Below are 144,179 nucleotides of genomic sequence, written 5' to 3'. Positions count from 1 at the left end.
GATATTTTTGATTTCGATATTTTGTCAGACATTCATCTTGATAGTAGCTTGTTCTGTGGGATTCTTCCTGGTGCACCATCTCATTTCAAGATGCTTGCAGTTGCGTCTGGTAGTTGTCAGTTCTGCGTTGTACCAGCTGACTTGATTGGAGGGTTTCTTGAGTTTGGTGGATTTGACGGGCGACTGACGGGCGACTGTCCAGGTGAAGAGGTTCTTGACAAATGTTCTAGGTTGGATGAGGTATCAGGGTGGGAGATATTGAGGGTGTCAATCCACTGGCTCATGGACACTTTGTTCCAGCTACGGTGAGGGGTGCTGGGTAGCTGGGTGGCGGAGGCAGACGATCCTGTGATGGTGAAATGGATGATGGCGCGGTCTGCCTAGGTGAGCTTGGTGACATGGCTATATTTGACTGTCGCTGGCCGTGAAAATGAGGTTGAGTGTGTGTCCAGTGATGTGTGTGGGGTTGGTGACTGGCTGGGTGAGGACGATGTTGTTCATGCTTTCGAGGAGGTGGGCGGGGATGGTGTTGTTAAGGTCATCAAGGTGAAAGTTAAGGTCTCCGAAGAAGATGTAGTGGTTGGTGTCTATGGCGAGTGGAGTGATGAACTCAGGGATGGCAGTAGAAGCTGGGGCAAGAATCTGTAAGTCTGTAGGCGAGGTTGCCGCTGATGGTGGTTTTGCCATCACTTGGGAGTTTACCCCACTCAGGAAAGTGTCACTAGAGCAATTCAATCTTTACATAACTTTTTTTATAACTTTTGTTGATTTGAGTTGTGCTTTTGATTGCGTGGATCATTCTTTGTTATGGTCGACATTGGCCGAGATGGGAATTGATGCACGCCTAATCACTTTCATCAGAGAACTGTATCACAATTGTGGGGCAAGAGTGAGATTTGGTAAGCAGGGCGAATGTACTGACAAATTCGCCCTGCTAAGGGGGGTTAGGCAAGGATGCATCCTAGCCCCCAGGCTATTTACCTACTACATAAACTCAGTGGGCCAATACCTCTCTCTCTTCCAAAACGATTACCCCACCGTGAAAGGCTTACCAGTGCCAATCCTCTTGTACGCCGATGACGCGGCCATAATGTCTCAGACTCAGGTGGGTTTGCAGAGGGCAGTGACTAAATTTGCAGGTTTCATGGAAAATAAAGGGCTGAAAGTAAACATCTCGAAGACTTTTACCATGCCGTGTACTAACAAGCGCAGTAGGGTGCCATGTAACGTGTCCCTGAACAAGCAGAATATAGCCACCGTTGATAAGTTCTGCTACCTTGGCATACTCTTTGACAGGAAATGTCGTTGGAAACAGGCGATTGAAGCGAGGAAGCTGGCCTTTATTCGTACTATAGGTGCCCTGCGCTCTTTTTCCAACAGAGTGGGTGGTAGACCAATTAAAGAACTTGCACAAATATACCAGGCGAAGTGTGTGTCCACAGCCACCTACGGGGCGGGACTTTGGGGCATTGAGAAGGATCAAACTTTGCAGAGCTGTGAGAATCAATTCATCAGCTACCTTCTGGGTGTCCCAAAGTCCACATCCTCATTTATGACACACATAGAGGCCGGAGTTAAGCATATGGGGGACACAATTAGGATGGCCCCAATTCTCCTATGGCACAAGGTATGGACAACCAGGGAGGCCAGTTTTAACAGGGACCTTCTGGAGGATTGCTTGGCCCTAGATGGGGTTGCAAATCTCCGCTGGCTGTCGTACGTAAGATCTGTACTCAGTGAGATGGGCCTCCTAGATTATTATGCAAATCCTGGTACCTTGGAGGGCGTATCCAGATCAGCTCTTAAAAAAACACTAACCTCCCATCTGGAAACTTTGAGATGGAATGTTGAAAAGAACAAACAATCCATCTTAAATTTTCAAGAAATCACCCCCAAGGAAGGCATGCAAATGTATCTAAAAGTGGACCCCAGCCCTTATCATAGAATGCTTCTGACTCGTCTCCGTCTTGGGATTTTCTTTCGTATGGTTTCTGTACCAAAGATCAACAACTGGTCTCCACTGAATCTAACATGTCAGTGTGATAATACTGCATTCCAATCCAATTTGCATTTAATGTTCTTTTGCTCCTTCTATACTACCCCCAGAAAACTTTATTTAAAACCTCTGTTAAAGCGTTGGGGTGTAAGAAATTGCAGACCTGCTTTTTCAAGACTGTTAAAACTCGAAGATGAGCATGTGATTTTTGCGGTATCCTGTTTTTTAAGATCTGTCATGTTGTTGCGGAAAACCATGTTGTAAAACAATCCCGCTTGGGTCTCCCTATTGTGTTGGTCAGCACTAATTTCAATCCATTCTGTACTGTATTTTGAATGTTTTTCTTAAGATTGAGTATTACAATTGTCGTTTTTAATTGCTAAATTTTATACTCAAACATATCATTTGTGATGTTTTTATATGTATGTATTGTGCTTTTATGATTTCGAAGAAAATCGAATAAAGCTTATATTACTTACTTACTACAATCTTTACAGTAAAGCATTAGTTAAGTTGTGGTGTTTGGAGTGGGACTGGCATGTCCACAAACACCTCGGTCTAGGGTGAAGGCTGTTCATAATAGCGTTTGATGAGGGATAGACTCTCCGTTTAGAGGTTGTGCAGGGCATGGGTTGTGCAAAGTAGGGTATTGTGAGGGATCGCCCTCTCCGGTGATACCTCGATACAGGGTGAAAACAGGGCACAGTGAGAGATTGCCTCTCTGGAGAGACATCTGCTCAGGGTGATGGCTGTACACAGTAGGATTTGGTGTGGAAGTGGACCCTCCACAGACGCTTCTGTCTAGAAGGAAGACTGCATGCAGTAGGATTTCTAGGAGGAGTGGCTTCTTCACAGAGATGCTGTACAGGACAGAAATTGCACATACTAGGGTGCTATGAGATACCGGCCTCTCAGGTGAGATCTGCGTACAGGACGCAGGCTGTGCTCTGCCTAATTTGGTGTAATTCCGTTCAGCCATTTTGGCTGCAGCGTTGTTCAAGAATCCTTATGGAAATTGCATTTTGGGACCCCCCCCTCTTCTTTCTCTGCCCCCAATTGAAGGATCCCCCCCAACATTTTCCAGGAAGGAGATGAGGTGGATGAACTTTCCATGTATAAAAAGAAATTGGGGAAGATTTGTCAAAAGCGGTCAGTCATTAGCAAAGCAAAAACGCTCTTCCCATGGAAAGTCTAGAGTCTGTATATCTCCACAATGGCAACCACCTCTGTATAATATATATTCACTTAAAAATCAAATGTTAATTGTCATCATAAGTAGGTGTTGAAATAGGGTAAAAAACCCAAAAACTAACTTTGGCACCATTTGAAGAACCTTCACAAAACTCCCCAAAAAAAGTTAATCGACCTCAGCGCCTTTCCGAAAAGTTTCGGAGTGATCCACCAAGTGAGGACTGAGACAAAGGGGGATCCTAATACACGTTTACCGAATTCAGTTTTCCACAAGAAAACAGACAAGGAAACAGCCAAAACGACTGAACAAAATTACACCAAATTTGGTCCAGAAAACATGCTTTTTGTGATCTGATGTAAATTTGTTCAGTCGTTTTTGAGAAATTCGGATTAAAATGCATTGACAGATCTCTAGTTAAGATATGATTGTCTGCCACCACATGAAGAGAGATGTGGAAGCAGCCATCTTAGGACATAGTCCCCTTTATTAGATAAAAATTAGTATATAGTGGGGCAGGGTAAAGATACCTGCTCCCCTTGACTTGGTGGGTGGGCCCCTGGGGCCAAAACCTACATTTAAAAAAAATAATAATTATAGCCATGGATCTGCGTTGATACAAAAACAGAAATGCAGTTTTTGGCCCTAGGGATCCTCCTACCAACCCTAGGGGGCAGGGTCTCTTTACCCTGATAAAAGAGGGGGAAATGGAGGTCTCTTGCCTTTTATTAAAAACTCACCTGGGGTGGGCCAAGGTCAGGGGGACGGTGGTGCAGATATATTTTTGGAGAGGGGGATGCGGCTATCTTCCCCCATGCCTTAATGCGACCCCGGAGACTCCACTCTCCAGGCGGTATCTTTAAAATTCGGAGAGTGTACATGCAACGCCCTCCTCCCCCCAAGCCTTTAAACACCGGGGCTGTTTCTTTCTAATTCAGAGAGCGTGCCAACGGCCTCCCTTCCTGAGCCTCCATGAGGACCCGGGACCCCAGTCCCCCGGACTGTATCTTCATAATTAAGGGAGAAGGCGTGTAGGCTTGATCTAAGAAGTATCTGAGGGGCTCCATTCCCAGTGCACTGCCATTTGCTAACGAGAGAGTGCGGCAAACACAACTTTGCTCCTGGTGGGAGGGGTGGAAAATGCTGCCTCCTGCCAGCACCACATTGGGTGGCTGGGGCTGCGGGCCTTAGAGCACCCACTCGGCAGCCTCTTCAATGTGGGATGGGTGCCCCTTGTGGGCACCAGGGCATCCATTTGGGAGAGGATGTAGTGTAATGGTCAGAGCGACCGACCTTGAAGCTGGGGAACTGGTTTGAGTCTTGGTGGGAGGCTCAAGCATCCTGTGATTCTAGCAAATCACTTAATCTCCCTGTGCCTGAAAGATGGATGCGTCTGTCTTTAATGCAAATAGTGTTCATGTAAAGCGCTTTGATACCTTCAGGTCGCGTTCCAGCTATATAAAACAGCAGGGGATTTGGGGCTCCCCGCATTGCCACCAACATTAAAAAGGTGTGGGCACCCAAATATAAAAGTAAAGAAAAAAAGCGGAAAATAAATGAGCAGCAGGAGCCGCTCATTCACTGGCCTCTGCTTCAGAGAAGGCGCTCCCCATAAGCTCCTGCGAGCCCTTTTTACATATATTGTTTGGAGGCTGTTGGTGCTCGGCATTTTTTTAAGTGTGGGGGGCTGCAGGGAGTGCATCAGTCACCCAAAAAACATTTCAAAAAAGCACAAAGTAAGTTTCTTGGGTCATTAAATTCAAGGCCCTAAGAGAGCTTGCCATATTTTTCAAAGCACTCCGAGCCGGACCGGCACGCTCTTCAGCTGGACGCAGGGACCCCTCGTGGTGGGTTCTGTGGCTTCACTTTGTGGCCTGAAAATCTTTAAAGAAAGACTCAAAGATGTTGTTTTTTACCTCAATAAGGCTTTATTAAAACGATTTTAGGGATAATCACTTTTATTAAATATTGCAATGTGAGTTTATATAATATAAATTATTGCTGACTTCTTGACAAAGATTATAGGTCTGCTTTATGTTGAATCCAAAGAAATGCTTCAGACATGGTGCCTGTGTAACATCTTGCAGACTCCACCGATCAGTGCAGAGTTGATCCATTTGTGGGATTGTAATCAGTTTGTGGCTGCTCTAATGCAACACATTGTTTTAATGGTAAATGCAAATAAAAATATGTTTAAAACAATATACATGTTAGTATGCTGCCCCCTTGATAATGCCAATAAGCTCACTTTGTATATGTTGGTGTTCTGACCCTTTGACAACGTAAGTAGGTTTACCTTACTTAAAATGGCATCCTTTACATTGTTACATCACATAGGGCCTTATGAGGATGTTGGGCTGGGAAAAGACTGCCACCTTCAACATTCACAAGGCGCGCGTCGGGCGGCGGTCGGAGCCTAATCACTCCAACGGAGGCAGTGCCTGCGGAGGCACTGTAGTAGGGAATAGGATGCCAGTTTCCGGCAAACTTTTTATGGTGTCCGACGGCTGTTGGAAAGTGACTTTGGGGGGCCCTAACAAGGCCCCATTCCCCTAGAGGCCTCTGCAATGTGGCCTGAGAGGAAGCATGTGATGCCCCCCAAACATCCGTGCACCGTGTGCCAGGCACATGGATTTTTAAACACATCCCTTTTACTATTGCGTCTTGTTCTGCGCCTCTTTTCCGGGCCGCATCACATGTCGTAATAGGAAAAGAGATATTTCTGAACGCCTACTCTGCGGTCACATCATAATCTGGAGAGTGGGACCTCCGAATACTTGTCAGGCGGTCGCACACCAGCTGCAATGGCAGTCGGGCGCTTATTCGACCACCATCGTTATGAGGCCCATAGTCAGCTGTGCACGCCCACAGGGGTTAGACGTTCATCCTAGCAGCACGCCTGGCCCTGGCCCCCAACTCCAAGCTGCACACCGCCAAAAGCAATGTGCAGCAGGTGGTTGGGTGCCAGTGGGGGGTTGGGTGCAAGCCAAGCCGTGCACCAATCCTACACTGCACACGGTGAAGGATATCTTACTTTACGTTATAAAAACACAGAAATTCACCACAAAAAAGCAAAGGTTAAGTGACATTATAGTTAGGGATTGTAATAATGTTACTTTACATAAAAAACCCACCTTAGAAATTCCTTTAAAAAAAAGCGTTAAAGGGATGGTATAGCTAGGTGAAAATGTCAGTTAAAACTTACAGTTTTACACAAATAAAACCACTGAAATTAACCAGTCCATAGCTCTCTCACATAACTATAACTAGCGGCATAATTAACTATAATGCGTGCCCTCGCCAATTCAAAACCTGTATCAAGTGTTTCTTTTACCACTTTTAGACTGCCGCTGTGGTCATAGGAGCGAACACAGAAAGTCCCTACACCCCAGAGCCTGGGAGCGTCCACACTGTGAGTGCTTACAATTGATGAAAACCTCTCAGTGTGGAATAAAAAACCTTTTTAGGGGCTCACTGATGCACCGGTCCTTAAACTAACAAAGAAGAGATTGGCACGGAAGCTGCAATATTAAAGAGAATACATTTATTAACCTCACATGAGGGAGACTGCGTCAATACGGTACCCTCAGGCCACTGTACGAGGCAGTCCAAGGAGTACAGAAACCAAGGGGCTTTGATGGCCAGTTTATTGCTAAGTTGGCATGAAGACTCAAAAAGAGGCAGTACAAGTGTGCACACAAATACACATAATGATCCCTTGGGGATCAAAACGCGTCATGCTATTGCAGTTGTGGGCGGAGCTGAATAAAATCTAAGCTACACAGATTCTGTGGTCTCTACTCCTTATCTGGGCAGTAGAAAAAGAGGCTGCAAGAGGAGAAAGCGTCACAAATACATACAAGGATACATAAGAATCGCTTAGTCAACAGAGTGGGAGGAGTTACAATGTTGCTAACATTAGTTAAAATAGCCTGACAGTACAGCTGAAAACAGGTGCATCCTTGCAACTACCGGCCTTCCTGAGCATGTGCAGTGTTCTGGCTCAATGCTGAAGGAGTTTTTTTTTTTTTTTAGAAACATATTTTTACTAGAGAGTCATGCCTTTACATACCATTGGGTAGGACAAATCACAATTTCTGTATACAGTGGAGCAATAGACAGTATGGTAAACATAATACCCACAATAGTAATCCCAACGTAGGAGCCGTGTCACAGGAGCACACCCAGCATTGCCCGCACACAACTTGGTTATATTTACAAGCAAAGGCATATTTCCCCGTCATATCCTATTGCATGCAGTTCCAGTAGTACCCATTTATTTATTTATTTCTTTAACCGATTTGTAGAGCGCATGGCTGCCCGTGAGCGTCCCAGCGCTGAGTGACAGGAACCAGATGAAGGTGGAGTCTTATGGGAACAGCCAGGTCTTAAGTGCTCTGCGGAATGAGAGGAGGGTGGGTTGGGCTCTGATGTCTGGGGGTAGAGTGTTCCATAATTTGGAGGCGTTGTATGAGAACAGTCGACCGCCAGAACAGGCTTTCTTGAATCTGGGAACAAAATCTAAGTTACAGTTAGAGGATCGGAGTGTTCTTTTGGTGGTGTAAGTTGAGATAAGGTTTTGTAAGATTGGTGGGGCCTTGCCATGCAGGATTTTAAATGTCTTACAACCACTGTGTTCAGTATTACCAGCCAACGAAAATCTAAAACAGAAAAAACATCAAAAACTTACCAACCATCCCACCCCTTCCCACCCCCCTGAGGCTCAACTTAGAAAGGAAAAAATACATTATCGTATTCTTAGTCCAGTACTACCTATTCTCTTTTCGGTGCATAGAAATAGTGTTCTGCCGGCCCATGTCAATCTCCCTGTCTCGGGCCTGGAGCCCCAGCCCCACCGTTCCACCTCTTGGTACAGGCCACCTTAGAATACACATTAGGTACAGTAATCTGTTATGACCAAGGCACAGAAGGGCACATGCATCATTGTCAATTGCATTCGCAAACGGTGCAAATCGCAATTTTCGGCCTTTTGCGAATGCAATTGACAAAATTGGGATGCATCATGTTTTTCGCAATTTTAGAAATCGCAATCACGTTGCGATTTCTAAAATTGCGATTGCATTTAAGAAATCGCATTTTGAGATTTCTTAAATGCAATGCAGGAACATTTTACATTTGCGAATTTGCAAATAGGGAGAGGTAAATTACCATGAAGTTGACCTTCATGGTAATTTGCGAAAACTTTCAAAAATGCACAAAAGTGCATTTTTGAAAGTTTCATTTTACACACACACATGCCCTTGGGGCATGAGTGTGTGAAAAATGCACTTAAAGTTATATTTCAGGAGTGCAGGGGGGGTCCTTTGCCCTCCCCCCTTTACCCTTGAAATTGCATTTTCAATTTGCGATTCGCAAATTGCTAATCGCAAATTGAAAATGACTTCTCATTCATTGCTATGGGCCTCTAGGCCCATAGGAATCAATGCGAAGGGATTCCTTAATTGCGATTTGCAAATTCTGAATCGCAATTAAGGAATTTTAAGAAATCGCAAAAAAAATTGCGATTTCTTGGTGCATAGCTGTTTGCGAATTCTTAATTGCGATTCCTTAATTTTCGCAATTAAGAAATCGCAAACGGCAACAATGATGCATGTGGCCGGTAGCTCCTCCAACAGCAAGTTCCAGTCCATTGATATGGGTGTCTTGTGCAGGCCACGGTGCTCCTCCCTTTTCAATTCCACTCCCTCAGCTCTGCCCCATTTCAGTAACTCATCATACCAAGCTTTTAACGCTGGTGGCCTGGTCGCCATCCAGTGCATGGTGACATTTCGTTTAGCCAGTATTAGCACCAAGTTATTAAACTTAGTTACCGGACTACCCTTCTTCCCTTTAGGGCCCAGTCCCAACAGACAATATTCCAGGCTATTATTATTCCGCACTAGTGCTACTTCCAACAGAATCTCGCAGATCGCCCCCCAATACCGCCGCAGTCGTGGACAATTCCACAACATGTGCAGCAGATCTGCTGTGTGTGAATGACAACGCGGGCATATATCTGAGGCATCGGGGTACATTGACCTTAGCTTGCACGTTGTCAAATAGGCCCTATGCAATAGCATAAGCTGTATAAATTTAAATTTCGGGTTTCGTGACACTTTCCTGGGGTATTCCACCAATCTATCCCATTCACTATCACTGAACTTCCTTCCTATATCCGTCTCCCATTTGCCTCTTAGGGGAACAAGGGGTATTGCTGCTACCATACGGATGCCCCTATATAACCACCTAGTAAGATGACCTCCGTTCCCCATCAAATGTTGCAATGTTACTAGTGCATTCATGGCCGGTTCCACCCCATCAAGTGCCCATGTAGTGCGTATGTAATGTGACAAATTAGCATGTAGCAGCAACAGCGTATTCAGCACTCCATGTTCTCGCATAAATCCATCATGTGGCATCATAGTACCTTCCTTAAAGAAATCACCCACTGTGGATACGCCCACCGGTTCCCATAGTTCTAACCTTCGCTTTGTAATTCTGCCTACCCGAGTGGGGATCCCTAACAGGGGTATAGTAAGGGCGTAGGGGGGCATAGTAGGGGCGTAGGGGGGGCACCGCCTTGGTGTATCGTATAGCATGACTCCAGTATAATAGTGCAATCTTCAAAAGGTGTGGTGCATTCTGTAGAATCTTGCTATTAGGCAACATGAGCGTATCTACTGCACCCCTTTGCCATTCCAGATGCGACATCTCTATCTCCTGCAAATTCCGCCCCGCCAACCAATACGCCAGCCATTGCAGCTGGCTCACGTGACCGTAGGCTTTCAGGTCAGGGACCCCCATTCCCCCATGTGTAGTATCTAGATACAGTTTTTTAATCCCTATGCGTCTCCTGCCCTTGCCCCATATCAGCTCAATCAGCATTGTAGTGAGCACCGAAAAAGTCTTCGCAGGTATCATTACAGGTAAGTTGGTAAAGTAATACAATAGTCTTGGGATCACTACCATTTTCGTTATTGCCACTTTTCCTGCCAAAGATATGGGTAAAGTGACCCAGAACCTTATTTGTGACCTAAGCGAGGCAATAGCCCTATCAGGTTACCCTCCAGAAGGTCCGTCTTGTCTCTATAAATATTAATTCCTAAGTATTTGAAAGTGTCAGGTGCAATGTGAAACGACCAGTCTTCCAAACCCATCGTCCACTTCTGTGTTGAGTCTGTAAAATAATAGACATAGGATTTGTTTTCATTTATGGACAAGCCAGACAGCCTCTGAAATGTAGCAAAGATCGAGGGTACAGGCTCACAGACAGCGTCCAGGTCCCTGAGGTACAATATTATATTGTCTGCATACGCAGACACAATATGTGTTGTGGGGCCCAGTTTTATCCCCCTATGGCCTGCAGTGGTGTGTATCTTCAGCAATAGGGGCTCCAACGCCAAAATGAACAGTAGCGGCGACAATGGGCACCCCTGCCTGGTGCCCCTTGCAACCGTATAATGCTTCGAGATGTGCCTACCCGTTCTCGCCCTGGCCGTGGGCCCTGTATATAGTAGTAACACCCACTTAATGAATTCAACAGGGATACCATACCGCGTCAAATCATAAAACATATATTCCCATTGTAGAGAATCAAAAGCTTGTCTCAGGTCTAACGAGATACACCCCACCGCATCAGCTCTCCGGGTGGTATGAGCCATCACCTGGTGCAGATGCCGAATATTCAGGGGCGGTACTCCGTAACGGGACGAACCCACACTGGTCGGTGTGTATTAAATGCGGTATGTATTGACAAATCCGGGTCACCAGTATTTTACTCAGAATCTTGTCATCAACATTTAATAAAGAAAGGGATCTGTATCCTGCCATATCTGTTCTGTCCCGCCCTAGTTTTAACAGTGAAATAACTGTGGCCTGCAGTGTGGTAAGTGGCAACGTACCAGTATCTAAGGAGGAATTATATAGCCTTTGCAAGTGAGGTGCTAATAAATCAGTGAATGCTGCAAAGAATTCCACCAGCAACCCATCCCCCGCCAGGCGATTTATTCCTGGGCAATCTACGCATCACTTGTTTAATTTCCATCGCAGACACCGGGAGTCCGAGCACATCTTTATGCGCCTGCAATAACTGGGGGAGATGCAGTTCATCAAAAAAAGCATCCAAATCCTCTAGTCCCACATCTCCGGGCCTACTATATACATTTTCATAATACTCCTAAAGGCCTCATTAATTTCAAGCTGTTTACACACCGTGTCACCAGCCACATTCGTAACCTCAAATACGGGGACAACCAGTGGGGCATCCTTAAGAATCCTGGCCAGTAACGATCCCGCTCTATCTGCTATGGTATGTTGTTTCAGGGTATGTAGCCTACTATCCACCAATCTGAGGTCCTCTAAAAGTTCAGCATATTGTATATGGGCATCCTGCAGCTGCTCGTCTTATGTTTCGTTCAGTGTAGATAGTTGTTCCAACTCTCCCAGTCTTTTAATGCTGAAGGAGTTAACTGTAACTGATGACTCAAGTAGAACACAAGGGCAGGCAGCAGTGCAGAGGGAGAAGCACATGGCGAGCACATGGCTAACTAAAATGGCTGCCAAAAACAAAATGGCTTCAGCTCATGCTAACAGCGATTTCAGCTAGTTTCCACAACAGGGTCATCATTTTAAGGCAACAGGAGACTTAGGGTAAAACTTCACAAACCATTCTTGGGAGCAACTGCACTTTAGCAGCCCCAAACTCTGTTTCAAGTCAATAACGATGTTGGTACCCCTGCACCACAAAAGTAGACAAGTATACAAATTTGTCCCCTCGCAGGGCATTATGGGGCGCTTCGTTCTGCAGGCTGTGAATACCTTGGTTCCTTTGCGTCTAGTGATCTTGATCTGTAGTACTGATTTTGTTCGCGAATGCCCAGGTCACACCAGGTGACCCACTGCCTTTGTCTAATTTTTTGTGGTAGCGCAGAAAACCTATTCCCATGCTAGCGAGCCTGCTCTCCTGCTGCTCATGCGATGGCTGGAGCAAGTCTTCCTTCGGCCCCTGCCCCCGGGCGCGGGCTGGGCACTGTCCCAGCACCCAGTGAGCACAGGCAGAAAGTTCAGAGGCCCTTGTGCACGCGGCAGCTTCGGGGGAGATGGATGCCCTTCGGCACAAATAATAAATGATTAAAGCTGTACTGGCACGTGTGGTCTTGGGACTCCTTTGGGGAAAGGAGAGCAAAGTACTATACGCTTCATTCTCTGCTTGGTCTTCTCTGGCAGACCGGGTTGTATCTCGGGCTCTGTAGGGCCTATTTCCATTGGAGAAGTGTCTTTTTGCTCCCGGGTGAGCTCTAGCTACCATGAGCCTCCCCATCAGCCCTCCCGGCCTCTTTATGTGGCTTTCTGTTTGGGGAGACTGATTTACTGCTCCCTCTCCAGACCTGTCCTCTGCCTGGCTCCTGGGGCTCTTCTCCTTTTGGTGGGGGCATCTTACAAACCCCCCTCTCTGCGACACACCTAAGGTCCCAGAGTCATCTGGCTTCTTCAAGGGCGCCTGTGGGTTAGCGGAGTCCAGGGCAGTCAAGAGAAGTCTCCAGGAGATCCATCTAAGGTTCCCCAGCAGGTCCATTTTCCCACCTGTTCCTCAGGGGTATGAGAGGGTCGTAGCTACTGGCCCTGGAGAGACCTTTCCTAGTACTCTTGGTCAGCTGGAATTAAATTCCTTCAGTTCATATTTGCAGGTCATCAGTTGAGCTCTCTTCTGCAAGGACTTTTAAGTGGTGGCAAAGAGTTCTAGAATCCAGGCTCCCGGCCAACTCTAGGATGCCACATCATCACTCCAACCTTGTTCCAACCCTCCAGCACAGCAATCTGGGCCAATCGAATATGGCAGTTTCAAGCTGTATGAGAAAAGAACTCCACTGAGAGCCTTCGCTCCTCCTCACTGGATTACACAGCTGCCTGATCCCTTCCCACCAAAACGTCAACGGTGAGCCCCTTTTGTGTTGGCTCCAGAGGTCTCGTCCTCCTCCTTTGTTCAAGTGGGCCTAGGCTGTCCCAGTTCGGGTGCAGTGAGGCAATCTAATTATCGAATGCAGATCTCCTGGGGCGTGGCTTGGCAGCAAAAGATGGCAGATGCATAATTCTAACGATCAACTCAGGCCAGCGTTTTTTATCTTGTCAAATAGCTGCGATAAGAACTCATCCGACAGGGGCGGTATCAGGGGCGGCCTTAGGCATGTGCAAGCTGTGCACCTGCACAGGGTCACGAAACCCCAGGGGCCACCACGCCAATATATATCCTTAATATAATAATCCTCTGAGGATGGATACATATTTGCGTGGCGTCCCTGTCAGGGATTTGGTGGCCTCCAGCTCTGTTCCACTTCCAAACACCCTGACCCCCCCCAACCCCCCATTTTCAATGGCCTCCGCGCTCCGCCCCACCCGGACCCCCTCTTCCGGGGCCCCCTACCTACACTCCCTGCCCAGGGCCACCTAGAGCCGCCCCTGGAGGTATGCTGAGGCTCTTGAAAGGGCTCGGTCTGGTCTACTGAGCGGAGCTGGGGCACCAGGGAGACCCACCACTTTAAGGCTGCTGCTGTAGGGCCTAATCTGTGTCCGGGCCTTACACGGTGATAGACGGGGAGGTGATGAAGTGAGCACCTCCCAGTGCGCATACTGCCCCCGGTGTACCGGAAAGAAACCAGAAGCTTGGCAGGCTGCCAATAAGAATGGGGCGGTCACCGAGGCAGTGGCATGTACCTGGGCGAGAGGTGGCTTTGCTGAGGAGCAGAGATGGAGGCAGCTGAGCAGTCCGCAGAGAAGGGTCTGTGGGCAGCGCAATCATAGAGGCCGGACAGTGAGAATGCATCCGGGTACCGATGGGCCGTTTTAACCTGTGAAAAATGCTTGATCTGGCCTGCAATGCGCGGCCGGGCGAGTGCTGCACGGAGGTATGTGTGAGCAGTTGGGGAGAAGATATGAGGCACCTGGACTGTCAACATTCACTTGCAACCCTGTGTCTCAGATCCCGATATCCTGGAGTGGGACCCAAGAGCCTTAGCCCCTGCAACTGGGCAGAACCTGAGCAGGTAGGGCAGGGTGTCTGACCCCACCCTTGCCTCAATTTTGCACTGTACCTCTGCTACCACGATCCTGAACTCTTTGGTCTAGATGTGTGGGGTGGCGAGGCCCTAACCTAAGTCTGAAAATAACAAAGGGAGTGGCCCAACTATCCAAGGGACAGGGTACCAACTCATAGTCACCATTCTTACCATACATACGTATCAATGTAAAGAAAATAGGACCCCCTTCCAGCTGTGGATACAAGCACAAAAATTGAAGCTCCCAATTTTAAGAAAATATACAATTTAATTTTTTTGCATATTTTCTTAAAATGGGAGCTTCAATTTTTGTGCTTGTATCCACAGCTGGAAGGGGGTCCTATTTTTCTGACATTGATACAGATGTATGGTGACTATGAGTGAGATGTGATCCAAGGGAATTTTTCATACCTAACCTAAGTCTGACTGCATGGCCTGCCTGCATGTTCCAGGAGCCCCCATCCTCCTGGACTGTGTGCTGGTATTTCAGGAACAGATCTGACTGTTTACGCCACAGGCGGTATATGCCATCTGATAGCTGCGGCTATCAGACAGCCCCCTGACATAAAACTGGGGAAATAATGGGAGTGCTTCACGCCTTGTATGACTGATGCGAATACAGTGCCTGTGCTTGCCAGCTGGCTGGCAAGCAGTGGGCAACATAATAGGTGAGAAAACTACCATAGGAGAGACTCTGCTTATCCCTGTGAGGACCTGTTGAATACGTCTGACTAGGCAGGAGTGCCGCTTAGGCTACCTGGCAGCTTATTGGGCACTTGAGGCATATGCTTTGATTCCAAGTGCGTAAAGGCGGCATCTCAGCTGCTAACGGTGCCCTGGGACACATGGTTGGCAGCCTTCAATCCTTAGGCGGACCACTAGTGGCTGTATCCCCCTGCATGTTGATGACAAAGACAGAACACTTCCTAGTCATGAGGAAACCTTGAGGTAAACAGGCTAGTGCGCACGCTGATGCACCTGCTCCTCCGGCAATGGCATCACGCCCTGCTCAACTGGACCTCACCCGACAAGTCATGGCACTATCAGACAGAACGAGAGTAGTGGAGCAACAGGCGGAAGATGCAGAGGGCTGTAACAGGCAGAATAACATTTGCTTTGTGGGCCTCCCGGAGGGAGTGGAGGGAGACAACATGGTGGCCTACGTTGAGGCTTGTATGAAAGCGACAGTCGCCCTGAATAATCGAATGCCCTTCTTTGTACTAGAACGTGCACAGAGGCTGCCAGCCTACCCTCTGGTTCCTGGCCAACCGCTGCACCCAATGGTACCCAAGTTGCTTCACACCAAAGACAGAGACAATCTCTTACAAGGAGCCCATACAGATAGTCCTTACCAAGTTGGCAATACTAGAGTCTCACTATTTCTGGACTAGCAGCAGTCCAGGGCCAAAGAGTTTAATTCATCGAAGTAAAGAGAGTGCTTAGAGAGGTAAGCATCAAATATTCCTTAATGTTTCCAGCAGCAGCTGCTACCAGACAGGAATCGGGAGGTGGGGGAGGTGGAGAAGGTGGAATCAGGGTGGAACATAGAAGTAAATAAAGAAACACTCACCTGGGCCGGACGGCCACTGTCTCCTTCCTCCGTCCTCTTGTTCCCGTCTCCCCAGACAACAGTAAGCACCCAGGCTCCAAGGCTCCCCATAGCCAATCACAACGCTGGATGCAGCGTTGTAATTGGTCTGAGCGCCATGGATCGGCTCTCAGACGGGGAATGGGAGGCTTTGCTTGTTCCTCACCAGGCTGTGTAAAGCAAGCCTGGTGGGGAAGACGCTAAGGGTTCAGAAGGCCGGACAAGCAGTCATGTGCAGTGTAAACCACTCCACTTCCCCGCCCCGAGAGAAACAGACTCAATAGGAAATATAAAATGATAATAACGATATGTTAATATCATTTTATATTTCCTTTTGAGCAGTGGGGCTATGGAGCCGCCTCTGAATGTTTCCAGCCACGTTGAAAATCATGCTAGATGGGAAACTCAGTGGCCTGGGATTGGCTGGAGTCATACAGGATGGGAACCCCTTTGGTAGCAAAGAGAAGAGAGCTGGGAGATAATAAGCAAAACAGATGCCGATCCTATAAAATAACCGGACATGGCAGAAAAAGAGGCATATTAAAAAAAGCCATCATGCAGGCGGCAATACAGGCAGCGGTAGAGATCGTGATGCAGACTGGATCGGACTGGGACCATGGCTCCATGTCTGAGAAGCATAAAGCAGACGCTGACTCAGAGAAATCTATACCGGAGGAGGAGGCACTCCGTGTGGTGGCCCCACAAACAGCAGACCCGATCTGATCTGGTTTCCTGAACACAAGTCGCCTGCCGCATTAGGCTACTGTCTGGAGACCCCTGGGATGGAGGGGGGAGCCCTGGTCGTGGCTCAGGTGACTATGTGCATGACCAGTGACAAGGAGTAGGATTACTGTGAGGCTCCCACTGGGAGGGGAGCTTGATAGGTGTGCACCTTAGGCATTGTGCCGGACATGGACAATGCCCAGCTGGAAGATCGTTCAACTAACTTTTCTTGTGGCCAGTGTAAGTACTTTGTGTTGGCCGGAGCCCCGGCTTGGTATTTTGACTCAGGAAGTCTACACCCCACCACCCAACTCGTTATAGGAGACCAGTGAAGCTTTGTATATGACTTGGTTTGTTGCATTGGCTATACTTTGGGCATACAGCCATTGCTGCTTGGCCCTGGGGATGGTGAGTTTGATTATGAGGATTTATTGTTTTTGAGTGTCTTGGGCGTAGACTCAAAAGCAATTGGATCTGATTAGACGTGATCCGTAGTGAGTTTTCTGAATGTCTAATAGAACACAAGGGCTCCTTTGTATGACCTTTGTATGACCTTGAATGTCCAGGGGATGGGATCAGCTGCGAAGCACCATAAGAAATGCGTTACTTACCTGTAACTGCAGTTATCCAGTATTAGTGTCTTTCATAGATTCACATGCCTGAATCATTCCCAGTCGTCGAGACGGGAGCCTCCGGTACATAAAAAAGTAATGTCCTAAGACATACATAAAGAGAATAGGTCTAAGGGTCTAACCTTAGTAACCTATCTAGGTCCTTATGCAGGAAGGACCAAATAGAGTAGGCTCCAGGGTCCCACCTTGGTAGCCTATCTGTGTCCTTTTGTAAAAAAGGACCAAAATAAAAGGAACAACCAATCAGCTACTACCTCCCTCTAGAACCTTCCTGTGAGGAGCCTCAGTCTCTCAGATTTTCGTACGCACCAAGTTGGATAGGTGTAAACCTGTAGAGAGAGGTGAGTCCTTCCAGGGGAGGCGGGAGGGTGCATGTGAATCTATGAAAGACACTAATACTGGATAACTGCAGTTACAGGTAAGTAACGCATTTCTTATCCAGTATTTGGGTGTCTTTCATAGATTCACATGCCTGAATCAGAGTAGCAAGCAATACAATATGCACATTCTGTGAAGATACAGAAAGTATATTACTGCAAGTAATGAACATTTGTGACTGTAGGAAAAAACAACAGCATACAATGTCATGCAGAATCTAGTAACAAAGAAATGTGCATACCAGTCAAGGATGGTGGGAAGTAGGAGGGCTCACCTCACTGGAATAGATGGCGAAGCACTGCTCTGCCCACTGCTGCGTCTTTCGTCAGCTCAGCGTCCATGCAGTAGTGCCTGGTGAAGGTATGCGGGGACTTCCAGGTCGCCGCTCTACAGATGTCTAGGAGTGGCACTCCAGCAAATAGTGCCGCAGACGTAGACATGGCTCTGGTGGAGTGGGCTTTGGCCCGTGAGTCCAGAGGTCTTCCTGCCTTCTCGTGGCAGAGAGTTATGGCTGAGGAGATCCATCGTGATATGCTCTGTTTAGTTAAGGGCATGCCTTTCCTAGGCCTGCTGAATGCGACAAAGAGTTGGGATGACTTCCTGAATAGTCTCGTTCTATCAAGATAGAATTTTAGGCATCTTTGAAGGTCTAAAGAGTGCAGTGATCTCTCAGCCGGGGTAGATGGGTTCGGAAAGAATGATTTAAGAACCACAGGCTCATTAAGATGGAAGTCCGAAGGGACTTTGGGTATGAATCGTGGGTTGGTACGCAGGATGACTCTGTCCTCCTTGAATTGAAGGAATGGGTCCTGGACGGAAAGGGCCTGTAGCTCGCCTACTCTTCTGGCCGAGGTCAGAGCAAGTAGGAGGGCTGTCTTCCACGACAGGAATTTTATGTCAGACTTGTGGATAGGCTCGAAGGGATGTTTCATCAGCTGGTGAAGAACTATGTTGAGCTGCCACGTTGGAGGGACAGGTTTTGGTCTAGGGAAGGACCTAAAGAGGCCTTTCAGAAATTGCTTAATGAGTCTGTCCGCCCACAGAGAGGGGCCCCTAGAAGTTCGAGTGAACCTAGAAATCGCTGCCAAGTGGAACTTGATGGACGCATGGGCCAGGCCTGAGTGCGCCAGGTGTAGAAGGTATGGCAGGAGTTGTTGGGGAGTGACCCGGAAGGGGTGTAGACCCTCCTTTTCGCACCAGATGCAGAAGCGTTTCCACTTGAGAGTATAAGTCTTTTTTGTGCTGTTAGCTCTGGCGTTGGACAGGACATCTTTGCACTCTTGTGGGATGTTTAGATGGCTGAACTCACGGTAGTCAGGGGCCAGGCTGACAATTTCAGAGGGCCCAGGTTCGGGTGGAGAACCTGCCCGTGAGACATGGTGAGTAGGGTTGGGTGACTGTGAAGACGAAGAGGTGGGTGGACGGATAGACGGTGGAGCTCCGTGTACCAGTGCTGCCTCGGCCAGGATGGGGCGATGAGGATTAGAGTGCAGGGCTCCGATTTCATTTTCCTGATTACCCTGGGTATCAGTGGGAATGGCGGAAAGGCGTAAGCAAACACGTTCTGCCAAGCTATTGAAAATGCATTCCCTAGAGTTCCTGGTTGGGGAAGCCTGCTTGCGAAGCTTGGGCATCTGGCGTTCTCCCTGGTGGCGAAGAGGTCTATCTGTGGTGTCCCCCACTTCGTGAAGATGTGGTTCAATGCACTCTCGTCTAACTCCCATTCGTGGGATAGGGACTGTTCTCTGCTGAGGGCGTCCGCCAGGACGTTGTCTTTGCCTGGAACGTATTCGGCTTTGAGGGTGATGCCATGTTGTAGAAGCCAGTTCCAAACCCTCTGAGATTCTCGAGAGAGAGATAGCGAGCGCGTCCCACCCTGTTTGTTCAGGTAGTGCATAGTCGTGGTGTTGTCCGTCCTGACTAGCACTGGGGAGTTTCTGATGCGCGGGAGGAACGATTGGAGCGCCAGGAAGACCGCCCGTAGCTCTAGAATGTTGATGTGGAGCTTGGACTCCTGTGGCGACCATTTTCCGTTGGTCTGCAGTTCTTGTAGGACTGCACCCCAGCCCTCCAAGGATGCATCCGTGGTGATGATATGTGGTTGTGCCGGCAGCAGGAACGGTAGTCCTTGCGACAGGTGTTTGTCTGATGTCCACCATTGTAGACTGTTGATAAGATGTTGAGTGACTCGTAGGCGGTCCTCGAAGGATCCCTTCGCTTGTGTCCACTGTTTTGACAGTTCTTCCTGAAGGGGGCGCATTTTTAGGCGGCAGTGAGGGATGAGTAGGATACATGACGACATCATGCCAAGGAGCGATTTGAAGAGGCGGACGGTCAGAGACTTTTTGGATGCCACTGACTTGGCTAAGGAGATGAGTTTCGACTTTCTCTCCTGTGATGGAAAGGCCTTCGTGCAATCCGTGTCCAGGGTCGCTCCTAGGAAGGTGATGACTCGGGCTGGTGTCAGGGATGACTTTTCCCTGTTGAGGGTCAGGCCGAGGCGGCGGAAAAGATGCAGACAGGCGCTGGAAGATGCAGCTGCGGCTGCTCTCGACGGAGCTTTTACCAGCCAGTCGTCCAGGTAAGGGAAGACCTGGTGTCCCTGCTGGCGGAGATAGGCTGCGACAGGAGAAAGGCATTTCGTAAAGATCCTTGGAGCAGATTTGAGGCCGAAGGGGAGTACGCGGAATTGGTAGTGTATCCCTGCGACTGCAAACCTTAGGAACTTTCTGTGACCCTTGAGGATAGGGATGTGATAATAGGCGTCCTGTAGGTCGAGTGATGTCATGTAATCGCCTTTTTCCAGGAGTCCCAGGATCTCCTGTAGCGTGACCATTCGAAACGACTGCTTCTTTAGAAACACGTTGAGGGCTCTTAAGTCGAGAATTGGACGCCATTTCTTCCCCTTCTTGTGGATGAGGAAGAAGTGGGAATAGAAGCCCTCCCCCATCTGGGCGTGTGGAACTTTTTCTATTGCGCCTTTCTGGAGCATGGATGTTAGTTCTTGCCGAAGCAGCCGTAGGTGTCTGTGAGGACGCTTGACAGGTGGTGTCTGAGGAGGGTTTAAGAGGAATTCTAGAGAGTGGCCGAATTGAAGGAGTTGTAGAACCCACCGGTCTGTCGTTATTTGCCGCCAGTTTTGAAGGTAAAAGGAAAGCTTCCCTCCAAGTCTCAAGGGAAGCGATGGTGGAGGGGCTGGCCATTTGGAAAAGTCATTGGCGATTGCCTGCTGGTCTCTTCTGTCCTTTCCCTCTGTAGGACGATTTATTGAAGGAGGACTGACGTCCCGACTGGTTTTGGCGCTGTTGAAATTGCGTCTTACCCTGAGAGTAAGAGTAAGAGGACTTGTTTTGGTAAGATCCTCTATAGGAGGATTGTCCCCTCCCCCTGTTGGCACGAAAGGACTGAGTGCGAGATTGCAGAGTGCCCAGGGCTCTGGCTGTGTCAGTGTCCTTTTTAATTGCAGTGAGGGCTTCATCAATCTTCTCGCCGAATAGATGATCGCCATCATAGGGCATATCTAAGATTTTGGTCTGGACCTCCTGTCTGAAAGAGGTGGCTTTAAGCCAGCCTTGGCGTCGTAGGACAGCGGCTCCCGCCAGCTGTCTGAATCCAGTCATGGCCACGTCAATGGCGCAGTCTATCAGTTCTGAGGCCGATGTTTGGCCCTCAAGGAGGAGCGAGTGTGCCTCCGCTTTAGCATCTTCTGGCAGGTCGGCAATGTAGGGCGCAATGTCCGCCCAGAGTTGGCGGTTGTAACGCCCAAGAAGGGCGATGGAATTGGCAATTTTCACCGTTGTCGCAGAGGTAGTGGAAAAGCGTTTCCCAACTGCATCTAACTTCCTGCCTTCTTTATCAGGTGGTGTCGATAAAGGTGATGCAGGGTTACGCGAGTTCTTCTGCGCCGCCTGGGTGACCACAGAGTCCGCCTTGGGATGACCCGTGAGGCATGCTGGAGCTGACGACGTAGCTCTGTACTTTTTATCCAGTTTGGGTACGATTACCTGTAGGGAAGCTGGAGATTGCATGAGCTGCTTGCCCTGTTTGAGTAGATAATCAATGATAGGAATCGATCTAGTAGTTTTCTTAGTTGGTTCTTTAAAGTCATAGAGGAAACATTCAGTTTCCTGAGATTCCATTGACATATGGAACCTTTTGGCAGCCCTTTCCATGAGGTTATGGAAACCTCCAATATCAGCAGGTGGAGACTCAGAAGATTGCGGCTCCGGAGAAGCTGGAGAGTGAGTGACATAGTCCTGGTCTGCATCCACGTCCGTATCATCATCTCGGACTTCCCCTTCTTCATGTTCTCTGTCCTCTTCCTCGGACGAGATAGGGTCTTGAGCAGGGTCCTGTGTCCTAGGAAGGACCAGTGGAGGGGGCCTGGGTCTTGTCCCTTGCGCAGGAACGGTCACAGATGGCTGCGGGGTTGGTGGGACAGTAGGGGTGGCTTTCTGCGGAAACCGCAGTTTGTAGTCTTGGACGAGAAAGCTCAAGTCTGCAACCAATGAGGCCGGCAAGCACACCATTGGGGTCACCTGGGTGTGGACTTGGGTAGACACTACTGGAGGGGTCGATTCCTCAACCTCCTGCTCTTCGTCCGTACTCTGGCACTTGACAATTAGGTCTGAAGGACTAGTGGCTTGGGTAAACTCCTCTTCCTCCTCCGGCTCCTGGTCCTGTAAGAAGCAGGATGGCGTCAGCTGTTGGACCTTACTAGGCGAGGTCATCTCCGGAGTGATCTGCCTTTTGGTGATCCTAATGGAGACATGGGAAGTCTGAGCGTCCATTGCGTGTGACAGGAGCTCGGATTCTTTCCAGGTACCAGCAGCCGTCGGTATAGTCTTCGTCGACGGTGCATCCGTCGACGACCCTCTCGTCGACGATGCCTTATGCAGCGTTTCCTTCATCGACTGCTTCGTCGTCGGCGCCGTCGTCGACGGAGCGCCCTTCGTCGACGGAGTGTCCCTCGTCGACGGCTTCGTCGACGGTGTGACTTTCGTCGACGGTGTCGTCGTCGACGTCTTCGTCGACGGTGCTGTCGTCGACGCCCTCGTCGACGGTGCCGTCGATGTCCTCGTCGACGGTCTTGTCGTCGACGGTGCGGAGGATGAAATCGGTCGTCCTGCTGACGACGAGTAGGTTAGAGTCGTCGATGAGGAGGACGCCGACGATGCCATCGTCGTCGATACCGTCGTCGTCGATGTTGAGACGGTTTTAGGCGATGAGGTGGTCGCCGATTGCGCCGTCGTCACCGTAAGCAGTGGTTGCTTCCTGGGGACAGGAAGGTCCTTGCTAGATACGGCAGGCTTGCCCTCTGAAGACTTTTTAGACTTCTTAGGAGGGGTCGCTGAGTGGCCAGGCGAGGAAGCCCTAGGCCTCTTCAGGGAAAGTTGTGAGGCGACCGACATGCTCCCACCCTCGGATATGAGGTCGGTCGGTTTGTCTTTGAGCCTGTTCAGCCAGATAAGAAGTCTCCCTTCCCGGTCTTTCTGGGTTTTGACGGAGAACTTACGGCAAATCTTGCAGTCGATGGTCTTGTGGTGAGGGTAGAGGCAATACAGGCATTCCTCATGTTCGTCGTCCACGTGAAGCCTTAGTTTGCCACAGGAGGCACAGGGACGGAAAAGTGCTCTTTTCTTGACGTCAGCCATAGTAGAAAGTCGAAAAAGCTGTGAAGTTTGGAGAAAATTCGATATTCCTGAGGAGAACTCAGGTGGAGACTCCCTAGCACAACGTGCGGTAGAAAATCTGAGAGACTGAGGCTCCTCACAGGAAGGTTCTAGAGGGAGGTAGTAGCTGATTGGTTGTTCCTTTTATTTTGGTCCTTTTTTACAAAAGGACACAGATAGGCTACCAAGGTGGGACCCTGGAGCCTACTCTATTTGGTCCTTCCTGCATAAGGACCTAGATAGGTTACTAAGGTTAGACCCTTAGACCTATTCTCTTTATGTATGTCTTAGGACATTACTTTTTTATGTACCGGAGGCTCCCGTCTCGACGACGGGGAATGATTCAGGCATGTGAATCTATGAAAGACACCCAAATACTGGATAATATCATAATAACCACAGGTATTTGAGGCGGAGAGGGGTCCAAATAGGGGTGCTACAAGAGACCCATCTTGTGGGAGCAGAGGTAGGGCGTCGGCACCACGGTGGCGTGGGCAACTATACTCAAATTCCTACTCTGCCTATGCAAGAGGGGCATTGGTGTAGGTCAGAGCTGGAACCACATTCGAACTCACGTGGTCACTAATTGATAAGGAGGTACAGTAAGTTTTAGTGAGTGCCAGGTTACTGGGGAGACAATAACACTGGGAAGTGTTTATACTGGTTACTTTGAAGAAAAGAAAAGAAAGATTTAAAGAATAAAGAACTCTATGAACTATTTCATTTGGTGGAATTGATTTCTTGTCCTTGTTGAGTGCGGATCAAATTATTAATGTAAATTTCTGTTGTGGAAAGCTTTTTCTACATCATAGGAAGCTAAAAGGGTTGTTTCCTTTAATCAGCGCACCATATGTAACAAAATTCCCATAATACAAATAAGTGTGGCATTATACCTTAGATGCTTTCTTGTAAATCATACCCAATAAAAACCAACATGCATCCCTCCAGACTCTTTCAGCCACACTGGGGTTACTAGTGAGTGCAGACTTTCTTCGGGGAGGGGATTAGAACTGTGTTCCAGACGTACTGCTGGACCCCTGTACACCCCTTCTTCAAGGAAGACTCACAGATTGCCAGTGGGTTTTAGAGACTGGATACACCATTGGGGGTGATCATATGTTTGGCGAACTCAACATAGACTTGAATGTGATTTTTCCTTTCCTCCTATAGACAAGCACTGCATAGCAGGATAGATACATTTTTTTGCTCAGAGAGGTTGTGCCAAAAAGTGATACCTGGGCTGCACCCTCCGGAACCACAGTCCTTTTCTCGTGGGGCTTCACCCACTAGATGACAGACTGGCAAGCCTCTTGTGGCAGCTACAACCTGCAGTGTTAGAGGTCTTTATCCACTGCTATTATGGAATACTTTGATGCGAACTAGGGTTTGGCCTCCTCCGCCCGGATGAAATGGGAAGCCTTTAAGGTTGTGATTCATGGTCATAGTATGGGTCAGTCGGTGAGTGTTCGCAGGGAGCTTCATGGGAAGCTGCACACATTAGACAACACCATCCACAGCTTTGGATTAGACCTAAGAGATGCAAAAGAGCAGTTCAACACTCTTTTAGAAAGACTTGCATGTTACGACTATAAGACTCACATACCCAAGACACATGATGAGGGTAGGTCCGGGCGATTGCTGGGTTGACCTATTTGTCCTGAGCTGCATGGCACACCCATAACACACTTAATTGCAGCTTCATGGCCACACGTCTACTCACAGAGATTAATGACCAGTAGCGCTCCTACTACGAGTCCCTCTACCGTCACCTAGAAGCACTCCCAGAATCCCTGTAGCTCACATTTCTAGGCTGCATATGGCTCTCAACCATACCTCCGGGGGCAGGCATCTAATTGGGGTACCAATCACAGCTCCTGAAATATGACAAGCTATTAAGGATATGGCTACGGGCAAAACCCTGGGGCTTAATGGACTCGCAACAGAGTTTTACTCAACTAATGTGGGCATTCCAGTCCCAAAACTAGCAACTCTGTATGTAGAGTTTTTGAGGTTGGTTGGGCCACTTGCCTGAGCCCACCAGAAATGCCCTCCTGATACCCCTCCCGAAAAAGCAAAAGTTTCGGGAGTACCCACAACTGCCTATTGCCCTTTTATCAATGCTTACATGGACTTTGAGGTCTTTAGTAAGGCAAATAGATTGATTCCTTATATGCCGGTGCTCATTGAAAAAGATCAAAATAGTTTCATACCAAACAATAGTACTTCCCTTAACCTGCGAAGACTCTACCATATGTTATGCCACCCTGAAGTGCAGGACTATCCGACTGCGATTGCTCCTGTCAGTTGAACTCGAGAAGGCTTTTGACTCAATACCATGGGACTTCTAATGGAAGTCATGCAAAAGATTGGTCTAGGGGAGGGATGGATTCTACCGGGGACACTACCGTATACCGTACCGACAGCCAGGGTTAGAACGGGATCTACAGTCTCTACCAAGTATGATATTTTTCAGGAGACTAGACAGGGTTGCCCCCAGTTCCTTTTACTTTTCACCCTGGCAATAGAACCATTGGCAGAACTATTTTGAAAAAAAGAAGCGGTCGGTGGCATTAGTTGACGGCCAGGAACATATGTCGCTATACACAGATGTTCTTCTCTTGTGTATGGCAGAGGATCCTGGGAGAGTGCGAGGGGTGACTGACCACCTAGAGGAGTTTGGGCAGGTGTCTGGGTTACGATTCAACCGTACTAAAACCTGCCTGTTTCCCTGTGTGGCGAACTCTCCGTGTCCGCAGAATATTTCACTGGGACTTTGGTGGTCGCCCACCTCTTTTAGGTATATAGGTATTCAACTATACCATACACTGGAAGACCTACAAGAGGGAAGTCTAGGGGATCTTACTGCTCTCTTAAGGGTTGTGTCACCTTTTGGTGATGCTCCCTCGCCTGCTATATTGCTTTACAAACTTCCCAGTCCAAATTTTTGTCGTTTGGTTCAGGCAGGTGGATATCTTACTTGGGATGGAGGCCTGCATAGGATATCCCTTGAAGTGCAACAACACCTACCAGATGAGGGTGGCCTAGGGCAGTCGGACTCTGAACTGTACTACTTTGTGGCGCACTTACAGTGAATAGCCAGTTGGCTGGATGAGTCCAAGCGTGATGCACTGGACCTAGTGGGCCTGGCCCCTAACCAAGGTCTTCTCTTGCTCCAACTGCTGCAATGGGATATGGCCATTCTGTATCTGAATGTGTTGCTGCGAGCAGCGCTGTATTGTTGGAGACAGAAACAAATCCTAATGGCACAACTGTACGTGCCTGCTCTACCACATGGAAATCCGGACACTTCTTTTCCATCCGCCGAGTTGTCGGATGGGAGTGAGGTGGGTCTGCGGGTGGTAGAGTACCACTTTTAACTGGGCACGTTGATACCATTCAAGAAATTATCTGAGCAATATACTTTACCCAGAGGACAGTTCCTGACTTACAAGGCTTGCGGACCTACGTGGAACTGTGGGACAATGGACGAGTCGTGCCCGCCCCTCACGCTACACTCCAACATTTACTCACAATGGGTTCAGCCACATGCTTGGTTTCATGGTTCTAGCGCTCCCTGAGTGATATGGGGAAGAGGCCGCGACAGGCTGGAAGCCTAGATGGCAAACTATCTTGGGCAGTGAGATTACAGATAGGGACCGTATCAAAATAGTGGGTCACCCCAAAAAACTTTCACGCAACACGAGGCTTATATATAATCAATTCAAGTTTTCACATACAACATACCTTACACCCCATAAGTTACATGTAATTTACGGGGCTGGCTCGGGGAAATGTACCCGGTGTGGGCTCTTTGATGCCGAATTGACATGGAATTGCCCCAACATTCTGGTGTTATGGAATGTGGCCCTTGACAGACTCCAACATACACTGGGCTCACTATTCTGCTCCAGATTGAGGCTGCCAACTGGGAAGATTTCCTAGATCTAAGAAGCGCAAGTAGGGACTACATTTTTAGACCTGGCACTACCATTAGCCAAATGCAGGATAGACATAGCTTGGAAACCGGTGAAAGGCCCCAGATTCAACACACGGGTACAAGATGTTACGTCCTGGCCAGAAGCAGAAGAGAGGCTCTCTGCCGGCCTCTGGACCGAAATCCTAGGGAGAATCCAGGAAATATCTCAGATTCAGATCGGGGAGCTTCTGATGACCCCGAGGAGATGAGATGGATGGGGAGAACGGTGGGGAGGTGCTGGCTGGCGCCCTGGAAAGACATCCGGATTAGGGCCCCCATTATTATTTCGGTCTGGGCTGTCAGACCCGTTACTCCTTACCTGCCCCTGTACTCAGAGACCAATACCTCAGACACCATAAGATGCATTTTAGATTCAGATGCTTTCTGATGAACAGCATACCCAGACATACTAGTATATGGAAACAGATTATACCCCTCAAACAGTTTTGTTCTGCATTACACTTTTTATTTGCGTTGTAGTTTATTTTTCAACTTGGCTATTACATTGAATGACATTTCTCAGTTCAATCCGCAACACCCACCTTCTAAGACTTATTCAGATCTACCCCCACTGCTCCTGACACGGAGCTAACAGTGATGTACATACACACAACGTCGACAGGCCATGCCTGACCCTCAATCCAAGCTTAATCGACTGCTAAGAGTAGAGATCATGTCCTCCTTGGATACAAGCACACGGTTTTGTGTATGGCAGACCATTAAAGGCTCGAATGGGAAATGTGTCAAAGCTTTGGAAGGCTAATTATCGGAATCTTTACACAAACACTGTTGTTTGATCTGTAATGCTATTACTACATTAGCAATGTTGATATTGCAGTGGAATATGTAACAAAATGTTTCAGATGTTTTAAATGCAAATAAATATATTAGGGGGAAAAAGAATCAGATGCAGAATTCTGCCTCATACCTCCTTTCACATGGACTGTGTCAAACAATGTTAATTGCTCTATTGTGCAAGAAGACCTTTGATTAATCTGCTGGGAAGCAGAGTAATTTACTTTGCCCAATATGGCTGGCGAGGGCAAAGGCCAGAAATATGATAGTAAGCCGAGCCTGGGAAAAAAGACAAATCGTAAAGTGTCAGAAGTTGTTTACGGGGGATGTTGGGAACTGAAAATGTACATTTGGTGTATGTTTCACCACCGATTGGTTCGTCACTGGGTCTTGTAGGCCTAAGGGGAGAGAAACATCAATTTGGGCTGAATTTGCCTATAATGTCTAGCACAGCGAAAACATCACATACCTTCTGTAAGCACTACAGAGCTGCCCTATGAAGGCCCAATAACACTATAAGCCCTACTCCAAGCCAGCACCAATCCCTAAAGAGTCCCTTCTGTGACAGGTTACCTGTGTGTCGATACCTGGCAGCACGTGTGAAACTTCCATCCTGCGCAGCCCAGTATCTACACACTCATGAGTTCATGTGTAACCAATTCAGACCCTCTTACCCTAGCTGCACAGCAGTGGCCTTACTTTAAAAGGTGGATACTGATGGTTAGCACGCTCTGCCCAGTTACCGTAAATTAACTGTGAGACTTAACTAGTGACAATCACAGTAAAAGTCCAAAAACGGTGTGGTGAAAAGAGTACAGAATGGAGAGAACCCATTTACTGCACTCTCCATCCTTACAACGGCATGTATGATTAATCACTCCAGGCTGCCCCTTAAGATATTGGCCAACTGAGCAATGTTGATTTTAAACCACCTAGAAGCAGGAGGCTGGTGACAAGACTGACTGGTGAAGTTAGTGCAGTTAAACCAGAACAGGTAAATAAGAGGTCACTTACATCATTCAGATATTTTCTTCTGAAATGGTCATCTAATGGGGTTATGCGTTTTCATGTGTTTAATAAGGTTCCCCTTGAGGCTGAACCTTCTGTCACACTCAGAACACTGATGTGGACGTTCTTGTGTGTGGGTTGTATGGTGTCTAATGAGAACGCCCATCTGAGTGAAGCTTTTTCCGCATATACTGCAACAATAAGGTCTTACTCCGGAGTGGGTTCTCAAGTGGACAATAAGATTCTCCTTCCTATTGAAGTTCTTGTCACATTCAGTGCACTGATATGGTCTTACGCCTGTATGTATTCTTTTATGTTTAATTAGATTTCCCTTTCTGTTGAAGCTTTTATCACATTCAGTACAGGAGTACATTCCACCATTGAGTTGTGCTTCTGGCTGACATGAAACACGGTCTGCTTGTTTCTGCACGCTCCCGCCCTCTTTACATTCTTCTGAACTCTGTACTTGTTGCGATTCCTGGTATACATTAAAAGGAGCTGCACTACTGAAACCACTTGTATATAGCAATCTTTGTTCTCTCAATTCAGGGCCAACGTCTGACTGCATTTGGTTGTCATAACTTGTCGCATTCCCTGGGCCAGAAAACAATTTCATACTGTCTCTTCTTGATGCTTTTATTCCTGAGTTTTCCGATATAATTGTTCTAGTCCTTATTTTATTACCTGTCGAATTAAAGCAGAATCGAAATGATTAATGATCTGTGATTAGTCATTTTAAGCATTCTACTGAATTAACATTAAAAGCAAGTGTTTCCAAGTAATTTCAACAATCATGTATACATTTTAAATATTAAAAAAATTAAAGCAATGCATTTCAAAATGTATAAAAATGTAATCACTGCCATAAAATCCGTTTAATTGAATAATTCAGAAATAATAATGTTGTTATCCCTTCATTAAATCATTCAGAGCTGTATTAACAATAATTTAAGGTCCAGCTTCATAAAGTATACTGGTACAGTATAATATTTTATATATACGTATATAAGTTAATTACCTTTGGTAACACTCTTTCTATTTGATACTCTATTTAGCCACAGATTCCTCACTTTTAGAATATTCCCCGTCAGCATCAGTAAGATTGTTCAGCATAGTCCATGCATGCTGATAAGTGAAATTGTTCTGACCCGGAAGTGACTGGAGCTATAAATAGACACTACCCAAGCATGGGACATTAGTTTATTTCTAGACACGGTCTACTACGTTGGATTCTGAGCCCAAAAGAAATCAATGGTGCTAGGGTGGATATCTCTACTTTGGGTCCTTAGTAGATGGAAAAGGAGCCATTTGACAGAACGGGAAGGAGGGATGGGGGTGAGGAATCTGCAATTAGAGTATCCTCCAGCAAGAACATTTCCAAAGTTAAATAACTTATTCTTCTGATGGATACTTCTAATCACAGTTTCTTCATCTTTAGAATAGATATTAAAGGACAACATCCCCAAGTGCTGGGTCTTTAGAACGAGTCAGACCATAAAGTCTTGTAGGAACGAAGAGCAAAAAGGCCCTTTTTGTCATACCAGGCTGTCAAGGGAGAAGTGCTTTGCGGATGTGAGCTCCGATGCCCAAGTTGCAGCCTGACAAATATCCAGGACAAGGACTCTGCGTGCCAACACAGTCATAGCAGCCTTGGTCCTGGTGGAACGGCCCTCAAAACTTCTAGCATCCTTGGTCCTGGTGGAATGGGCCCTCAAGATGTCTCGAGGAGGCTGCTCTTCGCCATTAAAGAGCAGACTTTGATGGCGAGGACTATTCCCCTAGAAAAGGTCCTCTTCTGCACAGCCTTGCCTTTTGTCGCCCCAGAGAACTCCACAAAGAGCTGATTATCCAGTAGATGGTTGTAGGTACGATCCATGTAAAAACGTAGCACTCTTTTTGGGTACAAACCATGGAGTCTCTCCTCTTGCAAAAGGTTGGTGTGGCGAGAGGGGGCCAGCAGGTCAGCAAAGTGCAGGATTGTTCGACAAGGGAGAAAAGCCGCGTTGGTCCTCGGTATCAGTTTATCAGGGAATAAGGTGGTGTAAGGGTGCTGGGCTGACAGAGCTTGAAGCTCACCCATGTGATGTGCTGATGTTATTGCACTGAGAAAACATTTTTTGGGTCAGCAGATGTAGGGGGCAACTGTGCAATGGCTCAAAAGAAGTACAAATAAGAATAGAAAAGACCAAGTTAAAGCCCAACTGAGACATAACAAAAGGTATTTGAAGGGAATGGGGGAGACGTGGGCTAAAACTTTGAGAAAATGCATGACATGAGGAGAGTTAAACAAGGCTGAAAAGCCTGACATGTAACCTAAAACAGTTCCCAATGCAAGTCCTTGCTTGGACAAAGATAGGACAAATAACATATTCATCATTTTGAGTTGGTACGGGTCAATATTATGGGTTCCACATCAAGCCACAACTTGTCCTAGCATCCCATGTAAATGAATTTCATAGACGGCAGTTTGACCGCAGGATGACATTCAAATGCAGTATACTGCCATTGCTCAAACTCGAGGGTGTAGATAGCACATGCCAGAATGCAAGACCCTGCCCTGCTGCTGCAATAGAATGTAATACTGAAGCAGCAGCTGTATTGGAGGACAGATGCGAATGCCCAGACGTTCTGAGTATTGCACTCTACAGGACCAATCCGGAGGACTTGAACCCGGTCATTCTTGATCTTCTCCAGAACACTGGCAAGTTAGATGGTGGAGGGAAGACATACAAGTGTCCCCAGCTCCACTCTAAGTGGAATGTGTTTCAGAAAGAAGCGTCTTTGTAAGGCCTCCAATGCGCAAAAGTGTTGATACTGGTGATTCAGTTGGGTCCAGAGCTACAGGGCCTCTTGGCACAGAGTCCAGGACCCCACTCTACTCTGCTTGTTGCAAAACCACATGGTGGAGGTATTATCCATGAGGACCTGAAGCAGTCTCCCCTTGATGGATGACAGAAAGGCATTCAACGGCAAGTGAATGGCCCACAACTTCAGAAGATTGATGTGAAGGCAGGTCTCGACTTTAGTCCAGAGTCCTTTGCCCCGTGAGCTTAGGGTCTCACTGCAGATCTAGCATACATTATCGGACACGATTGACAAGCAGGATACAGGAGGCCAACAGCCTCAGGAGCCTCCGAGCCAGTCACCGAGACCCAGGTCTGAGGCTGAAACATAGGGATCATAGCCTGAGAATCCTAGACACATTCAGGCGGGAAGGCTTTATAATGAGAAATATCCATTATTGATCCGATGCATGGGAGCCTCTGTGAAGGAGTCAAACGTGACTTCGACATACTGACCGTGAACTTCAACGATTTAAGGAGATTCACTCTGCTCTGCTCTCAACCACGCCTAGAGCTGGAGTACCAATCGCTCTACCAAGCCGTCTGCTCTGTCCAGTCTGGGGCAGATGAGCGAGCCTGCCCTGACCTTCCTGGATGGCCTGTGCCACAGTTGCTCTGAATTCTTCTGGGACAGTTAGTAACATTTCAGAACGGAGTCCCATAACACGTAGGAGTATCAACCCAGCAATCTGCTGACGTTGATTGACCTGAGGGTGAGGCTCTTCCCAAATACCTTCCTTTTCTTCAATTCCTTGTCCGACAGGGGGTCATAGGGAATGTATTTAAGTTAACTGCTGGTGGATGCCTGTAAAACCAAGCTCTCCGGAGCAGGATGCCAAGTCACACGAACTGAAACCAGTGCCAATATGCTTGTTTCCGGTTCAGGGAGGACCTGGCTTTGCAGTTCGGTCCGGGCTGTTCCCTCAAGGAACAGGGTCAGGACTGATTTGCATATGGCTGGGTCCAAACTGGGGTGGTGAGTAAAGAATGATAGATTTAACCCAGATCCTTGTGACTGGGGTAAATGTTTGCATTATCCAGCATTTCGTCCATCAATTGTTTCTTTTGCATATGTTGCCCTAAGTGGGAAGGGTATGCCCAGACGTGGGTCCCGTGCTTACTACACCACTGGATTCAAGCTAGCCTGGCTGATGAAGGGTGATACCCTGAAACCGGTCCCAGGATGCTTGTTTCCGGTCCAGGGAGGACCTGGTTTGGCAGTTCGGGCTGGTCTGTTCCCACAATGAACAGGGTCAAGACTGATTTGCATATGGCTGGGTCCAAACTGGGGTGGTGTGGGGAGCAGAAGCATGATGGATTTAACCCATATCCTTGTGACTGGGGGTGAATATTTGCATTTTCCAGCATTCCGTCCATCAATTGTTTCTTTGCATAAGTCACACAAACTGGCCTATGGCGTGATGGGCCACTTGTCAGTTTACTGGCGTACAAGAGCAAGGTTTGGACCAAGTGCTCATGAGAAGGTCAGTTAGGGCCTCAGTAAAAAGCAGCAGAGGTTTTGATGAGGATTGTCTGGATTTCGGAACCTCTGTGAGGACATTAGTCTTTACTTTGATTGGAGGCAGTAGTAAATCTAAGACTTCGGCTGCCATGCTAATGAAGCACATTCTAATTATGCAAAAGAAAAAATAGCACGGACCGGGTTGTGGGACGAGGGGGCGGAGCTACCACAATGTCAGGGGAAGTATCTAGCCCTCTAGCCTCTCGTAGGTCCATATAAAAAATGTCTGCATATTGGAGAAAATCCGTCCCCATCATCATCATTACCTAAAGCAGGTTGCCTCTGGTCAGAGTCTGATCCAAAGAGTTGGTGGAGTACTGGGATATGGCTCTATACCAAGGTGCAGTCTTGTTGGAGTCAGAATGAATGTGGGGCCAGGCGCGGTGCACTAAATTCATGCAGAACTTTAGCAGAGGAATCTGCTTCCGAGTTGTAGCTGAGCCCTAGGCAGGTTCAAGGGGCACAGCTGGTGCAGCGGGCGGACCCAGCAGTGGTAACCCAGCTGATGGACTTCGCCCATGCATGGGACCAGAAGGTATACTTAAGGTAGCCAAAAAGGTGCCAAATATGCTTAGCATGCCTCCTAGAATACCTCAATTTCTTGCTGCCTCGCCAATTGATCTGGGAATTCGAGTTGCATTGGGATCATCAGCGGAATCAGCCCACGAGTAGGTGACCGGGAGCTAAAACGCAGCCACATTGACGCCCTTGCCACTTCTAGGAGTGGTGCGGACCTCTGACTTCTGTTTTTGGTCAATGACTGACCTAAAGTGTTATTTAGATCGGCCACTGACCCAGTGCCTTAAGCGGGAGCGCATCAGTGTTCTTGACTTCGAGCATGCATGGTCTAGACACGATACCCATCGGGGTTAGACAATGTAGAGCTTAGCTTCACAATCTCAGTTCATCAGGGCCCCATCTCACATAATTTGGACCTGTGGCACAACCTCAAACATCAGAGGCACACCTTGTGAAGATCTATCACAGACGTTTGTTTGTGGCAGTCCTTTCTAGGTTTAAAACATGTAGTTTAAGAAGGGGACATATTTCCTACCACAATCAAATATTTTGGAAGAAAAAGCTTATCAACCGATGAGAAAACGTAGCAGTTAACTCTGGATCGGTGTATGAAGGCACGAAAAGATACAACTGGGGTCAGCACGCCTGGGTGGCACTCATACATGTCTCCAGTTGTCACTTACGGGGTGGAGTGAAGTAGATGTGAACTGCACAACGCCACCTATTGCCACACAGGGACTAGGCTGAAAATGTTTCTGGATCCAGTGTGCCTCCTGGGGATATTTTAAAGGAGAGTAGTCTGAATGAAACAATGGTGCCAAGGGCTCACAGCACTGGCTTTGCATTGACAATCATGCGACCACTTAAAAAATTATGTTATGGATTGCTTGAATTGCGTTTAACATGATACAGCAGGGATGACTGGGACAGATCAGTGTGCGATTCCACACCGTTGCAGTGTACAAACACATGTTCTGGGGGAGTTGGTCATCTGTTTCCGGAGTCTGCAACTCGGTGCTGGGCACTTATCCACAGGGGGTTTTAGAGGCCTGTTCCTGCGCCATTTCCCCGGTTTCTTACAACGAGAGTGCAAGTGATGAAAATGGGAAAATCTGTCCGAGGCCAACATGCCTTGTGGTGTATCTTATGGCTTGATACCAGCAGTTACTATATTGTTTCTGTATCTTGAATCCTTCGGCCTCGAGAATGAAACAGAGTCCTTCCACTAATATGCCGATATACAACTATCTTAAAACGATGACTCCAGACGACATCCCCAACACCCTAAAAACCCTCCAAACAGAATTCCTCCTTTCTCACCTTTTTAAAATTGTAAACTTGATGCCTCCAGTCAGAACTGATTGAAACTTGATGGTTTCTCTCCTCACTCTTTTCTGTGGCTAAATACCTTGGTTCTACCCTTGACTTTAAACATCGAAGGGTGCCAACCATCTACACAGACCATATCGAACTCGCTGTGTAATGCTGGTCCTTTGGAGAACAGACTTTGGGAATGCCATTCGAGTAGATCTCTTACAAGCAGCTCTTGCAACAATCACAGAAAAGTTCCATTGCTAGCTCAGAATAATTACCTCAACAGGAAAATATGACCATGTGCCCAAACCCCAAGCCCCCCGCTCCTCCTTCGATCCCACTCTCTCAAACCACACGATCTCCAAAGGCTACCCCTAAAAGAAAGGATCAGTTTTAAACTTTGGTATACAAAGCAATCCAAATCTATGTAGTCTGCTCCCTTTCCATGCTGGCTCCAGAAATCGTAGCTCTTTACTTGCGGCCGGTAGGTTCATAAAATGTCTTGCGCAGAATTGATCCTTCACTTGAGCCATGCGATAAGCATCAAACACAGCACACCCTCCGTACTTTCAGAAAGCACTTCCATCGGTTCTCAACTTTCATGAATTCATTTACTTGACTCCTTCCAAATGCTACAAATAGTGCAAAATTATTCATTCCGTCTGCTTTTGCTTACCACCAATTACTTGTATGTTCCCTACAAACAGCTGTGAACATTTCTCTCTATTGTATTCCTCTGTATCGTAACAGCCACCCCATAGCCAGTGATACACGGAATAAGCCGTAAACTAACCTTCTTACTACCTTGTGTCCGGCCACCTTTACCCTGAGGTCTGCCTATGATTGGCCACTACCAGACACAGGCCTTTCTTCTGAGTCCGGGGAAATGCCAGATGCAGTTAATTTTACACCCCAAATACCATTGCCTGGTATTTACTGGTAAGGTGTGTGCTGGGAAAACCAGATCCATCAATACCGCATGTTTCAGAATAACAATTCAGAAGGTCACTCGTTTCCACCCAAATCAGGAATTCGTCAGCGCTTGGAATGAGGGTCTTAGTCGGTCGCTCGAACCCATAGGATGTGCAGGGAAAGAGAGCAACAGCTCAGGCAGTCAGACTCCATAAACATAGGTCAGGATCCTCGCAAATGGGTGTCATCTGCACCGCTTAGCTGTGCCCTGTACTATGCTGCATGGGCCAAGCACAACCCAGTTCCGGTCAAGAGACGAGCAGGCTTTTCCAGCAGCTACAAATTCCCAGCAGCTGGAGAGGCTGCCAGCAGTAGTGGGCAGACCAGCACAGCAGCATGTTAATGAGGGGGTTCACCAGTTCACCATGCAATGGTGGTCATGAGCCTCTGTGCCCACATGCCATGTAGGCATGCCACCACAGCCAGAGATGGGCCACAAATAGCAATCAGCAGCCTTGCGTCAGTCCAGTTCTCTGTGGTGTTTGCACCTTTCTTCCCTCCACAGTGCTAGATTTGCACAATATTAATAGTCTCACAAATGAAAGTGTTCAGAATCCATTCAAAGTAATCAAAAATCATTGCCCTGATCCAACCATCAAATTACCCAACATACAAAAAGAATACCCTCCTTCAAGTCCACTCCAAGTATTCCAAGTCACTGACAGCATCAGTGCATCCAACCTCCAGATGACTCCCAGCCCACTGACCGTTATCAAGGTCCATGCCTTTAAGCGACCACAAGAAGCCGAAACGTGCAAGGACAGCTTTTCTCTCAAAGAGGAGAACAGCCAATCCAGAATCTGTTCTATAAAACTATTGGTCGAGTTCCTGTATCATCTCCCATCAAGCAATTGCAAAACTAACTACATACCTTCATGGAGTACAAAATGTACTGCATGGTGGTCCAATTACCTTCAGAAGCAACAGAGGCTTGATACTGGAGAATACCTTCTAAAACAGCACAATAAAGGACATGCCAGTTGTCCCACTGCTATTAAAGCTCCCAGTTTTATGATCACAGATGACAACATCAAAAGTAACACAGTGCCAACGACATACAAATCGGCTTGAAAGTCTTCTCTGGTCCAGGCGTCCAATGCCTCAAACACTGCCTGCAGCTCATTCAGACCTGGATGTTCTGCACCGACCTGAAACTCAACCCCAAGACGGACCGCTGTTATCTGCTCGGAACAAAACGCAAGAAGCAGCACAACTCAGGAACAGATCAGATCAACTTTGACGGCTTCAACCCCAACTTTCACCCAATGCTAGTCCATCTGGGTTCACAAAGAGCACCAACCTCAACCTTAAGGAATCAAAATAAGAAATACAGATTGGTAACCAGTCTCTTATCAAATTGCTCCTCATAGGAACCAACTTCAGAATTTACTCTTGTATCTGAATGGTGAAAAACATCCTGCCCCACGGCCTCCTAAGTTTTAACCCCGTAAGGGCATCCTACTGACTGCAGCATGCCTCACCCAGGGCCTGAAGGAATATGATCATGAAACTCTAATCGCTTCTTCTCACCGGCCCGCACATCTCCAAAAAAGCTCCATCATTTATAAAGCAGTCACAACCAGCATTGCAACAATCTGGCATTTATAAAGCCATCACAACCAGCATCGCCACCAATCCGACATTTATAAAGCCATCACAACCAGCATTGCACCAATCTGGCATTTATAAAGCTGTCACAACCAGCACCACCACCAATCCAGCATTTATAAAGCCATCACAACCAGCATTGCACAAATCTGGCATCTATAAAGCTGTCACAACCTGCACCACCACTAATCCAGCATTTATAAAGCCATCACAACCAGCATTGCACCAATCTGGCATTTATAAAGCCATCACAACCAGCATTGCACCAATCCGGCATTTATAAAGCCGTCACAACCAGCATTGCACCAATCTGGCATTTATAAAGCCATCGCAACCAGCATTGCACAAATCTGGCATTTATAAAGCCGTCACAACCAGCATTGCACCAATCCGGCATTTACAAAGCCATCACAACCAGCACCACCACCAATCTGCCATTTACAAAGCCATCACAACCAGCATTGCACCAATCCGGCATTTATAAAGCTGTCACAACCAGCACCACCACCAATCCGGCATTTACAAAGCCATCACAACCAGCATTGCACCAATCTGGCATTTATATAGCCGTCACAACCAGCATTGCACCAATCTGTCATTTATAAAGCCATCCCAACCAGCATTGCACCAATCTGGCATTTATAAAGCCATCACAACCAGCATTGCACCAATCCGGCATTTATAAAGCCATCACAACCAGCACCACCACCAATTCAGCATTTATAAAGCCATCACAACCAGCATTGCACCAATCTGGCATTTATAAAGCCATCCCAAACAGCATTGCACCAATCCGGCATTTATAAAGCCATCACAACCAGCACTGCACCAATCTGGCATTTATAAAACCATCCCAGCCAGCATTGCACCAATCCGGCATTTATAAAGCCATCACAACCATTATTGCTCCAATCCAGCATTTATAAAGCCATCACAACCAGCATTGCACCAATCCGGCATTTATAAAGCCATCACAACCAGCATCGCCACCAATCCGGCATTTATAAAGCCGTCACAACCAGCACTGCACCAATCTGGCATGTATAAAGCCATCACAACCAGCATCCTGCACCAATCTGGCATTTATAAAGCCATCACAACCAGCATTGCACCAATATGGCATTTATAAAGCCATCACAACCAGCACCACCACCAATCCAGCATTTATAAAGCCATCACAACCAGCATTGCACCAATCTGGCATTTATAAAGCCATCCCAACCAGCATTGCGCCAATCTGGCATTTATAAAGCCGTCACAACCAGCACCACCACCAATCTGGCATTTATAAAGCCATCACAACGAGCATTGCACCAATCTGTCATTTATAAAGCCATCACATTCAGCATTGCCACTAATCCGGTGGACACCATCTCTGGGGGCTCTCAGAACACCCGCAGGCAGGACACCATCAGTCTGGAGAAAAAGAAGTTTATAAAAGAAAAAGGTGGGGGTCCCGCATTACAGCTGCCATGTGCCCTGACCTGTCCTGAGACCAGGGGCACTTCCAGGACCACCAGCAAACGCGGCAGGAGCTGCTAACAGCCAATCAGAGCGCCAGTAGGCGCTTCAAATCCAAACACGGGCTCCCGCACCGTGGGTCTCGCATTACAGCCGCCACCTGCCCTGACCTGTCCTGAGACCAGGGACACTTCCAGGACCACCAGCAACCGCAGCAGGAGCTGCTAGCAGCCAATCAGAGTGCCAGGATGCGCTTCTAATCCAAATGCGGGAGCCCGCAGCGTGGGTCACGTGCGGCGTGCCTGTGCAAAGCCCGGGCCAAAGGCGGGCCCGTCTGCGCCCGTCCGCGTCTGGTCTGGGCCCTCTCTCTTGGCTGCCATCTGCCTCTTACATTTAGTCCTTGCCTGTGTGCAACCTTATAGTGGAACAACTTCACCCATTGTGGCGGACCGCTGTAAGACTGATCTGCGCATTAAGGATTAACTGTAAGTTCTACCTGTTCATCTATGTTTCTGGTTGTTCTAGCGTTTATTTTGTCCTGTAACTGGTCTTCAACCATATAGTGGGGGTTACCCTTGGCAGACCTAGGATAGCTATCGAGTATCCAACCTGGCGGGGTGCCTGTATATTGTGTACTGTGTTAACCAACCCGACCATCTCGAAAGAAATGGGGAAGCGCACAACTGCTATCTGCCATGCACCACCGCTGCCTATTCCTCCCTTCCATACCTCAAAATCAATCGATAGGATTCTACAATGGGCCACAGGATTGGTGACTACAGAGATTGAGCTGACAGATCGGAGTTTGTCACTCACATCGAACCTTCGTCCAACTTCCCAAGATATGACCTCCCTTACACCGCATAGTGATTTGGATCCAACCCGACACATCTTCCAAGATTCGCCCATTAGAGAAACCGGAATATCGGCAAAAGTAGTAACCAGGAGGCGGGGCATCACCAAAGGTTTAGAAAAGCCCGGTAACAGTAAACAGGCTGCAAGGTCCACTAAAATCGGGACCAAGCGGGAGAAACTGAATGATGGATCTCCAGAGCTACTAGATGCTGCCTCCGAGCAGGCTGCATCAGAGGGTCAGTCCAACCAAACAAATTCAATGACGGCACCACTACCGACATGGGCGGTTCCCATGATGGAAATCTTACAGGGTCATCTAAGAGCTATTGTCAGAGAAGAACTTGCTCATGTACATGTCCGTTCGGACAAACTATTTAAACTCTGCTCTTGTACTGCGGGGAATCCACTGCCATCTCTTTTATTGGGTGAAGAGAGTTGTTCAGTAACTAAGGGCCCCACTTCATTAAGAACAGATGACCCGACTGACAGGCCCAGTGGAACAAGAGGGTCCATTATTACTAACCTGGCAATGTATGGTGCCCGTACAGCGACTGTCTCAAACCTGGGGGCCTTGACATTAAAACCCACGGTTTTTATGAAAAATAGAGCTGAAACAGTTGGGTCTAATAATCCGAATGGCATGGGGGAGGGTCCACCCTCAATTAACCTCCCTCCAGCATCAATCCTATTTGTAACTGTCCTTGTTGGCGTCCCTGTTTTAAAAGATGGTCAGAATGAGTCTCAATACGAGTAAAAAAATAGCGTCCCTGTTTTAAAAGATGGTCAGAATGAGTCTCAATACGAGTAAAAAAATAAGTGCCTCCATTGGCCAGTTAGATATTGTTGCTTTTCTTATGCCAATGCCAACAATATACTTATGACACGCAGGGTAGCTTGGCTGGGAAACAGACCTAAAGATGCTGTTGGGGAATGCATCATAATAAATTTTAGGGAAAGCCGTATTGTGCAAAATCTCTTATATCGGCGTCAATCTTCATCTATCATGGGCACAGACATTAGCCTTCTCCCCCTCACCCACTTTTATTTGCCAACAATCCCCCAGGGTACAAGGGCCAACTATAGAGCTGGTTATAATGAGTGGCATCAGAACCCAATATCGATGAGGCAGGTTGCTGTACAAACAGGTCCATATACTTTCAACCTGCCCCATGGCAAATAGATTTGGGGTACTTGAAGAAATAGATTGACTTACGGAGGAGTACGTACCCAAGTTAAATGGTAAGTGGGAATTTTCAGGGGATAGGGTCCATAAGTGTAAAAGAAGGGTATGTGGTCCCAAAGTTACCGTACCTTTTTCAAAAGAAAAGAACAAGACAGCAGGCCTTTTCAATCCATGCCCTCAGGATCTGCAACAACATCCCTATATCCATCAGGACCGCCCCGATTGAGGAACAAGTTTAAGAGTCACCACTTTAAAAAACTCTATATCACAAGCCGCAACAGTACCGCTCTGCTCCCAGAAACCACCCTGCGCTATGTTCCCTTGTTGTGCGTTTGTTGCATTTAACCGTTCACATCCCTCTGCTGCCATTTTAACCAGTTTCATTTAAACAAATACCACTTACATGGTATTCCTATAAACATTCCCATCTGTGTTTATCCATATTTTACCATTTCCTTTGTCATCACTATAGAGCCAACTTTTTTATGCTATTAGAAAAAATGATGTCGCAACTAGTACTTTTGCACATTTATTTGTATAAAAATGTACAATTACACTTGGATATTATACAACCTAATAGAGCAGCACATTTTATTTTGCAGTTCCGTTAAACAAGATGAGGTTTATTTATTAGACCGTGCTCTGAAGCATTACGCTGTGCCGTTGGAGTTGGGGCGGAGAGTCGTCCCTAAAATACAGCAAGCCACCATAAGCGCCAGTGTTGGCAATTAAATGCCGGTGCAGAGCACCGGAAACCACCAGCTGAAATCAAGCACGGATACAAACATTGTCCACCGAGGTAGATTTCAGTACTCGGAAATGGAGAAGTTGACACGTGTGTGTAATATAACGCATTAAAATAAACGCCATTAAAGTGTCTGTGCAAGAGTTCGCTGGTTCTTTCACCAAGTGATATAGAACACACAAATGATGATGCTCCAGCACCATGCCTGACCCGGCTAGGTGAGCTACAGTCTCATCACAGATATTGTAATATGAAGAACCATTCACAGGCTGCATGCAGGGCCCTCTATTGCAACGCATGAAACAGGAGCAAACAGCAAACCGTCCCACCCAAAGTAATTACATAACTGATGAAGTTGCAATACACGATCATCGATTTCATTGGTGGTTCACCATGTTCATCCAATAACTGGGTTGCAGACTGTGTATGTTGGTAGCTCTGATGAACACACTTTCCTTGGTTTGACTGCAGCCCTACAGAGCAGTGCATGCCCACCAATACTAAAGAAATATTGGAAGACAGCTAGTACACAGGCTTTTCCAATGGTTTCCCAAAAGACCTGATAATCAAAGTAGGGTATATTGCGCCCCTTGGCTGGTTTGTTGCAGTACTAGCATGCTTCATTAGACCAGGAACTGTACTCCAAAAGCACTTCAGCGTGAAGCACACAGAGTTGCTGCACGCATACTGGCATTTTTTCTTGCCACGGTGCCCCCCTGTGGCATGCTTACATTTTTTTAATCTATGTGCATGTAGGCAGTGAGGAGGCAACTTGCTGCACCATCCATCTTACACACTCCAACAGCAAACATGTCCATTGCAGATGTTGTGACACTCATTTCTTTCTGTTGATTCTGCATCCCCTCCTGCAAGACCACAAATGTGAAAGACAATTCAGACCTCTAGTGTTGCTCAGCAGTGTGGGACTGACTGCAGTCATATGTGGGGCAATGTTGCTAGCCTGGTCCAGTCGTGCACCAGTGTACTGGGATGCCACTCACACCAACCATCACGTTCACCTCAAAAGTCCAAGTGCCACTTGCGTTGCTACCACCACAGCGAGATCAGTGGCACGCGCTTGGACTTCTGCAGACTTCAGCAGGTTGATGACAGAGCACAGAAATACCACATGTTTCCGAGTTCCTTCCACATGGTTCAGAACCACTTTGCCACCAGGTGAAAAAACTGAGACTAAACATTGTAATTAATAACAGAGTTTACTAAACAAAGTCCTTACCAACCCCGTTTCCCAACAATTTCACAGTTTCTCCGCAGCGCCTGCACACAGTAGTACTGCATCCTTAACTTCCACTGGAACAACCACATCTGGCAGAGAAGGCCCTCTCACTTGGACGGACATATGGATCCCGCTTGAAACTTGGTCCTAAGTAAAGCTGCCCCGATTTCTGATTAACAACCTCTGTTAGAGGAATAGTGACTGTTGTCAAAGTTTGTAAAGTATTTCAATTGTATAAGGTTATGACCTCTTCTATCACATCTGCAAAAGGTATTAGTACTGATATGTTAAAGGTGTTCAAATATGGACATCAGTTATATTAGGCAGCTTGTGAAATTGTGCCCTAGCAGCACTGAAAATAATATCACCTGAAGCAGGTCTGTCAGCAGATGTCTGGGCAGGAAGGGGTCAAATAGTCTTGGGGCAGAAAATGCTGTTCGTTCAGTGCAACAAATACGTTATTTACCTGTAACTAGTTTGCATGCTTTGGAATCTTTCATAGATTCACATTCTTGGTGAATAATTTAAGCATGTGAATCTGTGAAGGATACCAGAGCTCCAGATCAGAGTCGTGATCAGAAGAATCTGGATCTTTAACTTTTGACTCTGCTCAGAGAGGGTCTGCTGAGGTGCGCGTTCACCTACACATTGCATTCTGTAACTAAGACAGAACTGTGGGATGTGAAGCCCAAGCTCTCCGTCTAACCATGGCGAATACGACGGATAATGTTGAGTTGTAAATACAGATACTGCCCAACTGAGCAATGGCGAATTCAAACCAGCAACAAACAGACGGCTATTGACCAGACTGGTTTGTGATGTTCTTGCAGGTAAACAGACCAGGTAAGTAAGAAGTCCCTCCTTACTTTCTGATATTTACGTCTGAGATGATCATCTGTTGTTGGTATGCGTTTTCATGTGTTTGATAAGGTTTCCCTTGAGGCCGAACCTCCTGTCACACTCACAACACTGATGTGGACGCTCTTGAGTGTGGGTTCGATGGTGTCTAATGAGAACGCCCGTCTGGGTGAAGCTTTTCCCACATATACTGCAACAATAAGGTCTTACTCCGGAGTGGGTTCTCTTGTGTACAATAAGATGTTCCTTCCTACTGAAGCTCTTGTCACATTCAGTGCACTGGTACGGTCTTATGCCTGTATGTATTCTTTTGTGTTTAATTAGATTTCCCTTCCTGTTAAAACTTTTATCACATTCAGTACACGAGTATAGTCCACCGTTGAGTTGTGCTTCTGGCTGAGATGAAATTTGGTCTGTGTGTTTCGGCGCGCTCCCCCACTCATTACCTTCTTCTGAACTCCGTGCATACGGGGATTCCTGGTATGCATTAAAGGGAGCTGCACTACTGAAACCACTTCCACAAAGCAATCTTTGTTCTCCTCCCAACTGTGGGCCAATATCTGGCTGCATTTGGAGATCATAGCTTGCCGCATTCTCAGGGCCATGAAAAAACTTTGTGCTGTCTCTTCTGGATGCGTTTTTTTCTGAGTTTTCTGCTTTCATGTTTCTAGGCTTTATTTTATCACCTGTTGAATTAAAACAGAAGTGAAATGATTAATGCTCTGTATGTGATTACTAATGATAAGCACACTACACAATCATCGTTAAAAATAAAAAAGTGTTTTATGTCCACAGTTTTAAATTGTGCATATTAAAAATATATAGAAAAAAGTATAAAAATATAACCTGTGCCGTACAATCCAGTTGATTACTCCACTTATATTTTGACACCTTCATAAAACTACTCCGAGCTGCAGCCCCAATCATTTAGAATCTAGCTTCACAAAGAGTACAATATTCTTGGTACAGAAGTAGTCAAGAGATTGAGGGACAGCCACTACAAGGGGGATGCTTTGTCTGTTGAGCTCGGGGTTGGCTGCCTCATTTAGAGGTTCATTAAGGGTTGAAACGTCGACGATAAGAATAGGTGTCCCATCCTAGTGTCTGACATACCTGCATCCAAGGAATAAGGACACATGCTTGAACATATAAACTAAGCATATACGGATGCCCCATTGAGTTATGTTTTCTATATTTGTTGATAATATTGAGTGTCTTATCTTCTAGATTGTGTTCCATGTAATGTACCTTGTATATGGCACTTATGTATGTAACCATATATCTTCTGTACCAGTCCTGTGTTTTCACGATATTCGTGGATGTATTGTTTTACACAACATATGAATTCTAATATATTGTGCACAGTTTGAATACTTAGTGTCATTCTCATTTTACTGTGTGGTTATCAATGTTGATTTTGCACCATTGGTTGGTTCTCCTAGGTGATCAGGATAAATGTAAACTCTTTGAAGGAACTGCACACTTTATGACAGAACCCTCTGCTAGTATATACTGTAATTTAGAGTTAGGCAGAACCGCAGCTGGTCCCATTGTCCGAAGCTTTGACACATGACTCTTCCCCTATATGGATGTCAATGTCGTTGGAAGTTCGGCTCTTTACAGGGAGGTCCTTCTGACACATTTTCCCCATTTGAGACTGCCAGGGATAGCCTAGCAGTCCGAAACCCCTGCTACATTTCTAAAATGAACTTGGCAAAAGCCTCCCTGTTGCATACAATAACTAACCAGGATATGTGCTTTTGAGTTTTCACACTATATTGATACTTATTGCTTGTCAAAAGTTATTTTTTGTGAATAGAATTCCTATTTTGTCATGAAAAGATTCCAATTTTAATATCTTCTGTGTCTCCTTAACAGGAACTGGTTGGTGAGGTAGGAAGGCCCACACCTTTTTACCATAGTCATATAAGTGTTCCAAACCTAGAGAGGTTATAGGTATACCTAAGAAGGAATATGATAAATTACCCTTTAAGCATATATTCGCAGTGTGTAGCACCATAGATTCATGTGCTTAGCATTATCCTGCCATCTAGTCTTGAGCTTGGACGATTACAAGTTGGTTTTCTTCAAAGAAGTCTTCGAGTCACGAGGTATAGTGACTACTCCTCTGGTGTATATTTTGCGTGTTGCTTGCCTCCTTCGTTAGATTGTTTTGGCTCATCGGTTGAGGGTTAGGAAAAGGAGCAATAAAGTGACAGAATAACAAAACATGCGTAAAATTGTGAGAGTGTAAATTATGTTTCTAAGTAATGCAATCAAAAGCTTCCGGGGAGGAGGATGGGTGCATATGAATCTATGGAACTACACGCTACAAATAGATGCTTACAGGCTAAGTAAAATATTCAATTCGTAGTATGTGTTGGCCGTAGATACATACGCTTAGCATCGAATGTAAAGCAGTGCTCCCCTTGATGGCTAGTGATTGGTTGAAGTACTTGTTTAAAATAATGTTTTAAGTACAGCTTGACCCACTCTTGCTTTTTGATGAGTGAATACATCAACACAGTAGTGTTTAATAAAAGTATGTTGGTTATTCCATGTAGCTGCTTTGTAAATATCCTCTATAGGGATATGTTCCAGGAAAGCCATAATGGCTCCTTGTTTACGGGTAGAATGAGCCCGTGGTGGTATTGTAAGCACCCTTTTGGCTTTTTGATAACATGTCTGAATATATCGGATTATTCCTCTAGCAATTCCTATTTTGGACATTGGTGCCTCCATGTGAGGTTTGTTAAAAGCAACAAAAAACTGTTGTGCCTTTCGAAAAGATTTTGTCTTATAAATGTAGGAAATGATAGACCTTTTAACATCTAATGTATGCAGAGCCTGCTCTGCTACTGTGTTTGGGTTAGGATAAGACCGCTTCAAGTAGACATTTTTGATTAGTTCGTAGAATTAATTGGTTTATGTAACTTTCAAAGAAAGGTTCTTGCAGAGCGAGTGCCCGTAATTCACGTATCCTGAGAAGCGATTGCCACTAGAAAGGCAACTGTCCAAGTTAGAAATCGGAGTTGACATGGATGAATTGGTTTGAATGGTGGCCCATAAGACTGGTAAGGAGATGGTTTAGGCTCCAGGCTGGGGCTGGTGGAGGGCTGGATAACTCTTATAAGTCCTAACATGAAGACTTTGATTACTGATATTTTGAACAGGGACATATATTGCCTGTTTTGCATGTAGGCAGCTAGTGCTGCTAGGTGTAATCTGATAGATGTGAAGGCAAACCCTGCTTGCTGCAGATGGGTGATAAAGGCTGACTTTGTTTATAGGTACAGAAATTTACAATTTGTTTCTATTTTGCAGCATTACACTTTCTTGTTGTAAGGCTACGAGCTTGTGTAAGGATATACATACATTCTTGTGGTAATTTTAAATGCCCAAATTCTAGGATTTCGGGAGCCAAATAGCTAGATTGAGTAGTGTGGGATTGGGGTGCATCACTCCTCCTTGAACTTGAATTGGTAGGTGTGGCCAAAGAGGCAGTTTCTCGTGTGGTACTTAAAATAATTGCAGTAGGGTTGTGAACCATGCCTGTAGCGCTCATGTTTGTGGTAACTTCTGAACTACATATAGAATGAGTGGAAGGGGAGGAAAAGTGTAAGCAAATACTTCTGACCAATTCATCCGTAGGGTATTGCCTTGGATTGGGGGTGGAGGAACCTGCAGGCAAAGTTTTGGCATTTGGTGTTGAGGTGATTTCCCACTCGTGCACCTGCTGATGTGTCCCTGTTGAGCATATCTGCTCGTTCTCCACCCCTGGTAGGTATTCTGCTAGGAGGGGAATTTTGTGATGGACTGCCAGTGCCAGATGTACTCGATAGAAGGGATAGCTGTGAGACCTGTGTCATGCTATACTTTTTAATATAATGCATTACAGTCATACCGTCTATTCGTATTAGTAAAACTTTCTGGTGTAGGAGATTGTGCAAAGCTTAGAGGACTAGCTAAATTGCTTGTTGCTCTAGATGGCTGAAATGGAGATGCATTTGAGCTATTGCCCATAGACCGTGAACTCTAAGATCTTGCATATGTGAAGGGATGCATCTGTAGTAATGGTGATTTGCAGAATTGAGGCTTTGAAGGGCCGGCCTTGCAACAAGTTGTTGCTGTTCCACCACTGCTGAGAGCTATGGGTGGCTGGCCCCACCAACACTAGATCTATTAGATACCCCTCCGCTTGAGACCATTGAGAGCTATGGGTGGCCGGCCCCACCAACACTAGATCTATTAGATACCCCTCCGCTTGAGACCATTGAGATTGCAGAGTGCATTGAATTGAATTGAATTTTTTTTATAATACGCAGCTAATGCCCGAAGGCGTCTTGGCAACACATATGTAGACGAGTGTGTGCTACTATGGCTATGCAGGAAGACATCATGACTAAAAGCCCTATCAGTACTTCTACTGTGAGGTGACCTTGTGGATGAGGAGGTAAATATTTTCTGTGAACTTTTTCACTCTTTCTGGACTGGGATATGCGTTGGCTGTAACTAAATTGAGAGTTGCACCTAGGAAAGGTTGAATTTGCAATGGTTGCAGGGGAGAATTCTGTGTGTTCAGCGTAAACCCAAGTTTGTTCAGAAGGCTGATAACCTCTTGAGTGTCTTGAAGACACTGTTGGCAACTTGGGGGTTTGATGAGCCAATTGTCTAAGTACGGGAAAATGTGAATTGCCTCCCTTCTGAGATGAACAGCCACTACGTACTTTGTGAAAAGCCTTGGAGTTGTAGTGACGCCGAAGGGTTCCACTCTGAATTGATACTGTTGCCTGTTTAAATGAAAACATACATAACGGCGGTGTGTTGGATGAATGGGGATATGGAGGTGTACATCTTTGAGGTCTAATGTGATCATGAAATCTCCTTGTTGCAACAGTGGTATTACTTCTTGTGGGGCAACCATGTGAAAGTGTTCTGGGCACATATTCCTGTTTAGTGGCCAGAGATCTAGGATAGGCGCTAATGTTTAGTCCCTTTTTGGAAATGGGAAAATAAAGGGAGTATACTCCATACCCCTGATGTTGTAAGGGTACTAAGTCTATTGCCCCTTGTAGAAGGAGAGCAAGAACCTCGTCCTGTAAAAGTGTAAGATGTTCCTTTGGCATAGGTTGTGATTTTGGTGGAATTGTGGGTGGTTTTGGAGTTCTAAACAATACCTGTCTTTGATTATGGATACCACCATTGGTCCGTGGTGATGTCCTACCATTGTGGATAGAAATTTTTTAACCTTCCCTCTACTGGTGTTGTATGTGGTTGGGGGAGGGATAGTTGGTCACTGTTTTAGAGGGGTGGAGGTTGTGGTAGTGGCTGCACGGCTTTTACATTTATCTTAAAAATTTGTTTCATAGAAAGATCTTGTAAATACCTGGTAAATCGACTCGGATAGGAGTTGTGTAGTTTATTGCCCTTGCCAGAGTTGGTGGAGGAACCGACTCAGGTTGCACCACTGTATTGACCCCTAAGTAATGAACCACAGTGTTGATATGTTTTGTAGGGCCCGTATTGCTTTAGCGGTTTCAGTGTCCATTTTTAACTTAACTAGCATTTCATCCACATGAGGCCCAAATAGTTTTTGCCAATCAAAATGTAAATTGAGCAGTCGTTGCTGGTTTGAAACCAGAGACTGATCTTGCATGGTGTCTGATGAGGATACTGGTGTTAACTTTGTGGGCGTTTGTGTCTGAGGAGTCTTAGGGCATTAGATCTAGCCCTGCCTTCTCCTGCCAATTGTGTCGCACCTTGTCGATATTGATCAGGGAGGAGTTGCAGCAAGTTCCTGCATTTCAACCTAATTGTAAAGAGTAGGTTTGGATGGGTAGACACTAGGAACTGTATCAACCAGCGGATCAGTATCATAAATATCTCATGGGTCAGGGGCAGTATGGGGATCTCCCAGTGGGTCAGTGAATATTGTATTCCTCTGGTTGATCATCACCAGCAGGTGATTGATTTGGAGAAAAAAGTGAATGGTCAGAAGGCAAGACTTCTGGAGAGGGTGTATGCATTGGCCTTGAAGGTCCAGTAGGTGAAGATGGAATAAGAGGTGAAGGAATAGGAGGAGGAGAAGGAGGGAAACAAATAAGACTTGTGCTTCAGTCCTACCTTTTCTTCTTTGGTTGATGGGTTGGTTGAGGTCCAGAAATGCCCTCCTCAAACGATTTTTTAATTTTTTGAAGCACAAGAGAAACAGGCGGTTTGGCTTAGTGCCTAGTTTCCCACTGTCTGGGTGTACAAAAAGAGTAATTTGCCTTACAAGCGCTAAAGAATGAGCGGCAATTGTATTTTCTGTGGCTCTGTGCTGCTTTTAGTGTTTTTCGACGCCAAAGATGAGGAAGACGTAGAATAGCCTTGTGCTCTGGTTGCAGTCTTTTGAATTTGTGGTTTTGATGCCAACAGCTTATGCACAAGTTTCGATGCCGAAGGCTTTGTAGTTCGACCACCTTTCGATTCAGAGGATTTTTTCTGATCAGATGTACATTGATTTGGCTCAGAGTCCTTCCGGGATTTCGGATGTGCCGATGTGGTTTGTTTCAGTGCCGAAACAAACTTTAATGCTTAATATTTTTCGACAAAAGTCAAAGGCTTTCCTGATGGAGTGAATTTGTGTTTGTGGGCCTGGTGATGGGAGACCTCAATGACCCGAAGGCAGTGGCGCTCTGAAAGCCTGTTTGGGCGGTTTGGTAGGTGTTTGGACAGCTTTCGCCGAGGTACTTATGTGCCCCTGTATGGAATGGGGCTCGGAGTCTATTCTGCAGTATTTGTATACGGCATAGCTACCTGTGGGCCTCCCAGCACTTTCACAACTACTGAATAACAGCTCTGGGGTGTCGTTACTCCCTAAACAGTCCGGTCTTGAGAGCTTTACGGAAGGGGAGTTACTGCTCCAAGACGCAGTTTGAGGGGGAGGGAGTTCCAAAGTTTGGGCACCAGGTAGGATGTAGCGCAGCCTCCTCAGTGGGATTCCTTAATCCTGGGAATCCGGAGTAAATCAGCCAAGGCTGATCTCAAAGGCCTGCTGAACACATAAAGGGATGCAAGTGAGAGTTACCAAGGCCGGCCCTCTATTGTAATGGCCCAATGGATGATGCAGAGGGACTTGAACTGGACGCGGCGCACCAATGGAAGCCAGTGAAGATACTTGAAGGATTTGAGAGCCGACTGCCACTAGGAGGTATTAGAGAGACGTCACACTGCCACGTTCAGCACTGCCTGCAGTCTTTTGATGTCATAACATAGGGATCCAAGGTATAAGGCATTACCATATTGTAAGCATGCCAGCACCAGAGCCTGGACAATGATTCTTCTGGCTGTAGGAGGGGGAAGCTTTAGCACTTTCGTCAATAATCTCAAGCCCTTTATTGGATCTGTAGGCGTTGGCAACTTGCTTAGACAATCTGGGATCGACCTCTGGGCTCCACTTCGGTAGTCACTTCCTAACAACAGGAATTCTGTTTTGTCCTTGTTAGTTTGCAGCTGGCCTTCCAGCTGGCCACTTCCTTGAGGCATAGCATTAAAGATAGATGGTTGTTAGTCTGATCAGGGTGTCATCGGCATAGGAGATCATTGATAGGGTGGGGCTAAGGGAAGATCCCTGGGGGACCCCACATTTAAGAGTAACAATCTTAAGAGTATTGTGTCCGATCTAGAACCTGGGAAATGCCAAGGAGGAGAGCCATTCAAGAGCTTTGCCCCTAATGCCTACATTCGACACGCTCTAAATGAGGGTAGCATGGCCAACGGTGTCAGAGGAAGCGCCTAGATCCAGGAGCTGTCGAACCTCCCTGATCTGGAAGTTTTCTCAGTTCCTCGGCCACTGCCAACAGTGCACCTTCCATGCTGTGTTGTGGACCGAGCCACATTTGGGTGGTATGAAAAATTGACTTCTATTCCAGAAATGCTGAAAGAGTTTTATTGACATGTTTTTCCAGAATTTTTGCTACTCAGGGGAGTAAGATAGGCCTAAACAGGAGTAGCAAAAATTCTGGAAAAACATGTCAATAAGACTCTTTCGGCACTGGAGCGTTGTGGTTAGCTCCTTGTTGGAGGACATGGATGGGAGCTGGGGAGTCGGAGCTGTTCCCACTGCAGCCAGCAGTATCTGCACGTCTGTCTTCTGTTTCTTGACTAGGGTCTGTTAACTGATCCCTGAAGATATGCGGTGCATCCTCTGTGGTTGTCTGGGCCCAACGACGCTCCCTCTGCTGCTGAACCCCAAACATGCCTCGCATAAGGTCTCTTCATGCTCCTGGGACATAGATTGCACACTTCGTCTTGGCCTTGCCGGGTGTACTTAGAGTGGGAAATAAGGGCAAAAGCTGAAGGGCGTGTTTTTAATTCCCCGTGGACGTAGTCCTGTAGAATGAAGATGAAGAAGTTGTGGATCGGCAGACCAGAGCCCAGTAGGCGCATGGAAGTGATCAATAACACCCGCTGCTGCAGTTCAGAAATGAAATGTGTTTGATTCCAAGCATCTGCAAAGGCCTCGGTGAGAATGAAGCTTCGGTCCCGGAGCTGCTATATCGAAGTCCGAACGTGGAAAAAAAACAATCTAACAAAGAAGCCAAGCAGCATGCGCAGTACACGCCGAAGGAGGAGTCACGATAGCTCGTGACTCAGACTTCTTCAAAGAAAAATAACTAGTAATCTCCCGAGCCTAACACTAGATGGCAGGATAATGCTAACCATATGTATCTACGGCCAACACGTGCTACGAATATAAACATTTCCATCAATGTACAACCCTCAGCACTACGGAGAATCCGTAAAAACATCAGATATAATGAATTCATATAAGATGCATAGCATGGCACCCCACACATTCAAAAGGCCACTTAATAAACTAAGGGGATTTCAAAAACATCACAATTCTGACACCTTCAAAGATGCAAATCACTGATTTTCGATGCACTGGGAAGAAAACGGCTGAATCACAGGAGCGAACCCACATCCCTCCTCTTCTCTCATTTTCACCCTCCCACATTAATCCACATCTCAGAGACATTCCGGTGATGCCATTTAACATTTTAGAAACTTTTCCCTTCAAGGGCTTTCCCCAATCCTTCGCTCCGACAAGCCTTACAGACTTGGGGTCAGAATTTGAAAGCAGACATGTGGCCTCTCAAGTCTACAACTCACTTCTGTAACACTTAAGCATCAAGCAAGGAATATCTTTTTTTCTAACAGTGGCTAAGTTTGTTTAGGATTTTAAATATAATGTGGGTGTCAGTAATTTCATTTTACTTTTAATTTATAGCGATGTGTGACCGTTCTTGGTTGTTGGTAAATACTCATTTTCAATTATTACATTTTTTTTTAACTCAATAAACAAGCCAGATTATCTTACTACTTACTAAAAATGAGGTAGATTGACATAAGATTTCATAAATGAATGTTTTTGTGATGGCCTTGACTTGGATCCGATCGTGAAATATCACCCCCATATTGAATATGATATTTAACAGGCATCTGGGGGCGTTCAGCTATATGCTGCAGGAACAATGGCTGACAATTCACGTAGAAGAGATTCAAGTTTCCCGGCTCCGCTTGGCTTATGACTGTGGTAGATAACCGAGTTACACAACTGTCTATGCCAAGGGGTATGAAAATCACCTCAAAATAATTCAATAGAAATTAGATTTTGGAGAGAGGAGTTCGCCTAACAACTAGGACAATCGATCTCGAATCTGGGGAACCGGGTTCGAGTTTCAGCAACGACACTCAACATCCTGTGATTCTGGGCAAATCACTTAATCTCCAGTGCCTAACAAAAATGAATGTATCCTCATGTAACTCCGTAAAATAATCAGTGCCCAGACAAGGGCATTCTACAAATATAGAACATATTAACATCTCTGTTTCTTTTTAAAATGTGCTGCACATCTTTCTTCAGGCGGTCTTCTGTTTTTAAGACGAAAGAAGCTTCCATCAGAAATGACTGCTCTGACCCGCGTCGCTCCCTCACCCAATCCAACGCCTAATTCCCCCTCACACTTTAACAGCAAATCATTTCTCTCGATATACACATTTACTCAAGAACGACTGATGCTTTTCCATTTCCTTGGATTTACCTTTCCTTAGTTACTTTGTGACGCAATGGATTACAAAAGACGTGGTTGCTTTCATGGAGGTGGAATTGATAGAATCTAAAATCAGAGTAAATTCTAGATTTTGGTCCAGGTGGAATGTAATCCATGTAGCACTGAGGCTCCTCCCTAGCTCAAAGAACCCACTGACACCATTACATCCATTCTTAGTTGGAACGTGGCGGGTATAAAATCTAAAATGGGGGATAGCGCATGGGGAGAATTTACAGAAAGATTTGAGATGTCTTTTTCAAAAGACTTGAGCCAAGCAGAATGGTTTTAGAAGAGCTTCTGTATTCCAGCAGTATATTTATTTTCCGGTTGGGAGAATCCCAGGTGGGTTAATAGTGTGGTTAATAATCCCTCTGTTGTCATTCAAATGAGAGTTACCATCCGCTTCTCCAGATATCCAGGGTTTAATACCTGGCACGTCTCCAAGGTTGTTCCTTCTCTTAATTAACATATACACTAGAAGAGTTAGACATCAGAGTGAATCTCCCAGTTTAAATCTACTTGACAATTTAGTGACCCTTCACTATGCTATTGTTTGCTGGTGACTTCAACTTGACCTTTAAGCCTGCTACTATTACCCAGAACATAAAAATTGAAGAGGACACTCTCCGGTGAGTTCCAGATTGGTTTGCCCTTTATAAAATCAGCAAACCCGCAGAGATTTTTAAATGGTCAACTGGTCTCTCTCATATGGCTTGCATGCTTGTACTGGCCACTTCCACCATGACATCAATACACTTCCAACTTTTCAGAGGGGGATTACTACAGTAGCAGACTAAATCCTTTTGAATGTTAGGATCTGGAGATTGCCCCAGGACATGCAAGCCATAGGTAGAGTAGAAAATGTCCATGGCTCTTTGCATCTTAACATCCAGAGTCTGCTGCCTGTCCACCAGCCCGTAGGACTGTTCCAGGGTGCTGACGTTTTGGCCATAAGCAACAACCGAAGGAACATCAAATGGAATGAGACAAACATTTTCCCCAATGTTAACTCAAGAATGTATGCTGTGGTTGCCAACTATTGTGGTATGATGATGGACAATTTGGGTAACCCAAACAGTGTCCCCCAAACTCACAAGATGTTATTCTTGGAATTGAAGGATTTCTTTAAAAAAATATTACATAACTGGCTAAAAAGCCCATAGATTCCAGGAGCAGTTTATCTTGGACTGCAGGGTTGCCAAGGTTACCTGTCTTATCGCCATAAACAAGGTACTAGAGCCAATAATCGCTGAATCCAGGCTCTATATATAAAAAGTAGCGCTTTTTGGCAATTAGTCTGCAATGGAGGCCATCATCTCGCTAAAACCCTAGAGGTTCACATCCAGCCAATGGTCCACTTTGAATCATTTTATTACTCCTCGCCGTCTCCTTCTCGCACGATGGATCAGGCACATCACCATCAGGGCCCCATTGGTTCCCTTACTGCGTTTTCCATGGACAAGACTGAGACTGCAAGTTTACAAGCACGAGGTGTGCTTTCAGAATCATCTGAAATCACGTTTGTGCTTTTAAACTTGATGCATTTCTTTTCTAAAAAAGCGCGGCTGTGGAGCTGATTGTTGCCTTTTTTAAGTATTTATGTTGAATGCAGCCCTTGAAGGGCACTCTGATTAACAAATACTTTCAAAAGGCCCACAATCACTCGCATCCGTGCTGCATTAAGAAAAGAAATGCAGAAAGTTTAAAAGCACAACGTGTCCTTTCAGATGATAACTGGTAGCACATGCTGCGATTTTAAACTTGCTGCAATGTCCGTAGGGCTAAAAGGGTTTCAGAGCCCCGCCCCCCGCCCTTACCTTGTTGTGTCTATCAGCCTGTGGGTTCGGCTAAGCAGTGTCTGGAGTCTTTACTCCGGCATGCCTGAGTTTTTCAAATGTCTTTAAAGACCATTTGCATATTTACAAACCTCTGTACACTGGTTACCGAAGCTTAGTTTTTTTCTGGTTCCAGTACCCCCTGGGGCCCCATTCTGCCTATTCCTTACATTTGTGTTTTTCATTTACTGCCGTAGTGTGAGAATGCATTTCATGAAAAGTAAGAGAAAGTAGGGTTGCCAAAAGAAAAATGCCACCCATGTGTTTAAAGAGCCTGCATACACCTCGTTGTCACACTAAATATGGTTATAAATAAAAAAGTATGTATTCATTAGTAATGTGACTCTTCTATCTTTGTTCCCTTCAATTATAAGTCATGGACCATTCAGGCCGCCCAACAACACAATTAAAAGTGCTTTCTATTTATATTTGCTGTCCGAAGTATGCACAGATAAGTGCTGAAAATATGGCTTTAGGTGACTGCATATTTTTGTCCCTTCTGGGACATCAAAATATTGAGCTGGCAACTCTAATCATAAGACTGGAAGATTGTTGCAGATCAGCACATGATTTATTTCCCTCGATCCCTGATTAATGCCATAATAGCAATAGTTTAACTTATATCTGAAAACCCTACGCTGCCGTCAATAACAAGCGGAGTTACTTCAAGTGTCTGGGAATGCTCCTTGAATTCAGACAACTCTCTCCTCATTCTCGCCCATCACTTTTACGCTCACCCTGCACTCCCAGCAATCACAATGCACTCACTGATCACCATGCACTCACACTTTTCACCCACTCACCTTGCACTCCGTGACCACTCCACACATGATGCACTTGCGCTGTTCACCCTGTACCTCACCCTGCAGTCACACGAGCACACTACTCACCCTGCACTCATGCGATACTTCACTCAACTGTCACTCTCACTGCTCAATCTGCAATCTCACTCAAACAAGCCCAACACTAACCATGCATTAATTCGTCCCACTCTGCACTTACATCCGCACCCAAATTCATATGGTCACCTCACTCACCCTGCAGTCACTCCTTTTACCCTACTCTCACTGTTGCATCGCTCACCATGCACTCACATGGGGACTTCTGCCACACACACAGCGCAGAGTGTTAATGTACCTGCTACAAAGAACGTGAACCATGCAGATCACAGAACTGAGTGTGAGTAAACTATGAGCAGTACTAGTAATAAATGAAATGTTTGTCAGAAAGGTGCTATAGAGTGATGAGGTGCATTGTTGGTGAGTTGTAGTGAGGGAATTCATGGAGAAGGAGGAAATGGGGGAGGAGACGCCCAGTGCTAGGGCCAGGGAGTGTTAGACTCCCCCCCCCCCCCCCCCCTTACCCTCCCCCCGAAGTGCGGGTCTAGTTGCTTAAAAGAAAAGAAATGCAGCAAGCTTTATATAGTAGAAACTCAACCCAAGAGTATTGGAGCAATTTACATGATTTATATATGTATTTGTATGCATGGGGAGATTAATTGATTCGCCAAGAATCACAGGATGTTACTCTGACCGAGACTCAAAACCCATCTCTGAAGTCGGCAGCACAAGCATTAAGCAAAAACCTCTACCATAAGAGCAGAAGCATTTTCAATATTATATATTGAAAATGCAACAAACAACCATTGTCAAAGCTAATAGTCCTGGCTACTTGCAGGTGTAATGTTACTTGTATTATATATCTGGATGTATAATCTTATAAGCCTTTTGGAACCATTGGCCCAATACGTGGACATTTTTTTGTTCCCATTGGTAAAGGAAATACCAGCTTATATTAGAGATACTATGCATTTGATATCGAAGGTGGAGGGGTTGGAATTTGACCCCAACAAACAATTACTCTCTACCTTCGATATCGAATCACTGTATACAAATATACCTCAGGAGAATGCTCCGAATGTGTGTGAATTTGTTTTGGACTTAAGACCACGCCCTCACCAGGTGCCGACTAAATTTATTGTCCAATTAGCCAGAATTTGTTTAAAGAACAACTTTTTTAACTTTAAAGACCAGTTGTATCTCCAGGTCTCTGGAGTGGCTATGGGGTGTAGTTTTTCACCCGAAATTGCCAATCTAGTAATGGGGCAATTTGAACAAAGATGGATATATAGCGACACCAACCCATTTTTACATCTGGTGGGCCTATGGTGTCACTATATAGACGATATCTTTATGATATGGAATGGGTATTCTGAACAACTGACCCAATTCCATACTTGGCTTAACCACCGAACCCAAGAGTTTAATTTCACCGTATCTAGTGACCACCTTAAAATCAACTTCTTAGATGTGTATATTGAACACGAAGATGGGAAACTGGCTGTTAGTCTGTATACGAAGCCCACTGATCGAAATACACTTCTACATTTTAATAGTGGCCACCCTAGGTCATTAAAAGAAAATTTACCTCACGGCCAGTTCCTCCGTACTCGGAGGAACTGCAGTAATAAGGAACAATACTTTTCACATGCCGATCTACTGAAAGAAAAACTGACTTTACGAGGGTACCCTAAGAGATTAATTAAGGTGGCACTGAAAAGTGCATGGTATACCCCGCGAGAGACTCTGCTGGTACCGAAGGACAAAGACACAAGCAACACACCGTTGACTTGTGTATTAACTTATGATCCCAGAGCAAATAAAGTAAAAAAACTGATTCGAAATAATTGGAAATTGTTGGGCGAGATTGACATCCCGAAACCACTATTCGCTTTCAAAAAGGGTTGCAATATTCGCAATCAACTAGTAAGAGCTAAAACCAATGTGTCAAAACAGGGACCAAAAACTACGAGGGATTTATTGGGATTGCCCCCGGTGGTTGGACATTTCAGGTGCCACAATTGTGTGGCATGTGAAATGACTAATGACTCTAAAGAAATTGACATCAATGGAAATTTGCATACCCAAAGATCATTCTCCAACTGTAACTCGAAAAATCTTGTATATTGTATCAGGTGTCCGTGTAATCGAGTCTATATTGGACAGACGACCCAGACCGTGAAAACTAGGGTCCTTCAACACAAATCCCGAAATAAGTGCATGACCATAGGGGCTCCTTTGGTCAGCCATTATCAGAGACATAATCATTCATTCAACGACATATACTGGACAGTATTATGCGTGGTATCTAATAAAAACAAAGTAGATACTGAGACCAAACTTAATCAATTGGAAGCTAGATTAATTGAAAAATATCAGACTTCCAAAACTGGACAGAATGACAGGGACGAGATATGGTCCCTTATCTGTTGAAGGGTATAGCTGGTGCAAGCCATTATACAGGTGTATGTTAACCATGAAATGTACCAAAATGGAGTGCGTCTTTGTGTATTTGTATTATATTCAAAAATGTGTTTACAGATTTCTATACTTCTGCACTATATACATTATATGTGATTTTAGAATGGAAGAGGGGCTTGGTATCACACGAGGTATTGGGTTACACTCCTCGGTTTCCTTTATAAGATTAATTGTTTTTCCTGTACTAGGGTCTTTTCTGCGTTTTTGGTTTAAATTATTTTGGTTTGAATGGGGTGACGAGCGCGATTTGATGGCAGCCATGTTAGTTGAGTTCTGTAGGTCGAGTTTTAGTCCATTTTCGATGTCGCTTGTTTTTTACGTGTCCAGGTATTAGGATTCGGTTAGACGGATCGTTCCCTTTGAATTGTCCTAATCGGGCATCCATTGTCCGGAAGCTGGGATAAGCGCCGAGGAGTAGATGACTCGGGCGCGGTTTGGAGGATTGGTGCAGGCTTAATCTTCGGGCGAAAGCAGGTAAACCTGTGAGATTGTCATAAGTAGTGAGCGTGGCACACGTTTGAACTAATTAACGCCATTTCCTGAATTGTATTTTGATGTTAGGTGTACGATGTAGACACGGCTAAACCTCTGGGATATTTTAATTAGTCTATATTCCCCGTTTAGTTGGCTCGCTTGTGCCTGCTGATACATATTCACTTATATGAAGTTCGGCTGATTGATTATTGTATTTATTCATTGCAGCCTCCGAGGGCATTTCATGATATTGCCTTTTGACATCTGGTGATTTAGGTTGTTTTTGAGACTACCCGAATGGTGAGAAACATGAAATTTGGAGACATATGTAATTCGGATGAGCTCAGACGTGCCGAGTAAAGGAAGGTCTTCCTGCTTGTTACTATTAATTTCCTGGATTACGTCTGAAGTCATAGACCTCCCTAGTTGAAATCGGCTGTCAATTGATAATACTATTTTGTGGTAGGTAAGGCTACATGGTTAGTCATGTTGTTTTGTTTTATTAACACAGGTAAATTTTACACTGTTGGTGTAAGCACGATGACAAAAGAGTCTTTTTCACTGTATGTGTGCAAATAGGATTAAAAAGTTTTGGTGGTGGTTTTTCTTATCACATCTTTTCCTTTCGGTGTGTAAATAGCTTGTGATACCAGAACCATGAGGAATTCTCTCCTCTTATAGTGGGAGTGTCCCCTTTGGGTGCCTGTGTCCGTGAAACATACAGTCTCATTGTTTTAAAACTTAGAAGGATGTAACTAATGTTAATGTCTATTTACGTTTTTGTTTTAGGATTTCTTGTAAGATTATTGTTGCCCTTTGTCCTGATGAGGCCTGAAACGCGTCGACAGTTACCATTTATTTCGACACCTTCTTTTGATTTGGAAATCACTTGGATATAATCTCTAGGAGCATTATTTTGACTAGAAGCCACAAAGACATTGTTTTTGGCTTCTTCATGCCCCTTGTTCTTTGGGTGTTCGAAAAGGAAATAAGGCCAAGAAAAGACATTGCCAGATTTTCCTTGCACTTTAACTATTGGGCCACCCACACAACCCTTGGATTAAGGATCCACAACAATAAGATATTTGAGTTCTTGGATTCTGATCAAGATATATTGCTTTTGAATCTTGATAAGTATTTTCACACAAGATTAAATATTGCGTGAATTGTATGTATGATGTAAAAACATGAAAAAGGATTTCTAAAGGAAAACGTTAAATCATCTTTTGTTGTATGTTTTTTCTTTTTAGTTTTAGTTGTTGGTAATGGCTAGTAGATGAACGTTGTATTAGATGAGATATTTACTATATAATGTACTATATGATGAGACAGATAATTAGTAGTATTTGTCTTGACAAATAACCTCCCTTAAGAAAATACCGTTGGCATCCCCTTTTTAGGTTTTGCCTGGCGAAAGCTGCGCTCTGCGCAGCTTTTTCGCGCAGGCGAAAACCTAATGAGTACTGTGTGTGGGTTTGGGTCGGCCCTCGTCATTCATTGGCTGGCTCCATAAATGGAGCCTAGCCATTGGATGAGGGGCCTGTCCGTCAATGCCGGACCAGACACGGGGGCGTTCCCGAGATTCTTTGGCTTTTGCCGACGTCACGCGACGTCAGCCGAAAGCCGGGAACGCCCACGAATCCGGTCCGGCATTGAAGGCACCCGGAAGAAGTCCAGGTGAGTGCTTGCTTTAATTTCCCGCTGTTCCCACCCCCTCTCCTGCTCGCAGCGTCTCCCGTCCCCGTTCCCGCCCCCCTCCCGCTGGTGACCGTGCTTTCCTGTTGTCTCAGCCAGGCCCGCTTCCCGCAGACTCCCCTCCCCCTGGTCTCCGTTCCGGGTTTCACCTCTTTCACCGACTGTGCACCCTGTTTCCGGCCCCGCTCCGCTCGGCTTCTTGGCCGGTTTCCGGCTCTTTGTGCGGCCCGACTCCCGTTGTACTCCGCTCCGGCTGACTGTTCTTTGTGCTCCGGGCCGGTCCCGCTCCGCCCGGCGCTGGCTCCGCTCCGGGTTTCCGCGCGCTCCGCGGTTCTCGGTAAAATGGCAGAGCTGCCGCTGAGCCTCGTGTCGGAGTGAGAGAGAGAGAGGAGCGGCGGCGGGTGAGGAGCGAACAGAAGGGCGGACCGGGCCAAGCGGGAGCGCACAGGACCCCAGTCAAGGCAACCCCCAACACTACCGCAGGCTCTCGGGCCTCCGCCCACTGGCAGACCCCTTCATCCCCGGCCACACCACTCCTCCTCTACCGATCACCGTCTCTCCGGTTAGGCCTACTCGGGCCTCTGGAGCCCTCTCGACCCCCTACTCCCGGACTCCCCAACTTGGCTGTCGGGTTTGCAGACGCCCTCTCGTACTCCTGGGCCTAACGGCCCTTCTCCCGGTTTTACCGACCGTCCCCCCCAAAGACCCCGGGTCTCCCCTCCCGGGATCCAGCGCTCCCATCCCGGGCAGTGTGGGGAATGTGCCGGGGCCGCGGGGCCGGGAGCAGGCCTCTTGCGCACTGAGCAGCCCTCCGCCTCCCCGGTGATGGCCGTGCAGGTGGCCTCGGCCGCAGCCCCCCCTCCAGGCCTCGGCAGTCCCCCGGAGCTGAAGCCAAGCGGGGGACCTGAGGAGCCGGGCGAGGTGGCCGCAGACAGCGGGCCGGAAAGTGGCCCCGACGAAGAAGAGGCCTCTCCTCCCGGCGGCAGAGAGCCGGCCGCCCCCGAAAGCAACGGACCCACCAGCCCCCCGGAGCCGACTGCCTATCAGCCTGGTGGTTATGGTGCGCCCTACCGAGAGCCCCCAGAATCTTACTACCCGGCATACCCTCCCTATCCAGGCCGGGCCTACCCGCCCTACCCTCGCGCTAAGCCCTACCCTGGAGGCCCCCAGCGCTTCCTAGGGGGCTCTCCCACCGCCACCCCGACTCTGAACCAGTTGCTGACCGCGCCCGCCCGCGCTTACCCCGGCTACCCTCCCGAAGGTCCTGACGGAGCCCCGGCCCCGCAATATGGAGGTCCACCTGGAGCTGGAGGCTGGGGGGCCGCACAGCAGAGAGGACACCATGGACCTGCCAGTCCCGGCAGCAGCGGGCAGCCCTTGCCCAGGACTCCGCAGGTAAGAGAACTGGAAAGTGGGGCAAAACATGCGATTTATAGAGCCCTGTGCTTCCAAGGGAAGGTATGGTTGGCAAGAGGAACGGGGGTGGGAGGTGGTATGGAACAATGGGACGAAGAGTCTCCGGCATCAGGTAGAGGTTGGTGTTTGAAAGGGGTCCTATTCTTGTCACCAGGTCGTGAGTCTAATGAAGGACAGGCAGTAGTTGAGAATCATGAAACCTCTTGAAAATGTGTTACTTGGTATGTACAGGGTCAGTTGTCATCAAGGGGACGGGACGGTCCTTCAATTGCGCTGTCAGTTGGTTGTGTCCGCGTACATGGTATCAGTTGGTTGGTGGGGCCAACTATTTGGGGCTGGTATGCACTGATATATATTTAATCAAATAATGGGCAGATTTGAGACATGGAGTCCTGTGTTCATAGAACAGGGTAGGCAGGTTATTTTTTTTCCAGCTATGTTGAAGCTTTTATTCTACTATGTCTTAAGTTTAGATTTTATACTTTATAAATTACCAGCTGTAACCATTTTGGTGCCGTTATGTGACTTTGAGGTAATGTTTTGCATAGATATTACTACCAGTGATGGTGTTAAGGTCACTTAATGTACACAGGCCTGCAGCAGGGTGCCAAGCGGCATTAGGTCGATAGGATTTTAAACGAAAGCTCCCTGGTGGTTTAGGGTTGTGCACATGAGTGTTTGCTGGGGTGTCCTTAGTGCTTGTGCTTAATAGAATGTAGCTAATATGTTCGCGTGCGTCCCGGCGTGGGGGTACAGAGCTTGCCTGCTTGTGCCTCCGTGTGCCCCTGTTGCCTGCTTGTGCTTCCGTTTTCGTGCCCCTGTTGCCTGCTTGTGCCTCCGTTTTCGTGCCCCTGTTGCCCGCTTGTGCCTCCGTTTTCGTGCTTCCGTTTTCGTGCCCCTGTTGCCTGCTTGTGCCTCCGTTTTCGTGCCCCTGTTGCCTGCTTGTGCCTCCGTTTTCGTGCCCCTGTTGCCCGCTTGTGCCTCCGTTTTCGTGCCCCTGTTGCGTGTGCCCCTGTTGTCTGCTTGTGCCTCTGTGTGCCCCTGTTGCCTGCTTGTGCCTCTGTGTGCCCCTGTTGCCTGCTTGTGCCTCTGTGTGCCCCTGTTGCCTGCTTGTGCCTCTGTGTGCCCCTGTTGCCTGCTTGTGCCTCTGTGTGCCCCTGTTGCCTGCTTGTGCCTCTGTGTGCCCCTGTTGCCTGCTTCTGCCTCCGTGTGCCCCTGTTGCCTGCTTGTGCCTCCGTGTGCCCCTGTTGCCTGCTTGTGCTGTGTTGGTGTGTGTGGAGGGCTCTGTGTGGCTGTGTGTGTAGGGAGCTTTGTGTGGCTGTGTGTGTGGGGGGCTCTGTGTGGCTGTGTGTGGGGGGCTGTGTGTGTGTGTGGCTGTGTGTGGGGGGCTCTGTGTGTGTTTGTGTGTGTCATTTGCGATAGATAAAGCTAGTGGCATTGTAAATGACAATGCCATTTATTTATGTTAAAAAAAACATAAATAAAAATAATGTCAAGAGCAATGCCAATAGCTCTAACTTTAACAAAGGCAAAACCATTGCATTGTAAATGCTTGTTCTTAATTAGCAATGACAGAAGAAGCAAAATATCAGTTGGGTTGCACACTATGCTAAGCACAGATTTTTTGCTTATTTGCTTTTAAGCTAAGTCCTTAATTGCAGCGGCGACGCCCCTTTGAGAGATCCCCTAGTTTTTTTAGTTTTTCCCCTAGGATTTGAGAGATCCCCTAGTTTTTTTAAGACCACTTAAAGCTGTGGTCTACACACGCATTCGGGTTCTTTGCGCACAGAGCCTTGACTGCAGCACAGAGACCTTACTCTACCGCAAACACATGAAAAAAATTTGAGGGAACATTTGTTAGAACAGTGACTGATCACGACCAGCTAAGCCCACAGACATTTGTACTCTAAATGGGTCCCAGATACGATTTAAATCGAGATCGACGGCTGACCGTTTCTAGAATAGACATCATACATGTAATAAACATTGCCACCATATCTTTGATCCGGTGCTACACTTAACATGTGTCATGCCAGAAACAGTCTGGCAAGAACAAAATAGCAAAATAAATAAATCCCAGCCACTACAGATGGAATTAAAGGGGAATGTCGAGAATTATCATTTTATGGTCCAATGTAGAATCGATGAGGAAAATATCATGAATTTTCTGAAAGACATGGTCACAATAACTGCATATATTGATTCAAGAAGCAAAGATGTGGGCAGCTCCCGCTCCCGTTCGCCCCGCACCGAAAGCACAGACTACCCTGCCTTACCGTCAATCTGTTAAACGATATGGCATATAGTTGCAATCATTCAGTAATTTGAAATGGTTGGCCTTGACGAGACACATTCAAAACTGTCTGTGCAAGAATATTACTACTCTCAATTTTATTCCCAATTCATTTTATGTCACCTCGGCCCTCAAATATTCACTCCATTTATCAGCCCTAAATTGAAACAGATCCGCTCGCCCCTCAATCACAGCTGCAAGCATCATTTCATAGGCCAAACCTTTATTGCCCATTACGAGTGATTTCATAAGGAACTCAAGGAAGTTATTCTGTGCGCTCTACTCCTTCTACCTCTAAGCTTAACAGAAAATGACGAAATTGGAGAACTCTACATAGGATCTGAAGGGGAAAGTATAACTGCGGCTGGAGAGCCTCATTGGATAACAATGTTTTATCCTCCTACAGCTGTCTTAATGTTTAAAGTTCTAAATTCATCCAGCAACTGAGCGAGCTGTGACGAACGGCAACTGCAGATTCACATTAAACCTCAACAAAGTGTATTGGTCATAGGTGGGTCTGATACCGGAAAACTGTTTTTTTTAAACAGGTTCATATGCGATAATAGACCCAGAGTGTTTAAATATTGTCATCTCAAAATTAACTGTATCTTTAAAGCCTAGACCTAGTTTAATGGCCACCCCTGGAGTAGATAATCGGAGGGAGAAGATTGGACCCATTCCCAGAATCCCCTACTCAAGACCACAGTAAGACAAAAACAAAGGCGGACAAATAATACCGATTGCTGGTAAAGATAATCCCCTCTATCACGAGTGTAGAGAAATGGGCATTTGTTGCCGTCATCCCCCACGTTTTGCCCCCTTTTTAGGTCTCGGCTAGCGTAGGCTGCGCATGCGCAGTCTCGCTGGCGAGATCTTTTGTCTCAGAGTAGCGAGGCTTAAACCCGCCCCTCTTCTCTATTGGCTGGCCTCCTAAACGGCAGCCAGCCATTGGAGAAGAGGTCTCTGTGACGATCTCTTTTCCCTGTAAGCCCCGTCCTTTTCGGATTGAGGGGCGTGTTTTTTTGTTTCTTTCTCTAAAGAAAAACACGCCCCCCCCAATCCGAAAAGGACGGGGCTTACAGACTCCTGCTGCCTGTCTGCCCAATGCTTATTAGACCTACCCACAACCTTTTCTATGCAAACACTTCCGTTTTCTAAGCTCTACGTTAGAACCCAGCACTCCGATAGGCCAAAGCCCCAGAATTCTGACATAGCCCCTTGGTAATGCGCGTTCAGTGACCATTAAACCCACCTGGGACCAGGGTCGGTAGATGAGAACGGACGCGTGAGCCTAAAGCACCGTGCCGACCTGATGTTTATCCTGGATTGAGAGCTGCCGAAAAGTACCTGGAGCCAGATGACCGGGGTGTCTGCCCTGGGGAACCGCGGACGGAGCTGCGAGCGAAAATCCTGCCCTCGCTGACTGCAGGCGACTGAGGAAACACGAAGAAGTGGAAGCCTGTTCTGGATTCCCCCAAAATGGCGCTGATGAGAGTGCTCTGATGCCCGTCTGACTGCCGAAGATAGCTGCGAGACGGAACCCCGGAGGGCGGTGGACTACAACGGATCGTGAGAGGTGACGCCAGCAGGGATTTTGAAGCCGCTCCTTGGGAGGTGCTGAGCGGGAGCTGCAAGTCGGGCCGACTGAGGGGGCCCGCCCGCCGGGGCTGCACTGCAAGTAAGCAGTGGAGGCAGAGAGGCGGCTGGGGGGCCTGTGTTGCTAGTGGATGCAAGGAGGCTCGCGGAGAACAACGGAGGGCTGTTCTGGGACTGGAGACACTGTGAGGCTGCTGAACTGAGGAACTGAGTGTTCCGCCATTTTGAGGGCTTTCCCGGGGTGTGAGTCCGGGACCCGAGAAGAAGTGCGCATCGGGGCAGGGGTGCCCGATCACAGAGGTCCTGTATATGGTGACCAGGTATGGGCTCGCTTGTGGCAGACGAAATCCCGGGGCGCGATGCGGCTGCGGGATGTGCCGGATCAGGAGGGGAAGAACTTCAAGGGAGCGTGGGTGGCGCCGGCTACTGAAGTGGTCACCAGGAGGTACGGAGGGCCTACTAGTGTAGTGTGAATTGGTGAGCGGCCTACCTTTTGTCTGCGCAGTACAACGCTCCGAGACTGAATGGGAACTAGGGGCACTCGGGGAGAACCGCCATTTTGGCTCTGTCTGCATCGAGGGAGGAGGAAGGACGCGGCTGCTCTCTGTGGGAAGGGCTGCAGCTTCCGTGCAGCAGCAGCTGAGGCGAGCGCGGTCACACCTCATCTGACACTCCGGTCCTGCAAATGCTCCCAGTGGTAATAACGGGTGTGGTGCCGTCCCTCAGCAGCTGAGTTAACTGCTGAGGGCAATGCAGGACGAGCCCCTCAGCTGCGGACGGAGCGCTGCCACCCCGGGACGGAGCGCTGCCACCCCTGGGAACTAGAAGATGAAGCCATGCCTGAGACCCCCTGTTCTCTCCGGCAGCGGGAGAGTCCAGGGGCTCAAACGATGCTCACTCGCGGGGTGCTGAAATCACAGGAGTGCGCCAGAAACTGCGATCCTCTCCCAGCCGCTGAGAGGCAGACAAGAGCCCCGGCGCTGATGCTCCACGGGTGGTGGGCACCTTCTCCAGCAGCCTTGGTTATCCTCCACTGCTGGCCAACTTCTTCCCCTGCTCCCGCCTAGGTCACATCCCCTTCAGCTCGGCAGAGTCCCAGGGATCCTGAGCCTCCTCTGCTCCTGTTTCCTACGGCGCGTGTGTATGGGGCTCTGTGGGTGTGTGTATGGGGCTCTGTGGGTGTGTGTATGGGGCTCTGTGGGTGTGTGTATGGGGCTCTGTGGGTGTGTGTATGGGGCTCTGTGGGTCTGTGAGTGAGTGTCTGTGAGTGGGTGTCTGTGAGTGGGTGTCTGTGAGTGGGTGTCTGTGAGTGGGTGTCTGTGAGTGGGTGTCTGTGAGTGGGTGTCTGTGAGTGGGTGTCTGTGAGTGGGTGTCTGTGAGTGGGTGTCTGTGAGTGGGTGTCTGTGAGTGGGTGTCTGTGAGTGGGTGTCTGTGAGTGGGTGTGTGGGTCTGTGTGTGTGTGGGTCTGTGTGTGTGTGGGTGTGTGTGTGTGTGGGTGTGTGTGTGTGTGGGTCTGTGTATTTGTGTGGGTCTGTGTGTGCGTGGCTCCATGTGGGTCTGTGTGTGCGTGGCTCTGTGTGGGTCTGTGTGTGTGTGTGTGTGTGTGTGTGTGTGTGGCTCTGTGGGGGTCTGTGTTTGTGTGTGGCATTTGCTAAAGATTAAGCTATTGGCATTGGGATGCGGTGTTGGCCACAGTGAACGCGAAGAGTGCTGTGGTCTTCTGGTGAGAGCGGTAACGGTGCAGGCTGGTGTGAGAAGTGACGTGGGGGATATGTGAGCATGCGTGTGGTTCGCGGGCGGTGACGTACCATGGGCTGGCACGGACGGGAACCACGGTATGGCCTGGGGAGGCGTGGTGACTGCTTACGTCAGCGCTTCCTGGTACAGCCGGTTGCAGGGCTCAGCGCTGGGTGTGTGCGTGTGACTCTGGCTGTGGACCTAGCAGGCAGCGTGGTAAGTGCAGCCCGGCTCCAAGTGACGGTTTCTGCGGTTGAACGGGGTAGAGGGGCGCGCAAACAGGAACCATGTTCAGCTGGATGAATAAGGAGAACGCAGAGAAGCCCGACGTGCTTCAGACGGTGACGGGCGGTTTGAAGTCACTGTACAATGGGTAGCTGCTGCCACGGGAGGAGCGTTACCTCTTCCATGAGTTCCATTCACCCGCCCTGGAGGAGGCCGACTTCGAGAACAAGCCCATGGTGTTGCTGGCGGGGCAGTATAGAACGGGCAAGACAACCATTATCAGGTATGTGCTACAGTCTGGACATTACTGCCACAATCTCCGCCAGGTCCCTGTGTACATAGTAGCCAAATCGTGTGCACTATTAAGTCAGCCCTTGTGATCGTTTTTAGTGCCTCTGTTCCCTGCTTGTGATCGTTTTTAGTGCCCCTGTTCCCTGCTTCTGATTGTTTTTAGTGCCTCTGTTCCCTGGTTGTGATCGTTTTTTCTTGCCTCTGTTCCCTGGTTGTGCTCGTTTTTTGTGCCCCTGTTCCCTGATGGTGCTCGTTTTTTCTTGCCTCTGTTCCTTGGTTGTGCTCGTTTTTTCTTGCCTCTGTTCCCTGGTTGTGCTAGTTTTTTCTTGCCTCTGTTCCTTGGTTGTGCTCGCTTTTATTGCCTCTGTTCCCTGGTTGTGCTTGCTTTTATTGCCTCTGTTCCCTGGTTGTGCTCGCTTTTCTTGCCTCTGTTCCCTGGTTGTGCTCGCTTTTCTTGCCTCTGTTCCCTGGGGCGTTACTGGGCAGAGATGGGCGTGTGGCTGACCTCGACTGAGGGAAGCAACGGGTGAGCTCTGGGAGTTGGTGGGGGCCTCGAATATCCCATTTGTAAATAAGGAGAGTCCCGGGGGTGAGGGCGCGTGTGTGTGTGTGTGGCTGGGTGTGTGTGGCTCTGTGTATGTGTGTGTGGCTCTGTGTGCGTGTGTGGCTCTGTGTGCGTGTGTGGCTCTGTGTGTGTGTGGCTCTGTGTGTGTGTGGCTCTGTGTGTGTGTGGCTGTGTGTGTGTGTGGCTCTGTGTGTGTGTGTGGCTCTGTGTGTGTGTGGCTGTGTGTGTGTGTGTGGCTCTGTGTGTGTGTGTGACTCTGTGTGTGTGTGTGGCTCTGTCTGTGTATGTGGCTCTCTGTGTGTGTGGCTCTGTGTGTGTGTGGCTCTGTGTGTGTGTGGCTCTGTGTGTGTGTGGCTCTGTGTGTGTGTGGCTCTGTGTGTGTGTGGCTCTGTGTGTGTGTGGCTCTGTGTGTGTGGCTCTGTGTGTGTGGCTCTGTGTGTGTGTGTGTGGCATGAGCAATGCGAATTGCTCTAACTTTAACAAAGACAAGACCATTGCATTGTAAATGCTTGTTACGTACTAGATGCTGATTTTCGACTCCAACAGGGCACTGAGCCTGCCGACCTGATCTCAGTGCCAGCGCTCATTCCCTAAAACAAAGTAAAGTCTAATTGTGTTACAATTGGCAAGGACTTTAGCAGCCCTATAATTCCCTAGTAAATGGTACTCCAGGTACCTAGGGCAGGGTCCTTAAGGGCTGCAGAATAATTTATGCCACCCTAAGGGACTCCAATACATATTCCACACTGACTGCCATTGCAGGCTGCGGGACATGGTGCAAACCATGAGTGAAAACCAGACATGACACACTCCTTTGTGTCATGCCAACGTCATTGCATCTAATATATGAAAGTCACCCCAACAGCAGGGATTTGAGGCCTAAGTCAGGGTGCATTGTATTTTATGTGAGGACATTTCTGCAGGCGCAGATGTACCGCTGTGATATCTGGTTCTATTACTGGATATTACAAGTGTGAAGGGAAGCCATCTTAAGGTATGTACTAGGCACTGTTCAAAACGAGTTCCAAAGATACATAACGGCTTCACTGAAACATATAGTGCTTGGTATCAAACACGTGGTATTAATAAACCAACACTGATTTCAGTGATGGATTTATTAATACATGCACCCAGAGGGTACCTTCGAGGTATCCCCTGAAACCTACCAGCCCTCTTGTGTGCTAGCTGTCTGGTTCAGTCTAGCCTGCTGCCAAAGGCGAATTTCTGACCCCCAGGGGTGAGAGCCTTCTTTCTCAGGAGGTCAGGAACAATGCCTGCTCCGGGGAGAGGTGTCATCACCTTCTCTCCCAGGAAAAGGCAGGTAAATGAGCATTCCACAGCAGGAGGCTTCAAAGAGCCCACCATTTTTTAAAATAGAAATCTGGCTTCTGTCAAAGGAGAGGAAATTGGCCCTCCTTTGTCCAGAGCCCTTAAACACCTGGACAGATGTGTAAATTAGCTAGTCAAGTAGGCAGGCCCACACCCAGACTTGTACCACCCCTAAGGTGGCCTAACCTGTTGGGGGTACGACTTTTCAGAAGTGGCCATCTTTGTGTTGGCCTACTTAGGAATTCTGGGACAGGGTAATGCCCACTTCCCACAGGAAGTGGTCATATAGAAGGGGCGTAGTGACCCCAAGGGTAAGTAGCCCATTGACTACTACTCCTCATTCCCCTTAACGTCCCTAAATTTAGCATTTAGGGGACCCCTTCATACCAGAACTTAAGATTTCATTGGACACAAAAGAATGAGTTGAAGAAGAAAAATGCTGACCCGGGAACCAAGGAGCACGACCGACTTGGCGCCAGCCCTCCCACCTGCCTGCTGCACCCGAGCCTTGTGGAGCATCCGATTCATCCTGCTGTTGTGCAGACCTCAAGAAACCCAGAGGGCTGCCAGTGCTTTGCAAATCGCCAACGAAACTCCCTTGGAGTAAACGAGCTACTCCCCAAAGACACAGGGTGCGGTCCCCAGAGTTAAGCTCCCTGGCCAGCCCGACCCGGCAGCTCCCCAGGAAGCGTTCCCTGTGCTCCTGAAGGTCAGATTGTTATCTCCTCCAAATGGGAGGACACTAGGACTAACTGGAGTCGCACAAGGTCAATACTTAGGCACACCACCCCTTGCTGCAGCCAAGGCTTGCTGTGTCCAGTTTGGACACAAACGCAAAGGAAGACAAACTTGCACGTCGAGGGACTTCAGGGACATTGGGACCCACATCGTAAGTGTCCCCTCGGTTCTGTTTGCCCCTCATGCAGAAAACAAGGACCAATAAGGGATTCTGTGACTGACGCCATGCGACGCCTCAAAGCACCTATGTATCCGCGCTCAAGAGCCCGAATCCAAGGGAGGTGACGGTGCCAACAGGGTCCCCAGACTCACAAGAGCTAAACTCACACTTGGGTTTGCCAGGACTGGACTTCAGTCGCTGCCTGCAGCCTCCTTCTGCAGGCCCCTTTCAACCGCGAAAGACAGCACTGCACCCAAGCCCCACAGCCCGAAGAGAAATGGACCAAAGGTATCCCTTCGCCCCACAGGATCTCAAGGGTTTAGCCCCCCTCTAAGTTCGCCTGGACTGGTCCCCCAGTCTCTGTATGCAGCCTCTTTACCAACAGATCATTCTCCCATTAAAGTGAATGAGACACTCAACACGGTAACACACATCTGCACCCTCACACCCCTATGCCTCCTGAGGTGACCTGCTGGTGTGGCCTTGGACCTTGCCCCATACTCCCCTTAACTCTAGAAAAACAGTCCTGTAAGTCGCTGCCGAGTGCCTGAATACAATACCTGTTTTCCTCCAAAGGATAACATTGCCAGTCCAGAAATGGCAATGGGTCCATTTCTGAAAACTGTAAAAAATTCATAACTCGAAAAATACTTAACCAATTTCAATGATGTTGGTATCTAAATTTACATAAAAGTATGGTTATTTTTATAAATTGTTTCAGATTTCTTTATAGAGAGTGGTCTCACTTAGTGCCTGTGTGTATGATAAATGCTTAGCACTACCCTCCGATGTGCCTAACTGCTCGTCCACACTACCACAAAAGAGAACATTTGGGGTGTCATTGTGCCTCTGTAATTCCTTTTGGGTTTGTTTTGACTCTTTACACAGTGTACCTACTTTTGGTCCACTATATTAAGAGCTAGCTTACTACAAAAAGGTAATTTTACTAAAAAATACAAAAAAAACTTCAGACAGGTATAGAGATATGCACCCAAGTAAGGACAAATACCGAGGCAAAATGACAATTTTTATAAGATTACACCTCCCAATTAGACCCAAATGGAGTTTATTCCCGAAATGTAAAGGCCTCTACGCACAGATAATAGACTTTGCCATAGTTTAGGTCAACGACCTCCTCTTCCCGCATAGTCAATTAAACTGCTAGTTATGTGAAAATGACAGTATCATCTGTAAAAAGCAGAACAGAAATGTGCATCGAGCGCATGATGTTTCTGGTAGACAAGATGGACGCGCAATCCTTGGGTGGATGCTGAGCCCTCCTGACCCGTAGCTGCGACTTCCTAGGGCAGAAGTGACTGTGGCTCCTGTCGGGGAATGCAGAAGAGGTCTCTTGGAGTGTAGGGGGCCTCACTTGCCACGAGCAGAGACTGGAGCAGAGAGCATACCTGGATGTGCGATGCAGGATGGCTATTTCCATGATAAGTCTTAAACACTTGAATAGTCCCGCCCATGCGCGGGGACCCCTTCTTTAGATATATCTTCTAAGAGATAGAAAGACAATAAGGCAGCCTAAATATATAGGCTACACTGGCCGTACGTATCTCCATCTTGAAAATAAAAAAGGTAGCCAGTATACTAAAGTTTGTGTAGATTTTTGTAGTGTTTAACGCACAGAATAATCCCCCTTCACAAAACCCTTTTTTTCATTATAGAGATGAAAGGAACGGACAGAATAGCCCCATAGGCTGCCATTGCAGGTCTTAAAATAGAAGCTGCGCCTTTAAGAATCTAGAGACCACCAGTATCCCATAATGCACAGCCACTGGCAGTTACTTCAGTTCTTTTTGAGGGTGAAGAGAAGTGAATGCATGCTCTATGATATGGATCCCTGTGTCTATTCCACCAGGGAGGAGGAAGGGTTGCTCACGACCTATCATGGAAACATCCCTACCAGAGAACAGGAGTTACAGGTAAGAAACCGTTCCATCTCTCGTAGGGTATTTCCATGTATAGTCATAAGCACTTGAATAGACTAGCGAGCCATCCCTATAGAATCCAGTGGAAGCGACAGAGAAAAAGGATATGTGGAATTAAGAAAACCGGTTCCTACGGGAAGCATGCCCTACTTGAGCATCTGCTTTGGCATCCAAGTCTCGGCAGCAGTGTTTAGTAAAAGTATGAACTGATTTTCAGGTAGCAGCCTTGCAAATTTCTGCAAATTGAATATTACGCAGCAAGGCCGCAGTAGCTGCCTTCCTTCTGGTTGAGTGAGCTTTAGGCTTACTAGATAGGGATTTATTATGTTTTTGCTAACAGAGAAGGACACAGAAAAAATAATCCATCTGGAGAAGGACTACTTGGAAGTCGCTAGACATGTATGGAGGGAGCCATAGTTTACAAATAACTAGTCAGATCTTCATAGGTCCTTAGTTTTATTGAGATTGAATTAAAAAACCCTTCTAACATCCAGGAAATTAAGCGATCTCGCCGCTGGAGTAGATGGATGTTGGAAAAAAATAGGCAAGGAAATTGTCTGGTTCACATGAAAATCCGAAACCACCTTAGGGAGGAACTTCGGATGAGTCCTCCTAACTACTTTTGATGCATGAAAAACTATGTATGGCTATTTACCGCATAGTGTCTGGAGTTCGCTAACTCTGCGGGTGGAAGGAATTGCCACGAGGAAAGCCGTCTTCCAAGACAGATCCTGAAGGGAAGACTTATGTATGGGTTAAAATTTTTATTGCATAACGCGAGAAAGGACCACATTAAGCTCCCAAGGAGGAGAAGGAGCCTTGATGGGAGTAAAACCTTCTTCAAACCCTCCAAGAAATCTCTGATGACAGGAATTCTGAAACAGGAAGCTTGTGAAGGGCATTTCCTGTAGGTAGTAAGGGATGCCAAGTGAACCTTAATGGAAGAAAATTGTAGGCCAGATTAAGCATCTTCCTGGCAAGAGGTAGGATCCTCATTCTTCGATGAGCACCAAATACAGAATCTCTTACATTTATGAGCATAAGTGGAGCATGTTGTTGGCTGCTTAGCTCCCTTGAGGATGTTAATGCAGCTCTGAGGTAAGTTCAAGTGTCCATACTGTACTAGTTCTGGAGCCATGCTGCACAATTCAAAGAGGATGGCGGTTGGGGTGCACCATCTGGCCTCCGATCTTCATTAGTAGATCTGATAGGCATGGAAGCCTGAGATGTGGACGGACAGACTGGTGAAGGAAGTCCGTGAACCACTACTGACGTGGCCACCTGTCAGGGTTTGTCAGCACCACCTTAGTCACTACGCCACTAACCTTTCGTAACTGACAGCAGGAACGATGTCGTGAAGAGTAGCCTTCCTCTTACCCCGACCACTACCCCCACCACACTGCCATGGGCAACACTGTGGGAGAAGGAGCACCCAGGGGAAAAGGGAAGGGGAAAAAAATAATAAAGTAGTCCTGTTGCTTCACAGGTCTGGTCAAGGTCACGGGCCTTCCTCGTGTAATGCTCCAATTAGAATGCAGGGGTGTAATCCGTAGGCTTCAAGATTCCCAGAGCCCCACAATACTCTGTTGATCCTGCTGCGTGGGAGAGCAGAGAGTGGAATAAACAATGTATTACCTCGAGAGGAGAGCGCCTTATGCGTGGTCTCCGACTCTCGGGTAATGTGGAAAATAGCTGGGAAACAACTCACAGGCAATTGCGGCTGTACGTGGGACCCAGGAGGAGAGCGCCTTCAAGCGCAGTCTCTGACTCATGGGCCGATGCGGGAAACAGCAGGGTAAACGGCTCACACACAATTGCGGCCGTACTAGAGACCCGAGAGGAGAGTGCCTTCATGCGCAGTCTCCGACTCACAGGCTGAATGTAGAGATCACCAGAAGCGGCTCGCGAGCAATGGCGGCCGTTACGAGAACCCGGGAGGAGAGCGCCTTCATGCGCAGTCTGCGACTCACGGGCTGAATGTAGAATCCACAGGGAAGCGGCTCATGTAATCCAACAACAACAAGCATTTGCAATGCAATGGTCTCGGCATCATTAAAGGTAGAGCTATTGGCATTGCTCATGACATTTTTTTTCTTTAAATCAAAAATAAATGGGCATTGTCATTAACATTGCCAATACACAGCACTCTGCACTCAACAGCACACAATGCTCTGCACACTTGCTCTGCACTCACTGCTCTGCACACTCACCACTCTGCACACTCACCACTCTGCACACTCACCACTCTGCACACTCACCACTCTGCACACTCACCACTCTGCACACTCACCACTCTGCACACTCACCACTCTGCACACTCACCACTCTGCACACTCACCACTCTGCACACTCACCACTCTGCACTCTGCACTCACCACTCTGCACTCACCACTCTGCACTCACCACTCTGCACTCACCACTCTGCACGAAATAAAACAATTAGGTAACTGATGGTTTTACTATGAGGAATCTCGTGAAGCCAGGTTTTAGCTGTCGTCCCTCCACTCACAAGAGTCTGGTACCATGGTGACCTCGTAAAATCCACAATACTTGTTAATACAAGACCATTTAATCAACGAGAGTAGAGAAAGGCTTCACGGCCAAAGGAGCCCTCATAATTAGAAATGTGCATTTGCCCTCATTTGCTGAGGCTAGAAAAGCTTTTTCGGTCTGCTCAGTGTTGTGTCAAAAGGTAGACCTGCGCACACCTCCCTACAGCTCTGAATGGCTTGGGTTAATAAATGGATCTAAACTACGGCCTACTGTTTACTACTGGATTATGTGACTTTAACTGCCCCTTCTACATTGTTTGGGATGTGCTAGATTCCGGGCCAATATGCTGGAGCGAAACTGGCACCAGATTCATGGGATGTGCAACTTTCCTTTTAAACACTTTGGTGTAAGATCTCGTCGCTCACAAAGCGCACGCTAATTATTTTCCCTCCAAATGGATGTTGATTTATATTGATTTAATGAGACTAGACACCATCAGATCAGTGCTCTCAGCATTTCTGTGCAAACAAATATGTAAATAGCCAAGTCATGCATTGTTTAGACTTTTCCCTTTTTTACATTTTTCCTCATATTGCCTAGATATGAAACAAGCCATACTTTTAGTCGCTATTAAATCTGTCCCGGAAAACTCCGGTGGCCTCACTGCCGCCCTTTGCTCACACAGCAGCCCGTGCTCGGCTTCTTATGAGTCACCCAGGCTGTCTCTTTATTCCTTCTTTGCGGTCATATGACTGGGACAAACATGGCCACGCGACGTGAGGAGGAGCCGAAGAAAGAAAACAAACACTTGCATCGTCATCGCGCGCTCCGTTGACGGCCGCAGCCCCGGGTCTGCCGCGGCCGGTCCTGCAGTAATGGGCACGGCGCATGCGTAAGCCCGAAACCTTCCATTGGGCACGGCGCATGCGCAAGCAGCGGGAGGTATTGCTAGCGTCTCAGCTTCCGAGGAGGACAGCGCGTTCGCGTGCGCGTGCGCGTGGCCGGCGCAAATCGCCTTGCGCGCGGCCAGTGCTGTCGTCCTGGGAAGCTGAGCCGCTAACAATAAGGTCTCTGGCGAGAGCGAGCTTCGCTCGCTTCTAGCCGAGACCTAAAAAGGCTCTGTTCAATAACTCGGCTGCCCGGGAAGTTTGACAAGCACTCATCATGTCAAGAGGCGGGGTTTATATCGGAACCAGCCCAGGCCTTTTGAGAACACCTGATTTCTCTTTCCTGTCCAGGCGCCCCAAAGCTTTCTGGGACTTGTAGTTCCCTTGGTTAGCCTGCGTGGAAATGAGTTGTGCTGCAGATCAGAGGAATGTATTGTGTCTGACTTGTGTATGGTAACTCTCTGACAACTTGAAACCTCAACACCACCCCTGGGCTATGAGACTCACTGTAGCCCATGAGTGAGCCAGCTTGATGAGGACTGCCGGGACTAGGGGAACTTGAGGAAAGGTGTAGAGAATCTACCAGACATTCCTGCAGGGGTCTCATGTGGAGACGTGCATTTGGAGTGGGGAATATACAGGATGCCATCAAGCCCAGGGGCGAGGATACCTTTCTCACAGTCCTGCGAGATAGTGCCATGAGAGCCTGAGCCTTCCAAAGGATTGATAAGCATCTCTCCTCCGAAGGCCACACGTTTGCCATGATAGTATCGATGGATGCTCCCAGGTATTGCAGGCACTGATGTGGACTCCTCACCCACGCACACAAATCCCTCCACGACCTAGGCCCAAAGTACCTCAACGACCGCCTGACCTTCTACACGCCCACCCCCCTTTCTACGATCCGCGAACCTCGCCGTCGTCCCTCGCATCCAGAGAGCCACCGCCGGAGGAAGATCCTTCTCCTACCTGGCGGTTAAGACATGGAACTCCCTGCCCGTCCGCCTGCGGCTAACCCAGGACCACCTCGCCTTCAGGAAACAGCTCAAGACCTGGCTGTTCGAGCAGTAGCAGACCCCCTCCCCCTAGCGCCTTGAGACCCTTCCGGGTGAGTAGTGCGCGATATAAATTCCATGATTGATTGATTGATTGATTGATTGACTTTGACTGGTTGACATGAGGGGGAAGACAGAATTCAGGGTTTTGCATCAGCTGGCATCTTGCTTCCTTGAGCAGATTGCTGGCTTGATCTTCCTCTTGTCTGTTTATTCTGATAAAGATGGTAGGAGCCTTGGTACATTTGTTGTGTACCTGACTGGCGGCCCTGATACCACTGAGGGGTTTGAACCCTCTGTGTAGAATAGCTGTGTTAAATAGGTCGGAAAGATTTACTCTGTTCCTTTGGTCTTTCCAGGCCTCCAGCTTTTAGCGTGTCCATTTCCGCCTTCATCCTGGTCATCTCCTCGTCTACGCTAGTGCCCAAAAGAGTAATACCTGAAAACAGAAGATTCAGGATGCATTGTTGTGATTCAGGGTGATGCAATGTAAGGCGTAGCCATGAGTGCCGCCGTAGTGCCACGCCGTGGCAATATTCATGCGCAGCAAGAAGGGATGTGTCTGCTGCTGCACTTATAATTTGATTAAAGACCATAAGACCTTCTGCCAGGATCTCATTTAAGCCCTGTCTTTTGTCTCTAGGAAGGCAGTCCGCAAACTGCCGGAGCGATTCCCACAGCGTCCTGTCATATCTACCCAACAAGGCTGTGGCACTAGCAGCTTTCACGACAGTTGCTGCTGTGTTGCAGACTTTCCTCCCCATCGAATCCATTTTGCGGCTCTCTTTGTCTGGTGGCACTGTTGAAGACTGAGCCGTGGCATGTTGCTTTTTCGCAGCCACCACAATTCCAGAATCCGGAGTTGGGTCCATCCTTAGGAAAGGAAGGTCCTGCTGCGGAGGCAGCTATTTTTTGTGCAGCCTAGAAGGAGCTGACTTAATAGCAGAGGGTGTCAAAAAGAGGTCGATCGCTGGTTCTAAAAGACCCGGCAACGAAGGAAGCAAGGGACGTGGCGCTTGTTTTTGTCGAAGAGTCTCAAATAGGACGGAAGTTGTAGATGTAGGAGTGGAAACTGGAATGCTAAATTTTGAAGCACCCCTCATTAAAACTTTACGAAATGTTGAAATGTCATCAACTGGTGAGATCCGGGGGAGGCGAATCAGAACGAGTAGGAGAGTATCTGCCTGTGCGTGAAGAGGAAGTGGCCATGGTATGGCTGGAATGAGTTCTTCCTCTATGGCGGCGACAGCGTGGATGAGAAGAGGAGCATCTATGACTGCGCGACCAATACCTTGTGTGAGATCTAGACCTCGGTCTTCGGGCGGAGGTGGAGAAGTGTGGCTCAATGGTTAGAGCGGCAGACCCTGATGCAGAGGTCTGGCCTGGACCAGGGTTCAATTTCCGCCTCGGCGGGTCTTGGGTTAAATTTCCCCGGACCTGATAATTCTCGCCTCAGTGCCTATTCTAAGCATGGGTCCCACTCTGCAACTCTGGGCAATAGCTTGCTTAATCTCCACAACGGCCCCAACAGCGCTAGGATTCCTGGCTTCACCCTGGGGGTTCCTAGGAGTGGGCACTTCATAGGGAAAGAACAGGAAGGGTACGAAAGCGGTGTGTGTACAGCGCCTTGAGACCCCTTCGGGGGTGATATGTGCGCTATATAAAAGCACTACATTTACATCTTGGTTTCACACCTGGAAGAGGAGGTGGAGACTGTTGATGAGCTGTTGGAGCCCTAGATGGAGAATAGATTCGGGAATAATCAAATCAGACGTGTAAATACGGCTTCTCTTCTTAAACGTCTTCTGAAGTCTTGAAGATCGCGACAAAGACCCAGAGGAAGTACTTTGAGTCCCTCTCAATGTCGATCTACACGTCGCCGGCGACCTTCGACGTTGCCTTGAAGGATGATCTCTTCTCGATGTCGAACGCTGGTGGGAGTGGGTCGGTGATCGAATGTGACGACTCAATGTCGATCAGTGATGATGACTTGGCATCAATCGACGGAGGTGTGTCGACAGCGAGCGATTGTGCCGGTGCGATAAGCTTCTTGAGGGCGTTCTATGATGTGTCACCATCGGCAGAGGACGTCCTGAACGAGGTGGTCTCGTCGTCTGCTTCGTAATCGAAGAAGATCTTTTTTCTCAACGTGGAATGTTGATGTCATTTGGACCCAGAGCCCTGGGCCAAAGTTGAACAGGATGGCGCTGTATCTCCTCGCGACGTCCTCAAAGTCGACCGGGACCCGTGCTGCTTTTCTGCGTTTTTTGTGCTCGGGAACCCCCCAGAGGCTGAAGACAGAGCCCTGGTAGAGGATGACCCTCTCCCCGCCCTGAAGTCCCACCTAAGGACTGGGCCTGCTCTTTTCTTCGCTCTTCTGATCCTTGAAGCCAGATCTTCTCTCTGTCGTGTTGAGTACGTTTAGAGGAGGTTTTCCAGATGGAACAGGATTCACGAACATGAGAAGCAGAAAGACAAATTTTGCACACTCTGTGAGGATCAGTCTCGACCTTCTTCCTACCACAGTTCAGACACTTATCAAATAAAGATGAAATTTTTGAGTGAAAGCTGCACATTTTCTGTCAGAAAAACTAAGAGGAAGACCAAAGAGGTCGAATGAAGTAGTTATTAGCTCAATTCAGATATGAATTTTGAAGAGAAACACCAAATTGGTAAAGCCCAATGCTCCAGGGTCCTGATAGCAGGAGCCGGAAAAAAGAACTGAAGTAACAGCTACTGGCGTTTCATGATGGGATACTGGTGGTCTCTGGATTCTTAAAGGAACAGCTTCTATTTTTAAGGCATGTAATGGCAGCCTATGGGGTTATTTTGTCCTTTCCTTTCATCTCTATCATAAAAAAACACTACAAAAATCGCCACAAAATGTTGTATACTGGCTACCTATTCATGATGAAGATGTGGCTAGTGTAGGCTATATATTTAGACTGCATTATTGTTTTTCTATCTCTTAAATGCCTTTGCAGGCCTTCCTGAAGAAAGGCCGAGAAAATCCACTTAAGAAGATATATCTAAAGAAATGCTCCAGGGTCCCCGTGCATGTGCGGGACTATTTGACTATACATGGAAATCCCCTATGAGAGAACTTGCTTTATACGGTCAGCACTGTTGATGTGCACAAAGGTGCGGGTGCAAGAAAACTGCATCTTTGCTCAAAAAAGATGTAAAAAAAGAAAAAGGCAGGTTTAGGAAAAAGAGTAAAAACCATTACCCGCTCATGTGGACTCAGAAGGTGTGCACAAACGGAAAATATACCCAAAAAAATGCAGCTTCGCTGGACTATGTCAAGAGAAAAAGAAATTATCCATCTAGCTTTTAGTGCAAAAATAAATGGGTCACTTTGAATATGAAGGGGAAAGCCGAACTTCCCAGGGAGAGGACCACCTAGACCTACACTCCCATATATTAGGTTACAGGAAGAATCACTCTTGTGGTCTATTAAATTACAGATTATCTCCAATAAAAGATCATAGACTGGAGAATATCAAAACATAAATGTAGTTAAGGACATGGACAGCCAATATCGCACGGTGGCCAATGGTCCAAACTCCTCCTAGTTTATCTCTCTGGAAAAGCACCAGACTGTCTGAAACATGCTCCTTTGCAAACCCAGAAGCCTCTGCTAACCACAGACCCATTTCTAACCTTTGTTCCTAGAAACAACCTTAGAAGAGGAGACTGGTTTGACAAGGAGTACATTCAAAAGAATAACTTGTTTTATCAACTGTGAAATATTCTCTGGCATCCCAAAAATCCACGTTGCTCCTCCATAGGCTTCTGTGCACACAGCGGCACACGTGACCCCAGGGATTGACGCTACGGTCACACAACTTCCATTTTCCACTCCGAGTGGGCTCCCTATTGGCAGCAGGTCCACATCTAAACTTGGAGTTTATGTATTAAGTTCACCACAATTATACCATCCCCACTATCTGTTCAAGAAGTTGGAAATCTCGAGAAGCTGTCTACAGCTCTGTAGTTCAGACACTATCCTTCTTGAACTCATTGCTGCCAGTAATAAATACTTCCTCCCGTCCAGTCTATCCCAGGCTGTTCACCCAATCTCTGGAACTCTATTACACCTTCCATCCACACCAACCTCAGTTTTGAGTGTGTTGTATTCTGTAGATATCTGAATTCTTGCCTATACCAGAGATTGATCTCAGAACGGGCTGTGTGTATATATATTTTGATTATTAGGGTAAAGTATGCAGCCGTCGTTAACAACCATGTTCTCACACTTTGCAAAGTTTTCTATGTAAAGCACCCTGTTGCTCTTGGGTCTTTCATCTACTACATAAAAACAACAGATAAATGCAGCCATCTGTCAGGAATGAGTAAGTAAAGCGACAGCTGCAAGACAATAAATTAATTTTTCCAAAGATGTTCCTTGTCTCTCCGAAAGCCCACTATCAAGAGATTGATGATAGCCAAAGAGATTACTGGATTATTGTCTACAAACAATAGTGGACTTCCAATAAAACATGTTAAACTGAGTTTAACAAGTCCAGAACTGAGCGGAAAGATTGAGACACAATAAGAACAGAAGTGACCACATAAGAACTCAATGAATCCAATCAGAGCCAACGATCAGATTTAATATCCAGTACACAACGCCCTCAGCCTTTTGTAGGCCTCGAGAATCGAGAGCAGGTACTTCCAGGCACTTGCAACATACTACATATCAATCATAATCCTGAGATGAGCAAGATTCAGACATCAAAAACACAAGTTAGGTCTCTCTGAATCCAAGTATTGAAACTCCAATGGCGTAAACCAGCCATTAAGAGCCGAATCCAACCACCTTCAATTCAAGAAAATCTTGAAAATACAATTGTACAGGCAGTCTTTGGAATAAGGCGATGCAAGTATCAATGTACAACTGTCATCTCTTTCAGATCTAATGACACCACTTAATCAGAACGCCCCAAATCTAAGTACTTCACACCCACATTGACACGGACAATGACTTCCTGCTATGGAGGTTTGGGCCCAATAAGATAGTGTGACAGAGAAAAATCCCCTACACTCAGGCCTCGTTAGTACCTTTATGAGAGACCATATCCCATTCACCCATTCAACTTTCTTGACAACACTACTGCGCAAAACATATGGAGAAAACACTTGTAACAGAGCACTTGGAAGTTGTTGAAAGGCAACAAACTTGCACTATATAAAGCTCAGTAAAAAAATAAGAGAAGATCACAGGTTGACAAGAGGAGACACTTTTGATGAACAAATGTAAACAGATTTGTTGAATCTGACACCCAGCAGGAGGGCACAATTTACTCACCAACAGTCCTGTTGACGCGGTCTAATCTCATGCTTCCTTCGTAGTCCAAGAATGAGGTTTCATTCTCGTCTTTTATGCGAAATGTAACTAGCTCATGCCCTGGAATAAACAAAAAACATCCTGATGCACAGACAGAAATATAGCATCCTAAAGCACAATACTGAAGTGCGATTATTCCAAGCCTCCCTTTATGAGCAGCCCAGGTTATGGCAATACAAACTGTAACTCATGTTCCTGCACTTAACACAATTAGACGTTTTTTGATATATATCGGCAGGTGAAACCTGCAGGTGTTCATTGTGGGAAAAATGCCCAGTATTTACATGTTGATCCCCCGAAATTCGTAATTGGGGTGCTTATCACACCGGATACGTTTAGACTAGGCAGAGTCAGCGTTTATCAGGTGCAATAAATATCACACCAAGTACCAGGCCACGTGTAACGAGGGCTTAAGAGGGCAAATGAGTCTAAGGGAAGAAACAAATAGCATTTCAAAGTGAAGGAGCAGTGGGAAGGCCTCACCACAAGACGCTCGTGATGGAGAAAGGCACATTTCAAATGACCAGTGAAGGAGCAGTGTGGACAGTGGGAAGGTCTTGTTGCCTGACGCTACAGAGAAGCTCGTGTTGGAGAGAGGAACCTTTCAAAAGATAGCAAAGGGTCGATGAGGAGGCAGCCTGGACTGTGGGCTTATCTAGTCACGTATACAATACTATGGAGGATTCTAGGGTCGGGTGTTTTTTTCAGAGTCAGGACCTCGTACGGGTGCACCTAAAATTCAAGTGATTCCAAGCCGTCTCTAGGATGGCACTGAAAACTGGATCTCAATTCCAAGGTGGTATAAGGCCCTTTATCATGAGGAAACAAACTGTACAATGCACTTATGCTCCAAAAGGATTCAGGGAGGGCTAGCAAGATGGCCAGGTCATCGTTCACTTGGGCACTACCTTGGGTGCAACACATGCTCCAGCTTATATATATTTGTGGGTCACTGGTCTGTCGTCGGGTCAGCACCCCAAGGTTCATGCGGACAGACCTACGGACGACTAAGCGAGAAGGAGGCGGAACAAAATGTAAAAATATTTGCTTACCAGCCCCCAGTTATGCAATACCTTCTGGCACCTGTAATCTTCAAGCTGCAGGGCCCCCACCTCTTGCTGCTCGTGTGACGTGGCCTCCATCTCCCACATTGTTAAGACTAGCCTTTGGTGGTACATCTGTGACCTTGGTGGTGCCTCTGAGACCCCTCCACAAGCCTCTGGGCACAGCCTCCTTCAGGGTACACCTCAGGTTCTGGTGCAAGCCTGTGGGTATGGTCTCCTCCGTGGTACAACCTCAGGCTCTGGTGCATCTTTTACCCGTGACTGATTAACCATGGACTAGGGTGTGACCGAGTGACAGTCAGTGGCTGAGAATAGTTCAAGCATTTTACCCTTCACTTTGTTCTTGTTGCAATAGATGCAGTAAACCCAGACTGGGCACCTGCACACTGTGCCACAGGACTCAAGCTACACCTCATTGACAAGACCCAAATCTGGGGTTGCTCATGCTCTCATGTGAAGGGGACCTAGTATGACAAATCAGGTCAGACTGTCCTACTGGAGAAGGGCCAAGATTGAATTGCAGTGGGATAGTGGGTGAAAAACAATGGAATTCCTCCCTCACTTTGTGCATGTGCAATAAAGAGCCCCTGTGCATCACGTACAGTCAGTAAAAGAGCAAAAACCTCAATATAATGAAGTGTTGTGCTCTCACAGTAATGGAGAGACTGAAAACAGTATTAGGCTCCACAAGCGCAAGAACACCACTTAGTCTGCTGAGCTGCCAATCATGTCCACTTCTGATCAACGCCAGCTTCCAGCAGCTCAGCTACCAGTATGAGAATCGCATTTGCCACAGCCATGGACGAGTCGCACTGCTGTATGCCGGGATGCTTCAGTCTGCTCCATAGGTATGGCATAACATCTGCATCCCCTCTCCACAGAAACAAAACAGACCAAATCAGAAAAAGTGCAGTCCCTGTGTGTTACCAGAATAATGCCCCCTACCAGCAATGCGCCAATTAAGCGGGGAGAGGCGAGACAGCACTAATGTGTTACCTAGGTCAGGTTCAGTGATGCCCTGCTTCTTCTCTCTGCACCAATGTAAAATAGGAAGCATCAGTGAATTACCCATGTCGGGCTCAGTGTGCTCTCCCCGTTCTCTGCGCCCATGTGAAATAGGAAGCATCAGTGAATTACCCATGTCAGGCTCAGTGTGCTCTCCCCGTTCTCTGCACCCATGTGAAATAGGAAGCATCAGTGAATTACCCATGTCAGGCTCAGAGCTGCTCTCTTCGATCTCTGCTCCCATGCGGTCAATGAAAATGGTCGCTGGCTCGTCATCATTTGCCAGATGAACATCAGTGTTGACAAATCCTGCGTAAGTAGAAAAAACGTACTCAAAAAATAAAGTAAATGTGAGTTTGAACGTTGCAAAAGTCAAGCTTTAAATAACCTCAAAGTTTTACATATATGGGCCCTGATGTAACAAATCACAATTTGCGACCAGTATTTCTGCGCCTAGTAAAGAATTTTACAACCTGACCTATGTACTCATCAGCCAGATCATAAAATCCCAACTGAAGCGTGTTGTAATCCAACTACCTCATTATTAATGCAGTAAATTGGACTTGCTTCGACAGCAGGCTGTCACAGGAAAGGATGCCTTCTAGGAACAGCCACAAACATGTCTCTGACTACATTAAATAAAGGCAACTTTTGTCTGAAAATGCAGACTATTTTCCTTTAAGAAAATGTGGCTTTGTTTAAAACTAAAGATAAAAGAAAACGTTGACAGTGGTCCCCTCTCCTACAAACTTTTTTTTTGTATGATTGGCGAAGGGTTCCAAAAGGAACCTCTTGCAAACGGGTTACGCCTCCAGCTCAGAGTCAAGTCAAATCAAGGTAATTGTTTGTTTAATAAAAAAAATGAAAATAGAAAATCTTTAGAACACATCTTATAAACATTTTCAGTAAACCCATACAATTGATGTTAAATACAACTTGCTGAAGAATTAAGATGAGCTATTAAAATATGCTACAATTATCACATTATCAAAAATAAAAACTCTTAACTATTAAAAGCATTATAATCCTATGCAATAATGCACATTATTGATATACTTGGGACTAAACCCCCCCACAAGATTTGGAATCACAGTACAGTCAGTAATATCAATTCACAAGAGAAGTGACATGGTTAATGTTTTTTTCTTTCTTTGCTCCCCATACCTTAAACTGCATTGTTAGAGTGTAATAGAATTGACAATGGCCGATGCGCCTAAGGGTAATATGGGTGATAGGAAGAACAACGTGTTTAATAGCTTATTGCTTCACACATCTTGGGACATATTTTACAAATGCTTATGGCTAGATTGAAACTAAGTGCTATTTAGTACTTCCCAAACCTTAAAGTACGTTATTAACATGCATTGGTGTTACATTAGTCAATCTGCCTAAATGTACTAGAAAACAGGAGCCTGGCTGGTGCTCGTCTCTTCGCATTAACAAACGTTCTTAAGGCTAGCTCTTCCAATAGGCCCAAAAGTGATATCAATAACCATAAAAGTCCAACAGCAATTCCACCATTTAGAGATCTCACACTACTGGTGAGGGGGAAAAGGCATCGACGTTCTGCGGACTAGTCACATTTCCCGTTTGCGCAGTGAAGGGCTTCAAGCTGCCATTTGGTAGTTCCGACAAGAGGAATAGAGTTTTACCTTTTCAGTTTTGTGCAGTTCGATTAGTACTTGATCCAAATATTTCAGGAGACAGCTTGTTAGCTGTATGCCGCACCCCTACACATACTGTGAATGCTGCATCCACTGATCTTACCTCGAGCCTGTTAAAACATGGGCAAACACACTTTCTCATACACACGAAGCGTGGACATAAGCATATTATGTGCGACAATGAATCCCCACGGTAACCATAATCTGTCGAACGGTTCCTACTAGTAGGACTGTGTATCTGGACAACAATATGGCTCCTATCATTAGAGTATGTTGTCCCAGCTCCTAGCTAGCTCACGGTGAGCCCTCTGGACCCCTAACCTTACAGGGCCCCGGATGGTTTCTGTAACCTCAGAACATGACAACTCTAATTGCCCAAAGGAAACAGTCGAAACAGATCTACCCTTTCATCATTTAACTTAGGCATGCCCACGAGAGACACAAGAAAGATACAGATTGGCATTTCACATTTTTTTAAAACCATGGTATTCTTCTGTAAAAAACATGAGCTTCAATTATTAGTAGGAGGAAACAAAGCATTGTTACCAACATTACAAGAATGGTAAAAACATAAACATTTACAGTGATTACATGAATATATGAGAATATATCAAACTTTTATTTCTACCTCATACTGCCTATACCATTAAGAACATAGTGAGAGTACCGTCTGCCAAATCGCCTGGGAAGCCAAACTCCCCATACCGGTGTAAGATGTATGAGGAAGCCAGTCTGGGGTACAACAGGACGCCGCCCTTTGCAGGATATAGACTGGAGTCAGCAGGACTGCACCTCAGCGACTGCCGAATGTTCCAGGATAATCCAAAGCAGAGCTCATCTGAGGGCCGTAGCTCAGAGACAGTTTATATAATCAAAGCTTGGTCCCATTCACACATTGTCGGAGGGGCAATGCTTATGTGATTGCTTGTCTTTCCGATTGAGAGCAGTCTCCAACCAGACAACAAGCATGGGCAACGTGCTTAGTGTTCTTTAACTTTGAACATGATAAAACGCTCCAATTTGAAAAGGAGAGATTCCCTTGAACAGAAATGAAATTAATAAAACTTTATGGACGAAAACAATTACAAGATTCACGTATATAAAAAAAGACCACAATTTATTGATCATACAGTAATTTAAAAAGTGGACAGTTAAAAGACCACTTGACACAGATTTTTAAAACAATGAAAACCATAAAAGAACAATAAAAAACCTGACACTCAATATTGACCAGCAAAATTGATACATGAAGACAGAAAACAGTAAGACATTTAACTCGTACAATACTAAGCGTATATTCAATCTCTATTTCTGACACCAATGTTATGTACACAACAATACAGTGTATCAACAAGGATATCCGAGTCGAGAATTATACTGAAGGGTGCGTCGACGCGTTTCGGTGGTTTTTCACAATTCTATCCACCTTTGTCAAGACTACAATTGATATCGGTCGTAGTACAGGGGTCAATATAATCTCCCTAAAGAATGGATACACAGTGGGTTAGAGTGGATACATCATAATTCCAAAATTGTTTTAATTTCCTACAGTTGAAAGGATAACAATGCAAAAATAATTACATAAGTAAAAGCCTTCCTAATACATTACAGTTGGTCGTACATTTGTGTTTGTTGTTACACATGGCAATCTAAAAACAATCCGATATAGCCTGAATACCAAGTTCCTTTACAAACAATCACAATACATTTTCTACTATACTGCAACGTTCGTTTCAAATGTATACACTTCTATGTTTCTGGGAACTGACTAGTCCGCTAATTTGCCTTTACCTATCATTTTCAAAATGATAGGTAAAGGGAAATTAGCGGACTAGTCAGTATAGTAGAAAATGTATTGTGATTGTTTGTAAAGGAACTTGGTATTCAGGCTATATCGGATTGTTTTTAGATTGCCATATGTAACAACAAACACAAATGTACGACCAACTGTAATGTATTAGGAAGGCTTTTACTTATGTAATTATTTTTGCATTGTTATCCTTTCAACTGTAGGAAATTAAAATAATTTGGGAATTATGATGTATCCACTCTAACCCACTGTGTATCCATTCTTTAGGGAGATTATATTGACCCCTGTACTACGACAGATAGAATTGTGAGAAACCACCGAAACGCGTCGACGCACCCTTCAGTATAATTCTGGACTCGGATATCCTTGTTGATACACTGTATTGTTGTGTACGTAACATTGGTGTCAGAAATAGAGATTGAATATACGCTTAGTATTGTACGAGTTTAATGTCTTACTGTTTTCTGTCTTTATGTATCAATTTTGCTGGTCGATATTGAGTGTCAGGTTTTTTATTGTTCTTTTATGGTTTTCATGGTTTTAAAAATCTGTGTCAAGTGGTCTTTTAACTGTCCACTTTTTAAATTACTGTATGATCAATAAATTGTGGTCTTTTTTTATATACGTGAATCTTGTAAACGTTTTCGTCCATAAAGTTTTATTAATTTCATTTCTGTTCAAGGGAATCTCTCCTTTTCACATTGGTTGGTTAACCCTACTTCCCTTGATTTTTGTTAAGGGGTACCGCTCATATTTTCTCTCCATGATAAAACGCTTACAAAGAAATGTGCTGCAAGCAAAATACTTTCGGATCACGTTATCATGTTGTCAGGAGCTCTAGCCTCAAGGTGCTTGGCATTGATGAGGAATGCTGGTCTCTGCCTCATCACGCCGTCCCTTTTCTGTATTTACAGCACCTCAGAGAAGAACATGAAATGTGGAACAAGCCTCGCTCTCCACAATCTCGACACCATTCGGAGAATGCGGTCCCTTTATTTGGGGAAACTACAGAAATTCCCTGAATGCCGGTAACCACGCCAGAGGAGTCCAAGAACCAATAAGCGCAGAGGAAGGCCTGTCGGGGTGTATCCGGAAAGTGAAGAGGGGAACAGGAAAGCGCAGAGAAAGAAACGTGCTGGACGTCATTGGGAGAACGCCAAAAGGAGGAGGAAGATTCCCCACAACCACCTCAAGAAGAAGGGCAGGAGACCATGACTCCTGAGCGATGGAAGCCAAGCAGGAAGATGCCAGGAGGCCACAACCCAGCAGAGGCTCCGCCACAGTCCTGGAGGAGCGTGGCTTTCGCAGGTACGCGCCCGTATACGGATCATAACAGGAAGAAGACAGGGAGGGTCAGAAAAGCCCCCACTGCACCGCCAGTATTAATTATAGCAGAGTGCACTGAATCACGCATGTCCACAGTTACTATACGTGGGACACGATTAAATATACCAGAAAAACAGACTGGGTGATGGTTGACTCTTAGGTGGTGATCGTTCCCCACACCCTTTCCCAAACAGTGTCAAGTATGAATGAAACACTTACCTGTGCCACTTCGGTTTCTTTTGTCCGAGGGAGTGGCGGTGTTTGTGCTCCAGTGTTGCAGGACGTTAAAAGAACCTAGAGGAAGAACAGAGAAAATGAGAAATACTATTACGAATGACACTGTATAAGAAAGGAAATAAAATAAGGAAATAAGCCAATATTCTTGACTTTGACTGTTCTGTCCCGCATACCTCTTACACATGTACATGCAAAGCATGTAAAAAGTCACTATCTGAAGAGATGTCAAGTTTAAACGTGTAGTTCAAAATGAATGCTTTTGTGCACAGGCCACAAATTCCACAACATTCACAATCAGAAGAGTTCTTCCAAGTTTCTAATGTTTTAAAAATAAGTAGTAGAAACCTTAGCTAAATAAACTTCATTCGAATGACCCGTTTCATGTCTTCCAAAAGATACAACGTTGTTGACGGAGAATTATATGAAGATAGTAACAACTGTACTCTGAACAGATTTTTAAAATTACATCAGATTTTTTTTGTGAATCAATACAGCGATGCCGCTATCGTACCTTGAGCTTTGAAAAGGCTGTGATCCTTCCCTAACTCCCAGTATTTCATTAACTCGAGAGCTTTCAGGATCTTGGTTAGATTTTTAGTTTTCTGAGGTGCACTTCTCAGTCAGACCAGTATTTGATGAATTAAGTATAAGCTTCAGTAGATATAATTACCATACCAAATTCCAATCTGAGTTTCAAACCGGGGAGCGAGTATTTAGGTAGCCCAAATACTACCCTAATGACATGACTAAATTGCCTCCATTTCGCCATGCTGTCTAGACCCTCCCTCCCCCCAACTGTGGGACCGATGTAATAATGCTGGTGCCTATTTGGCTTGATTATTTCTAGCAGTCTCATCCAAGGAGTGCTCATTAAGCTGCTGTTAATTTTTTCCAGTTGATTTTGGAGAGAACAGGTATTGTTTTTAACTGACTTTTGTACGAGTTGAGAATCCATACTCCAATATATAGATAATTGAAATCTTTTGATAATTTATCTCCCATGTATATTTATACTTCGATATTCCAAAACTTCATGATTTTTGTTTTTTGCCAAATTTAATTTCAATGTATTCAGATCATTATTTTGTTGGAGACCATTTAGGGGCGTCTGAAGGCCAACTGCAGTCTAGTCGGAAAAGGCAGTATCGTCTGCATACTGCAAAAGTGGCAATGATTGCCACCCCGATTTTGGGGGATATGTTTTTAGACTGTCCAGTGCAGGAAACATATCTGCAATATACAAGTTAAAAAGGACTGGTGCCACGAGGCACCCGTTTCAGTCCCCAGTTCATTGGAATCTTTTTAGAAATTGACGAACCATTGCCGAATTTAACCCTGACCCAGGCAACGATATGCAGCAATCTAATGGTGGTAAAGAATTTGTTCAAAATATTCTATGCCTTTTGCCACAGTGTTCCCTGATTAGAGGACGATTGTCCTGCCTATGCTTCAGTCATCCAGGTCAACGAGTAATAATATGGCAAAGATCTTTGCTCCTGTGTCAAGAAGAGCAACGGTTCTGTAAGTTTGAGGATTGTTGCCATCTTCCTCTTTATCAATGGGACGCAATTAGAACCTTTCCAATTGTTGGGTATAGTTTCAGAACCCAGGATACCTTTGTAAAGTGTTAATGAACGGCACACTCCGAGTATCCATACCGCCAGTGGGGCTCCATCTGGATTTGGCACCGCTCCGCTTTTCATTAGAGATATTGTTTTTACTGTCTCTGATTTATTAGGCACCAAACAGACGTCACTGATAGAAAGCTGGTCCACTCTCAATTGACCTGGTCTCAAAGGACCAAGAGCTTCTTCATTTGGGTCACTTGTTGATGTTATTGGGACCAGAAGCACACTGCTATTGATCAACCCACATGGGTTTTGTACTTGTGGCTTCTACATATTATTTGATTGGTGAAGAACTGCTGTCAGCATCTCAGTCTGGCTCACTCCCAAGTGAGTTATCGTAATGAAGTTATCACTGATACTTCTCGCAGCATTACGACTCAATGCTCTATTTTAGATTCTGGCTCCTCTAGCTTACTTATGAGTTTCCAAAAGGACTTTGTATACTTTATCTGAGCACATTCACTGATCTCACACCACCTCTTAGATTCAAATGTAGACTTTGCTTCCCAACATTTAATTCAATACTTTTGTCTTAGAGTTTTCATAGTTAATCTATCCTCTTCATGACCAATTCGGAGTCTCTTACTTTTCAATGTTTGGTGACTGGACTTCAGTTGTAAAACACAGATACATAACACATTAATTTGATATTGGAAAGATCTCTCAAAACACACTCCTTCCAAATACCAAACCGCTATCCATTTGGAATCTCATTTTAGGAGTCATTCAATGTTTACCAACTCCTAAAAAGAGATTAGTACATATAAAAAAGCATTTTGGTGGTGCAAACACCAAATCGGAGTGTCTGCGACTATAAACATGCTTCATGCTTCAGGTCCACCGTGATATAAAGGACGGTGGTTGAACCGTTTAACTCCTTTAGACAGATTTCCTACCTCTGAGTAAGAGGAGTTAAAAAAAAATAATCAGCATTAACTACCATATTCATAGTTTCCAACCACCAGTAACTGGTATTATGAAATGCAACTGTCCTCCTTTTATTAAGCTCACACTGAAGAGATGTTACAGGAGTTACTAACTAGTGACTGTTAGGTTAAACACAGATCTTTGTTGTAGCTGCATTAATATGCTGAGCTCAATAACTCAAGTTTAGCCATAGTAATGGTTGACAAAATATTTGCATTTCAAATATTGTAGTGAGTAACTATCATGTGATGCAATGCAGTTCTTCCTCACCTGTGCTGACACAATCATTTGTTTTCCTTCTTTCTGGGTGCAGAGGACTTCTCAGATGTGGAGGGTTCTTGCCCTTCATCTTGAAAGAAACATCAGGGTCGGCTGCAGTGTCAGCTGGGATGAGAAGACAGATGTCTCAGTTACACTCTCGAGAGGAGGAACAGCCATTCTGCTCTTTAGTCCAATACTATATCAGTACTCTAGACATTATATAGAACTTACTCTTTGACCACTGTTGTTCTGCCCAAGTATAACAAGATCACACAATAAGGAAACATATCATGACTTTTAGACATGCTACACATGTCCAAAAACCACACACATTACAGCTTTGTCCCTCTTCTTCATCACAACCCTGCAACTCTCCTTGAGATAGCATCTGGAGTTTAAATATGTCTTTTTTTATTAAGTCCCTCTCTTTCTTTCACCAGAATGACTCCTCTGTGGACATTTCACAGCAGGGTCTAGATACATTGAGTGATTTCAAGTGCATTTTTTAAACTAATTCAAGCACATACTCTAGAGCGGCAGATGGACATGGATCAGGTGCAGTTTTGTCACCCAGAATGATGGAGTAGGCTCAGCTTAGAGATTGGGCCAGCATGCCTGAACCACGAAAGCTTCTTTCTAGTAATCTTCTGGTGTCTGTATCTGTGCAGTGAACAAGAGGCTACAAGATGTGCCACTGCCAGGGATTGCTAAGCCGCCTGAGGGCGCCTCTTTTAATTTTTCTGTTGTTCTTCAACAGATTGGGTGTTTCCAGATCCTCACTCAATGGTACAAACAGGGGCAAGAGAAGTAGGAAAATCCGCTTGACTATGCGGGAAGAAGCAGGTCTCTAAAAGACTGGTGCGGGCTGGATGCATGTTATGCCTTTCTAGCCTAGGAGGCATTTAGAAGAAGGGCTATGCTACTCTTGTTCAGCGAGGCAAAGTGTTCAGGTGTTGGCACTCCGTGGCTCACAAAGTCTTCCTAAGTGGGACATGAAGAGAAGCAATTGTCGCGAGCAAGGGAAAAAGTAGAGAGGAGTCCATTCATTGACGTTCTGATGCCTAATGAAGCGCAACAACATAGGAATTCCTTAAACGCTCATGAAATCAATCAATCAAGCATGCAAGCGGTACTTATAAAGCGTGGCTGATCACCCGAGACGGTGCCGCTGAAAAGGAGACTTACTTACCTGTCTGTCAGATCGCGCAGCTTCACAGTCTGAGAGACACGTATTTTAGTCTCCTTTTCATAAATGATAAAATAATTCCTAAGTGGTTACGCTACATTGGACATCAAACATCAATAGAAGTCATAACCTGGAACAGAACTATAAACATGATGCATTAACGAACATTTATGAATAGAGGCTAGCCTGATCAAATACCATGAAACAGAATGGTGACCGCTGGACTGTATGCTTCAATAAGTGTTTTATAAAGTGTACAATGTTCCCCATTGTGAATGCACACCATCTGTGAAAGCGCTTTAACATCGACTTGACTTAGTCTGAGCTAAATAGAACCACACAAATAAATGAATAAAATACTTTAAACCTCATAAGGCTGCTCACTTATGAATAGGAGAGTCACACAGTTCTAACCCTATTTGGATTTTAAAAAACCATAGAAAGCAACAGAGTTCTTCTTAAAATTAACTTGAGAAAGAGTACTTCACGACGGAGAAAGTTGAATATGGTTGCCAGACTTTGATTAATGGAGCGAAAATCTCATAGAAACTGTACAAACGAACTACAATTTAAACCGTTATCCAAGGTTTTTGATCCACATATCAACCCATAAAAATGTTGTAGGTGGTCAAAAGGAAGTGGAGTCCTTCCCCTGGAAGAGAAAGAAGCAAGGTGTTTTTGTTATTCAACGAGTCAAGAATCACTGGCAGGTAGACACACTGCAGCGATGCACACTTGCTGCTCCAGCGATGGAAAAAAAATATTGTACAAAATCTGGCTTTGATGAAAATGGCCAATTTGGTGGCAAAGCTTCAGTGCCCTAAGTGAGCCGACTGTCTGAAAAGCCTCAAGATGAAAAGATACTCAATATTCAGACATGCTCCAGGGAAAGTCATCTTTCCAATTATTTTTTTTTTCTCTAAAAAAGGTTACATATGTGAAAATGACCCTTGAGGGTATCAAGGCGCTTTACAATAGTTCAGAGACAAACAGAATTAGTAATATCAAAAGGCGAATACAATAAAGGATAAGGCATCACCCCTGACAAGGAAAGGTACCAAATATTGTCAGGAACTATAGATCAAACACAATTACATAAAAGGAGAGATCTGGTCATGAGTGTAATTGACATGTCATGATCGACCCAAAGAGGAGATCATAGGATCTAGGGCAGAAATGTGTTCAACGGCAGCACTTTAACTGCTGTTGAAGGATTCAGTCTAAGTTCAGGGGGCAGGGCGTTCCAAATTCTCAGGGCGATCCCATAGAAAGCTCAGTGGTAGGCTTTATTTTTTGGGAATCTCAGTGGTTTTTAGCAACGAGGTGCTCGAGCTTCTGGAGGATTTGCAGCCGCCAGACAGATCCAGCTTCTGAGTGAAGTATCTTCGGGTATTGAAGTGCAGGGCTTTATGAGTCATACAGGCATTTTTAACTGAATTATTGCTTCGTAAGGTAGCCAGTTGAGGGATTTCAAATAGGGGGTGATGTGGCTGTTTCATTTTGATGCAGTGATGAGCCTTGCAGCAGAGTTAAGAGAGGCCCTTAAAGAAGCAGTTTTGGATCTCGGCAAGCAGCAGAGTCCAAACTGGGAATCACTAGCGCTTGCAACGCAGACTTGAAATCTTTACGGGGGATGAAGGGTTTTAGTTTTCTTAGGATGTTCATTTGGAGGTTCGCTCCTTTGGTGGTCGCACTGAGGTGTTTCTGCATGTTAAGATTCTTGTCAAGAGTTATTCCCAGTGATTTTGCGGAGTTAATAACTTGCAGCATGCAACTGAGGGCTGTTAGTTGGTTCAACCATTCCTCAATGACATGTGACTAGTTGGGTGAAGCAATAAGGAGGAATTCCGTTTTTAGAGTGTTTAACTTGAGGCAGCTACATGCCAGCCAATTTGGGGTTTTGTATCTAGTTAAGTTGAGGGATCTGATGTCTTCGGGGAGGAGACTTTCCGATATAATTGGGTATCGTCGGCGTAAATGTGGTAGTGAATGTTGGATGAACTCAGATTTGTGTTAGAGCCTCCATGAACAAGTTAAAGAGATTAGGTGAGAGGGAGGAACCCTGTGGGGCCACTAATGTGACTGAAGGGGTGTGAGATAGGGAATGATTGACCTTAAATCTTTGAGTTCTGTTTTGGGAAAAGAGGTGAACCTGTTTAGGACAGATCTAGTTAGTTGTGTAGTAGTAAGACTAGTAGGTTATTATGCTTAACAATGTCGAATGCGGAAGTCAGGTCAAGGAGGATATAAAGTTTTGAAGAAGGGAAGGGTTTGAAACTGTAAAGCAAATGTACAATTTTGGACTGGAACAGTCGAAACTCCTTCCCTAACAAGACAATGTTTGGCCAGTGCAGTGGAAGGGACGAAACTGTAAATGGCTGCATAACCTTCGATCTCCAACAGTTGAAATAGTGGATCTGGCACCAAAAGATACTGCACCTGGTAAGAAAGATATTCCACTGAAGATGGGAGCCGCTGCAGAGTGTCAACAGGGGGAAGAGGGCAGAGCTTTTACTTCTATCTTTCTTTATTATAAACGTAAAGGCAGAGCACAGACCCATCGCACACAAAGGTGGTTGGTCACTTCTTACTTCATTGCACGTTCAAGATTATATTTTGCAGCAGAAACTTCCTCTGGTTTTGAAGATATTTCATGTAGTCTGGCACACTGCTCAGTTTTAAACCCTGCACTGTTTATCATCTATATGGTGCATAAGCTGCTTTGATTTGGGTCTTTGAACTGCGTCAAAAGCATAGGCTACAGACACTTTAAATGTAGGTAAGATGGAGATAAAACTTACAGTTTACAAACTGCATATGTTCTATCGCTTCTTCGAAGGACACTAACTCTTTAGCCTGAGAAAGACAAAAGGACAGGAATTCTTGTCGGTGCCAACTAACCTGGGCTCACCCACGGCAGCTGCCTGTAATTTTGCCACCGATCTTCGACCTCCAGCTCTGTTTTAAGGAGCATATTGATAAACGTATTCATTAGCTTATTTATGGTTTAGGCCTTAAGGAACAAGGGTCTAATGTACAAAGTACTTCTGTCATCGCAAATCCAGAAGAAAAATGATGGACAGAATGCTGAACGGTGCAACCATTCACCCCAGTCACAAAGATCTGGGTTTAATCCATCGTTCTTTTGCTTACCACGCCACCCCAGTTTGGACCCAGCCATATGCAAATCAGTCTTGACCCTGCTCCTCATGGGAACAGCCCAGCATGAACTGCCAAGCCAGGCACAGATCTCTGTACTGGGGTGAAAGTATGACATTGCTCTGCATTTTGTCCATCAATTGTCCTTTTTGTATTTGTCACCCAGAGTGGTAGTGGTAAGCTTGTTTCCAGTTCAGGGAGGACCTGGCCTGGCAGTTCGGGCTGGACTATTCCCATAGGGCACAGGGACAAGACTGATTTGCATATGGCAGAGTTATGTATGTATGTATGTATGTATGTATGTGTGTTCTTATATAGCGCTCGACTTACCCTAGGGCATCTCAGCGCTTGCATTGGGAACCCGTCCTGGCTTTTCCCTGTGAGATAACCCGTACTGGGCATCCAAGGTGAATGCCAGGCATCCCGCCGCGGGGGGGCCGTTGTGGAGATTAAGCAAGCTTATTGCCCAGAGCTGCATAGTGTGAACTCGTGCTTGGAGTGGGCACCGAAGCGAGAATTATCGAGTCCGTGGACAACTGGGCTCAGGACCCTGCCGCGTCGGGAATCGAACCCTGGTCCCCGGTCTGACCTCTGCTTCAGGGTATGCCTCCTCTAACCAGTGAGCCACACTTCTCCAATGGCATGGAGAAGTGTGGAATGGCATGGGGAGCAAAACAAAATGGATTTAGGCCCAAATCTCTCTACTGGGGTGAATGTATGACATAGCTCTGCATTCTGCCTAGACGTGGGTCCCATGCTCTCCATGCCACTGGAGTCAAACTATCCTAGCTGATGAGGGGTGAAACCCCAAAACCGGTCCCAGGAAGCTTGTTTCCAGTCCAGATGGGACCTTGCCTGGCAATTCAGGCTGGACTGTTCCTATGAGGAGCAGGGTCAAGACTGATTTGCGTATGGCTGGATATAAACGGGAATTACATGGGACCAAAAAAACTATGGACTTAGGCCAAGATCTCTGTACAGGGGTGAATGTTTGACATTGTTTAACATCTGTCCATAAATTCTTCTTTTTCGCAAATCCTCTGACACGCAAAATTACAGGTCATGACATTACAAAGGGACAATTTCAAATGTACAAAGCCCATTTTAAGGGTTGGAAAAGTTTTCCAACTTGTAAAATTGGTTTTGCAACCCATACTGAATGGCAGTTTGCAAAGAAGGTTAAAACATTTTTCCTTCCAAACTGCTGATCATCATGGTATGTGTCAATCGTTTGCTAATGCAATTCCAGCTGTGAATCACTGAACAGTGATTCACGTCTCCAAGGAGTGGTGCCTTTCCACTTTGGGAATCGTGTTAGCAGTTTCATGGTGAACAGGCAGTGGTTCAGGGTACCACTACTGTATCTCATTGATGTTTTCTAAAAACAGGATCTTTTTTTAAGCAGCACCAGTTCCTGTAAGGAACTCAGGCTGCTTAAAAAAAAATCCCCCAAAAAATCAGTTTAAGAATGCAACACAAGGATGCTTATGGAGTCCCCTGCAGGACACCATCCTTATGTCTGTAGCCAAGCCCAGGGAGGTCACAAGAAACCTGCAGAGAATGGTCATTTTGCAAACCAACCGAACGTCACAGTGGTTGGTTTGCGAATTCAGAGTCCATTTGCAAAATGTTGGTACACAATTTGTAACCACTTTACGTGAATGGCTCTTAGTATACCAGATCCATGATTCTCTTTTTCCCCTTGGATTTTCAGAAAAGATAGTGGTCCGGGATTAGATATTCTCTCTGGGTTACTTAGCCCATCTGGACAAAGAATTACTCTAAGGCAGATAAAAAACTACGGGCTGAATATAAAGTTTGGTGGGTACTACCCTCGCCCCACAGTCTCCTCCATCGGTTAGGGAGGTGGACATTAACTTCACCACTCTGGCTGCCTATCAAATTTAGACATCACCGCCAGCCCAGTAGTGACCTGTGTACCTTCAGTCGAAGTCCCATAATGGCAGATCCTCTGAAGTCACTGGAAGCTTGGTGTGGCACTGCTATCCCTACTGAAAAGAACACACAGCAATTTTATTGCCAAAAGCATTTAACAGGCCTTCCAATCTTCGAATGAACTCTTTCAGATTATAAAAGATTTCACCTCCACTAAAATCTGCAATAATTCTGTGGCAGCTGCAACGGGTTTATGTGTCAATAGATTCTCTTTCTTTCATGAGAAAATTGAAACTTGTGGTCGATCTAAAGATGCTAACTCTCCATATGTTCTGGTCAATTTAAAACATCCCCCCACTTATCTCGCAGGCGTTTGACCTGCACGTTCTGCATTTGTAGCAGCCATTTTCAAAACTATCAAATCTGGAACTGCATAAGATCCTTGTCCTGCTCACATTTTGAATACAGTTCTGCACAAGGGATTAGAGATTTGCTCTACAGCCATCTTCAATGTTGTATGTAACGCAAGATATTGCTTTGCAAGTTTCTTTCAATCTTGCATCTTTAGGTTTCAGACTGAACTATTAGATGGGCAAAGGCTATCTTTTTTATTTTTTTTCATTATGGGCTTGGTTGGTGAGGTAGCTCTTTCGGCAAGAATTACATTTTATTGCATTATTAATTTAAAAAAAACTGCAATCAGAAGAATAAACAGTGCATGGAATAACTCAACAAAAATGTGAATACAATCATGCTACATCCTCAAGTTGCCTCACCGTGTAAAAATAAAGGCAGAAATTTGACCAGTCTGACATTCAGAATTATGTTGTGTGGTTTCAGGGTTACTATAACCACCTGTCGACAGGTCCGAATGTTCAAAAGGTTGAACTTCTGACGAAACAATGGTCTGTTGAGTTCAAGAAGTAATGGACACAAACATATTACATATAATGTTTTCCTGTTCTTTGTTACACAGTCTGCGTTTCACATCAGGCCATAAAATTGCTTTTTTGTGTATTGGGTAATTCGCTTTTGTGTGTGTCTTAGGTAATTTGCCCCCAAGTAAGATTGCTTTCCTGGGTCAATGTATGATGAGGATGGTGAAGTTGAATGCCTTTGCTGCAAATTCAAGCTGTGGTAGTGTACATGTCTTTAACATCACGCAAATTGGCATCATGAAAAATACTTTCAATGTGGTGGGATCAAAAGAAGACTGCACATGCATTTGTGTGTGTGTCTTGTAAAGCGCACTGCTACCCGGAGGCGTCCTGGCGCTATAGACCGCTGGGGAACCCGTCCTGGCTTTCCCTGAAAGATGTTCCCTCCTGGGTATCTCCAAGGTGAAACCAGGCATCCCTGGCGTTTGTGGGGGGCCATTGTGGAGATGAGGCAAGCTAATGCCCAGAGTTGCCGAGTGTGATCCCTGGTTAGAGTAGGCAACGAGGCGAGAATTATCGAGTCCGCGGACCCTGGTTCACGACCCTGCCGCGTCGGGAATTGAACCCTGGTCCCGGACCATCCTCTGCTTCTGGGTCTGCCGCCTCTAACCATTGAGCCACACCACTCCCCTGTCTGTTTCGGTCAGTGAATGGCTGTGCCTTTCACATGTGCCTGTAAAAATGTGTTGTGGCGCGTCTCTGGTCGACTGCCCTTCCACATTTGGATATATGTGCATCAGCTTCGATGCAGTGTATGCCAGCAGATGCCAACGGTTATCCGTGTTACTCACCCGGATAATGACCAATCATGTGTCTTCTGCCAGAGTACGGGTCATCCACAGGATAGAGTTCTTCATTTTCTTTTGCTTTTAACGTAGAGACAGTGGAGGCAATTATAGGACCTAGTATTTAAAGGAAACAGAAAACTTGCTTAAACAGATCCACATGGAACAATCAATTTACCTAAGACTATTATCTCATGCAAGATGGGGGAACAAGTCTGAGCTAAACAGCAACTCAGTCAGTAATGTCTGAGCCAGGCCAGCAGTGCCAACATTGTGCAGAACAGCATAGAAAAGCCAGTGTATAAAGATGGGGCGAGATTAACAAGATACACAGTCGATTTGATGTACACAAGCTACCAGTGAGCATGTTCATCAGTAGGCCGCCCCCCATCTTTCCTCACCCCTTCCCTTTGGTTTATCTTTGTAAAACTAGATATGTTTTGCTCCAGGTCACTCTCCTCATTTGTTAACCCCTTCCCTGCGGGGCGTTTTTTCCTGCTGTGCGGGGGGAGGGGGGGCAACGCGCGGCACCGCCATGCTCATGATGAGCTCAGCTTGTCATGAGGCGCAGTGGAGCTGAGCTCGGCACGGCCACACCCGTTTTGAAACGTTTAGCATAGCGGGGAAATTATCCCCTCGTGCGAACGTTCCAACGGCCGTGACGAGCTCAGCTCGTCATGAGTGCAGCTCAACCGTGCCTCATGACGAGCTGAGCTCGTCATTAGCACGCAACGAGTTAATTAAGCCCTAGGCCTAACTCTCTTCTACCACTTGCAATGTGTGCTTGGGCTTTCCAGCTCCTAAATTAATCTCTAGATTTCAATTGATTTTGGTGCCTCCAGCAATTTTGTTGGTTTGACTTTAGTCATTGTATTTTGACTTCAGTTAACCTTACGCACCAACTACATGCAGTAGTTCTCACCTCTTTCCTGAGTTTACATCCTGCTACAGTAGTCAAGCAAGACTACAAATGCTCTCTAGGTCACCGTCCTCCTCACTTTCCATGGGTTCATGATTCAGAATTCTTTAGAAAGCTCACAAGCACAAAGGGCCTGAGGTCGCATAATTTGGAATTCCATTAGGAAATTCAGAGCGGCTAGAATTATTAAGACTGGATGGAATTTCCACATTAAATTCCTGCAATTACAAGTTAATCACCATGGAATGGGAAATAACTGTGCAGACCCAGTTTTACCTAGTGGAATTCAGCAGAATATTTCTTATTCTGTGGGGATAAACGCTCACAGTTATCATCTGCACTGATCAGTTGGTAAATATGGGGCAGGGGGCTAAGAAGGGTGGGGAAGGGAAAGGGAGTCTGTCATCTAACCTTGCAAGCATTACATGCTTTCCTCCGTGCCACTGCAGAGGGTCAAGCAAGGGTTTGAAAACAGTTGTGCCCTTTCCCTAAAAGCGACTTGGTCAGCCAGAATTTTTGGTGGTAAAACCGTGTCTGGTATATCAGGGTGCATGAACATGGCCATTTGTGATTTTGTGAAGCAGAATCCCACAAGTGCATTTCGCTCGCAAAACCCTTAATCGAGTTCTAATCACATTCATTTTTCAAACAGAGCTTAGTAGGGGGATTTGTTCTGTCTTTAAGTTCAAAGAAGTTTCCAATATTGACTGTTCTTGTTTGACATTTGAGGAAGTAAAAAAGGTATTCTTATTATGGTGGTGAGTCCTTTTGTTATGTCCTTTGAGCCATCCTTCTCTTTGGTTATTGGTTGACTGTACAGTGTGGTTTAGTGATTTAGAAACACACCAAGCATTACTGGCCTACAGTTCAGAACGTCACAAGCTTGCAATAAATTGTCAGCAGTTCACAGGAGACGCGAAGCCATGGACACGGATTTGCTGCATTCATAACTGGCCATCAATATTTGTTATGGGGTTCAAATCAGTTTCAGAACCCAAAGAAATAGCATGAAAATAAATATAGGAGATTTGGCCCTTTTTCAGGTGTTCTAATGTGCTTCCTTTGTTCAAAACTCGCTTTTCAAGTTTTGAGCGATACAAACAGTGGTGCGACGCTCCTCCGCCAAGGGGGAGGAGCGTGGGCCCACTGCCAGGAAGCAGCAAAAGAAAGGAAAAAATAAAATGATAATAACGCAATGTTATAATTTTATATTGTCCTCCTGCTGCGGCAGCTTGTGTGAGGGGACGGGTGGAGCTGAAGAGCAGGGGAGGAGGGTACAACCCTCCTAAGTGTGCAATGACTGTTTGGTCAGCCCTCTCGGACCGCTCAAAACAGTCATGCGCTCTTTCTCTGTTTTCCATGCAGGCTGCATTACAGCCTGCATGGAGAACATGCCCACCCCTATAGCCCCTGGTTGAGCATCGTGTCACAGCTCTTAGACCAATCACAGCGCTGCACTGGCTGCGGGTAGAGTGGGAGCCTTGATGCTTTCTGCTTCCTCACAAGAAGCAGGAAGAGGATGGGACATGACACAAGACCGGCAGCAAGGTAAGTTATTATTTTTTTTTCACACCCGATTTCCCCCAACCCGCCCCAATGCTGCTTTTAGGTAGCAGCCTCTGAATGCGGGTTGCCTTTTTGCGCAGCCAAACGTTACATTATCCCTTCTGTCTTAATGTCGTTTTAAGCTATTATTTTGTGTGTGCTTCTGGTCTCCTCCGGTGGGTTGTAGCAATTACTGCATGCTTTGGCCTCATTAATCCTGCACTAGTCACAATTTTGACCTGCACGGTGTAAAGGGCTCACTCTGTTCAAACTTGGTTTCTCCCTACTGCTTGCTTTGCTTGGCCAGATTTCTTCAAGCACAAACCCATATTGTTTGTACAACAAATGTAGTAATCTTATTTGAGAATTATTTAGTGTGAATCAAACACAGAAAGTCAAACCGGTTTAGAAACCTACAGGTTACAACCAACTAATGATAAACTATAACTTTACCCAGTGAGATCAGAGCTTGGTGAATTTCCTTCATCACATTCCTGTAAAGTTCCTTCTGCCAGTTGTGTAACAGCTTCCACTCCTCGCCAGAGAAACACGCAGAAGCACAGAATGTAACCTGTGGAGAGACCGGGAATGTTCAATCAGTGTTCCCGCAAAATGAAAAAATAATAAAATATGGAGTAAAGAAGCAATGAACACCCAACTGTTCTTTCTGGTATTCACGGGTTTGCCTGCTTGCCTCGCTCTGCACTTCCCTTTTCAGTTATTTTTAGTGAGATGGTGAGAGGAGAGAGAGTTTCTGACACTGAGAGGTGTTTTAGATTTCTTCTGTTGTCTTATGTTCTCATTCCTCCTGATTTAAGAGCATCTGTTGCTTTCCTTTGTGTTCCATCCTTCAGCTTTCAGTCTGTATACCCCCTCAGGGCTCCTGTTTACTGCCCTGTCTCTTTCTGCAATGGTTTCTACTCTGGGTGTCATCTTCTCTTTGCAATCAAAGCTTCTCTTTGCTTGCTTGCCACTCTCTTGATTTTCAATCTCATCCATCTACTCTCTGGATTTTGCCATGTCATGTTGTCATTTGTGCTTTGCATTCTCTTTTCTGATTATTTATTTATTTTAAAGGTTTTATATAGCGCTGGCTGGACCCGGGGTATCAGAGCGCTTTACATGAGAGAAGATAGTACAGGCATAATACAGTTATACATAACGTATAGATCACATGGGTCAGATGATAAAGAATAAGTAACATAATACATATTAGCATATGTCAAACCAAAAGAGAAATGAAACATAAGCAAAATGGATACATGTAGTCAAATTATATATAGTATCCTGAGATGGAGGGAGGCGAGGTGGTAGGAGGGGAGGTGTGAATGGGGGGGGGGGGGGGGGGGGAGAAAAATAGACAAAGGAGTGAGGGGTAGTAATAAGGCGAGGAACTATGGAAGGAAGAGGGTAAGAAAAGGGAAAGGCAGGGAGGGAAAAGGAGAGAGATGGGAAAAGAATGGAAAGGGAAAGGATTATGGACCCCAATATTTCTTGAGCAGGTGCAGTTTGTGTTCTTTTTTAAAGCTGATGTTGGAGGGGTTACAGCGCAGGTCTTTAGGGAGGGCGTTCCAGATGCTGGGGGCATAGCCGGAGAAAGAGCGAGATTGTGTGGATTTCTTTTTAGGAGGAGCTGTGACAAGGAGGAGGGCGTTGGTGCTTCTCAACAGTCAGGAGCAGCCTACTTTGTTAAGTTTGTCAGTGAGATACAGTGGGCCTTTTGGTGAAGGGCTTTGTGAGCAATGCATGCCATCTTGTAGGTGGATATGCCTTTGATGAGCAGCCATTTAAGGGCTGGGGAGATGTGGTCAAATCATTTGGAGTCTTTGATTAGCCTGGTCGCCAGGTTTAGCACAGATTTGATTGGAGGTAGGAGAACTTTTGGGGTTCCGGAGAGGATAGCGTTACCATAGTCAATTTTCGAGAGGACAAGTGATTGATCGACCGATTTAAAGTCGTCAGCTGGGATGAAGGGTTTCATTTTCTTGAGATGGCGTAGAGTGAAGAGAGCTCCTTTGGCCGAGTTTTTTATGTGGGCCTGGAGGGTTAGGCTATTGTCAATGGTGATGCCAAGTGATTTTACGGACTTTGATAAGGTGAGTGGAAAGTTAAGGGCATTAAGGTCAGAGATCCATGTTTGGATGGGAAGAGGGTTGTTTTTTGGAGCGAAGAGAATGAATTCTGTTTTTTTGGGGTGGAGTTTGAGATGGTTTGAGGAAGCAGGATTGGATTTTAGACAGGATGTTAAGGTGTAGAACGTTGAAGTGGGATCTGATCTTATAGTAAAGTTGGGCGTCATCGGAATAGAGGTGGTAGCTGATTCCAGCTTGTTTTAGAATGAGGGTCAGGGTTTCCATAAAGAGGTTAAAGAGAGAGGGGGGATAATAGAACCCTGGTGGACACAGAGGGAGACCGGTGTGGGGTTAGAAAGGCACTTGTAGATTTTGATTTGTTGTGTTCTGTGTTGGAGGAAGGAGGAGAACCATTTAAGTACCGGGCCATTAAGGCCAAATCGAACTTTGAGCGCCTTAAGTAAGGCAGGGTGGTTAACAGTATCAAATGCTGTAGAGAGGTCGAGGAGAATGAGTAGGCAGGTCTCGCCATTATCTAGAGAGTGATGGATATTGTCTACATTATTTAGTATGGCAGTTTCTGTACTGCAGCCTTTTCGGAAGCTGGATTGTAAGGAGCCATGTAGGTTAAAGGTGTCAATGTGTTTGTCCAGTTGAAGAAGGGCACCTTTTTCAAATGCTTTAAAAAGGAGGGGGAGGTTGGAGATGGGGCGGAGATTATTAAGGTCATTAGGGTAGGCATTGGAATTTTTAAGAATGTGAGTGATTTGTTCAAGTTGGAAGGAGGGAGGGACACAACCCAAGGTAAGGGAGGAGTTAATGATGGAGGTCCAATAAACAGCAATGATGTGCTTAAGCTCCAGAACAAGGTTAGCAGGGAAAGTGTCTTTGGTATGTGAGGAGGTTTAAGCTTGGAGATGATGTTAGAGATTTCAAGCTCCGTTACGGGGTAGAAATTGTGCCAGGAGGCGTTGTTTTTAGGCTGTGAGTTAGGAGGGCTGGTATCCAGATAGCAAGTGGCAGGAAGGAGGGATGAGGAGTCGTGGGGTGGGGGGTTAATAGCAAGGGAGGTTGAGAGGTAGAGTCAGCAATAGATAGGGGATAAGGCAGAATCTGAGATTCTAGGAAGGATTGGGTCTAGTATGCTATTTTTTCGGAGAAGTTAGCAATTTCTTCACATCTGTCAGTTGTGGCTGTCAGGGTTGGAGGAAGTTTGGTTTCAAACTATGTTTAACAGTTCTCTGGGTCTGTTTTTCATACGATCGAGATGTGTACGGAAGGCGGAAGCCTTTTCCATGAAGATGTGTTTCTTATACGTGGCTCTGGCAGATCTGAGGAGAACAAGATGGACGGGGAAGGGTGTTGTCTCCATGCTCTTTATGTAAGTCTAAGTGCACAACTTTCGTAACTGAGGTTGGAATAGAACCATGATTTCGATGGAATGTTTCTTAGGGTTTTTAATTTGGAGGGGGCAATCGATGACCGTTTTGTTAAAATGTTCGGCGAGTTCAATAGCATTTAGGGAGAGAGGGGTGAGAAGAAGTTGTGCTAGGAGTTTAGACTCAGGTTCACCAGGGGGGATGAGATTAGGATTTCTGGTCTATTTAGAGGTTTTATTGTTATTGGTGGGGTGGGGAGGGGAGGGGTTGTGGGGTAGGTTAGTGGAGCAGAGGTTGTAATAGAGAACAGAATGAGGTGATGGTCAGACCATTCAATGGGGATGATGTTGAAGAGGGAAGCCAAGTCTGTGTTGGCAATGATGGCGTCAAGAGTGGCCCCATTTGGAGAGGGTGTCTCAATTCTTTGTACTGGAGGATCATTACTCTGTTCTACCCTTAAGTATAATCTATCCCATCTTCCTACCATGACATGGGTATTTTGCAGCTGGTATCTCACTATATCACTGGTTTCTCCTCTAATACGCTCTCTAACCTGTACGTGTACATCTCCATATTCCTTTCTCCAGCGACGGTGTTCCATTTCTTATTTTATGCAGACTTTAATTGGTTTACTCTGCTGATTTGAAAAATGGTTGTTGTTTTCCCAATATACTCACTAGCATCCTTTCTTGAAAAACTTGGAAACAAATATTCTCCTGGAGCGCTGTCAAAAAGCCAGAGCCATGCACAGACAACACTGAGTAAGTCTGATGCCAGCCATGCGCAGACTAAACTAAAACACTCATGTAGTACTCACAGCTCCTGTCCCAGCATAAATACAGTGTGTGCCAGCAGTATGATTTTTGTGTGTTTCTGGCACACAAAATACCAGGTGGCCAGAGGAAGCTCTTTCCACTCCTTGCTAGGGTGGCTGGTAAATCCTTCATCCTTTACATGGCCAGCCTGCATGACAGAGCAGGAGGCTGATGAGGAGGAGGATGGAATGGATGAGGAGGAGGAAATGGATGAAATAGATGAGGAGGATGATGAAATAGAGAGTTAGGAGGATAACTTGACAACAGCTCGAGAGCTGGAAAGAAAAGCGAAGCATCTTCTGCCCCTAGCCCCAGAACCAGAGGACAGTGGGAGACCCAGAGGTGTGAGGTTCCATACTATGTCCAGCACAGGCAGCAGTGTGTGCTCCCACCCCCTGTCCCCTGAGGAACAAGAGGAAAGGAAAGCTGAAAGGAAGTGAAAGCTACAGCTGCCCCGATTAGACCAGGCTTCAAAAGGGGCAAGAGCTGTATCCGGGAGAATCAAGGAGAGGGCTGAGGTAGAGAGAAACCTAGCCCTGCAGGAGAAAAAGCTTGCTCTGTGGGACAATAAAGGTTTGTGGGCTCATGAAGTGAGCCACAAGGAGCTGGACTTAAAGCTTGAAGAAGCTTCAGAGTTAATTTTTGATCGGGAGCAAGTAGAAATGTCATGTTTAAACTTAAATGAATTGTAATTTAAAACCCTCTTTAATGGTAAAGTCCGACTTTAAGTCACAATTTTCAAATGCCACTTCTAGAAAGTTTACATTTTCTTGCTTGCAACCTGTTTCCTGGGTCACACGACTAGGTGTAGTAGGCCTTTGTGTATTCCTCCCAGACAGCCACACAATAGAGGAAAACCCAGCTTCCAGTAAGGAATGAAAGACGTTGCAGCTTGGATGAGAAGAAGCTGTCTGAAGCTCAATTCGGAGAATACAGAAGTCCTTGGACCCACCCTCTCAGCTTGGGACAACACCTGGTGGCCCACCGCCCTCGGCAACCCCCCACGGACCACGCCTGGAACCTCAGCATCATACTTGACTCCTCCCTCACCATGACTCGACAGATCAACGCTGTCGCCTCAGCCTGCTTAAACACCCTCCGCAAGACCTTCAAGTGGACCCCCCCCCCCTCGAAGCCAGAAAGACCATCACCCACGCACTCATAACAAGCAGACTAGACTACGTAAACGCCCTCTATGCTGGAATCAACAAATCTTTGCTATGAAAACCCCAGACCATCAAGAACACTGCGGCCAGACTCATCCTCGGCATCCCACGACATGAGCATATCTCATAACACCTGCAAGACCTCCACTGGCTCCCCGTCGAGAACAGAGTAACCTTCAAGCTACTAACCCACGCCTACAAATCCCTCCACAACACCGGACCCAAATACCTCAACGAAAGAGTCTCATTCCACATACCCAAAAGAAACCTCCGCTCCGCCGACCTCGCCTTAGCAGAAACCCCGCACATCTGCAGAACCAGAGCGGGTGGTAGAGCTTTCTCCTACGTCGCGGCCAAGGCCTGGAACGAGCACCCAGTCACCTACAGATGCTCACCTACTCGGCACACCTTCAGGAAGAGCCTCAAGACCTGGCTTTTCAGCTGACACAGAGCTGCATCCCCCCCCGCCACCTCACCCCCCCAACACCAGCGCCTTGAGACCCTCCCGGGTGAGCAGCAAGCTTTAAAAACAAGCTCGAGGGACAGACAACACAGCATTTTAGGACAAGTAAAGCACTCCAATTACGTTGGTCGAGTTTGCGCTTATTATTCTTAGAATTAAGAGAAAAGAAACGATCTGCATAGCAGAATGATAGTGGGGAGGAGGGGGGGGGGGAAATGCGAAACACAGCCTGGTGACCGTGAGAAGTGTGAAGTAGGGGGCGGGGGAGTGGATGCCTGAAGTGAAGCTGCTGGCGGCACCACGCTGGGGAAACAGATGGCTGGCTTTGATGTGGTGATGCAATGGGGAAGCCTGTGGGGAAATGGGCTGGCTGGGCTCGTTCACGAGAGGCTTGTGGTCACGTGATTCTCCCGCTTTTCACATGCACTGTGGGGAAACTGCAGTCGAAACTGCAGTGGTTTGACTAGTGGATCGAGCACTTGAATTCTCGCCATTTTCCAATGGAAAAGGCGAGACCTAATGATTGAGTGATTAATTGGATAGCTGCAGGATGGGCAATCCAAGGAAGGATGGGGGGGCAGAGCCATACACAGCCCTATTTGCACTTCAAAGACACTCACATACAAAGAACTTCACACTAGCCTATTATGACAGAGGACAGACTGAGGACAGGGAGGCAGGACATTCCAGACACTCCTGTGTGTGTGTGTGTGTGTGTGTGTAAGGGGGGAGCAGGGGGGGCTGCAGAAGCTTCACCCACTTCAAAGCATATATATAACAAGCATTTGCAATGCAATAGGTCTCGCATTAGGAAAGTTTGAGCTATTGGTATTGTAAATGACAAATATTTTATTTATGTGTTTGTTTTGAAAAGTGCGAAATTAATAGCTTTGTCATTTACAATGCCAATAGTTTTAACTTTCACAAATGTGACACCGATAGCATTTGTAATTTAATATGTGTTGAACTGTCGCTAGGCAGCGGCCATGGTGTAGATTGACTGCTAATAATACCACAGATGGAAACTGACACCTAGGCACGAGGCAGAGGCCACGGCACGGATTATTGACTGGTAATATTAGCATAGGAGTCACCAGGCCCATGCCATGAGGGCGGTTCGCTGGCAAGATGAGAGACCACTGCATTTGATAACTAACTGCTGATAACATGGACTCTTGTTTTAATGGTGGCCTCGTGTCAAAAGCAGCGGCCACCACATGGACAATTGTCTGTTATCAAAGCTGTCAACTGGCTCCGTATCACGAGACTGGTTTCAGTCCGTCGTGGATTATCAGCCAATAGCAAAGGGCATGCTGGGACTTGTAGGTCCAAATTTACAACGGACAATGTAAATGACTAGTCTAATCAACATGCACAGCGCTCTTCTGGAGAAAAAATAAACACAACCATCGAGGCAGACAGAAAGACACCTACCGGCAGTGAGCAGACCCTTCGACCTTGCGGTGAGAGTGTGGGGGTGTGTGTGTGTGTGTGTGTGGGGGGGGTGTATATATATGTGTGTGTGTGTGTGTGTGTGTGAGGTGCAGCCTCGCCACCTGCTGACGGGCGGTGGTGGAGCCCAGGCCTGCTTTGCAATCACGCTCATCCCTCGCTGCCCCCATTGTGCAGCCCCCGCCGTGGGATCCCTTGCTTTGTGTGCCCGCCCACCCTTGCCAGCCTTCCCCGAGGGGCGGGATGTGCTGACTCACGGTGCCGCCCCCTCCCTCCCCCCCTACCGACGTGCCTCGGCCATGAGTCTCTGCTGCATGGCGGAAACTGCTTTCTGCTAAACTTTGCCTCGTGCTCAGCCCTTGCTCAAAGCTCTATTTTTAGCCCCTTCTCCGTGCCCTCACGCGGGCGTCCGTGCCAGTCTGGGACGGCGGGCCCCCTGGAGGCCGTCGGAGCCTGCCGCAGGCTGGGAGCCTCCTGATCAGCGCCCCCGGCGATGTCTTGGCACAGGTAGGATGCTTCGCCTCTGTGCTGCTGCGGCCGGAACCCTCCGACGGCCCCTGCGCGCCCTCCCGCTCCCTCCACCGCCAGGCCTCGCAGCCAGCAGCCCGGCCTTCACATGGAAGAAAGGGGCCGGCTGCGGCGGGGGGAGTGGTTTGAGCTCGCTCGCCCAGATTCAGCGAGAAAGGCTTGCGAGGGAGATACTGACTTGGTGTGGCCTTAGGAAACGATAGTGTAGAGTAAGTGCAGCTCTGGTGTACTCTCGGTTGACCAGCCTCCCTGTGTCCCCTCCACCACGCTCGTAACTATCCACAGCAGGGTGGGTTTGATGCCGCCTGCCCCGAGTGTCGTGCTCAGAGCGGATCTCCCGGTGGCATGGGGCGGGGGTGTGTGTCTGTATGTGCAGGGGGGGGGGGGGTAGGGGGCGGCGGCGTGTGCATGCGTGCGTGTCTGTGCGTGTGTGTGTGCGTGTCTGTGTGTGTGCAGGGGGGCGTGGCGGGGCGGCAGCGTGTGTATGTGTGTGTGCAGGGGGGTGGGGGCTGGCTGTGTTTCGCATTGCTTGCACGTCTAGGCTCGAGCTAACAAAACTGATGAAAGCGAAACTGACACCGCACACACGGCAAGCAGCCAGCAGCACGCTCCAGCGGTCAAAACGGACTATGAAAAAGCGCACGTCTGACTCGTGTCTACATTCCCAGAAACGGGTGACAATAGATGTCGAGCAGACAGCAATCAATGCTTCGCATTGAATGCAGGTCGAGCTCGACCTAAAAACGAAAGTATGCCTGTCTGTCTGTTTGTCCTTTATGCATTACTACACCATTCATCCGATCGCCATGAAACTTTGGGAAGTTGTTGAGTACCCTCCTGCAAAGGTTTCTGTCAAATTATTATGATTTTTTTTTTTTAATCTGCCCCCCAGGGCCCTCATAAGCTTTCGAACACTGAAATAGACAGCGAATTTGCAAGCATTGTCACCAGTTATGACCCCCAAACGGAAATCAATTGGTCGATCTACATCAGAAGCACGAAAGAAAAAGGCATTACGAGCTTCAGAAACAGACGAGCAACGGGAAGCAAGATTAGAAGCTGTTCGAATACAAACTGCTCAAGCCCGTAATGCTGTTCGAATACAAACTGCTCAAGCCCGTAATTCTCAAACGAACGAGTAAAGAGAATCAAGATTGGAAGCCGATTGAGTACGCACTGCTCAAGCCCGCTCGAACGAAACAGGAGAGCAGCGAGAATCAAGATTGGAAAACAATCAATTACGCACTGCTCAAGCCCACTCTAATGGAACAGGAGAGCAACCAGAATTAAGATTGGAAGCCAATTGAGGACGCACTGCTCAAGCCACACTTAGAAATGTTTTCAAAAATAAAATGAATAAGTTTCAATAACAATGACACAATGTAAATTTAATGTTATCATAACGAGTTTCCTTGAATTTTACATTGCGATTCTAGAGACACCAAACTTTGGAGTCCTGTCTCTTCTCAATCGGAAATGTGCGATTATAAGATGAGCAAGATGGGCCCTGCAGTAGTGAAAAAAACGAATGCAAGTGTTTTTCACTACCTGGGCATGTTAACTTAAAAGTACACGTCCAACTTCTTGCAATGCACCCCGCCCTCAGGTTGTCCAGGACCTACTTTAGGGTGACATATTTATTAAAAAGGAAGGTTGTGACCTGGCAAGAGGGTTAACTTGCCAGGTCGACACGTCATTTTAAAACTTCACATGCAGTATCTGCAGTAGCAGGCCTGAAACATGTTTAAAGGTCTATTTAAGTAGTTGGCACAACAAGTGCTGCAGGCTCACTAGCAACATTTAATTTACAGGCCCAGATCAATTGTAGGTCACATTACTCTGAACTTATAAGTAAGTTAAATACGTTAGTTGTGGATAAGCCAATGTTACCATGTTTTAAGCAGAGAACACAGGCACTTTAGCACTGGTTAGCAGTGTTAATGTCCCCAGAGTCCTAAAGCCAACAAAAACATATTCAGCAAAAAAAGGGGACGAGGAAGGCAGAAAGTGTGGGTGTTACCCTGCAGAAAGGGCCAGGTCCCACAGAGTGAGATTTTTCTTGTACAGTTTTTTTCACTTGATAACTGCTTTAGTGTTGCATAAATACTTTACATATTGTCTCCAAGTTAAACCGGACTACTTTTGTGCCGAGCTACCAGAGGGTTAAGCACAGCTTAATTTAGCGACGTTTTGGGGTTCATCCCGATAAGGACTGTGGCCGTAGCTTGAGAAGGGCTTACACCCCCTCAACCAACAACCAATGTCTCACAGAAATTATATTTCTTTATTATATTTTTTATTTATATATAGTTTTATATAGTGCAGACATGACCCAGGCGGTGGCTACTGCTAAACTGTTTATTATTAGGGCTCCCGGTTTTATGGTATTTATTTTTTTGCCATTTCCGTCTGTATTTATCCATATTTATTTTTGGGGCATTTTTTCTGTATTTATCCACATTTATTTTTCCCACAAGCAAAAGATGACGCTACTGCTAGTATTTTTCTACATTTATTTCAATTGACAATGCACATATGCGCTTGGTTGTTATTGGTATACAAAATACATTACAAACAACAACATATGAGTAAGGGCGCAAAATCCAGCTGTTTAAAACAAAATAGAAACCAACCAAAGGGCTGTTTTTATTTTGATAGCGCATGGAGGCAAAGGAAAGCACAAATGCAGTTTGCCTGAATCAGCACACTGAAGCCTAACCTGCTGATATGCCAGTACACTATTCCAAGCGCACTGTTGCTGTAATCACATTCTAACAGATGGCTCAGCAAATTAAGGGGTGGTTTCTGACATGTCATAAGCTCAAATGGAGGTGCGCAACGCCCATTGGGATCAAAAGGCTTCTGCCCCATTCCCATCGTGCGTGACAGCCCAGGATGAGACAGCTTCCCGGGCACACACACAGCGGCACCCGAGCACTTCACAGGTCTCTAAAAATCATTTGCATATTAGTGAGGCATTGTTGTTGTTTCACCCCTTCTAAGAGCCCCTGCAGCTCCACTCTGACTATTGCTTAAAGATTCAGGCCCCCAAAAAATTTTCTTAGCGCCAACCCACCCCCCCCCCCCCCCTCGAAATTTGGCTCTAGTTGTGCCTCTGCTCAAATGTTGGCCGAGTCACCTCAGTATCTCATCTTGCTAGGGATGGTAAAATTAAATCCATAACGCTGGTTTGGTATGCATTTGTATTTTCGGAGGGGGTGCTCATTTTTACAACGTGTACAGTGTCCAACATGTTGTCTCTTTATTGGCGGTTTAGTAAATATATTTTAATATTTTATAAACCCGACTGCGTGCAGGCTTCCATGAAGGTCTCAAAAGCAGAGCTGCTGTCCTTCACCTCGCTTCAGGTAAGTGTACCTTTCTAAGATCTTAGTTGCACACAAGCTTTCAACAGGCAAACACGACAATCGGAAAGCACAGCTCGCAGAGTACTCCCTGAGATGCAGTTATCCTAATCCTTCAGTTTGAACGTGAATTGCCGTTCTGAAGAAAACAAAATGATACAAACCCCCCTGGTGCTGCCGGTTCATACGTGGGGGACACAGGTTCGAATTCTGCTATCTCCGTTGTAAAGCATTTTAAAAAATAAAAATGTTATTCTTCAATTAAAACACCGCAAATACACGTGTTTGCAAATGTATTCTGTTTTATACTGACGGCTGGTATGCTGTATTTGAAGTGCAGGGGCACAAGAGCAGTGGGATGAACAAACTAAATTGCCAACGACTCAACACACACACCGATCACTTTCAAAGTAAGGACACCACAAGCCCCCACCCCTCCCCCCACCCACATTAGGACGGAGGATAGTAACCCCGGGGAACACAGCTTGAGATTGCACCCATATTCAAATACGGTCGATGGCTGTTCATTGATAGGGGGGGCGGGGTGGGAGGGGGGCGCCAGAGTTTGAGGCTGCAGTGGGACAGACAGAGTGAGGAGCAGCATTCAAGGGGTAGTGTCCTGGGTCGCTGTGAGGCCGCCATTAATCTGTTTCCCCGAGGCCACGGAAATAAAATTACTTAACTTGTGAAATGGTGTCAAGCTGGCGCCGAGCAGCGGAGTCCTGGAGATTCCGAATTGAAAAGAATCCAGCGTCAGGAACAGGGGTGTAACAAATCTGGGCTGATGCACGGCAGCACTGCAAAATGTACTTGTATTTTCCCGTTTCTAAATATAAATACAGACAAAGGAAAAATAGTTTTCCGTCTGTATTTATATGCAAAAATCCGTTTAAACGGAAAACCGGGAGCCCTATTTATTATCAAAAAGAAAGTGGAAAACTATAGAGCCCTGACCTCTGCGGAAAGGTGGCAATAACTTAATGAACCTATTAAATTAGAACAGCTGGAGGAGCTCAAAAGAAGAGCCAGTTCAGTGCAATCTTCAATAGAGACACGTTTGCAAATTTGAGAATCTAAACTGTATCATGGAGTAAGGCAGTGGGACACACCAGTGTTATGTAGACGTGCACAGGCACACACAGGCTCTATGTAGACATGCACAGACACACACTTGCTCTATGAAGATATGCATAGGCATACACTGGTGCTATGTAGACGTGCACAGGCACACACCGGTGCTATGCAGAGGTGCACAGGTGCTATGTAGACATGCACAGGCACACACCAGTGCTATGTAGGCATGCACAGGCACACACCGGTGCTATGCAGACATGCATAGGCACACACTGGTGCTATGTAGACACATTCATATCCTATACAGGCACAACTACGGTCTATTGGAGTGAATATGCTGACATGCACAGCTTGTCTCAGATGCGAGTCATGTGTTTTGCAGCTTGTTATTTAAAGGGGTACAAAAGGGGGTGGTGATGGACAGAGCATCCGAACCAATCAAACACTCACACCCAGTCAACAGATCTGGGTTTAATCCATCACCATTCTTTAGCCCACTCTGCCACCCGAGTTCAGACATGGCCATATGCAAATCAATCTGACCCTGTGCCTCATGGGAACAATCCAGCCCGAACTGCCAAGCCATGCGTTTCCTGGACCGGATTCAAGCTTCCTAGGACCGGTTTCTGGCATTACAGCTGTCTTCAGCCAGGCTTGCTTGAATCCAGTGGCAAAGTGTGAGCAAGGGACTCACGTCTGAGCATGCCGTGCCAACTTATGGCGAACAAAGTGGTACAAAAGGGGGTGGTGATGGAAGGATCATCTGAACCAATCAAACACTCACACCCAGTCAACAGATCTGGGTTTAATCCATCACCGTTCTTTAGCCCACTCTGCCACCCCAGTTCAGACATGGCCATATGCAAATCCGTCTGACCCTGTGCCTCATGGGAACAGTCCAGCCCGAACTGCCAAGCTATGCCTTCCCTGGACAGGAAACAAGCTTCCTAGGACTGGTTTCTGGCATTGCAGCCGTCTTCAGCCAGGCTTGCTTGAATCCAGTGGCAAAGTGAGCAAGGGACTCACATCCATCACCACCCCCTTTTGTACCAATTTGTCGCCATAAGTTGGCAGGGTATGCTCAGACGTGAGTCCCTTGCTCACTTTGCCACTGGATTCAAGCAAGCCTGGCTGAAGACGGCTGGAATGCCAGAAACCGGGTCTAGGAAGCTTGACCGGTTCAGATGCTCCGTCCATCACCACCCCCTGTTGTACTGTTATTTAAAGGAGCATTTATTGACACGCACGGCTAGTGCTATTCTGGGTCATTTTCTTACAGATCGGGACTGCAAATCTGGGTTCAGATGCTCCGTCCATCACCACCCCCTTTTGTACTGTTATTTAAAGGAGCATTTACTGACACGCACGGCTAGTGCTATTCTGGGTCATTTTCTTTCAGATCAGGACTGTAAATCCGGGGATTTTAAGTCCACACATAAGACACAAAAAGAAGAACATTATCTAATGAAACCAGGTATCTTGTTCTCAAATGTGTTTAGCATCTCTGTCACGCACAGATTTATTGTAAGTTTATATAAACTTGTCAAATGGAGCATTTAGCCTGAGTAGTTCTTCTAGAGGAATGGAAATTCTTCTACACAACTGATTTCGGAATTTTCTAGCACCTATATTTTGAACACTCATATAGTGGAGATAGTTCTTTGGTGCACAAGGAAGTCGTCTACCTGCAAAACACGTTAATTTGTGATTTTACATTGTTTAACATGTTTTTAAGTGTATTACTTTTCTTTTGGGTTAGGTAAGAATGCAAGCTGTATGTCCACCATCCTATTTTCTGGAAACACCAGGAGATTTACCAGCATCCTGGAAACAATGGTTTGAGGAGTTCAAGACATACTTGGGTGCTATTGGTAGTCTTCGGTTTAGGCAGGAAAGAAAAAAATAACTTTTGCTACACTCATTAGGGTTTGAAGGCAGGGCCATCTTGAAGTATTTACCTGAAACAGCAATAGGGGAAGAGGAAGCATCAGCTCAGAAGTGTTTTGTTTAGCATTTCCAAAGACCTTGAGAAATAACTAGTCATGTTATATAAGAGAGGTATAATTGAACCTGTAGATTATTCACGATGGCTGTCACCTTTAGTTGTGGCCCGTAAACACAATGGTGAGCTGAGAGTAAGTGTGGACCTCCGCTGTTTAAGCAGAGAAATATGGGTAGACTTACATCTGTTGCCCAACATCTCTGAACTGTTGGCAGGATTGCAGGAGGCCAGAGTTTTCTCTAAACTAGATCTAGCCTCAGCCTATCACCAGATTGAACTGGATGATGAGTCTAAACATCTGACAGCTTTTTTATCTCCTATTGTCACGTACCAATATTGCTGGATGCCTTTTGGATTGGCTTTGGCAGCTTCATTGTTCCAAAGAGTTAGGGTTAACATGCTTAATGGAATCAAAGGAATATCTATATTCCAAGATGACATTCTGATTTACGCCCCAGACAGACAATACCATGACATGATTCTGAATGAGTTGTTAGACAGATTTCAAACACAAGGAGTTGTGCACAGAAGAGATAAATGTGCTTTTCTCACAGATAAAGAGGAATATTTGGGACATTTAATTACCAGTCAAGGTGTCGAACCAAAACCCGGTGAAGAGCATTACACAAGCCAACCCTCAGGTAGACTAGCCTTGTTTAAAATCATTCCTTGGCTTATGTGAGTTTCACTCCAGGTGTGTGCAAAACTATGTGACTAAACTAAGACCAGTGTCCAGTATGTTGAAGAGAAGTGTAGTGTTTGAGTGGAGCAAGGAGTGTCTGGGTGTATTTGAGTGGATGAAAGAGCTATTAGCATCGCCAAGAGTGCTAAAGAATTATGACCCGGAGCTCAAGTGTATTCTTACAGTTGATGCAAGCAGTGTGGAGTTGGGTGCAGTACTCAGCCAAGTGAAACATTATCAGTTGCAAACCATTGGATATGCATTGCATGTGTTGTCAGATACAGAGAAAAAAATACTCTGTGATAGAAAAAGAATTGTTGGCCTGTTGGTGGGCAGTCATGAAATTTAGGAACTATCTGTGGGATAATCGGTTTGCCATCCAGATTGATCTTAAACCCTAGATCTACCCTGAGGGGTAAAAATTCTAAAGGTTTTACTACACGCATTGTATGTCTCTCAACCAAGTTGTTACAATTTGACTTTACACCAGAATACATCCCTGGTGTGAGTAATGGCTGTGCTGATTTTTTCAATTGCTTGTAAAGTGCACTACATACCCTTCGAGGGTCTCTAGGCGCTGGGGGTGGGGGCCTACGGATCAAACAGCCAGGTCTCGAGTATCCTCCTGAAGGTCAGCAGGTCTTGGGTCTGTCGTAGGCTCAGTGGGAGGGTGTTTCATGTCTTGGCGGCGCAATGGGAGAAGGATCTCCCACCAGTGGTTGTTCTTCGGATGCGCGGGACGGTGGCGAGTGAGAGGTCGGCGGAGCATAGCTGGCGGTTGGGGATGTAGAAGGAGAGCTGTCTGTTGAGGTAGGCTGGCCCGGTCTTGGGGAGTGCCTTGTGTGCGTGGGTGAGGAGCTTGAAGGATACCCTCTTGTTGACGGGATAGCCAGCGCAGGTGGTGTCTATTTATGTGCCTCTGGTGAAAGCCTTTACTGAGCAGGATTGGAGGAGAGCACTTAAGGATGATTGCACTTTAGGTTTAGTCATGAAATACATTGAAACGGGATGGCCAAAGGAGAGAAATCTTGAGTTCGACCTTAAAACCTTTGTTAAGGTGGCAGAGCAGCCATCTATTGAGGATGGTCTACTGTTGAGGGCTGACAAATTTGTTCCCCCAATGTCTTTGAGACAAACTATTTTTGTGGGTGCTAATTTAGGGGCTATAATTACCAAGAAGCGTGTGCTGCTGCATTTCGGGTGGCCGGCTATGGATCGAGAGATAGATCAGTTGTCAAAGATTGTGTGATCTGTTCAAGTTGTGGTAAATCTCTGAAGTTAAGAACTTCGTCCCTGTACCCCAATTAATTACCCACTGGTCCCTGGGAACAGATATGCATTGACATTGTTGGACCTTTCCATGCATTGACTAGCACCTCTAGATTTGCTTTAGTCATGATGGACTACCTATAGTAAGTGGCCTGAAGTAAAGTTTGTTGGTGAAGGCACGTCTAAATTGGCTGTAGAGTTTATGAAAGAAGTTTTTGTGAAGGAGGGATATCCGTCTACTTTGGTTTTGGACAAGGGAGTTCAGTTAGTGTCAGAAGAGTTTAGATTGTTCTTGGAGAAAAGTGGTATAAAACATCTTAAGTGTTCTCTATATCATCCTCAAACAAATGGTCTTGTGGAGTGGATGAATAAAGTACTGGGGGAGTGCATCCAATGGGCGCCAATAAGTGTGTAGTTGTTAAAGTGGTGAAGAGTATGTTGTGGTTTTAATGTACAACTCCTTATGTGGCAACAGGGTTTTCCCCTTTCGAACAGATGTGAGGAAGAAGGGCTACCACTTGTTGTTGTCCTGCATGGATGAATAGGCGGGTAAGGTCCGGAAACAGTCAGTCAATGGTCAGATGATTTAGTCAGGTAAAACTTTTCCAAAACTTTTCCAAAATGCAGCAACAACCAAACCAGTTAAGATATTGGATGGTATGGTTGGAGGCAAGGTTTGTGTGTGCAAACCTATTCATATGTTGAAAGGGAGGACCAAGTTTGCCCCCCCCCCCCTGTTATGGTCATGAAGGCAAAGGGTAGTAGTGTAAAAGTTGAAGGTGGACAGTTGTGGGTTATTAAAAGAGTTGTGAGAGTGGAGTCTACAGAAAACAGATTGCATGAAGAGAAGAGTAATCCTAGGACATGTCAAGGAAAAGAGGCAAGAGGAATGAAAGGGGCTAGTTTGCATGACTCACACTCTTCAGCTTCTGCTCCAGTTAAGGATGTTGGTCTGAGATGAAGCACAAGAGTAATTAGAGTATCTGTCAAGTACAACGATTACATTTAGTCATTATATTGGTTAATTTTTTTTGTTTGAGCTTTTTAATTATGGTAGAGTGTTTTTGCAGGAGTTTTTTTTCTATAGTATTATTGTTTCATTGTTTATATGGGCCAGTCAAGTCACTACCTTTCTATATCATTTATTATTGGCGCACTGGTACCACATGGGATTTAGTTAGTCCATTGTGCAAGCATGTCTTAGTTGTTTATAAATGTTTTTCTTGTTGATTGCCTACATGTATGTAGATAGCAATTATGTACTTTTGCATAAGGTGTTGAACCTTAGCATTGTAATGCGAGGGTTCCACAATGAGAGCGTGGTCGGCAGCACTGCCATGAACAGCTGGTCGAATACATGCTAAATAAAGTACAGTTTCAACATACTTGGAGCCTCCGTCTGCCTTTGATCACCACAGTACCCCCCTCCCAGACATCATCAGTACACATGCACAGCAGTAAACCCCCCCTCTGTAGAGTGCTGCTCAGCCTGTGCGCGTGTGTATGAATGTTGATTGCATGAATGTTCGAATGGTGTGTTGAATGTCAGTTGAAGTTCGGGCTGAGCAGATCAGGCTGAGCAGATGCCATGCCGCTCCTGGTGGGGTTCTCTAATTTATATCCTAAACTAAAATAAAGATCAACTTACAACAAATGACCTCGGCTTCCTGGATTAACCATTCTTTACACCCTCAGGGGTCCTCAGTACACATGCACAGCGGTAACCCCCCCTCCCTGTGGTCATCAGTGCACGTGCGCATCTGTAACCCCCTCTGTGGTCATAAGTACACACGCACATCTGTAAAGTCCCCCCCCCCCCCCTCCATCAGTACACGTGCACATCTTTAACAGGCCCCCTTCTCTGTGGTCATCCATGCACATGAACAGCTGTAAAGTGTCCCCAAGGGTTATCAGTACACGTGCACAGCAGTAACCCCTCCCCTCCCCTCCGCCGGGGGTCACCAGGACACATACACAGCTGTAACCCCCTCTATGGTCATCAGTGCACATGCACAGCAGCACCCCTCCCTCTCCGGGCCCGCTCACCTCGTGCGGCTCCTGCAGAGACATTCCTCCCCGGGCTGCGGCGGGCGCGTCTCCTCCGACCCTACAACGGTCCTATGAAAGCTCGGGTGTCCGGGGCCTCGGGAGGTGGGGGGGGTAAAGTCCAGGCGAGTCCGGGGACGAGCAGTTCCTTCCAGAGTACAGGGCCGCGGTTCCACTGCGCATGCTCGGAGTCTGAGCGGCGAACACGGCGCATGTTCGTAGTGTGTTCACACGTCACAGCGCATGCGCAGAATGAGCACATATCACTGCGCATGCTCAAAATATGAATGTGGCTCATAACGCATGCTCGGAATGAGTTCCGATCACTGCGCATGCTCGCCAACTGAACACGACCGCAACGCGTGCGCAGAGGGAGCGGAGGGCGGTCCCAGTGTATGATTGACAGGTTGATCTTAGTGAGAAGGCCCTTACGTTTATTTAGTGCATTTTTATAAAGCCGACGGTGTCAGAGCGCTGTACAATAGAGCCAGATACCTTAGAAGAGAAGAGTGGTGCACAATAGAACATTACAAATATATATAGGAGACTTAAAAAGAAGGGCACACAAACACAAAACCCAATGCACCACCAAGGGTGAGGAATGAACAGGAAAAAAATACAAATTTACAATGAAGAGTGAACTTCCCAGAGGGGCCTGAGCATGAAAGTCTTAGTGCTGAAAGTGTCTTTGTGTTACGTCGGAGGAAGAAAACCACAAGACACCGGATAGACTGTTCAATGTCCTGGACACACCATACAAAAACACACCCCTTAATCAACTAATTAACATCATTAGGTTCATAAGGTTTAGGTGAAAGTGCACGATCCCCTTTTGGAAACGCCATTCATTTAAGGTGAGTGAAACACACCACATTCCTCCAAAAATCCAACAAAAATGGAAAAAAAACATTAATCGTAAGCATGTGACATAATCCCTTAAACGTGTAGAACGAACAGGACATGGACGTAACGGATACCTCCCCACACCCCTTCGTTGGGTACTGGGCGCAAGTAACAAACTTTCAGTAGGGGAGGACATAAGAAGGGGCTCAGATACCATATCAGAGGGTGACACAGAAGCATTTTCATCACATTGATTAGATGGTACATTATCTGAAAATGAAACAACGGGGGGTAATGATCTCATATCAGTCAATTCATCCTCTGAACATACAGAGTCCACATCAGATGGTAACACTCGTCCACAATCCTGAATCGGCATAGGAGCTCGATATAATTTAAAGAAAGATATGTTTCGTGAAATAGTCACACCACCCCTCATGGCAGTGATCTTTGTCCCATGAACTGATTGCACAATCCAAGGCTCAGGCTTGAAGGGTAAACTAAATTTCCCCCTCCGATGCTTGATTTTCACCAATACAAGATCACCAACTACATATGTCCGGGGCTTAGCCCCACGTCGGAATACCACTTTATCATTCTTCACTTGCCGTTTCCTCAACTCTGTGGCCGCACCTGCATAGCTTTCCGGAATCGCCTCCATTCAGGGCACAAAATCATTAATAGGACGATTCATACAGAGGGACATTGGACTGACTTTTGTGGTGGAATGAGGAGTCATCTGATATTCCTTCAAGAACAAAAATATTGCACAATCCAAATCCTGGCGATCTGTAAGGGCTATCCTAATGGCTTTATTAAGTGTCCGCATAAAGCGCTCAACTTCCCCATTAGCCTGAGGCCATAAAGGAGTAACCCTCCGGTATACAATGCCCCTAGACTGCAAATATGATGAAAAATCATGACTAGAAAAAGGTGGTCCATTATCAGTTCGCAATTCAGAAACCAAGCCATGAGTCGGCATGATTTTATCAAATAGCGGGATCGTGCGACATGCAGTGGTGCTATCCATTATTTCCACCTCTGGATATTTAGCAAAATCGTCAATCACCACCAACATATGCCGGCCATCAGGTAAGCATCCAAAGTCAGCACTGGCCCTCTCCCAAGGGAAGGAAGGAATCTCCTCTGTGACAATGGGAGCCGGTGCATCTCCTCCCCCAGCAGCCTGACACAGAGCACAACCCAAAACTGCATCCTCCACCAGAGCGTCCATTCCAGGAAACCACACCTTTGAAATTAAACGGGATTTGGTCTTCACAGCCCCTTGATGAACCACATGAGCCAGACCCACCACTTGCTGGTGGATACATGCAGGAATTACCAATCGTGGACCTCTCATAAGACAGCCCTCTGGGGAACAAGCCAACTCACCCGCACCTGAAACAGAGATGCCAAGGTGGTTCTGGCATCCATCGTACGACATTTAGTGGAAGACATCAGTTCATTCCATTTCCCAGTGCCAATAACGGACAGGCAAAGTTGAAGGCACTCATCCAAAGCTGTGGAACGCACAATCTCCTCCATAGAAATAGATAGAGGCCGAGAACGTTCCACCACTAAACGCACATATTCCTCTATTTCATCAGCATCTCGTTTCTCGGCAAGGGTGGCATGACGAAAATGCCGGGAAAGGTAATCAGCGGGATTCATAACCCCAGGACGAAAGACCACTGTAAAACAGTAATCTTGTAACTGCAAAATCAATTTTTCAATACGGGGAGGAGGTTTTGAAGAGGAACCCGTAAACAAAGGAATAAGGGGTTATGGTCGGTATAAACAACAAAAGGCTGTCCGTACAAATATAAATGAAAATGACGACATACCCAATGCACTGCAATGGCTTCCTTTTCAATGTGAGAATATCGCTGTTCAGTGGCAGTCAAAGCACGGCTAGCATAAGCCACTGGAGCCAACTCACCATCCATCTGCCGCTAAGAAAGCACAGCCCCCAATCCCACTGGACTTGCATCCACAGAAAGCTCAGAGTCCAGTAAAGGATTGAAATACACTAACGTAGTATCAGCAGAGAGGGCCTGCTTAGTAGCTTGAAAAGCAGATTCCTGCTCCGGACCTAAGTCCCAGGCACCAGCCAATGGAAGTGGCTCACAAGCTCCAAAAGCAAACAACTTGGTCGATGTTCTATTCCGAACAGGTATTAGTGGCAGTCCCATCATCATAGATTCAGCCATCACATTAATAGTTGCACCAGTATCAATCAAGGCGGGCACAGAGTGACCATTCACTAGTACACAGCATTTAGGCAAACCTCTCCTCATAACACCTCCAGGTTGCAATGCATGTAAAATATGGACAGTCTCATTATCATCATCCATATCGCCCTACATTAAATTCGAAGCAGTTGAATACACCTGGGCAGAGGATGAAGGAACAGACCCTCGGGCAGGAGCAGAACGACAAACTGTTGCAAAATTATTCAATTTATTGCAATTGGAACACCGCTTCCTAGCCGCAGGACAAGCCCCTTTATGAGGATATGAACCCCACAACCATAGCAAGTCTGAGGTCACTCCATTTTGCCTCAATACATCATCTTAGGTTTATCAAACAGCCTGGTTGACACAGCATTTACTGGTTCCGCCTTCTCTGCTTGAAGGGCAGCATCCATATGGGCGTCCCTAACCTTCGAAAGTTCTTTAGACCTGCCACAGGTCAACATGTCAGCCATAGGCATATTGGGCACTTGCAAGATCGCCTCACGAAGTTTGCTGGTGTAACATCCCTGTATGAATTGGGCCCTAATCTTGTCCGTAGCATCTGGCAAACGACTAGTACTATCCAAAGTGCGCAGACGAGCAAAGAATATGTCCACAGACTCTTCAGGTAACTGCAGAGCCTGGCGTAACAGGAACCTCTCATAGTCAGGGTTTTCCAGGGGTTCCAAATGGGCAATCAAGGCTTGTTTCAACGTATCATATGTTTGTGGAGTACCTTCCACTACTGACCGTCCCAAACGATGAATCGCCGCCCCTCCAAGATGCAGCAACATTGGACGCCTTCGGTCTTCCACTAAATCAATGGCGTCAGAATAATTCTCCAAGAGGGTCACTCACTCCTTGCACCAGTCTAAATCGACCCTTATTGATGCTGGTTATAAAGTCAACCTTATAGACAAGCTATCCTAGTGAGGCTAAGACTCCAAGGAGCATGTGAAGCAAGCTGTTTTACCAATTATAATCTCTTGAATACCAAATGAAAGGACACCACACCAGGTATATATCAAATATATATGTATTTATTTCTAACACAACCCCTCTGTACTCTTTATGAGGTCAGAGGTAAAAGTACATCACAAGTTACTTAATTAGCATACGATAAGTTGCACAAATACAGTTTTGCCCTTGGGGACTCACAAACATACTAAAATAGTTGTATAAGAACCACAACAGAAATAGCCAGTAGGCTTAGGGCCTAGGGAATCGCTGGGGCTACCCTAAACAACCAAATGTTAGGAAGTAGGAGGCCCACAGGAGACGCGTGCAGTGTCTAAACACAGTAGCGGGTTACCATTGACTTAGAATGGGAAACGTAAAAGTTATAAAGTTAACTGTTTAGGGCACTTCCGGATGGACTACGACAAACCCCCTCTAGACTAGGACACTTAGAGATTCAAGACCCACAGGAGCACCAGAGTACTTGTGTTACCTCATCCAGGGAAGCCGGGTGCATAGGTGCCTTTTGGTGTCGGGTTTCGTCAATGTTTTCTATGGAGATCTGCAAAGAAGTGCTGCAGGCGACCAGAGGAAAAGTGTCCGGGTGGATCCAAGGGTGGATCGAAGACCTGAAGAACCTGAAAGCAGAGGGGACAGATCTGAGTCACTAGCCAGTGACCAGGAAGGTACCAGGAAGGAACCAGGTGATGTGACGTCAATTTCAAGTGAAGAGGTGAAGCTTGTCTCTGCAGCCAAGAGGACCAGGAGGTGTCGACGATGACCAGGAGCTGGATTCGAGCTGTCCCATGAAGGATCTAGTTGACTGCGGTGTCGGTATCCGCATCGGACCCAAAAAGCCTTGGCAAACGCAATCCACGCAGGCAGTGAAGATTGGATTCGAGTCAGACCAGCAAGGTCTGGGGCGCTTCTCCTTTGCAGGGAAGCTGGAGCAAGCCTGGAGCAACCAGCAAAAACAATTTGGTTTCAAAGGAAAGTCTTCAGGGGGCCACTAGCCAATGGACTAGGAACCGGAAAGACGCGTCGAGCTGAAATGCAAAGGCAGGCCCCACGTGGCACTCGTGGAATGTGGAGGGCTGAGCTTCAGTGCAAATGGTGCTCGGGTCTGGGGCTTCTCGTACCCCAATGCACAACTTCGAGTTACCTCAGGAGTCGATGCAGTTAGCAAAATGCAGGATGTCTAGGGTGTCTGGTCCCACGTCTCTCGTGTCCGCCACGGGTCTCAGCTTTGCTGTGGATGTGGGTCAGAGTCAGAGAAGTCTGGAAGTCCAGTTCCTGTGTGGCTGAGTCTTCGGGTTCCGGCGGGAGCGTCGACAAAGCAGACCAGCAAGTTACTGGTGGTGCCTGTTTGCACAGGGTGGTCACTCCTTGACCACAAGGGAGATATCTTCCATCTTCTAGTCAGAATAGAATGTCGAAGGTCCAAGAGTTCTGTATCAAAGTTTTGTTCCAGGATAATCTAAAGTCCTGGGGACACAGCTCCTATACTTATACTAAGAAAAGGGGCTGGATTACCTGCTAGGTCCCTCCTATGGGTGGACCTGGGAAGGGGGTGGTTACACCCCTTTCCTTTTGTCCAGTTTCGCACCAGAGCGGGGCTGGAGTGCCCCAGCAACTGGTTTGAACCGGGCTATGCATGGAGCACCTTGTGTGCCCCGGCCAGTGTCTGGAAAAGCATTTGTCAATGAAGCCCTCCCTGCCCCAATACACTACAGGCTGTCTGAAGGGGGTGCTGGCACCTCCCCTGACAGGAAACTTATTGTCCAGGACTCCCCTACCGGAGTTTCGTCCAGCAGCAGGAGGTCAGACTCGTGTCTGTGGCAGTAGCATCCATTTTGTGAAGCTGATGCTCTGCTTTACTTTACTTTAACCGGGGTTAGCAGTAACTACACGTCTTCTCCCTCTAGAAGGGTGGAATACTCCCCCCACCACCAGAACTGGGGGGGGGGGGAGTAGTATTCCAAAGTGTTTGACACCTTACACGACATGTTTTGATAAACCCAAACGGAAGTTAGCATTAACCGCAACGATTACAATGCCCTTAAGAGTATATGGTATGGCTATATCATAGAACAGCTATAAGGAGATGGTTCCGAAAGCTGCAGAGGAGCTCAGCTCATGCTAGTGCACCCTCTCTTATAAAACCAAGCACTCTGCCTTCAGGATTGTCAAGGCCTGCCATAGGAGTGACTTATAGGTGCATATGTGTCTATATATAAGGTAGATATAGATATACTTTATCTAAGTAAGGGGTGATTACACCACTTTACCCAAGCTGAGTGATCAGCCTGTGGTGTCAGTTTGGAGGGCCAGCCAGGGGTGGCATAATACATGCTGCAGCCCCTGGTAGGCCTTGGGTGCACCTATGCCCTGGGTACCTATGGTACACTATACAGGGGCTCAAAAGGGTGACCCAGTAACCAATCTGGTATGTACCTAAAGTACATGGGGTCCATTTTATAGGGAGAGCAGATAGCCTGGGGCCCTGAATAGCAGGATCCCAGGCCAACTAAGTCGAAAACCAGCAAAACACTAGGTAAAAAGTTGGGGTAACCATATAGTCAGATATCCACTTTCCTACACTTACCCATCTATATAAAATAATAAAAATCTGTCATCTGCATGTTAGATGATATGTTTTGCAAGAGACACATTAACCTTCTACTCTACTTTGATACAAATTTGGGACTAAAGAAAACACAGGTCTGTCAAGCCAACCCATTACCCTCCAAAGTTATCGTACTATTATTATTGTTCCCTGAGATTTACTGGCCACACAAATATCTCTGCAGCAGGTGCCATAACCCCATAAGATATTTCTAAAGGCAGAGTAGATTTACTGCTACGTTTCTCCTTGTTGCCAGAGTTTAAAAAAAAGAAATGCATAAATTGAAGCCCACATTTTGTGTCAGGTTGAGTCACTTTTTCGGCACAGCCCAGACGGAAAATCTAATTTGTTATATCTCATAATGCTTAAATGTACTTATGATAGACCTGCAAAATGTGTGTGAAGTGTTAAGATCTGATGTCACTTCTTTTGATATCACTTCCTGTGAGGTCATGGGTTATGATGCACTTCCTGTGCTGCTGTGATGTCACACCATGATGTCACTTGCATACTGCCTAACTTGTTTAGTCTCCCCCTTCTGTTGTTTAAGACTTGTGCCCTGTTGTCTACATGAGGAAACCACACATTCAGCAAAGCCTGCTTTTAGTTTTTACAATCCCTTGGTGCCCAAATTAGGCCAATTCAACTGCTCTAAATGCTAGGACTTGGGATATCACTAGATGAGTCCTGCGCAGAAGACACCCTTCTTGCATCACTAATAACTTGTTCCTTATATTGTCTAGTAACATAAGGACCAGAGTGGACTCATGTCTCAGAAGCGTCCATTCAGAATCGGAACCCAGCAGCAACTAATCAGACAGAGTTTGAGCAATGAAGGGGCCAACCGCTTCTATCTTGAAGGATCTGGACCCCCAATCTGTTACAGAGTTGCAAAGGGCTGTAAGATACTGTACTTGGAGCATATTTTCCCAATTGTGGCAAAAGTGCTAAACATTCCTTGGCTAAGTCTGACAAATAACTGGGTCATACTCCTTCTGCGTTATGTATCAAACAGCGGAGACGTTGTCCATTCATAGAAGAATGTAACAGTTTATTTTGTTGTGAGCCAACATATTTAACACAATGGAACCGGCAAGCTGTTCTAAGAAGTTTAAATGAAACTTTCTTTTGTAGAGAGGCCATTTTCCTTGTCACCATATCTCCACATCTTGCACACCTTCACATTTTGCTTGCATCTGTTTCCAATGTGATATATGGTTCCTGAAATAAATGAATCTTTCATTGCAAGCCTCCAGATCATTAACTGAACTCCTGTGTTACCTCTTGGGAAAAGATAAATTAACAATGAGTAACGGAGGCCACTACGCAGAAGTAATCCTTTAAGATGTTGTAAAGCTTGATAATGTAGTGGACAGGGAAAGATAGTGTGAACAGATGTAGGTAAAAGATTCACCAACCTACTGAGGGAAACGTTCTGAAGTCTCACTACTGATCCAATCTCCTACTTTATCAGCTTTACTCTTGTATGTGGGAGAAAGAAGGACACTTTTATCTTTAGAATAGAGGTCTTCAAACTTTTGCAGGTTGAGCCCCCCCAGCTGAATTTTTTTAGATGTTGGGCCACCCCACCACCTGACAGAAATTCCTTGACTCGACCTCCACGCACACATTCCGGGCATATATAACATTCAATACAATAAGAGTGTTTAGTAAATTGCAGGTTTGGGAGTGGGTGTGGTGAAATGACAGAGGCTTATTGCACAGCTCAAAACACCACTTTCCAAGATAAAATGTGTGCAAATAGTTTTTACTGGGATGCTTTGTTTTACACATGACATGGATTAATAATAACACCACCAACATAAATGTGACAGGCGTGCCTGTTTGTCAGAGACGGTCAATCTGTGGATGGATATTTTCTTCTGCCATCCTCAGGTTGTGCTCCACATCCAGTCTTGAACGCTACTTAGTCTTTAATACCGCAAGTGCTGAGAACCCAATCTCACATAAATAGGACGAGCTGAAAGGCAAGAGAGTTTTGATAGCAGTTTCTCCCAAAGTGAGGGTTGAGTAGTGAGCTCGTGTGACTGCAGGGTGAGGTACAGGGTGAACAGCGCAAGTGCATTGTGAGTGCAGAGTGATCACTGTGAGTGGAGGGGAAGTAGGTGAATGGTGTGAGAAAAAGGTGATCAGTGGGAGTGCAGGGTGAGCGGGTGAATGGTGTGAGTGCATGGTGATCAGTGTGAGCACATTGTGATCGCTGTGAGTGCAGAGTGATCACTGTGAGTGGAGGGTAAGTGGGTGAAAGATGTGAGTGCATCGGGATCAGTGTGAGTGCTGGGTGAGAGTGAAGGGTGAGAATTATTGACAGCAGCATAGGGTTTCAAATGTGTTAAACTATTGCTATTATGGCAGTTACCAGGGATCAGGGTGGAGGAAATAAATAATGTGCTGATCCCTCAACAAATTTCCAGTCTTATAACTAGGGTTGCCAACTCATTATTTTGATGTCACAGATAGTATAAAAAAAAGCAGTTACCTAAAGCTGTATTTTCAGCATTTGTCTGAGCATACTTTGAACAGCAAATAATAAATAGAAAGAACTTTTAATTGTTTTTTAGAGCTGCATGAATGATCCATGACTGATAATAAAAGAGAACAAAGATAGAAAAATCACATTACAAATGAATCAACAAAAAGAAGTGGGGACCGGGAGCTCGTTAACATTACAAATGAATACATACTTCTTATTTATAAACATATTTAGCAATTTGCAAGCTGAAAGAAAGAGGGCAAGTCTGCCACCCAACAGGCTTGGGGGAAGAAGTTTAAAAGAGGGGAAGAAGTTTAAAAGAGGACTAAACTATCACAATTGAGAGCATCCTCTTCAGCGTTGAAATCGGCCTCTGCAGCGACTTCCTCTTTGAAAGACCAAAGCGTAAAATCCACTCCTGTCTTAGCTGGGAGTATGCCCTCCTCTGCAGGTGCAGAAGGTTGATCGAAAAAGCTCTGCTGATGGTTGCTGCAGGAAGGAGCTCTGACTCACTTGGCTCTACCAAAAACATAACTTTTGGAGTTCTTTGACAAAATGATTGCCAAACAAATACCCTTCAGCCTCAAGGCCAAGCTCTTTTTCCACTATTTCTGCCAGTTTAGGACCAATTCTCATTAATACCATTTTCCTTCTTTCTGGTGCGAAGGGAGCATTAGTATTGCCTAACATGCAAATAGTTCTCTGGCTCCATCCTCTAGGGATACAAAAGCTGAGTCTCCTGGGGCCATATTACACATTGTCATTGTTTGCGCCGGGTGCACCATTTAAAAGGTATGCCTGGCGCAAACAATGACAATGCGCCTTGTTACAATGTATGCGCTGCCCCCAGGACAGCCGTGAACTTGCACTGCCGGGCAGCACATTCATGTGAAAACACAGAGTGGCTGCTGGCAGCCTCTCTGTGCCATCACAGTACACGCGGCAACCTGCCTGAACTATTAAAGGGGATGTCTGTGGGGTCCATGGGTCCCCTTTTCTCCCAAGAGGGCTGCTCTCAGGGGGCGCACTGACAGTGCACCCCCTGAGAGCATCTTAGCCTCCGCGCCCATGTCTGTAATATGGCACGAGCGTAGAGACAAAGGAATTCCCTCATTTACATAGGGCACGCCCCTATGCAAATAAGGGAACGCCCCTGATGGTAGCACTGGCACTTTAAGTGTGCCAGCGCTATCTGTATTACTGAAGGGGGCATAAAAGCGCCTGCTCTACTTTCTGTAATACTAAAGTGCCCCGGGGGTGTGCAAAGCAGGCGCAAACGCCCTTTGCGCCCCGGGCATTTATTGTAATACGGCCCCTGGAGTGCTGCATCTTCCATAATCTCTGAAATTTGAGTCAAGGGTCTGAAAATGTCTAACAAATTTGAAGAGTGTAGTCTATGCCTTTTCCCTCTTTTTTGAAACCATGATACAATGGCTATGTCAACTTTGGTTGAAACAGCTAGCTTGTGGGTTAAAATAGGCCTAGAACATTCTGCCTGGAGTTTACTCTTATTTGACTAATCCAGAGGCTTCCTAATCCAGTGAGACACACATTGAATATTAGAGGAAGGCGTCCTTTCAACCCAGGGCATGTAATTATCTTGGTATCAAAAGAAGGATAGACTAGAGCATCCAGGATGACCTCGCTGCCTCCTGCTACAGGATCCAGTGCGTCACCTGAAGTGTGAGGGCAAACCAGGTCTTCCTCATTGGTGTCCCTCTGGGTGATTTAACAGAGAGGAAATTAAATCTCATTCAGGCCGTACCAGCGGTAATGTTGTTTTCCATGACTGCTGTCCCAAAAAGGATCCCTAAAGATGAGTCCCTACTGCTTTTTTTAAAAGGTATATAATCGTGATCGAGATCCATTGGACAGGATGGGATAACTTCTCCTTCTTCAGTTTGGATCGTATCAAAATGTTATTTTTCTGTAAGTAGAATCTTTGCTACTTTTGTGGTGGAATTCTGTGTCTTGGGAATTGCATATCTCTTCCCGGGCCATGAGGGAAGATCAATCAATTCACAGAAAGAGGATCCGAAGGAATGACTTACAGCATCTTGCCTGGATTGGATTTGTGGAGTCACAGCTGATGCTATGACCTCTATGCCTGTGCCATACCCGTCACTGACATATTCCCGTCTTTTATGCCGTCCTCGGCTCTCCTCATCCACAAAGGAATCAGACTCATCATGGCCTAAATTCACTGGAGGATTAATTGAAAATCTTTCAAGGTCACTTTTATCATTGCCTCCCATATTATACCTGTCAATAATAGAATAATAATAGAATAATAGCGAGCAGCCAAAATGAAGGACATTGTAATAGTTGTAAATATAATAATATATTATTATTAACATAATCAATTACAGTATGTACTTCATTAAATTTTTTTTTGTAATTGTATCAAACTTATTAAACATACTGTAACAAAGGTACCCAATATATCTTGTTTGATGGGGAATAGAGAAAATAAATTAGGCTGGCCATGTTTCTTGCTTTGAAGAGTCAATCCTAAAGGCAACAAGGGTGCTACAATGCTGTGCTGTAACCACTTTTAAATATGAAGAACACGTGACAATGATGCGCACATTGAAAGTGAAAACCAAAGAGAAAGGCAAGACCGCATGTTGAATAGAAAAGTGGCGCGGCCTCACTGACTATTGAAGATGAGAAGATTCTCTCTCACCAACAATGACAGACCCTGCAGGTAAGAGCAGTTGGTGGGGTGGCGTGTGTGTGTGTGGGGGGGGGGGGGGGTGAGTAGACAGATGAAGAGGGAAAATAAAAAAAAAGAAAACTACTTACCTTGTGCTTGCTGCATTGCCGACTAGTCTGTGACTCCCTCCCACCCCACCCCACCGCTGTTATCTGCACCAGCCGTCAGTGCTTATCAGGGAACATGCATGCACTCCTGAGAGAACAAGTATTCTGAATTATGGAAGTTTACTCATCACAGTTTGAGACGAAGCAGGCCACGCATCAGCGTACAAGGAAGATTAACCTGGCTAATGTTAATGAAAATCAAAACACAACATGGAACCAAGCATTAATACTTTTTTATCAAATGCTATATAAAGTATTTTCTGTATAATAAATGCAAAGAATAAGGAAAACTGAAACACAGGTAGCTCTCTCATTAAAGCATTTCAAACAAATCTTTAAAAGACATTGCAATAAAATCCCATCGAGTACGAGCAATTTTCACTAGGGACTAAGGTGCAAAAAGTGTAAACAGTTTAAGATTCCCATTTTGGCACGATACTAAGAATCGTAATTTAGCTTAAAATATTATAAGCGTAAAATGCAAATACCTGCTCAGTCAGCCCATGGCAACTCTGAAATTAATAAAAATTATGCAAAAATAATTAAACCCATCCCTAATTAACAATAAAATCATTCATACTGTTATTCCATTATCCAGACATATGCTGGACCATTCATCATGGTATATGTTAAAAAACAATCTAAGCGACAATATGAATAATATATTTACATTAACATTTTTGCCCCTTCATTTTCCTTATGTAGCTGGCAGCCATTAAAAATGTACTCACTCCAAATACAATAAGTTGGGAGCTATCTGAATCTGAAAGAAAACACGTACTGATAGATTCCTTACCTTAGAATTACCCCCAGGCGTCAGACTGGGTCCAGAAAATTTTGTCAGCAGTACCCCTGCGCGTCGGTAGGCGTCATCATGCGGCTCTGCATGAGTCGTTGGCGCCGGGATGACGTCGCTGGAGCTACTTAGACATGCCCACACGCACAGACGTCAGTTCTTTCTTTTTCAGCGCCAGCAAGCGCAGGTCTGGGAAGAGCAAGTACCCCCAGTCAATTTTTGACTGAGTTTTTTGAAGCCTTTTACCTCATCTTGTCGAATCAATCAACTCCTGGTGTCGTAGGGATGCCCGGTTTCAAGAACTGTGGGGACTGTCATCGCATGAGGTCGGTGACGGACCCCACCACTTGTGTCTCTACTGCCGGGGCGCGACCACGACCCCAAGTCATGCCCCGACCACCGGGACATGACACCGAAGACTTTGCGGGAATCTCATCCCCTCCTGTGCCCCAGCGTACCTTGGCGAAATTTCCCTCATGAAGCCTTATAAAACCACTTACCTTGTGCTTGCAGCATTGCCGACTCGTCTGTTGACTCCCACCCACCCCTCCCCACCACTGTTACCCGCACCGGCTGTCACTGCTCATCAGAGAGCATGCATTCCCAGAGAGAACATCTATTCTGAATTATGGAAGTTTAATCATCACAGTTTGAGATGCAGCAGGCCACGCATCAGTATACGAGGAAGATTAACCTAGCTAATGTTAATGAAAATCAAAACACAACATGGAACCAAGCATTACTATGTTATTGTTAGAACCGGGGGTCTCTAGTTGGCACAGGTAAGTACCTTAGACCAAGTAGAGACCCTTGCTTCTAGTCAGGGTGAAGGAATAACCCTCTGAGATAACCCCCGCTCACCCTCAAGGTAGCATGGCGCGAGCAGTCTAGGCTAAACAGAGGCAACGTGGATAATATTTGCACTTAACACAACAATAATCCCCAATCCACCACGAACTGAGACCACACAGGTAAGTATATATAAAATATAACTTTATCTAGTTTCAGCATGTAAATGAAGCAGTTGCATGATAATCACTTCTTTAGAACACATAGCATTTCTAGCTTAAAGGTTGCACGTAATTCTCTAGGATGGTACTTGTAAATAGGCAGTTCTGGTCATTCAAAACAATAGTCTCAGGTTCCAAATCATAGAATAGTCTCTAGTCCCTTAAATCAGCACTTAAGAAAATATGGCCACTGATTCATACTGTGATGCTCTCAACATGCGCAAAGAAAACAAGGCCCACGTGTACTTATATCTGTGGGCTTCATGCGCTGTTTAAACTCCCTCGCGAGGCCCAGGGACTCTTTCTCGTCCCCGGGGCAGCCTCGCGTCTTCCTGGGACTCAGGCGCACCACTGCGCATCAGCCGTGCAGACTGCACGCGTCCCCGCCCCGGCCGGTCCCCTTTCCTCTCCCGCCCGCTCTCGACAATCCAACGAGCGGCGGGGGAGGCGGTGAAGCTCACCTGATGGAGGGACGGCTGGCCAGGGGTGCGGGACGCTTCCAGGTCCCTCGGCGGGGTCAGAGCTCTTCCCCGGTCCCGGCGGTGATTTTGGGCAATTCTTCGGCACCTCCCGCAGCTTCAGCGGAGGCAGCCAATCCGGTCGCGGCCCTCAGTCGAGCCCCCCTGAGCGCGAGGCCGCCAACCAATGGCAGCGCGGCCTCGCCGATGACGCTCCGCAAGCTCGGCCAATCACGGCACAAGGGCGCTGATGATGCTACGCCGCACGGGCCAATCCCGTCGCGGCGTTGGTGAGGGGGCTCGGCTCCTTCGACCAGTGGGAGCGCGGCGGCTTCGATCTTCGGCCCCGCAGCTCCTGGTCACGAACAGCAACTTCCAGGGGTGATCCTGGCCCCGGGCTGCGACGGTGATTTGGCGGCAAAGGGTTTTAAAGGGCGCTGGTCAGAACTAGACCCCCCCTCTCGACCTTGCCACCACCTGGGAGCGGATTTCACGAGGGGAGGCTCCACAAGCCTCCCACCCTCACGATTAATGTGCCGATGAGCACACCGATCTCCTCCTCACGCTCCGCAGTCCAGCACCACGCTTCTCGGGTCCCAACAGCACGATTTTGCAGCTGTTTCCTGGGATAGCTTTAGGAACCTTTAGCCCTGGGTTCCCAGCAGGAGGCCAGCTCTTCTCAGGCCCTTGGAGATTCAGTAAAGACACAGCACACAGCAAAGTCTTTGTAGGTTCAAGCAGGCAGGGTCACAGCACTCAGCAAAGTCCCTTTCTCCTCTTCAGCTTTCGGTTGCCACAGCAGAACAGGTCAGCCCTTAGAGCACACAGCAAGGCAATCTTCCTTTAGTTCTTCAGCTGTCCTTCCTCCAGCAGAGGTTCCTTCTTGCTTGTAGAATTTTAGAATCTAATCTTCTGTAGTAAAGGGTCCTTCCCTTATACCCCTAAACGCCTTTGAAGTCCTTGGTGCAAGGGGGTCCTTGGCTCTGGAATGTTTCTGGCGTTCTTCTTCCTGACAGCTTCAGGGCCAGAGGTGACAGCAGGCCGGCAGGGGAGTTAGCCAGTACGGTGGTCAGGCAGGCACAGCCCAGCACTATCAGGCGCTCCTCTCTCCCCTTCCCCGGGCAACAGATGTCGCCTTTCACCCCTGGGCTGACTCCAACCCCCTCCGGGGCCCTGCAGCTCCTGTCACGCAGGCATTCCACACACACAGGCCCAAGCACACAGAAAGGTTTAAACAAAAGAACAGCCACTTTCTAAAAGTGCTATTCTCAACCCCAGGATCCAAAAACAACCTTCACTAAAAGATGTGTCATTTAATTCTGAGTTCAGGGATATCTTTCATTGATGTTCCATCTTGTTCCTATAGGGAGATAGGCTGGGGTCCAATGGGACCAGACTCCCCATGTTACCCTAGGGAGCCTTACAGCCCTACAGCAGTGAGCACACAAAGTGGCTGCTGCTCTCCACCAGTGCATGTTACCTGCACTAGTACTTGCTCTCCCCTATCCATACACTGCACCCTGCCCAGGGGGGTACCTGGAGCCTTCCATAGGGGTGGCTGATGTGCACAGACAGGGGAGGGTTAAGCCCAGCCAGTGGGGACACTGGCTAGGCGGACATGGCAGTCCACTGACTGCACACAGGCCCTGCGCTGGCAGGCCTGAGACACCCTTTTAGAGCTACTCATGTGGGTGGCGCAATCTGCGCCGCAGGCCCACTAGTAGCATCTGTCATCACCAGCCCTGGCACACACAGTGCACTTTACTAGGGACTTCATGGTGATACAGATATGCCAATCAGGTATATTCAATCAATATGACAATTTACAGAGGGAGCACTTACCCTCTGACACTGTTCAGCAGTGGCAGAGGGTCCAAAGCATCTAAACCAGCAAAAACGAAATCCAGCACAGCATCAAAAATACATGAGTCAGAGGCAAAAAGATGGGGGAATAACCACGCCAAGGATGTCAGGTCTAACACGTGTCCCCTCCAGCTGAAAGTGGGGAGAACTACCCAACCTCTTGGGAGTCCTCATCACTAAGGCGGAAGAATCTGGACAGACCGTCAGCATTGGCGTGTTCTGTACCAGGGCGGTGCTCCACCGTGAAGTCCATCCCCTGTAGGGAAATGGACCACCTCAACAGTTTTGGATTCTCGCCCCTCATATGCATTAACCATCTGAGGGGCCTGTGGTCAGTCTGAACACGGAAGTGAGTCCCAAACAGGTAGGGCCTCAACTTCTTCAGAGCCCAGACCACAGCGAAAGCTTCCCTTTCGATTGCACTCCATCTCTGTTCCCTGGGGAGTAGCCTCCTACTAATGAAAGCCACTGGTTGGTCTTCGCCCTCCTCATTGATCTGTGAGAGTACTGCTCCCACGCCTTGCTCTGAAGCGTCAGTTTGCACAATGAACTCACTTGAAAAGTCAGGTGCCTTAAGCACCGGTGCTGTGCACATGGCAGTTTTGAGGGTGTCAAAAGCAGTTTGACAGGCCTCAGTCCAATTCACTTTCCTGGGCTGATTTCTAGATGTCAGCTCTGTCAAAGGGGCTACAATGGTGCCATAACCTTTGACAAACCGTCTGTAATACCCGGTGAGTCCTAAAAAGGCTCTCACCTCAGTCTGGGTCTTGGGGGGGTTCCCAAGCCAGAATGGTCTCAATCTTCGCCTGTAGGGGCGCCACCTGGCCGCTCCCCACCTGGTGTCCCAAGTACACCACAGATCCCTGCCCTATCTGGCACTTACTGGCCTTGATAGTGAGGCCTGCCTTCTGCAGAGCCTTCAACACTGCGCAGAGGTGTTGCAAGTGTTCCTCCCATGTGGAGCTGAACACAGCAATGTCATCCAGGTATGCTGCGCTGAATTCCTCCAGCCCGGCTAATACCTGGTTGACCAGTCTCTGGAATGTGGCCGGGGCATTTTTCATCCCAAAGGGCATGACACGAAACTGGAAGTGCCCCTCGGGTGTTGAAAATGCTGATCTTTCCTTGGCCCCCTCAGTTAAGGCAATCTGCCAGTAACCTGAAGTCAAATCAAAAGTGCTCAGGTACCGGGCAGCTCCCAACCGATCCACCAGCTCATCAGCTCTGGGGATGGGGTGCGCGTCAGTCTTGGTGACCGCATTGAGCCCGCGGTAGTCCACACAGAAACGGAGTTCTGGGGGGCCACCAGGTGTAGCAGCTTTCTTAGGCACTAAGACTACTGGGCTAGCCCAGGGGCTGCTGGAGGGCTCAATTACCCCTAGCGCTAACATCTTAGAAACCTCTTCTTTGATGCTAGCCCTGACCTTGTCAGCCACTCTGTAAAACTTCTGTTTCACAGGTAGGTTGTCACCGGTGTCCACATCGTGGACGCACCACTTGGTGACACCTGGGGTCAGGGAGAACAGGGGGGCGAACTGACCCAAGACTTGGCGACAGTCCTTCTGCTGCTCTGGGGTCAGGGTGGGTGAGAGTATCACCCCATCCACTGACCCATCCTGCTCCTTGACTGCCAGGAGGTCAGGGAGAGGTTCACTATCCTCCTCCCCTCCAGCATCTGTAGCCATGAGCATAGTCACTTCAGTCCTCTCAAAGTGAGGTTTGAGGCGGTTCACATGTAGCACTCTCAGGGGTTGCCTGGGAGTCTTCAGGTTAACCAAATAGGTAACCTCGCTCTTGCGCTCCACCACCTCGTATGGCCCAGACCACTTGTCACGGAGCGCACAGGGCTCCACTGGCGCCATCACCCACACTTTCTGTCCAGGTTGGAACTCCACAAGAGAGGTGTTCTGGTCATACCACCTCTTCATTTCCTCCTGGCTAGCCTCCAGGTTCTCTTGAGCGAGCTTCCTGAAGCGCTTGGTCTGGTTGCGAATGGCCAGCACATAGCTGAACACATCCTGAGGGGTTTTCCCACGGGATTTCTCCCACCCCTCCTTCACCAGAGTAAGAGGCCCTCTGACAGGGTGGCCGTACAGCAACTCAAAGGGACTGAACCCTAAGGATTTCTGAGGCACCTCCCTGTAGGCAAACAACAGGCATGGCAACAAGACATCCCATTTCCGCCTCATGGGCTCTTCCAGGCCCATGATCATGCCCTTCAACGTGCGGTTGAATCTCTCAACCAAACCATTTCCTTGAGGATGGTAAGGAGTGGTGAATTTGTATGTCACCCCACACTCCGCCCACAGGGACTTCATATACCTAGAAATGAAGTTTGTCCCCCTGTCTGAGACCACCTCCTTGGGAAATCCCACCCGGGAAAAGATCCCCATCAGGGCACGGCCCACCACTGGGGCTGTGACCGTCCTGAGCGGGATGGCTTCCGGATACCGTGTGGCATGGTCCACCAAGACCAGGATAAACCTGTTGCCTAGGGCTGTCTTGGGATCCAGGGGCCCCACAATGTCAATGCCCACCCGCTCAAAAGGGGTGCTCACCACGGGGGCCACGCACTTCCCTCCGCTCTTGCCACTGGCCTGACAAGTCTGACAAGACTTACAAAAGGCAGCGACGTGCTTCTTCATCTGGGGCCAGTAGAAATGGGTGACAAGCCTGTGATAGGTCTTGTCTTGCCCCAGATGTCCTGCGAGAGGCACGTCATGAGCCAGACCCAGTAGGAAGTTCCTGAAGCGCTCGGGCACTACCAGCACTCGTGCTGCACCGGGCTCAGCGAACTTAGGCTCACTATAAAGTAAGTCATCCTCCCAGTAGATCAAATGCTCCTTGGACCCCAGGCCTGCGGCCTGGTCGGCAGCCTGCTGCCGCACACCAACGAGAGAAGGGCACTCCTTCTGAGCCTGGCAGAATTCCTCCCTGGAGGGACCACCTTCCTGCTGCCACTGGGACAGCTCAGGCAATTCCCCTAGTTCGGCCACCTGCTCCCCTGTAGGTTCCAGGGCATCCCCCTCTTGGTCTGCCTCCTCCTGGACCGTGGGAACAGTGGGGGCCGGTTTCCCGCGCCCTCTACCCCTTCTTCTCTTGGTAGGTTCCTGGGCCTTTGTTCCAGGCTCCAGCTCTGCTAGACCGCCCTCTCTGGCTGTCATGGCCCGGGTGGACACACAGATCCACGCCGGCAAACCCAACATTTCCAAGTGAGTCCTGTGCTCTACATCTTTCCATGGAGAGCTCTCCAGGTCATTACCTAATAGACAATCTACAGGCAAGGCATCACTTACAACAACTTCCAATGTACCGGAGACTCCTCCCCACTCAAATGGAACCCGTGCCAACTTGCAGTAGCGCACTGAACTGTCAGCTGCCACCACAGGACGGAGTACATTGGGAATGATCTGCTCTTCAGACACCCATTGACCCCTGACAGATGTCACACTGGCCCCGGTGTCTCTCAGAGCGTCTATCTCCTTTCCATTGATGGTCACCTTCTGCCCATATTTCTTAGTGTTTAAGGGCAGCAAGGCTTCCTGGGCCATCTCTTGGTCTCCTAAAGAGACAAGGGTCATCACTGCTAACCCCTCCTCCCCACAAGAAATCAAATCCCCTCCCAAAGCTACACTGGCCAACGCCGGTGCTGGAGCACCAGAGGGTGCTGGAGGTTTCTTTGGACATTTGGGGGCAATGTGCCCCACCTCCCCACATGTAAAGCAGGTAGGCGGGGGCCTGTTGTCCTGCTTGCCCTTACGGGGCCAGGACTTCTTAGACTTGGGGGGTTGAGACACCTTCTCCTGGGAACCAGTTTGGGGCCCTTTAGAAGACTCCTTTTGATTACCCGTGTCCCCCCCACTCTTCTGCTGGGGACCCTGTCCACCCTTGGCTGGGGTACTTACCACCCCCTTGTGGACCCTGGTGCTAGTCCACCGGTCCGCCTCTTTAGCAAGCTCACTGGGATCAGTTAACTTGCTATCCAAAAGATGCTGGCGCAGCTCTGGGACACATAAACTACTTAAGTGCTCCCTACTAATCAAGTGACACAGCCCCACATAATCAGTAACCTTGCTGCCCTTCATCCAACCTTCCAGTGCACGCGTGTACATACTCACACACTCCACCCAAGTACTTGAATCAAGCTTCTTGAAGTTCCTAAACTTCAGGCGGTACTGTTCAGCAGTGAGCCCATACCTGAGGCACAAAGCCTCCTTCATGGCGGAGTAGGATAAAGCATCCTCTGCGTCTAAGGGTGCCAAAACATCCCTCCCAGAGGCCTCAAAATGCTTCCACAATCCTGCTCCCCAATTCCTCTCAGGCACTTCATTCATCTTTAAGGCAAGTTCATACGCTCTGAACCACGCATAAATATCCTCACCCCTCTGATAATTCTGTACCAGATCCTTTGGTATGTATACCTTACCCGCCTGTACTGGTTGTGCGCTGCCACCATTAGAACTGGACACCCTCTCCTTATCCTTATATTTGATGTCCAACTCCTTCATGCTCCTCTCATGAGCCAATTGGAGCTTCTTCTCCTCCAAAGCGAGAGCATGCCTTCTCTCCTGCGCCGCTCTCTCCTGCGCCTCTCTCTCAACTTCCAGGCGCAGTTTCTTCTCATCGGCGTCTGCTCTGAGTTTCAAAAGCTCAATCTCATGAGCCCTAGCTCTCTGATTATCCTCCAGCTCCTCTGGAGAAATAACCCTACTGGAATGGTTGCTGCCAACCTTAGATGCTGACCGCGCTGGCAAATCACTGAGCAAAACAACATTCTCCTGTGTGCCGTCCACTTCAGTAGCTTCTTCTGAGACAACATGTTTGGCCTCCCACCAGGCCCTCAGAGATTTCTGTAACTCTTCCTTGTTTGCGCTGCCCTTCACTGGGCATCCAAGCTGTTTGCAGAATTGTTTCAGGAGATCCTTTCTGTAGTTGTACAACTCCTGAATTGCGAATTCCACTTCCAATTCTACTCTCACGCTTGCCGCGTTCAAAGACATGATGCTTCCTAACCTTTTCCACTAAAAGGTTTCACCAAAAAGAAAAAATCTTGCGCAACCTGTGCTGCTAAACTAGACTAGTGATGTACAAGAAATCACTGCAGGTCAAGTGCAATTATTAGTTCAAAATCCCACCGCTGTCCAACAATGTTAGAACCGGGGGTCTCTAGTTGGCACAGGTAAGTACCTTAGACCAAGTAGAGACCCTTGCTTCTAGTCAGGGTGAAGGAATAATCCTCTGAGATAACCCCCGCTCACCCTCAAGGTAGCATGGCGCGAGCAGTCTAGGCTAAACAGAGGCAACGTGGATAATATTTGCACTTAACACAACAATAATCCCCAATCCACCACGAACTGAGACCACACAGGTAAGTATATATAAAATATAACTTTATCTAGTTTCAGCATGTAAATGAAGCAGTTGCATGATAATCACTTCTTTAGAACACATAGCATTTCTAGCTTAAAGGTTGCACGTAATTCTCTAGGATGGTACTTGTAAATAGGCAGTTCTGGTCATTCAAAACAATAGTCTCAGGTTCCAAATCATAGAATAGTCTCTAGTCCCTTAAATCAGCACTTAAGAAAATATGGCCACTGATTCATACTGTGATGCTCTCAACATGCGCAAAGAAAACAAGGCCCACGTGTACTTATATCTGTGGGCTTCATGCGCTGTTTAAACTCCCTCGCGAGGCCCAGGGACTCTTTCTCGTCCCCGGGGCAGCCTCGCGTCTTCCTGGGACTCAGGCGCACCACTGCGCATCAGCCGTGCAGACTGCACGCGTCCCCGC

The 144,179-nt window shown here is 46.6% G+C and overlaps 1 protein-coding gene across 1 annotated transcript; it reads right to left on the bottom strand.

Moving 5' to 3' along the window:
• Positions 1 to 27,649: 27,649 nt before the first annotated feature.
• LOC147678850 (uncharacterized) lies at positions 27,650 to 122,479 on the bottom strand. Its single transcript, XM_086946273.1, has 9 exons — positions 122,282 to 122,479; positions 104,422 to 104,539; positions 101,511 to 101,621; positions 93,550 to 93,663; positions 90,707 to 90,781; positions 85,889 to 85,996; positions 83,580 to 83,678; positions 44,572 to 44,811; positions 27,650 to 29,692 (listed from the first exon to the last, which is right to left on the bottom strand). The coding sequence occupies exons 1-9, from the start codon at positions 122,303 to 122,305 to the stop codon at positions 29,043 to 29,045; spliced, it is 1,539 nt and encodes a 512-aa protein (XP_086802399.1). The 5' UTR covers positions 122,306 to 122,479; the 3' UTR covers positions 27,650 to 29,042.
• Positions 122,480 to 144,179: the final 21,700 nt, after the last annotated feature.

This window comes from Lissotriton vulgaris, chromosome 12 (assembly GCF_964263255.1).
Source record: "Lissotriton vulgaris chromosome 12, aLisVul1.2, whole genome shotgun sequence".
In the NCBI taxonomy this organism is placed as follows: Eukaryota; Metazoa; Chordata; class Amphibia; order Caudata; family Salamandridae; genus Lissotriton; species Lissotriton vulgaris.
The sequence above is the reverse complement of the archived record's forward strand: the minus strand, read 5'-3'. Positions and strand labels throughout refer to the sequence as shown.

Coding starts and splice junctions, on each gene's coding strand:
- LOC147678850 (XM_086946273.1), bottom strand. CDS start 122,305: ATGTCTCTGCAGGAGCCGCACGAG. Junction 83,679..85,888: donor CAGCTCTGAGCCTGACATGG/GTAATTCACTGA, acceptor TGTTTATTCCAG/GGCATGAGCTAGTTACATTT. Junction 44,812..83,579: donor CCGCGTCAACAGGACTGTTG/GTGAGTAAATTG, acceptor TTAATTCAACAG/GTGATAAAATAAAGCCTAGA.